This window comes from Meriones unguiculatus, chromosome 3 (assembly GCF_030254825.1).
Source record: "Meriones unguiculatus strain TT.TT164.6M chromosome 3, Bangor_MerUng_6.1, whole genome shotgun sequence".
In the NCBI taxonomy this organism is placed as follows: domain Eukaryota; kingdom Metazoa; phylum Chordata; class Mammalia; order Rodentia; family Muridae; genus Meriones; species Meriones unguiculatus.
This window is the reverse complement of record NC_083351.1, coordinates 90,993,417-91,110,317: the sequence shown is the minus strand read 5'-3', so window position 1 is coordinate 91,110,317 and position 116,901 is coordinate 90,993,417. Positions and strand designations below refer to the sequence as shown.

Here is a 116,901-nt window from a genome sequence, read left to right as displayed (position 1 = left end):
TTTAGCATCTCTCAGATATGAAACAGATCAGATTGCTTCTTGTGGCTGACTGGACAGTGGGTGGTTGAGACAGCACACACCATGGCTAAGGTGCTACAGAGATCAAACTGTGTGAGAAGGAATGGTGGAAAAGGGCACCGAGCCTGGTGGCCAAGAAGGGTCTCTGTGGGTGGAGACAAGGAGAGTGCAAGGCAGAGGTGTGTGGTGGAGCTTGTTAAACATGAGGTCTGGAGGTCCTGCAACACATTTTAAAATCACATTTAAAATTGCATATCAAAGCAGATTCCCCAGAGATTGGCTGTTTACAAGAGGAATCTCAACGGTTATAGTCATCTCAGGGTGGATATAATGAGTAAACTAGCAAAAGCACACACACTGGGTGACTCAAAGTCTGTTTCATGCCTTAGAAGCAGAAATGAAGGTCAGGGGTCGGGAAAAAAGTCCTCCCTGGCCTCTTGTTGGTTTTAAGGCTGCCAGCTCTCTCCTCAAGTACTCACAATGTTTCCATGTGACTTCATCAGATGTTGATATACATCACACTTGCAATTATTCCACCTTCAACCCAACTCTGAGTCAAGATTCTAAGGTTAAGACCTCAACCTTTTCAGGGTTAACAATTCATTCCAATGCAGTAAGAAAGGAAGTGACCTGTAGGCATACTTTTATTTTGGTTTCTTCGGCCTCTACCTCCCTTCCACCCCGCCCCCCAATACAAGATAGGGGAGAAAGAGCGTTAGTGGGGAGAAGGGGCAAGGTCTCTAGTTATGTCCAGCTTGTTAGGGTTGTCAGGAAATCCAGCAGTCACAATAGCAGCTTTCTTCCTTTTTTTGGGCATCCCCGAAGCATCCTTTTCCTCTCTTTGAGCTCTGGTCTTTATACCCTCTCAAGAGTCCTCAAAATTAAACTGCAGCTAGCAAAGACCATGCTCGTCTCTGAGCCACAGCCACACGAGGCAGTTACCAGCTGTGGATAAACTAAAAGCAACATCCCACACTTGGGATTAAAAAGAAAACATGTTTACATAACATAACTGAGTTTTTAAAGAAGCCAAAACGTCCATTACAGTGACCCAATGTGGCTCTATTTGTTCAGCTTTCTCTCACTCTGGATTAAAGGACTTTGTTGAGGTAGCCTGGTTCCGGCAATCTGCACCCAAGTGCCCAGAATGTCCATCCTTTTCTTCTTTAGAGGAACCTCAACCAGCAACCTGATTTGTGTATCAAAGATAGGAGGAAAGGAGGATGAAACAGCACCTCCAGGCTGCTTCTCCATCTCACTGGTGACCCAGCAGAACTTGGAACATCTACTCATGCTGGACCCACTAAAGTCAATGTGGTGGGCTGAAAAAGAATGGCCTCCATAGGCTCAGATCTTTGAATGCTTAGTGACCTGGGAGTGGAACTATTTGAAAGGATTGGGAGGTATGACCTTGTTGAAGAAGTATGTCATAGGGAAGGTTAAAGCCCAGCCCAGCCCAGAGTCAGTCAAGTCTCCAACTCTCCCTCATGTGTGTGTGTGTGTGTGTGTGTGTGCCTGCCTATAGAACAGCTCTCAGCTACTGCTCCAGCACCGGCTTGCATGCTGCTTTGCTCCCCTCCATGATGATAATGGTCTAAACCTCTGAAACTTCAAGCAAGCTCCCAATTAAATGCTTTTTAAAACAACAGTTGCCTTGGTCATGGTGTCTCGTGACTAAGATAGTCAACAATCAAGGGCCTTTGCTAATGTGGAAGATACCCTTTCATGGAGTTAAGAGCTTATTTCATGGAACCAATACCTTAAAACACTTTCCTGTTTGGCATACGACAACTATACATCAGGAAGCAGACACTATAAACTGTGCTCTATGTAGCCACAACCCACTCACTGGAATAGCCTATCCAATCCTGTATATAGGTGTCCTCTAAAAAGGTTCTTGGTCACAGCGTTCCCCTGCTATCACATTGGACGCTGTCTACTCACTAGCACACAGTCTGGTGCTACCCCTTGACTTCTAGCAATCCCTATCTTGTCTCCACGATCCCACTACCCACTGTTTAGGAATATGATTTTTCCCTGTCCCCTGCTGACCTCTTAAGACACCAGCAGCGGCCTGCAGTGAGAAATCTCAGTGGAGGCACAAGCATCTTTTGTCACTACAAGGGTCACTGCTACTGGTCAATACTTCTCAGTGCACATTTAAAGAGCATGCCCAGCTGTCATTCACATTGAGCAGATTGTTGAGCAGGGCCTGGATCAACCCAATACCATCCAGGCCCTCTAGGAAATCCATGTTTCTTCTGAGTCCCAGAGAAACTTTTACTTAGTTCCACTTAGAAAAAGGGTTATTTGTGAACTTTTTTATACCTTGTTAAGAACGAAATAAAAGCAGAATGTTAATATTTCATTAGTCTACACATGCATGGACAGCATGTGGTACACGGCCTAGGAAATAGGACAGACCTACTAGGCCTTCCACTGTTTGATGTAGGCAGTCCCTGGAGGTCTGGAAGAAGGAAGAGATGACAACCATCCATTATATGGAGAGTTGTGGACAACCAGAAAGGTAGAAAGTCCAGGGCATGGAGAGGACAGGAACTCCACAAGGAGAGCAACGGATTCAAAAAGAGTCTTTTCTGAGACGGATACTCCAACCAAGGACCACGCATGGATATAACCTAGAACCCCTGTACAGATGTAGCCCATGGTAGTTCAGTGTCCAAGTGGGTTTCATAGTAATGGGAACAGGGACTGTCTCTGACATGAACTGATTGGCCTGCTCTTTGATCACCTCCCCTTCAGGGGGGTGCAGCCTTACCAGGCCAGTCCTGATGAGACCTGATAGACTAGGATCAGAAGGAAGGGGAGGAAGACCTCCCCCATCAGTGGACTTGGGGAAGGGCATGGGTGGAGAACAGGGAGGGAGGATGGGAATGGAAGGGGAGGAGAGAGGGAGCTACAGGTGGGATACAAAGTAAATAAACTAATTAATAAAAATTTTTAAAAAAGACTGAAAAAAAAAAAAAACAAAAAAACAACAACAACAAAGAAAGAAAGAAAGACCAGGGCAGATGATCCCCAGAGACTGCTCAGGACTACTCAGTGGTCAGCTGAAACCTGATGACTGGTAGCTTCTGAATATGTCTGACCACAACCAGTCAGAACCTACAACTAGGAATGAAAAGCATCCACGCTTTCCTTTAATTAAGTGGCAAAGGTTTAAAGTGTGCTAACTAAGCAGAGCAGGACCTCAGCAGGGAAGAACAGGTGATGCCCACTACACATCTTTTCTTTCATAATGACAAGCGACCAAGAGGGTTTCATAGCAGGGCACAGTGTGATGCCACAGAAGACAGGAAAGGGTAACTGACACCACATGGGGCACCTAGACAAGGACTTCTGTTTTAATACACTTCTTAGGGTGGCAACAGGAAAGCCATACAGTAAAGACACCTTTGGAAAGCAGGGCTACTTAAGGAGCTTTGCCACGTTCAGACTGGGCACAACAATCTCCTTAAAGATGGGCACATAGTTGGGGCTTGCTTGCATGGGGCCTTGCTCCAGAGTCTCCATGATGGTCTGTTTCATGTCCCGGCTGGCATCTCCTCGCACAGCCAGCAGTGCACCAATGTGGTCATCCCTGTGGGAGAGAAGTCAGCATGAGCCTCCATCTTCTGTCAGCTCCCTCAGTCTCCACAGATGCCACTAACAGGGTAGGATATTGACAGCCACAAAGGACATCTTTTCTTTTACAGAAGAGATATACCCAAAATTTCACCTTACTTTCTTTCTGAAAAACATAAAGAACTGTTAAAATTCTTTTCTTTTAACTACTGGTGTCACGAATGCCTAACCAGGGAAGAGCGACTCTGGAGGGCTTAGGACTCTTGCTCTTCTGACAGTGTCAATGAGACAAGTTAGCCTTACTTACCCTTAAAGGAAGTGGCAGGGTATGGAGTGGAGGTCACAAAGGCAGGGTCTGGGGCCTGGAGCCAGCACAGCAGGTAGAGGGACATGGAGAAGATACCCCTGTCCCTCAGCCTGATACTGAGTGCACATATATATGAGGAAGTCCAGGCCACATACAAGTCAGCTTTCATTCTTAGATCATGGGGTTTAAAATCACCTTTCAGACCGCTCCAGGGATCACAACCTTCCCTACTTTACTTATCAAAGATCTAACACTCAGTCCTTCCCAACACCACCTACCTAGTACAGTTAGCTTTGCCTTCTGACTACTACTCTCTTAGGCAAAGGAGTCTGGCTACAAGGCAGGTGTGCAAACCTCAGCCAGACTCTGCTGAGGTAGAGCTGGTGGAAGGCTGCTCTGATGACTCCTTGTTACACCCTCACTGCCACAGGCCCGACAATCTTTCTCTTCACATTTATTTGACATGCATGTTCTTTCTGACTCCTGATGCTCACTGCTTATCTTAAGGGCAGTAGGAATGGCCTGTTGTGTTACGTGCTGACAGAAAGATGCTCAGCCTTTACCTGATATCTGGATATTTGCTGACCAGTGTTGAGACTTCTAGGTAGAGGAGAGAAGGGTCCGTGAGCTTAATAACCTCTGCCACTGCAACAATTGTATCACAGTGTCCATCTGCATCCTCACCAAATCCCTGGAAAACAGCAGCAGGGTGAGGGACAGCCCTAAAAACTACATCCTGCAGTAGTCCCAATTTGATCTTGACATCTCCAAACATGTTTTCAGGCCGGGAACTTTGTTCTTCCATGTAAATACCCCGAGATTCATTCTGACCAAGGATCAGGGGACAATCTCATGAGGTGATTTGATTAGTCATTATTTAGTCTCTAGACAGGAAAAAAGGCCTGGTGTGAGGAATATCTAGTCATGGCCACTTGAGCCAAAGAGTTAGGTTATTGGGTAGCAACAAGAATCCTAGAGAACAAAAAGATGAGGGCAAAGGGACATGAAGAGATATATTATTCTATGATGCTACACATGGGTTGCTGCCAGAAAAGTCTTGAGAGTTGCCTTGAAAAGTATCAGCCTCTGTGGAAATCCATTTATCAATTGTGAAGCTAGCCAGGCTCTGGCCCCAGAACCTCCTCTTGACAAACAGAACTAACCAGTCACTGGCTCCTGATGTTGCTTGATCCCATTATCTTGCCTCAACAGTCCAGGCATAGACACCAAAAGCAAGCTACTAGGTAACACAACACTGTAACCTGAGATCCACCATCCCTGAGCCTATGGCTTCAACACTCACAGATGCCAGCCTCCGGAAGAGGAAGCGGAGCTGTTCAGCCTCTCTGACCATCTTCTCAGCACCCTCCTTGCGTTCTTCAGCACTCCGAAAAGAGATACGCTTCTGCATGACAGCCCGCAGGTACTCCACCACCACGCGCCTGTGTGCCTCAGCTGTCATTCTCTGCGGAAAAACACCTTGTCAGTTGCAGATTCCACAGTGCTAGAACACACATTTGTTCTCATTGAACCTAAGATGACCTGCAAACAAGCTGGTGCATGTCCTTCTGATTTCCAACAACTTAGTTGGACTTTTTTTTTTCCTGTTAAGACATGGTTTAGCTATATAGCCTCAAACTCACAATCCTTCTGCACCTGGCCATATATTTGGTGGGATTTTAAAGTAAGTATGTTAAATCAAACATACCTGAATTTCACCAGCAACTTTTCGAATCTCCTAACTGTACATAGTGACAGAAGTTATGATAGGCCAGCTGGCAGCACAGCATGTACACAGAGGCAAGAAGGCTGCACATAACCTGGGCAGCCTTAATGCTTACACTCTGTCTAAAAATCAGAGAGCCTTAAGTCTTTGGGAGAACTTGCTTCCAGTACCATTTTTCTAGGGACACTAAATTATCTACAAGCAAGCTTTGGTGACTCCAGTTAACAAACATCAGGCCAGCACTTGCTTGATGTGTGCCCTAGCTCTGGTGCCAGCTCCATTAGAGGTTCCAACTCTGCCTGATCCTGAGGCTCTCAACCAACACAAAGTAGAGCTTCAGTAGAACTGCCTGAGCCAGACAAACTTTGACCTCACGGACTGATAGGCTGTCTTAGCATGAAGAGGTTAGCAGAGATGGAGCTCAAACAGCAGTATGTCATTCACAGGCAGCCTCGGATTGGTAGAAAAAAACAAAACAACAACAACCTGCACCCTCAGATAAAACAAAACAAAGCCACAGGCCAAATATCTTGAGAATCTTCAGGAAAGACTCAAATGAGAAAAGAAACCTTTGGGGCATTACAAAGCCAAGAAAAAGTTGAGAACCAACATGGTAGAAGTAGCAGAAAAGCTGGCTTGTTGAAGAGATCAGATTCCCTTATGGAAGTGATAGAGCCTTACAGATAGATACTTAACTCAGTAAGAACCCTTAATTGTACTGATGTAATGGCTGGTGGCTGTAGCCTCTCTATTGGAATCTGCTCACCGTCAGTGGAGTGGGCTAGTGACCCTGGTCCAAAATGGAGACTCACACATAACCACTATCACACTGGACTTCTACACGACTCCCAGAAAGACAAAGGAACATACGACATTAATTAAATCAAGCTGTAAGCAGGCTGAGACTGGAGCTAAGACATGGCCAAAAGTGTATATAATTTCCTCAAATAGCCTCCATCCTTGAGACCCATCTTCTACACATGAAATAAAAACCAGAGACCACAAACATACTAGGAGACAGTTCTCCAGATGCTACAACAAGCGAGGGACTGGGCCAGTTAACACAGTCCTTGGACATCTACATGGTCCCAGACAGCTGCCCAGGCCAGGAATGTCCCCATTGTCTCTAAAAGTAATATGACCAATGGACATATTGGTCACCTACCCCTGCATGACCACCAACCCAGACACAGCCCTCAGTGGCAGCATGGGTTGGGACTTCACCATGGCCTTAGGTGGCAGGGCTGGCTGCTCACAACAGTTCATCTCTCTGCCTTCTCTTTATCTCCCACCTGCCACCAAACAGTGGCTCCTGCTGCCAGTGGGCCACACGACTGGCAGGCCTATGGACGTCTTCCCCCTCGATGCCTAGTGGCATGACAGCAATTGGGCCTCTGCGTCTGGGTGGGTATTTGGATGTCTTCCTCCTCCAGGGCTTTGTTACATGGTGGCAGGCAAGCCTCTGCATGTCCATCACCTGCCCTTGCTGTGCTGAGGCAAGGCAGGTCTCTGGATTGGCCCCGCCCCCTGCCCTGCCTCACCACATGGCACTGTGGTGGGAAAGTCACTTTTATAGCTAATTTTCAAAATAATTTTCATGATCTTGGGGTAAGAAAAGATTCTTTAGGATCCCTCTCCAAAAAAAAAATAAAAATAAAAAAATTAACCATTAAAAAAGGAGTAAAGTTTGACTACATTAAAATTAAGAGCAATGTTCCTCAAAAGAACATTCCAATCCAAGCCCACTATTTCACCTTCTTTAGATCACATCAATATTGGCTCGTGATCATAAACAGAGCACTATTATGACACTGAATTATAAACCAGATGGGAGGTAGGCTCCAGTGTATTAAAACCCATTTGCTTACCTTTTTATATGGCTTTTTAATTTTGGCAAAGTCATTGAAATAGTCTTCTACAGTAACACAGATGATGTCCATAGCATTTGACCCTAACAGCCACTTCTTTGTCATCAGCTCATTCAGATGTTGCTGAAAAGCACAAAGTGATCATGTAAATCTTCACCCAGCACAATGTCTGAGATGACCTGTACCTCAGAGTAGGCACTCTTTGGTGTGACAGAAATTTTCTGACTGTGGCAGTGAAATACTCGTTAAAACAAAACCAAAAATCTGCTTTTACGTAATCTGCAAATTTGTACTTTACATTTAGGAGATTTATTTTATATATACAAGCCTTGTAAAAAGCATCACAAACAACAGGTTAGATATTGGTTTTTACATGTAATAGCTATCTATTATATGGGTATGTCATAATGTATCCACTCAATTCTTACACATATATATACATATACATGTGTATGTATACATATATATGTATACAAATATATACGCTTTTCACATTTTGTGATTACAAATAATGTAGTGAATTTGTATTTTGCAGATGAAATTCCTTTAGGTGGAATTCCTCAGTCAAAAAATATGCAAATTAAAACTCTGATAAATACATTCAAGCTGCATTTGAAAAGCTACCCAGAATGGAGACAAGCACTGTGCTCCTCCACTGAGCAGTATGTGTTGGCATCAGGCTAAGCAAGCGCTCACACTACGTATCGAGCTGTGATTCTTTGGTAACAGCAGACGGATGTCTGGCGATTCTTTTCTGTGCAGAGGTCATTTTATATAAGGTCTGTTGTTGTTGTTTTTAAATAATCCCAAAGATAAATGTCTCTTCTTTTCTCAACTGGTATATATGTGGCCCACAAAGAGGCCAAGGGGGATACTGTGTCCTGTTCTATCACTCTCCACCTTCCTTCCTTGAGACATGGTCTTAAACTAAACCTGTAGCTCACCACTTTGGCTACACTGGCTGGCCAGCAAGCCCCAGTAGTCCTGTCTCTATTCCCCTGAGCTCTGGGGTTACAGGTGTTCATGACCATGCTGGGAATATGAACAAAAAGATTCTTTTGCAGCAAGACCCACAGATGGTCATAGTTCTACTTTTTAATGTCTGCTAACTCCTGATAAAGCATTTAACTATGCTGGTATCTATGTTCTAAGTGACTGTATTTTTTATGGTACGTTATGCTTTTGATATGAATGAAAATTATTTTGTTAATGATTTTGGGTGTGTTGTATGTTGGAATTTTATTCTAAAGTGAGGCTGATTTATATGATCTGTGTGCTCTCCGCTGGGGTTTGTTATAGGTTTCTACACACTGGACTTGTCATGTAACTTGGTACTCTGTTTGATGCCTGCTATCTGTTGGAGCCTTTATCCAAATTTGCCTGGGAAGGGTCCTGCATCATAAACGGCAGTCAGTGGCCCTCTGACTGTAGCTTAGTACGTAAGGAAAGAAACATCTGAGCTCACATACAGCAGCTCCATGAGGCAGGTGACAGTGCTTCCCAAAGATGATCATGAGACCCCGCCCCATGCTCTAGCCCCAGGGGTGGAGGAGCCACACCTACCTCTAGATCCAGAAAGACCTCCTCTAGCAGACTGCTGCAGCCTTCCTTAGCAATGGCATCTAGAATCACATCCATGCTCGGCTGACTCACCCATAGACCCTCCTCTGCTTCAGTTTTTAGGTACTTCTTTTTCAGACTAATGATGGATTCTCTGCAGGGAAACATCAAGGGCTCTGAGAAGTAGATACATGCGTGCATGCCCTCTGTCCCTCTCTGCCCTACACAGCACATACTTGAAAGTCTGGCAGTTATTGATGATGGCGATCATGTACTGCACATAACAGTGTGGGTGCTGCCGGTTTCTCAGATGCTCTTCTTTGTAAAGCTGAGCTTCATCTTTATATCTGAAATTACATTGGGGAACCCCAAAGTTGTCTTTAGTGCCAGGCAGACACCATACCTGTCAGGGAACTCATATCACCACTTTTGGACCAGAGAAGTCTTTAAACACAAACACACTTCTGGACGGTCTATATTAATGGAAGAGGAGAGAATCAATCATGTTAAATGAATTTTTAAGATATTTTTATAGCAGGCTTTGAAATGTGAGTTGATATTCTGACATGAAAATATTCTGAAGCATGTAACTAGGAAAGTGTCACCTTATTTCATCTCATGAACAGTTCACCCCACAACTCATATAACAGGGCCAGAGAGAGGACTCGGTAGATAAAAGTACTTGCCACAAAAGCCTGTCCATTAGAAGTAGATCCCTGGAACTCACATAAAGGTAGCAGGAGAGAACCAAGTCCACAAAGTTGTCCTCTGACTTTCACATACACACTGGGGCACAGTGCCCCACTCTACAAAACCCTCAACGGTGTAAGAAACATTATCATACATTTGATAAGATGCTCCTTTTCAAAACTCTATAAAGAAATGAAACAAAAAATAACTAGTTTTTTAGATATCTGGAAACAAATGCCTAGAATGCCACTCTTTCATTTCTTTTTAAGGAGATTCTTGAATATACAGTGAAATAAAGGAGTAGCTCAGTAAGTGTACTATATAAATTTTTGGTTTATTAACTTAAAACTACACATTTATTCTGATTTTGTTCATCTGTGCTTCCATATTGATCAAGGAAAAATCTTCATAAAAGATCCTACCTCAAAAATGAAGTGACTGACTTGGGAGTGACCCTGAGAAGTGACAGCCTTGAGATACTTGGGCAATGACACCATAAATAGGCTCAGGAGCTCAGCTATAATTCTATGGGTGGAATGTGGAGATCAGTTATGACCCTGTGGGTAGACTGACAGGGATCAAATCATAACCCCATAGGTAGGTAGCAGATGCGATTCTATAGAAACGGAATGGTTGGCAACTGAGCTGTCAGAGGTGGACAGACATATGACCACTAAGTTGCCATGTTGAAAACGTGTTGGTAAATAAAAAGAGATCCATGTCAGCCTCTGGAGTAGCTACTGGTAAAGAGGGAGAAGGTCAGCAATCATGCATCAGAGGCTTAGAGACCTAGACCACAGTGACACAGACCTGTCAACCTAGACTGAATTCTAATATAAGTTGTCAGCTACCCACTGCATGATTGATGTTGTTGTGGTGATAGCAGAGAATCTGGGATATGGACAGCAACATTTGGGCATCAGAGTGATAGAAAGAAGGCACAAAAGGGAGACAGTCATAAGAGAATAGGCCATGTAAGGGTGGCTTAGAAGAACTTGGGTAGTATGATGGGAAAACATATTTCATCATATTATTCTGTCCAGGCTTCGACATCTTTATGTGAACAATTCACAGGGAAAGACTACTGGGATATAGTATGTCACATGTCCCATCTGTTTAAAATGTTTTCATTTTTGCACATCTTTTCTTTTTCTTTCTTAAACATTTTTGCATTTCTGAACAACAAAGGATGGCTAATCTTTTAATAACAGCATACTAGAATCAACAAATTTTGCTATTAGTTTTAAAACACATAATGTATAAGTGAGATCACCGGCAAAAATACATACCTACTTAGGAAAGAATTCATTTGCTGGAGACACAAAACCAGTACCTTTGTTTTCAAATCTTCACTTATTTGAGCAGCAACTTGAAGATTCTGTTCAAACATCTAAAAATTGAAAAACTTAAGAATTCTGAAACTATCTCACAAGAGTTTAGAATAATGTTCCAATTAATAAAATTCTACCTGAGACATCCATCTCCAAGGTCTACGCTAGCGAGTCTGCCTGACTCTCTGCTTGACAACCCACCTCTAACCTGCTAGATCTAGCCTGGAGTCCTCATCCAGCAGCCTGGTCTGGTCTGGCCACCCCTGTCTCACCTCAACCAACCTCTAGGCTTCTCCCATGACCCACCCTGCCTGCTTTTGACCCATAGGCTCCCACCACACCACAGTCAATCTCTCCACTGAGCCAGATATACTCTTACATCTCGCATACCAGCCCAGTTTCTCTTATCTACCTTTCATTCCTCCCAAGCAATTTCCAACCCCTAAGCCCAACCCACCTGTGTATCCTCTCTTTTACACCAATCTGCTCTGTCACACCAGACACAGAGCTAACAAAAGAAGTGTACATGCCCAGAACTCATTACAAAAAAATACAAACAATATGAAAGATCAAACATTTCTCTCTTCCAAAACCTACCAAACCTTATAAAATTTTTGCCAATAAAGAATTTCCTAGGTGAACCTCAGGAAACAGAATGCAAAGAACTTCATCAAATAATTCAAGGAATTTAAAGACACAAAGAAGCAGCCCGGTGAAATTAAGAAAAGAACTTACACAAGAATGCCCAAGAAAATACAAATATAAGGCTGATGGAAATACTAAAGACAGTCCAGGACTTGAAAAACAGAATTCAATAAAAGTAAAGAAAAAGAAAGAGAAGATCCAAATTAACAGAAACAGAAACGAACAGGGAAATAATACAATACACACTAAAGAAATTCAAAATATTATAAGGGAATACTTTCAAAATCTATACTCCATTAAGTTAGAAAACCTAAAAGAAATAAATTTCTAGATTCAGGAAAACCACCAAAATTAAACCAAGATGTCAACAACCCAACCAGACTCATAACAAACAAAAAATTTGAAATAATAATAAAAAATCTAGGATCAGATGGATTCACAAAATTATATAAGACTTTTAATGAAGGACTACCGCCAATCATTCTCAAACAGTTTTAGAGGAAGTGAGAGGAAGATGGAGGGAGAGGGAAAGAGAGAGGGAAGGGGAGGGAAGGGAAAAGGGGAGAAGGAAAAGGGGAGGGTGAGGGAGAAAGGGAGGAAAAGGGGAGGGTGAGGAGAAGGAGGAAAAGGGGAGGGTGAGGAGAAGGAGGAAAAGGGGAGGGTGAGGAGAAGGAGGAAAAGGGGAGGGTGAGGGAGAAAGGGAGGAAAAGGGGAGGGTGAGGAGAAGGAGGAAAAGGAGAGGGTGAGGAGAAGGAGGAAAAGGGGAGGGTGAGGAGAAGGAGGAAAAGGGGAGGGTGAGGAGAAAGGGAGGAAAAGGGGAGGGTGAGGAGAAGGAGGAGAAGGGGAGGGTGAGGAGAAGGAGGAAAAGGGGAGGGTGAGGAGAAGGAGGAAAAGGGGAGGGTGAGGAGAAGGAGGAAAAGGGGAGGGTGAGGAGAAAGGGAGGAAAAGGGGAGGGTGAGGAGAAGGAGGAGAAGGGGAGGGTGAGGAGAAGGAGGAGAAGGGGAGGGTGAGGAGAAGGAGGAAAAGGGGAGGGTGAGGAGAAAGAGGAAAAGGGGAGGGTGAGGAGAAGGAGGAGAAGGGGAGGGTGAGGAGAAGGAGGAGAAGGGGAGGGTGAGGAGAAGGAGGAGAAGGGGAGGGTGAGGAGAAGGAGGAGAAGGGGAGGGTGAGGAGAAGGAGGAGAAGGGGAGGGTGAGGAGAAGGAGGAGAAGGGGAGGGTGAGGAGAAGGAGGAGAAGGGGAGGGTGAGGAGAAGGAGGAGAAGGGGAGGGTGAGGAGAAGGAGGAGAAGGGGAGGGTGAGGAGAAGGAGGAGAAGGGGAGGGTGAGGAGAAGGAGGAGAAGGGGAGGGTGAGGAGAAGGAGGAGAAGGGGAGGGTGAGGAGAAGGAGGAGAAGGGGAGGGTGAGGAGAAGGAGGAGAAGGGGAGGGTGAGGAGAAGGAGGAGAAGGGGAGGGTGAGGAGAAGGAGGAGAAGGGGAGGGTGAGGAGAAGGAGGAGAAGGGGAGGGTGAGGAGAAGGAGGAGAAGGGGAGGGTGAGGAGAAGGAGGAGAAGGGGAGGGTGAGGAGAAGGAGGAGGGGAGAGAGGGAGAGAACATCTATCAAGCCAGTATCACTCTAAGACCAAAACCAGGTAATGACAATAAAAAAAACAACTGAAGGCCAATGTCTGATGAACACAAAATGCTGAATAAAATACTTACAGAGACTACAGATACATCAGAAAGATAAAAAAAAAAAAAAAAAAAAAAAAAAACAATACAAACATAATTTAAAAAAAGGACCTAGTTGGACTTATCCCTGAAAGGCAGGAATCATACAAAAGTTAATAAATTTAAGAAATCATATAAGTGGAGTTAAAAGACAAAAAAAAATCATATGATCATTTCAACAGATAAAAAAGTCTTTGACAGGTAAGGATGCAGTAGCGGTATCCATACTTTAGTGATAGCTAACACCTATACTTTGTCTCTCTGTCTGCCTGTGAACCAGGATGTAAAGCTCTTAGCTACTGCTCCAGCACCTTATATGCTGCCAAGTACCCCACCAGAATAGACTAAACATCTGAAACTATAAGCAAGACCCTAAATACTTTCTTTCTAACAGTTGCCTAGATCACAGTGTCTTTTCCCAGCAAAACAGAACAGTGACTAAGACACAGAGATAAATGTAGTCCTCACCCTTCATCAAGAAAACTTTTCTTTGCAAGAGATGGGGACCATTACAGAAAACCACAACCAACCAAAACACAGAGTTGTGGAGCCCAGTCCCAACTGAGACTTCTGCAACACAATTCCTGCACCTTAGTCTTAGGGATCACTGTGGAAGAGAGGTAGGAAAGCTTGTAAGAGCCAAAGGTGTGAGACTGTGTCTCCAGAAATGTCAGGTACACCCATGAAGTCTTACCAATATGGCTATGTAAACATGACCCAGACAGAGACAGAACCAACAGACACGCTAATTTGGATGACAGAAAGCACATGAGGCCTCAACCCTAGACAAAGAACTAGAGGCAACTATGGACTGGGAATGCTAAGAGTAGGAGAAATAGTCTTCCCTAGAGAAAAGCACACCAACTGGTTATCCAATATGGCAAGCTCTAAAAACACACGTACAAGTAACATTATACAGACTGATCAGGTTGTATTTATAAAGTTAAACAAGTATAGGTATAGTCATACACATAAATATATGTGATAACAATTAATTAAAAAGAGAGGCCATGAATTTGAAAGAAATTAAGGAGGAGTATATGGGAGAGTCTGGAGGGAAGAACTGGAAGGAGGAGGATGTAACTGTATAATAATATCAAAAAAGAAAGTATATAATTAATTAAAAAAAAAAACCTTAGCTGACAATTGGGATAGTCCAAATTCAAAGAAAACAATAAAACTATCTGAAAAGCAATGACATTAAACTCCAGTGGGTAAGAAAAACCCAGCACATGATTTTCTAGTCACCGTCAACCTGAGTTCTACCACAGGGAACTATCTACCCTTTCATTATATCTATGAGGTGATAAAGTATGACAAGAGGGTTGACAAAGAGGTGGGACCCATGAGGATGGTTATGCCTAGTGATGCATCCATGGCCCTAACATCCACGGCCCTAACTTCCAGTACTATCTAGTGATAAGAAAGTATCTTTTAAATGCCATGCAGCCTTCCTGGATTTCACCAGATTAAACTCAATTATGTGGCAATTTGAAGACAAGGCTTGACTACTTACCAACATGGAACGTAAAAAAAGCACAGAGTGGGAGCACCATGCACAGCAAACATATAATTAACTTCTAGCTCAGACCCAAAAAGATCTTCTGGAAAATCTCAAGTGATCCTGGGTCACTTGGTCAATACAATCCTGAGCCTCAGTTTCTTTAGCTCCAGAAAATAGGCACAGAGATGTTAGGAAAAGGGTACTCTTGACATCTTCACTACATTGTAAAATCTAAGGATTTTCTGTCTATGAAACCAAAAGATCCTATTAACCACATTGGAAATGGGACCTTTAAATCTAGGACTTGTACCTGGAATACAATGGCAGGAAGTGTAGTCTGATAGTAGCCATCCTGGTCTGCTTCTGGCTCTGTCTCTTTGCTCCAGTCTTTCTTGTCTGTTTCCAGGGCTTTCCGAAGCCAGGCAATGATGTTGGACTAGGAGTTTGGTAGAGTGGAAAAGGAAAAAACAGGCTCTCGGTTATATCCAACACTCTCTCCAGGACTCATCGCTACATAGATGAGATGCAGCTTTTCAAAGGAATCCTTGCTCCCAAGCATACAGCCTGCTAGAGCAGGCACTTCAACATGTAATTCATTAGTGTGAAGTGCTCATACTGGTCTCTGCATATGTGGACCACTAAAACTCTAACTGTAGATAAAGAGGAAAAAGGACCAGGAGGGCTGTGGATGATCATTACGCTGAAGGAAGAAAACAGATGTCCAGCATCTGACGGTTAGCCCAGGACACTAGAGAACAGACTTGACAGCCAGTCATCTCAGGCAACAGCAGAACAACGCTCTCCAGACCCCAGGACTCTCATCTTGTCTAATGGTTATAAAGCTGATGTCAGCCTTGCCCTGGGGGTCCCCAAATTGTCACCCCACATGTAGACATAAGGGCTTGCCAGCCAAATGGGTGACACAGGTTGGTTCCTCCAGAAGAGACTCACGTGTCTGTGAAATGCATTTAAATGAGCTCCAGAACCAAGCCAGAGTCAGGTATCCCTTCTTTACAGAAAGTGTACATGCCAAGACCCAGAGAAACAGATGTCTTAGCACATTACAGACAGATAACCACCACAGCACTTTCTGGGACTGTAACCCCGTTCTACTCACTGTGAGTGTTGACATGTACGTGTCAAGCAGCTCAGAGACCACATTTGAAGAGAGTAGAGGCTCCAGGGCACTAACTTCCACTTCTGGGGCTAGCTCCACATTGCCCATCATCTCTGCACTGCAGAGAAAACCAGGTGTAAATGACAAACCACAACAGAACACTCTTGAGTAAGTCTACGTGTTTGGCCAGACCTGTAAATGCACTATCCTAGAGATCTCAATGCTGACACTTCTACAAATCCACAAAATCAGGAAGAGCAGAGGGCCTCATGGAGAGTACAGAGTGAAAGGTCAGGGGTTTGGGGGTCATTCCATGAAGTCACCATGTAGGCTATACAGACACTCATGTAATCTCAACATGGCCTCTCCATTCTGTTTCAGATGTACAGGGAGCTTGCACTCAAATGCAGTAGAGAATCCACAAAAGTCTGTCTTAACTATGGTGTATGAAACCAGGACCAGGCAAGCAGAAATTGTCAAATCACCACACTTCATTAAATAAGAAAATAATGGGTAAGCACTGTCATAAAAGTTTCTAATCCCTACAGGACTGTGAGACTACAGCAAGGAATAAATGGTACTGAAGGACACGTCTGTAAGGGGGGAAAAAAAGATAACATTAATTTTACTTTGCAGAAGGCTAAGTTTCAGAGAAAATACATTTGTGCATGCAACTGGGTTCACAAAATTCTAGGGCTCATCACTTAGAACACTCATATGCCTTCTCAAATATTTAGAATAACACTGAATAATATTATCAGCTGTAAGAAATTCAAGAGCTTTCTGAATGAAAAAGAACTCCACTAAAATCTGCCCTTATTAAAAGACTACTTGTTTAATCTTGGTTATCTGGCACCAAAACCTCAATGTCCTGTGTTTCCAGAGGGAAAATGGCTAAGTTTCTCCAGGGTTCAGTGTAATAAAACATGCATGATAAATGTGAAGAGAATTCCTAAGTACAAAGATACTCTCAGCATGGCTCAGTGTACAGATTTGGGAAAGGCCCTGGCTCCAGCTTTGCATCTTGCTCCCCTGTCACTAGCTATAAGAAATGGAACATATTACTCCCTCTGTGCCTCAGTTTCCTCCTCTACCAAGTAGAGATGATCACAGTACCACTGTCTCATGCACAAGCAAATGGGTTCACAAAAGTCTAGGACACGTGACACTCTATGGTCTAGGCTTAGTAGTGTGAAAGACTATAAAATGGAATAATGGAGACTATTTGGACCTTCCGAGAGGTCCAAAGACAAAAAGTCCAGGGCTGTACATGTGAAAGCTACAAAACAATCAGGCTGGAGAGATGACTCAGTGGTTAAGAGCACTTGTGCTCTTTCAGAGGACCTGAGTTCAGTTCTCAACACCCACATCAGGCAGCTCACAACCATCTGTACCTCTAGTTTCAACACATGGGCATCTAAGGACCTGCACTCAGATAGACATAATCATATGCAGACACATATATACTTCTATATAATTAAAAGTAATAAAATAAAAAATTTTTAAGTTATCAAATAATGAGCATCATCCACGTTAACAAGTTCATTCTGTTCAGATCTTGCTGTATTGTGGTATAGAAACACTCTAGTAGAAAGAGTTAAAACAATAGATACACAAAATAAACATCACTGTTAAAATTATGTTTTCTTTCTCCACAGTGACAAGATGGGCAAAAATAAAGAAATTTCAGCATATTACTTAACATTGTTTCTATCCATAAAACCAATCAAAGTTAAGATTAATAACCATTTAAATGACCTAATCTTAAAGCATCTCACAATAGCCTCCAAGAGACGTTTTTCAAAGTCCACCTTCAACTACTTCATGCATAAAGTGGCTCCGTTCCTTCACATAACGCAATAGTCTCAAGCTGTATTGCAAAAGGAACAGTTGAGTTTTCCATGTAGTCTACATATTTTTCTATATATTCTTGTTGGATTTTGGGATAGGTCTTGCTATTCTGCTCAGGCTGTACTCAAATCATCTTTTCACTCAGTCTCTTGAGTTCAGGACTACAGGTGTGGGTTACTAGGTTGGTGATTAACTGTTACAGTGCACTGGTGTGGAAAACAAAACCTGTCACCAACCTGGTGACTCTGAATAAGTTTCTGAGTTTCCTAGGGCTACATGCTCCAAAACTATAACACGTTCCAATACTATACCTGTCTCAGGGAGTCACTGTGAAGAAGCAAGAATGCACACGGTAAGCACAGAAAATAATATCATGGTACAAAACAGAGTGCTCAAGGCAGATAGCAGAGACCATGTAGAAACAACTGTACCCACACAGGGCTGGTTCAGCTTCAAAAATAAGTCCCCAAAGGGCAGAACAGAAAGCCCTTCACAAGCCAAAAAAAAAAAAAAAGAAAAAAAGAAAAGGTATGGGTTCAAATTGCGCGAGAGTGTAAACCATTGGTCAGTGTGCTTTTAGAAGGTTTTAGATAAAAGGACACATAAGGCACGAAAGCAGGTCTACCTGGTGTAGGTATTCAGGACCCATGTCAAGAGGCTCACAATCTCGTTGGCCTCAAGATCCTCTGCTGCAAGATCCTGCATCCGCGTGCTCAAGGCCTGGTGGTACATGCTCAGGAGGTTCTTAAAGATCTCATAGTGGGGAGGGAAGCACTGGACCATGAGGTTCTTGGCGATGATGAGATCATCCAGGACATACTTCCTGATGATCTCCAGGTGGCGCACAAGCCACATCTTATCAGATTCTCTCGTGTCTGCCTGTGTACCTTCAATTCTGGTTGTCACAGTTCTATCCAAGACAGCAAACATTTTTTCCTTCCAGTTTTTAGGCCTTCCAGGAGGAACAAATCCAGTTTGCTTTTTTCTATCAAGTATCCGCCTGTCAATTTTTTCTTCTCTTTCAATGATCCTGACCACGGAGACTAGCAAGGTGGGGTCCCGGCGAACAGTGACCAGTGATCTTTGCAGCACCATCCACAGCTGCTTGGCCAGCTCATCAGAGAGGCCCTGTGTTTTACCGAAGTAGCTATTAATGAGGGTCATGTCCCGCTTATTCCCACTATCCATGCGGTACTGTTCACACATCAGCCCATCTCGAGAGCACTCCAGGTCCATCAGCTTCCGGTGGGCCTGCAGGAGGGCCCCTTGCTCAATGAGATCTTCAGTCTCCCTCACAATCTCAGGCACTAGAGAAAGGCACAAACTGACTCAGTGAAAAAACATAAAGGCTGTGTGTATATCACACACAGAGATGACAGCAGGTAAAGCAGGAGGCACCTGGCATCCATCTTCCTACTTGGGACAGCTGCCCTGACACATTCTAATGGTTTTGAACTCTGGAGTCTATGAAAGGCTGGCAACTCCCAGGGGAAGGCCTAAATGGAAATTCAGTAATTATGGTCAGGTTCAGCTACATGGGCTTTTTCAGCTACATGTCATCTTTCCAGAGCTAAGGTGGGCTTCAGAAAAAAAATCCCATGCTTTAAGTATGGTGATCTGTGTTCTAATTATTGATGGCTGCTTCTAACTGATAGCTACTATTGCTGATGTGAATTCCAGGAAACGAAAAGGATGAATGCCTTCCTTTCTCCAATATCCTTTCTAGCTCTTTGGAAGTCTAACAAATAAGGGTATTCAAAAGCATCCGTGTGTGTGTGTGTGTGTGTGTGTGTGTGTGTGACATGTCAGAAAAATCACTATGCATGTTCACACTGAAGAAAAGGTTCAAGAAAGACATAAAAGGATCCTAGGTAAAACACTCTAAAACCAGAACGTTGGCAGATTCCAACATCCAGGTTTATCATGTTAGAATCAAACGTCTAAAACAGAAAAACAAAGAACATGAACAAGCATGCCTCACTCAAAGGTTAAAAAAATAAAATCAGTAGACAATAAATCAACAGACCTGCTTCAGAAAAGACCTGATGGCAGGTCTACTAGACATAAACATTAAAACATTAACTAAAGTAGGTGCAAGGTCAATTTGAGCAGATAGGAGATGGAACCAGGGAATGTCAAGAGAGGATAATGGCAATTATCAGAAACAGAAAGAAAAAAGCTAAAGAAAGTAGACAGAGCCCGGATAAATTCACGGCCCTGTAAAGCAGACCAGCATATACACTGTAGTAACCTCAAAAGAAGACTATAGAGGAGGTGGACCCTTTAGAGAAATAATGGCTGGAAACTTTCAAGAGTTTGGTAGAAGACGGAAATGTAAATATCTTAGAAGCAAGCAAGGCAAACCAAGAGCCCCATACTATGTCACAGTAAAATTAATCAAACAATGAGGGGTCTCTGAAAGCATTAAGAGAAGTCACATAAAAGGACTCCTAAATAATAAATCACTAGCAGATTTCTCATCAGAAATTTTGGACACTAGATATATTTAGTATTTAGTAAGAAAATGTATTTTCAGATATACTGAAAGCACTTAAAATAAAAAACAAAAACAAAACAAAAGACATACTGCCAACTAACAGAGGCTTCTATTATCTATCTATCTATCTCTCTCTCTCTCTATCTATCTATCTATCTCCAAAGATAAGGTCTCAGTCTGTAGCCCATACTGACTTCAAACTTGCAACCATCTTCCTAGCTCAGCCATCAATGCTAGAACTACAATTGTGAGCCAACAAGCCCAGCTTTTACCAAGAATCTTTTATCCAGCAAAACTATTATTCGAAAGTGAGAGGGAAATTAGGATTCCCAAATAAGATAAAGTTGAGAAAACTTTATGATTAGAGCCATCTGCAGGACATGCTAGAGGGAATCCTGGAGAAAAAAAGAAAAGACATTAGACAATAACTTGTAAAAAGACAGTAACTGGAAGTCATGAAGAAATTTCAGTCAGAAATGGTGACACACATCTGTAATTCAAACACTTGTGGAATAGAGGCAGGAGGATTAACAACTTAATTCATACTTAGCTACATGGCAAGTTCAAGACCAGCCTGGGTTACATGAGACCATCTCGAAAACCCAACACAAATAAATAAAATAAAATAAAATAAAATAAAACTCAAAAACAAAGTGGTGAAAATTACTCTCAACAAAAGTAAATACAAGAGCAAGTATTTAACCCAATTTTTGTTTTCTACATGATCTGAACTAATATAATATCAGTTTGGTTTTTAGATATATACAAAGAAGAAACTGAAGAGGGGTGGATGTAGCTAAAGTTTTCACATGTTAGTGAATTTACGTATAAATTCAATATGGAGTGATAACAATTTCAGGACATTAAATGTAAGTCTTACCACAAAGAAAATATCTGAAGGTACAAAACAAAAAGAAAAAAGTGAATTTAAGTGTTTCATTAAAAAAAAATTAAAACACAGAAAACTATAGTATGAGAAATAAGGAACAAAAAAAAAAAAAAAATCAGCATATGAAAACCAAACAGTAAAATCCTTCCTCACTAGTAATTAGTTTAAATACAAGCCATTTAAACTCTCCAATCAAAATAGATGGCAGAACAGATTATTTAAAAAGTGATCTACTCATGGGATAGAAAAATGACTCAATGTTTAAGAGCACTTGCTTCTCTTCCAGAGGACCTGGATTCAGTTCCCAGCACATATCTGTAGCATTTCCAAGGGGTCTGACTCCTTCTTCTGACCTCTTTGGGCATGCATATGGCGCACATGCATACATCTAGGCAAAGCACTAGTACACATAAAATAAACACACATTTTAAAAAAGTGATTCAACCATACCTGTCCACAAGAGTAGCCTTAGCCTGAAAATATTGGAAAAAGATTGCCCGTGTAAATCAAGAGCCATATTACACGAGACAATAAGCTTTAAGTAAATTGAAGGAGGATACATATTGACAGGAAGAGCTACTGGCAAGATGGTACAGTTACACAATTCTGACAATTATTGACATCTCTGCATCTCAAAAAGACCACAAGAATATATGAAGCAAAAACTGACAGAACTGAAAGGAGAGGCACAGCTCTGTACTGAACACTGAAGATGCCAGCATCTCCTCTCAATGATGACAAAACAAGCAGAAGGTGCGTGAAGAAACAGAGGATCTACACATCAAAAACCAGGATCTGAGATGGAACACATGCACACTCTTAACTGCATAGGGACAGTCTCCAGATAGATTGAATTCAGGTAACAAACTGAGTCTCAGTAAATTTTTAAAAATAAAGCTGTGCAAAGTATCTTGTTCAAATAGAACAGATGAAGTTAGAAATCAGTAACAAAAGAAAAACTGAAAGATAAACAATTTTGTCAAATTAAAAAAATGTTTTTAATCAACAGAGCAAAGAAACCATAAGGGAAATGGAAAGGTATGTAGAAAAGAATGAAAATGAAAATACAATATAACAAAACTTAGAGGATGCAGAACATCAGTGGATACAATGGAAAACATGTTTCTAAAGCAGCTTCCATTAAAAAGAAAGTTCTCAAACCAACAACCTAATTTCACAGCTCAAGGAGCTGAAAAGGAGGATGGGTTAGAGATGGTTCAAGGGTTAAGAGCCCTTGCTGTTCTTGCAGAGATCCTGACTCAGTTCCCAGCACCCACACTGTCTGACTTCTGCAGGCCCCAAGCATGCATGTGGCACACACACATACACACAGGCACACACTTATGCACATAAAATAAAATAGAAATCTTTTTTAAAAACCCAATACCTAAACCCAAAGCTAAAAGAATAGAGGTCAGACTATAGACAAACAAAATAGAAACTATAAAAATCAATATAATCTGGTCCTTTGAAAAGATCAAGGAAATTGACAAACTCTTAGCTCAAATGGTCTAAGAAAAAAGATTCTACTTAAGATATGAAAGTGAGAATATCATTACTAATTTTTCAGAAATTATAAAGGAGAACAATGAAAAATTGAATACCAAGTAACTGGACAACCTAGATCAAACAAATCCCTGGAAAAAAATCTACCAGACTGAATAACAACATAGTAGAAAATCTGAACAGATCCCTCTACAAAGAAAAGCCCTAAGCTAGTCATATCACTACTGAATCGGCCAAACATTTGAGATTTTTCTAGATACTGCAAAGAATTCATGACAGGAGACAGCCGATACTGTTCATGAATGAGCTGTGGAACATGGGCACTCCTTAACACAGTACAAAGAGACAACTCCAGCCAGTCAGGCGGGCCTTTGTCCATTTTCAGGATCCTCCTAGCTCTGGCTGTCACACTGAGACTCCTGCCCTGTCCTGTCCTGCCCACCTGGCTCCCAGCTCACCTGCTCTCCGGCCTGTGCCCTTACTTGTCCTAGCTTAAGAACTACTGTTCTCCGGATCCTCCATCTCAGGGCCTGTCTCTCATCCCACGCAGGCAGCTACTCTTCTAAAGAACAGGTACTATTCCCTCGACCCTGAAGAGCAGCCTCCTAGTCCCTCACCACCGCCAGAAGCACTGGCTCCGTAGTGTACACTGTGCACCAGCAGGACACACAACAGTATGCTCTCCGCTGGTGCTTACTTACATTTGTTCAACTAACCCTTTCCATTCATAGTCAGAGAAGTTATCTGAGCCGGCAGAATCAAGCTTACTGTGCACTGAAGGACAGGCCTAAAAAGTATATTGTAAAGAAATGCTGGCCTGCCTCTACTCATCTCATAAAGCTCCCAGTGTTTGGAGGAAAAGTAGGTATGTATGTGAGAAGGTACCATCATGAGTGTTCTAGAGCCACTCAAATCTTCCCCCAGTTCCCCTCTTCTATCTGCCACTCACCAGAGAATATGTTCTTGAGGTTCTCCACAGCTGCAGCCAGCTGGCTGTGCTGCACCACTGCATCCTTTACGTCTTTGAGACTCTCAATGGTGTTGATGCTCTGCCTCCAGTCCTTGCTGACATCAGCCAGTGACTGCTGGATATCCTTGACATCAGTCAGTGCATTGTGGAGCTGGCTTAGGCCTGTGCGTACCCCATCTAGCTGTGACTGGATTGCAGCCTAGAGGAGACACCATGCACGTAAGCAGAGTCAATGACTGCTATACATGATTCCCGGAGGAATAACTTTTTCCAGGGAGGATCACGTTTAGAAAGAACCATTTAAGGGTAACAAAAATGACCCAATTACAGGAAAAAAAAAATAGGTGGATCTCTGTGAGTTCAAGGCCAGCCGGGTCTACAAAGTGAGTCCAGGACAGTCAGAGCTCTGTTACACAGGGAAGCTCTGTCTTGAAAAACTAAAAAGATTGGAAAAACAAGCAAGAGTATCTATTATTTCCAAGAATCACACTTCACTGGAAGGATATTCACAGACTGAGAGTGAAAGGGTAGAAATTGACTTACTAAACAAATGAAAGCTGAAAAGAAGGTGCCATAGCTTTCCTGAAATAGGGTAACATAAACTCATTAAGCTAGGGAACTTTCTCCAACATAGATCACATTGTAGTCCATACAGTAAGTTTGTTTTAACAAATGCAAAAAAAAAATCAAATAATTTGTTATATCTTATCAGATAACACTGGAATAAAACAAGCAATCAATAGCAAGACAGACCACAGAGACTATAAAAATAATGGGGATACTGAACAAAATACTTTTGAATGATCAGTAGGTCTTTGAAAAAATAAGATTAGAATTTAAAAATTCTTAGTAAGTGAAAATAAAACCACAATTTATCAGAACCTTTAGGATATAGCTAAGGCTATCTTGAGAAAAGTTCACAGCTTTGAATACTTACGTGAAAAATAATCATAGATCTCAAACCAATTAGCTAAGGAGATACCTCAAAATCTTAGAAAAACAAGAACAAGATAAAGAACAAAAAACAATAATAAAAAAATCAGGTTAAGGACAGAAAGTAATAAAATGGAAATTAAAGGGGCAATACATAGAATAAACCATTCAAAGAGTTATTTCTTTGGGGAAAAAAAAAAAAAGAATGACAATATAACCAAGATGGGGGAAAAGGCCCAAATTATTACAACTTAGAGACGACAAGGGGAACGACAGATACCAACGAAATTCAGAGGCTCATTATGGAATCATCTAAACCCTTATGTTCCCCATACTGGAAAACCTTCAGAAAATGAATACATTCCTTAATACATATGACTTACCAAAGTTCCTTCAAGGAGCCTAACCAAGCTAAACATATCTGAAATAAATCCCCAGACAGAAGGAGTAGAGAATCTCCAAACAAGGAAAAGCCTGGGCTAGACAGATTCATCCCTGAACTTCACAAGACTTAAGCTAACACCAATGCTTCTCAAACTGTTCCAGAAAGCAGAAAAGGAAGAAACACTTTCAAAATCATTCTTTGAATTTGGTACAACTCTAGTCCAACGATACAACAATAACAAAGAAACCCACAGTAGACCAATTTCCTAGTAAACATAGAAGAAATAAAATTATTAATAATATACTCATAAGCTGAAGATACCAATTAGTTCAGATATCATAATAAAATTGGTTTCACTCCAGGGATACAAGGATAATTCAAAATATAAACATAAAATAACATATAAATAAGACTGAAATCCATATCAATAGGTAAAAAAATTCAACAACCCTCTATGATAAAAACCTGAAAATTTATGAATAAAAGGAAAATAAAAAATATTTATGACAAACCTATAGGCAACAGTATGCTAATAGGTAAAAAAAAAAAAAACATTTCCTCTAAAATTAAGAATGAGACAGTGTCTACTCTCTTTACTCTTAATGTAGTGCTTTAAGTCTTAGGTAGAGCAATATGGCAAGGAAGAGGAATAAAAATAGAAAAGGAATAAGTAAAATTACCCCTATTTACAGATGGCATGATCCTATATTTAAAAGACCCTAAAGACTTCACCAGGAAACTCACAGACCTAGTAAACACTTTCAGTAAAGTAACAGAATATCGACATACAAAATCAGTAGCTTTTCTATACAGTTAATAGTTAATCTGCCAAGAAAGAAACTGTTTTATTAAAAAATCTCACAATAGCTTCAAAACAAACAATATATACCTAGGAATAAACATAAGCAAGGAGGATAAAGAGCTCAACAATATAAACTTTAAAACACTGAAGAAAGAAATTGAAGAAGACCCTAGAACAAACCTCTCATGCTCATTTAATTTTGTGAGAATGGCAAACACAAATTCGTGCAAACCTCATTAAAATCTCAAGGATGTTCTTCAAGAACTGGAAAAACAAACCTAAAACTTAAAAGCACAAGACCCCAAATAGCCAAAGAAATTCTATGCAGGAAGAAGTTTATTTCATTTGAAATACCCGTAGAAGCCAGGCAATTACTAAGGGGCCATGAGGAGATGTTCAAGGAAGGAAAGATAGAACGCACTAGTATAAAGGGTTGAAAGGAAATAACAGAACAGGGAGAGTTAAACTGAGGTGAGGAAGCAGAGTACAGCAGGAGTATGGGAAGGGATAAATAATACTAAAGACCTTCTGAAAACAACATAAGGATAGCTACTATTATAGAAGTGTCATAAACAGACATAATATATAGTCAAAATGTAGTGTCTTGACTAGTCTTATGTCAAGTTGTTAAGTTGACATAAAACTAGCTAGTTTAATTATAAAACTAGCTAGTCATCCAAAAGGAGGGAATCTCAATTGAGAAAATGCCTCCATAAGAAGCAGCTGTAAGGCATTGTCTTGGTGATTGATGTGGTAGGGCTCAGCCCATGGTGGGTGTTACCATCCCTGGGCTGGTGGTCCTGGACTCTATAAGAAAGCAGACTGAGAAAAGCCATGAAAGCAAGCCAGTAAGCAGCACTCCTCCATGGCCTCTGCATTAGCTCCTGCCTCCAGGATCCTGCCCTGTTTGAGCTCCTGTCCCGATTTCCTTCAATAATGAACAGTGCTGTGGAAGTGTAAGCCAGATAAACTCTCTGCTCCCCAGGTTTGTTTGGTGAGAATGTTTCATCAATGCAAAAGCAACTCTAACTAAGAAATGGTGTAACCTTGTCACAGGGAAACAATGCTCCTACCAGACACCAGAAGCTAACAAATAAAAAGTCAAGTGCCAGGAATGGCTTACTTCTTTTGGTTGTTGCCAGTGAGGTCCTGCAGACCTCAAGCATTACAGGCCAATCCCATTGTTATTAGTTATGATCCCAGACCTTGATGGTAAAAGACCTTATTGCTGAAGACACCACAAATCTGAGTCATGGAACTTGGGGAAATCAAACTTCTAGGGCCTAGAAGCTTCATCCCTACTGGCTAGCTTTACAGTTCTGAAGGGTACTATCCAAGCTACCAGAAGAAAAAAGTAATCATCAGTCACACAAGCAAAGAAATTGAACAAAGAACTCCCCAAAGAAGAAATACAAATACCCAAAGTACAAAAAACGAAATCCATGAAAAAATGTTCAACAACATTAGCCTTTAGAAAAACGCAATTAGAATTATGCTGAGCGTGGATGTGGAGACACAGAACTGTAAAGTCAGCACTCAATGCCCAAAGCAAAAGAACTACTGTGAATTTGAGGCCAGTCTGGGCTGCACAAGGAATACAAAGCCAGCTAGAGGTGCACAGTAAGATCTTCCCTAAAAACATCACACACAGAACAAACAATCAAACAAAAAGAGCCAAATAAACAAAGGCGCATTAACATTCTCTCTCACTATAATCATAACAGCTATCATTTAAAAAAAAGCTGGGAGCTGGAGAGACGGCTCAGTAATGACGAGCACTTATTGCCCTTGCAGTCCTGGCTTCAGTCTCCACACCTACAAGCATCCATAACTCCAGTTTCTGGGGATCCAATACCTTCTTCTGACCTCTGCAAACACCAGGCAGGTGAATGGTACACGGAAAGAACGCTCCTATACATAAAATGAAATGAATGAATCTAAAAAGAGAGTTCTTGTTATTTGTTTTTTAACTAAAACAAATGACAGCAATGACGGGGGAAGGAAGGAACCTTCTTTATGCCTGTTGGTGGGACTGTAAACTGAAACCAGTATGAAGGCATCTTCAAAACATAATACTGCCATAGAAAACAGCTATATCACTCCTAAATATATATTGAAGAGTCTAAGTCATATACCAAAGAGATACCACCAGCATATCTGTGTTTATTGCTGCACTGTTCATAAGAGCCAAGATACAGAACTGGCCTAGATGTACATCAACAGATGAATGGATAAAGTACACAAAAGATTTTTATTCAATTGTAAAGATTGAAACTATGTCATTTACAGAAAAATAAAGGAGAAACTAGAGTTCATTTTACATTAATTAAATCAGACTCAGAAAAACAAATATTGCATTTTTTTCTTTTATAAATACAAAACTAGACTTAAGTACACACACATATAAACAAACACACCATGAAAGTTAAAAGGGATTATGAGTTACGAAGAGTCTAAAGCGGTGGTTCTCAACCTTTTTAAGGCTGCAACCCTTTAATGGAGTTCCTCATGTTGAGGAACCATAAAATTATTTTCACTGCTTTTTCATTTCGTTTGTTTGTTTGTTTGGTTGATTTTTGAGACAAAGTCTCTCTGTAAAGGCTTGGTGTTCTGGAACTCACTCTGTAGACCAGGCTGGCCTTGAATTCATGGAGATTCATCTGTCTCTTCCTCCTAAGTCTAGGATTAAAGGTGAATGCTACCACCACCCAGCTGCTTGCTACTTCATGACTGTAATTTTGCTATTGTTATGAATCATAACATAAATATATGTGTTTTCTGGGCTGTGAAAGGGTTGCTTGACCCTCAAAGGGGTTGTGACCCACAGATTGAGAACTGCCGGTCTAAATAAAAGGAACTAGAGAAAACAGTAAGAGAGAAAGACAAAACTGTTTTCTTTCATATACATAATCTAGATTTATATACATATATCACATTGTGTTGACTAATTTTTTACATCAACTTGACACAAAACGGAATCATCTCAGAGAAGGAAACCTCAATTGAGAAAAATGTTTCCATAAAATAGGGCTGTAGGCAGGCAGGGTAGCAGGGAGCAGAAACTCAAGACAAATGGCTCTGTCCCGTTATTCTACGGTCCCCTACCTTTAGTCTGGCCTCCACAGAGGCCTTCTTCCGAGCCTCTCTTCTGCGATACTGCTCCACTTTGTCCAGCTGGTCTGGGCGCTGAAGCATCCCAGCAACCCTTTGGACTGCTGTTGCAACAGCCTCCAGGTCTGTCTCCTTCATGGTCAAAAAGCAGGCAGAATCTTTGCACATGTCATACCATAGGTACACTATGTACACAAAGGAGAAGGTATGTTAAAGGCTGAGCGACGGCACCAGACTTACCATGCAAATGTCACGTGGTCACAGTGCAGCTAAAGGAGAATTTCTATGATATTTAAATCAGTAGAGCAGAAATGATAGCTGAACTTGGATCATAAACTCCTCCACAAAACCCACAAATCTTTGGAATTCGATTGCTGGGAAGATTTTTGCAATTTTTTATTTGTTATTTATTGCAATTTATTCACTTTGTATCCCGCTGTGGCCCCCTCCCTCGTCTCCTCCCTCCTTCTTCTCCTCCTATGCCCTTCCCCTGGTCCACTGATAGGGAATATCCTCCTCTCCTTCTGTCTGACCCTAGCCTATCAGGTCTCATCAGGATGATTTTAACTTAACAGAGAGAAGCGGGATGGCTCACAGGCATGGAGGCACACACAAAGGGTATTTATACAGAAACTTTAGACTATGTCAAAGGCATCTCTAACACAATTCCTAGCCCTATAAAAGACCAACTTTTCACTCCTGAAGCTTTCACCCCATTGCTGGCCATGTCCCTGAAAAACAACAACTATTACTACACCTCAGCAGTTCAATGGGCAAACTTGAGTCCTATGACTCCCCTTACTACTACTCTGGGTACCCAAGATTCCATTTCTTACTTTTTAAGGCCTCTAAAAACAAGGATAAGATGGCAAAAGGCACATATTCTCCTTACTCAAGCAGTTTGTTTCCCCTAAGCACAGATGTTCAGATACTAGGTCAATCCTGCGATCCAATACTACCCTAGTCATAGACCTACACAGGCTACTTTCTGAGTATCTGGCAAATGAGGGAATCAATAACATTGTTCCCTTTGATTTCAGCTACTCAACATCCACAGACGTAATAAAGACCTGCCTTCTGGAATTTTTCACTCTCCATTTCATGGTTTTAGAAAACCACTAAAATCCATTGTGAATTTTCAGTCATGTAATTTTTCCCCATGTATTTCTTTTTGTATTTCTCATTTAAGTGGACCAGCATTGCAAACACTATCTTTTTTCATCTTCTGATTATAAAATTACATATACCCAAATAGAAAATCTGAGCAGGCCATAGAAATGGTATTCTAGCGACAACCACTACTAACAGCACTGACTGATTTTTTCTTCTTTATTTCTTTATAAGTTGAGATTCAACTGTATACATAACTGCAATTGCAGGCTTTTATTTTTTTATTTTTTTGCTTTGGTTTGACATGCTATCCTCAGCATTCTCAACAACATTAAAACCTGTATACTTCTATTTACAGGGCTAGGTATTCAACTCAACATCCAACCACTCCAGCTGACAGGTGAAAGGCAGTCAGTCCAGTGGCAGTGATTCAAGCCAGATGCCAAAGGAAAGCTGACAAAACCTTTGCGGGAAAGAACCCACTCATAAGCCTGAATGAGGACAATCAAAAGGTAAAAAATAATACGGGATCTCCAGCAAACCTGGTTCCAATCGCAGTTCGAGGACTGTCAGATTTCCGGCCTCAGGGGCAAAAGGGAACTCTGAGGGTGGAAACAAGCCTGTCCAAGCGGGGGTGGGGAGGGAGACGCACGCCAAGGACAAAACCAAACCCGCTCAGGGACCCGCACCAGGTGTCGCACCCCGACAGAAACGTCGGTCGATGGTGTTCCTCGCCAAAGGACAAACCCGCTGAGGGGTACATTGTGCCAGGACCCAGCGTCCCGCCCACCGCACAAGGACCTGAGGCTGTCAGAACTGAGGTTCCTCACCGTCCGTTCTGTTGCTTCCACCTCCCCTGGTCGGACCGGAAGTGTACAGCGTGGTCACTTCCGTTTCCGGCGTCAGGGCGGAAGTGCCGAGCCAGGTTAACCTGGAAGGCGCTGTGCCGGCAGTACTTCGGTAGTCTGTTTATAAGTTTGTCCTGCATCTTGTGACACAGACTCAGAATAATCAGGATTGCGGATCTTGGCCTGGCTCAGCCCTCTGACGTTCGGCCCTTTCCCGCCCCTCTCTTCTGTTGTAGCACCTGCCGTACCCAACCTTTTTCTCGGGATTCACCTCTTAATGTTTGTCCATGCTTAGTTCCTCCCGTTAGCCACCTGGGTATCTCCACACCTCTCCATCTCTTTATCTTGTGGTCAAGGTTCACTACTTGTACTTCGTATATTGTTTTTTCTTGCTGGCTTTGCCCTCACCAGTCCACCAGAGGTTTCTGATAGATTCAAGCTTTCAGGACGACGGAGCCACAGTGAGTGGGCTGCCGCTCATAGCTGTTCGTATAACCCATAGATTTAAAAAAAAAAAAAAAAAAAAATAGAAGCAAAAAAACAGCTGGTGGAATTCCTCCAGCTAAAGGAAGCAGGGAAGCGTCACGTTGCCTTGGCAACTAGGAACAGCCAGAAACAGACTTTCCCACACTGGTATGAACTTTTAGTAAATATTGGCGGGTTTCGGTTCTTTCACTAACCCATCAGGCCTGACAACACTGACTTGACAGCTTTGTTTGTTTGTTTTTTCTGCACATACTCTTGTTGGTGCACCACCTAAAACAACACTTAAAAGTCTGGATCTCCCAAATCATTGGATGATGGGACAGATCTTCAGTAAACAGTGGAACAATGTAGGTAACCTGTCATAACCATAACGCAAAAGAAGTCAGTCTTTTGATTATGCAGACCCTCCCCTAGTGTATGAGTTGCAATTGGAAAAGCGCCCAGGCCTCTTAGTTTATGATATACAAGGAAAAACGTCAGCTTCGTGAATGTTTAGCTGAATGAGTCAGGAGGCACAGCTACCAAGACAAAAGCTGCAGGGTTTTGTTTTGGTTTGGTTTGGTTTTAGCTTATATTTAACCCTAATCTAGCGCTGCCCGCTATGTAGTGGAATGTTTAGCTATGATATTCCCTAACTGGTTCAGTTAGCCTAGTAAGAAGTGAACTGCTTCAGTAAAGGACTCAACTTCTGTTTCCTTACAAATAAATTAATTAATAAGAATCCTTCTTGATTTCTGTTTATGGCAACTACATAGTGACAAAGCTAAGGAAACACTTGGGATCAATGGATGAATATACTAAGCATACTTTTGAATGTATATGAGGATTAATAGACAGGCACAGGAGTAACCAGGGCCAATGTAGGGAAAGAAACAATGTAGTAATTATGGTTCTACTTCCCTGAAGCAGGAAGATGAGTGGCCCCATCCCAGGATTATACCCACAGAGAGCAAGGGAGGAGGCACAGGTTCCAAGTATGTGGAGAGCAGACGGAGACTCTTTCTGGAAACCCAGATGATCACAGCCTCCTTTGTGCAAGGGTGGATCCAGAAACACAAATGAAACTGGGATGTTTAGAAGGCTGCATGGCTCTGCTGGGCCCTAGAGTAGAGAAGGCTGCCAAAGACACTTCACTTCTCAGCCTAAAGAGTAGTTCTGAGGCCTAGCCTTTGGCAAAGGAAATCCAGAGGGGCTTTTTTACCCCCCTCAATATCAATAGAAATGAATTCTGATGTGGCCAAGACCTGTTCTTATTCTCAGAGGACAGAGTTTTTGCTTAGCTCCAGATTATATGTTATTAAATATGCAGCCAGGATATTGAATTGCAGCTTCCAAACAAGTAGAAAAAGAGAAGGATGAGAGCATAGAGGATTCCAAACAGCAGAGAAAGTGGGAAAGGGGGAATAATACATAATTGAAAACAGAATGGGAAGTAGAAATGAGTGCAAGTAAGTGGATTAAACATGGTGAAATTGTTATAGGAGAAAAATTTAGATGTAAGGAAACAAAATGGTTAGTAAAGGAGGAAGTTTCTCATAGTGGCCAATTAAGCCTCAGAAAATTAGTATCAAATTGCCCAAGTTTTCTCAAAGCCACAGAGACTGTTGTAAAGATACAAAATGCATAAGCCATAAAGAAAAGGGATTACAATGTGGTAACTACTGCAGGAGAAAAATATCTTCAGATCAAAGATGACCTCTGCTATGGCTTCCTCACTTTTCGCAGATAGTGTGAGTCTGGGGTACCTGAGGGTTCCAAAGAGATTAGGGGAGGACTCAAACCCAACCCTCAACTCCAGCCCTTCTAGTTTTACATTTATTATCCCCTTCTGCTGTCCTAGAATGTGAACCCAAAGTATTCTGAAGGAAAAGGCACACAATCTTATACTAAATACATGGAAATATGAGATTTATTTTACACAAGTTTTGCAAATTTAGTACAAACCACAAAGGAATGCATTTGGATTCTCTTGTAAAACAAGAACACTGAGAAAACAGCACAGAAAGCTGCATTGTAGTGTATCTGTTTAAACTTCACTGGGTCTACATTTTGAGGACTTTTTTTCAGTAGAAATTGCAAATATAAAGGACACTTTATTTATTCCTTCCTAGCCCATGTCTCATAAAATTTGACTTTTGATATTTTCTATCCATATAGGTAAAAGCTAGGTATCACAAAAAAAAAAAAAAATGCCTGTAGTTAGTGTAAATGGAGAAATTTTTAAGTAGGAGCATCCTTTGCGGACTTCCTGTGCATGGTGACTGGAGATTTGTATTGAATGAGCAACAAAAGTGCATGTTTGAGATATCTGAGCTCCTTTGGAAAGTGTTGGCACCAGGTATCCAAACTTACCGTGTAATGCTGCCAAAAAATCTGCAGAACCGACCTCCAAGGGCAAGAACTCAGTGTCCATAATTACTGCCTTGCAGGGAAGCCCAGGTCCCAGCTGAGCTGCCCACACTCCACATTTGGTATGTCATCCCAGCAGGGTGCAGATGAGGTACATTTGAAAGGTTCAGACTACCTGAGTGGAGGGTGTCTGGACTTCATCGGGGACACAGCTCTTTGGTTACATATCAAGGGGATGGGAATCTGGCTAAAATCGGTAAGTAAGTAATAATACGTTTTGTCTTGTTTTGTTTTGTCTTGTTTTGTTTTGCTTGAGACAAGGTCTCATGGAGGCTTGAACTACTCATCCTCTCTTCTGTCTCTCGGGTGCACCACGCCTGATTATGCTCTGAATTCCATTTTCATGGACTCTTTTCCTAGGTTTCTTCTACTGGCTCCAGGATTCTTGGTAAATGTTGTATATATTGGAGCAGAACAGTTGGCTATGTTCTCTGCTCCTTGTGTAAGAAGTGTATGGGATGCTGAGTGTGGCTGAGGACAGGAACACAGCTAAACTCTTTCAGAGGGAAATGCTAGAATGGCAGGTATGTGAGTGGTCTGAGCATATCCTGCCCTCAGGAGCTGGGCATGTGGTTAGAACAGAAGGTGTTGAGGAACACTCAAATTCTACCTCTGGCTACTCATTAATATCCACAGGATAAGCTATGCTTGGCAGAAATATGTAACGTGGGACTGGGACAGTTTGACGGAATGAGGGAGACAGGTGCACAGGGGCAGACTGGGAAACCATCCTGACTTCAGGCTTTAGGGAACAGGAACCTGGAGTGGAGGTATGAGCAGGCCTCACATCTACAGCACATCTACAACAGCACATCTCCTGTAGTACCCTTTGAAAATCAACTGAGGGACAGAGAACACAAGTCTCTGGTTCTTACGGTTAGCATCTCAGTTCTAGAAAATCTTCAGTCATATCCCCGACCCATGGTGAGTCCTCCTGGAAACCAGACAGCTCAAAAGCTACGCAGAAGACCTAGTCCTGCTCACTCAACCTGATTCTGGTAAGGGTACAGGCATCTACCAGGCAGGTTCTTCACTAAACCAGTGGCTGAGCAGCGATAGCCTGGAGCTATAGGTAAAGGAGAGAAGTCTGTATTGAAGAGACTGCCCACAAGAGTTAGACATGAGCCTTTCCATCGAGCTCCTGCCATTCCTCAGAAGTGGCATCAGAGATGGAGGGAGGGAGACTGTGCCAAACAGGCAAGCAGAGCACAGCAGGCTTTTCCTGTTCGGTGGATCCTGTGCTAATGGATAAAGGTTTCTGATCTAAGCCCGTCCTTGGAACACTCTCAATTGTACTACCAGCTATACGTCATTTTGCTGGTGGTTAGTGGTGACTTTTCCTTTCTGATTTATACATGATATCCACATTTCCTATGATCAGAGTGCATTGCCTTTACAAATCAAAACAAATACTGGATGTCTTTCTGTCCCTAAGTCTCCCTGGACTAGGAACCGTTGCCTTACCTGGAAGTCCTATAGACAACTGCCAGGGATAATGCCTCTTCACCACCCTTTGTGTTCTCTGGTTTCTGGCCTGGAAACTGTAGCCTCCACTATGTGATGTGCCCAGGGACACAGGTACATAAAATGTGCTCAGCGACCCACAGAAAACACCCTGGGACAGAATGTTTCCCTGACCACCACTATGCCAAGTATGGCATCAGATCCTGACTCAGAGCCTTAGTTCCTGCTGCATACAGGTTTAGCAAGCTTGGGCATCAGGGACGTGCCACTTTGACAATCATTTGAGCACTGCCCAGCATAGAATACTATTGGCTACTTCCTTAAACATTTTAATTTCTGAAAGAGAAACTGTCCATTTGAACAGACTGAGATTTATGCATGAGAGTCCCTTGGTGCTGTACTGCTCAACTACATGTCTAAGTAAGGGCACACATGAGGCAGGGGATCTCAGCCTCGCCCATTGAGTTCCGTAAAGAGTTTCACTAGAAGAATCCTTGATCACATTCCATCATCCAAGGACTAAGACTTCCAGCTGAGCAGCAGCTCTAGGGTAGGAAAATTCCATTGGAGCCTTTGGGAGGGATCACAGTTATAGAGGCACTCTTAGGGAACACCCTGGGCACAGCCACCTGACCAGGTACGGCCCATGCTGGTGATTCCAGGGGCTCACGCTTAACAATAGGAGCTCTGCAGCCTTGGCCCAAAGGAGAGTGCTGGCTCTCACTGTGGCCCTGCATGAAGAGTTGAGGAGGAAGCTCTGGATCCAGGCAGGTGCAATGTGTAGGATAAAGAGGAGCCTGCTCCCTGCAGGATCCGACAGTATCCTTGCTGTGGGGATTAGCTCCCAGCATACCATGCCCAAGGTGTGGGGTACAGACCTGTTGCCTATAGTCAGGTTCTGTTTTCAGGTGCAACCTGGCAGGGAAACTGACCAGATGTCTCCTAGCCATGTCACTGGTTCCCAGCCACACCCGGCTAGTTGTGCTGGCATCAGCTATATCCTGGGATCCAGACTCACTTTCCCTCTTGATTGGCACTTCCAGTGACAATACTGGATTACATGGGGTGCCGATGGTCACTGGCAGGCTGGGCAATTTTGTATCCTCTGTCGAAAGGCCCCTGGCTGTGAAGTGCTGCGTTCCAGGCAGAGGGATTCTCGATCCCAGGCTGCCCTGGGGGACATGACAAGGGGAAGGCTCCATCTGGCGCTGGTGGATCTCCTGCAAGGGTCTGTTCATTTGGCTGCAGTAGGCACCAGTGGGATGGTCTGGTGAATCTCTGAAAGAAGTCACATTGCTGGCCCCAAACATGCCCTGGCTCCCAGAGTAGGGCACACAGGAACCATGGGGCTCCAGACATGTGGAGGACTCATTCTTACTGGGCTGTCGAGTCAGCTTGGTAGTGTCCTCCTGACTTCGCTGTTCTATGCTCCAGTTCAGGTGCCTCAAGCGTACTGGTGTCTCCGAGCCATAACTGTACTTGTGCATCTCCCTCTGGCCCCGGGCACCAGGGGATCTCCTTAGTACATGCTTCTGGTCCTCTTCTTTGTCCCTTCAGAGAAAAGATAGCCATTGGACATAACAGAAGTGACAGTCCCACTACCTTAGGGCCTCAGCCTCTCTATGAGAGGATGGAAACTTAGCACCACACTAATTAAATCCCAAGGGCAGCTTCAATTCCTCCCAAAACACACTGGCCTTTTTATCAGTCAGGGACCAGTGAAGAGCCTTCCTTGCTCTATCTTCCCATCCTTGGCCCCCAGTTTCCCAGGCAGCCCTTGCTCCAAGAAGGCATTTCTTGGCATGGGAGAGTGTCCTCCGTCAGCCATATGATCATGACTAATATGATATTTTAGGGACTATCAAACTAAAAAGAACAATCCTGTGGTTGACCACAGGATACTTTGTGGCTTCAGGACTAGCACCTGTGTGATAAGAGATGAGGAGGGTGCTACTTAGTAGCCATCTTGGTGAAGATACCCATGGTCAGGATGGGCGAGAGGGTGGGCAGGTGGGAGAAGGACAGTGTCCTGAAAGGATTTCTGGAACAAACATACTCCTCCCTGAATGCTTGCTACTCAGGCTGAGAGGATGTCTACAGGCACGCAGGTGTCAGGGCTACAGCAACTATTTCTTCTCTGTGCCTACTCCATCCTGTTCACTCTGATAGTCACAGTGACTTAATAGAGATTGGGACTGTGCAGTCTGTTACCACTTACCCTGAAGTTCCCTTGGGATCCAGGAGATCAGAACCACCCCTGAGGCATAGACACGAAGGCCTGGCTAGAGCCTGGGCCCAGTGGCTCCTATCTGTTTGTCCCCTAAAGAGAGAAATGCCATTTTCTCCATTGCTCCTTCCTGTTAGAGTTTAGAGAGGAAAAGGATGTCACAATGAGGGCTAATGATGAGGTTTGTTCCCAGCAATGAGTGACAGAGTGACAGCAGCAGGCAGTTATCTTGGGCAGTGGTACTTCCCACTGGCCATGGCATCTACGGGGACTATAGAGTTCTGTAGGCATGGGGAGCTCTTCAGGGACAAAAGCATTTTGCCATAGAGATGAGATGAGAAAGTGAAGTTTTAGAAGTACCTGCTAAGTAATTGGGTTTAGGATGTAATTCTGATTCACACAGACTTGTAACAGCTTTTGCCCTGTGAAGACCAGATAACAGCATCAATGTATGTAAACAATATGACAATGAAAGAAATTAGCAAGACAAATATTACTGCTTGCTCAAGAGAAGATAGAAATTAACTTATACCTTTTAATAGTTATATTGCAGAGGTTTTTGGTTGTTTTTTTTTTTCTTTCTTAGCCTGTTTTCTTATAGAACTTTTGGGGTCCAATACAAAGCTAATGAATTACTTCAAGGGGTGTATGGCATTTAGAGATTGCACCTTCCTCCCCTCCAGAAGGTCAGAATAAAAGTAAGCTTGACTATTGTGATTCAAGGAAGTTGTGTTTCATACAATCATCATAACAATTAATTACTGATCATGAAGCCACTACCCTCAGGGTAAAGATGGGGGCGTGAGTGTGGGGGGTGTGATGAGAGTTAGTATCAAGCACTTGGAAGCTGCTTTTATTAAGAACCAGACTCCTCACTGGGTCCACAAAAACTCTAAAAGCAGGATGAAAGTCTGGCATCTCTACCTTCACATTGCATCTGTGTTCTTTACTTCAGATCACCTGCTTACCTATGTACATAAGTACATTAATTGTTCCTGGAGCATCTAGCTAGGAACTAGGGCTACCTGCCCTATTTGTCTTGTTTAGGGCTATTATTGCTGTGATGAAATACATGACCAAAAGCAACTTGAGGAAGAAAGAGTTTATTTCACAGTTCCATGTAATAGTCATCATTAAAAGCAGTGAGGGCAGGACCTCAAGCAGGGCAGATAATTGGAGACAGGAGCTCAGGCAGAGGCCATGGAGGAGTTCTGCTTACTGGTTTGCTCAATCATGGCTCGCTCAGCCTGTTTTCTTATAGAACTGGAGGGCCATCAGCTCCAGGGATAGCACCACCCATCAATCACTAACTAAGGCCCTACAGTTGGATCGTATGGAGGCATTTTTCTCAGTTGAGGTTCCCTCCTTTTCCTATAACTTTTGTTTGTGGTTGACATAAAACTAGCCAGCACACTATTTCATTCATTGTCTTTAAGGCTTAAGGCACAAAAAATAATGGGAGAATCTTAATGTCAGCTCTTTAGTACATTCTATATCATATTCTTTTTTTCTTTTTTTTTTTTTTTTTAGACAGGGTTTCTCCGTATAGCCTTGGCTGTGCTGAATTTGCTCTATAGACCAGTCTAGCTTTTAACTCATAGAGATCCACCTGCTTCTGCCTTCCAAGTTCTGGGATGTGTGTGCTGCTGCCACCACTGGCTCTGTTTCATGTTCTTAAAAGGGGACAAGATGCCTCTACTCCTTTCACAAACCTGCAGACACCTTAGATTCCAGCAACAGGGGAGCCTCATAAAACAGACTGTCCATGAGGGTGGGGCTGAAGCTTGAAGAAGCAGTAAATATCTCCTGAAACCCAGTTTATCTCCTCAAGGAATAAGGATTTCTTCAGACCACTTTGCAGAACCAGAATGGAGACAATGGTTAACCAAATTACCATGCCTTCCTTGACTAGAACTGCTTAACTAAGTATACCTCTTATCCCTACTCCTATTTTGCCTCTATTTAAGCCAAAATCTTATGTGAGTGCTCCAAATATGGGAAAGGACCCTTTCAAATCTTCCTGTCTCCAATGCACCACCGCCAATGTCTCCCTTCTCCATTTTTATTGTGAGTGGTCTCTTTAATAGATATATTTGGATGAGCGGCTGAGCCTGGTGTGCTAGCACTACTGGTGTTGTGGATTTTGCCCTTAAGTTCCATTTAGAATAATTTTGAGTCATCCTGATAGATCCATTTTGCTTTTTGAAGGAGAAATTTAGGTGACTTGCCTGACAATGCCCCATTTACTGGGTATCAGTGCTGGGCTTCAAACTCTGTCTGCAGGACTAACTCCAAAGTGTTCTGTGCAGTGTGGCTTATTTCTTTGTACATGGGGTCTGTGAGTTGCTGAGACTGAGAGAGGGGGAAGCCTGGTCTCCTGGATCACTTCTTGGAATGTGTACTCTCTGAGAGTCATATCTTCTTACTGTGTATCTATGGACAATGGTTGATTTGAGGATTTTAAATAAATTTTAGCAGATAGGTGAAAGGACATAGCAGGCTGAAGAAATAAAGAGGAACAGCCTACACAATGTCCTCATTACAAAAGCTGTGAGAGACAGCAGCTGCTCCCAGAGCCAGCTCTCAGGGCCTGGCACCGCCATCTCTGCCCCTGCAGAGAATGAACTGTGGTGTGTTTGCTGATAGCCGTTCTGAATTCAACTCAAAGCAGAGGGGGCAGAGTCTGAACACAAGGTTCTCCATAAGAGTTTCAATATTTTGCACAGTATGAAACCTACTTATAGGGATGCCATCTTCAGAAATCCTACAAATCCATCCAGGTGTCTCCTTGAAAGGGGGTGTCCCGTGTACCCGATCTTGTGCCCATCATGCTTCCGAGACTGAGTGAAATGGGTACCAGAAATTGCCTTCTCCTGCTTGGAATTCAAGGTTGCACTAGAGGTCGCTCTACAGGCCCAGCTCTGAGCACAGCATTAGTGTTCCCAGAGCTTTGTGGTTAGAAAGCTGTAACCCTCTGGGATAACCATTTCCTCATCAGTCTTGTCCCCTCCTACAGTACAGTCTCCATGAGGGCGGTTAAATACCTTGTCAGGCCATTTCAGGAGAGGCAGTGCCCATTCTAATGGCATCCCCATTTTGACCTGAGGATATCATGCCCCAAGTGTCCCAGGTCAGTGACTCTAATTTGCCTTCCTGATGCATGGATTATTCTGTGCTCTCCCTTGGGTCACTGGCTGAAAAGGAAGGGATCCTGTTTGCTCTGCTATACCACAACCCCCTTCATCCTTTGTGGTGTCTCTACTGCAGCCAAGACTGAGTGACCAATCTATTGCTTAGTCCTAGCCCATGGCCTCCCCAGTACTCTTCCAGCAACTAAGGCCAGAAGAAAGCTCACAATGACTCCATGAGAGGAGCACCATGGTTCGGATTAGGAATAGAGTCAGGGTTACAGCTGAAACTCCTAGTTCATTTTAAATAGATGGAGGGCCCATTTCAGCTTCCACTGTTTATTCCAGGCCTTGCTGTTCTGACTAATGTAGCCACAGCCTGGGATCTTCCCCTGGAGGGGGAAGATGGGCAGTTTGGTCTGTTCACTGAATAACAATCGACTGGGAATTTGGGGTTTGTTTGTTTGTTTGTTTGTTTGTTTGACTACTACTATATAGTGAACACCAGAAAGTGTTGCCCACAATCTATGTGGAAAATCATTATGCAGCAGTTTCCTCCAAGATTAAAACCTTCCATCTCAGAGAGAAGCTCTTCAGGATGTAAAAGGAATATTTAATGACAGGATTTTTACAGGGAAGTAAAACAATAAGATGTTCTAAGAAAAGATAAACATTCTATCCTTCAGGGAAGATCATTAAGACAGGAAGTAAATAACTCAGAACATCTTCAGGAAGTCCCTGAAACTGAATGGATTTACTAGGCATCTCTCACGAATATACACACAGTTAAAAACTGCTAAGAGTCTCATAAGCCAAGCTGCCCAGAAGACCCTCATACAAGGTGAGCTGCTTAGAAAAGGCTCAGAGCAACTGAGCCATCAGGAAAGGTGACCTACGGGCTCAGGTGACCTATTGAGCTGCCTGAAGGCTGTGCAATATCCCCAGATTTCCAGCTTTTGTGAGGGGTCACTCATGCTGAGGTGGGTGTCAGCGCAGCTCTCTTTGAGTCACTTCTGCTCCTGTAAGTATCCTCTCACGCATATCCCTGTAAGTAACCCTAATAAAACCAAGCTGGACTGTGTGCTATCCATACTTTGATCTGTCATCAGTTCACCATATCAAGCAAGGAGATATTTGTTCATGTCTCTCCAGGAATAGTGTCACACAACAAAAATCAAATTCAGAACTGAGGCATCTCTGTGTCTCAATCTGTCTTCCCTCTGATTTCATACCCCATGTCTCTATACCAGGTAGAAAATAACTTTATATGCATAGCATTTGAAATAACTCCTGTAAATGGCCCAGAAAACTGGGTGTGTTTTCTGCTTCTGAAAAACAAAGAAAATGCCACAGGATTAGCCAAATGAGGGCCTAGAAAGCAGGCACAGTCCACACTAACTTCAGATGTGCCCACTAGACAGATCTTCCTGTGCTGTCCCCAACACCAACTAACTGCGGAGAAGGCAGGGCCCACAGAGGTGACAGGCCATTTTGGCCTCTCTGAGGGCTGAGCCTGGAGGTTAAGTGCAGCTCCAGAGCATTAGAGTGTGTGGTGCTGTAGTTCCACCAATTTTGAAAAGCTGCTTTCCCCTAAGAGTTGTCGGGTACATTGTGTAATGCTTTTAAAAATACCAAACTTCATATTTATTTTTTGCTGGGAAAAATATTACAACATATAGGGCATTTTGCTCTCATCATCCAATGTCACAATGTTACAATCCATGCTCACCTTGAATCCATTGTAACCACAATGTCTGCCCTATGCTTCGCCCTCAAGAAAGCACTTTTCATTTTCATTTCAGCCACAGAAGGCAGGACTGGCACCACAATGCAGAACAATGAGAGCCGGGGAGGCAGTGCGGTTCCTGATGGTGCCTTCTTCTTCTGTCCAAATAGGAATTTTAGTTTTCCTTGGAACTGCATAGTCTGGTGTTTTAAAGACAGAAAAACATGCTGTTCACACAGCGGACTCAAGTATGTGAGGGTAATTTTGTAGCAATACCATCAAGCAAGTCTCATCCTAAAACGTTAGGAAACACCTGTATTGTAGAAGCTTTGGTTTATGATTTGTAAACATGTTTTTGTTTTAATCCCAGGTGTGGGATGTTGGACTGATTCAAGTTGTCCACAGCAGCAAACTATTTGTTATGTGGGCTGAGAGGGGCTCTTTGCCAGCTGCAGATAGTTTAAATCTGAGGACGCTGAGAGGAAATAAATGCCAGAGCCCAGAGAGTGTTGAACCCGCTCAAAGAAAGAAAAAGGCTGCTGGTGCTTCCCTCTGCTGCTCCTGCTTGCTGTAGATGCAGTGTGACAAGAAGTAAGAGATCTCCTGAAAGGAAGATTGGACTTCTGCCAAGAAACCTGACAACCCTCACCAGCAGAAAGGAGCCAAAGAGAGCTACGCTCCCTCTCCCCACTAACCTTCTTTTTCTCTCCTAACTGGTGTTGGAATGTTGGAAAGGACTGGGCTGGAGTAGGGAGAAAGAGGCATTAAGAAATGGAAATAAAATAGAGTTTAAAAGTAGCAGTAACACACATGCCTCCATTATGTTGGTGGAGCACATCCTCTGGGGTACCAAGGAATATACCTTCTTCTCAGCACCACATGGAAACTTCTCAAAACTGACCACATACTCAGTCACAAAGCAAGCCTCAATAGATACAAGAAGATTGAAATAGCCCCATATATTTTATCGGACCACCATGGATTAAAGCTGGAGCTTAACAATAACAAACACAACAGAAAGCCTACAAAGTAATAGAAACTGAACAACTCTCCACTCTATGACCGCTGGGTCAGGGAATAAATAAAGAAATTAAACACTTTCTAGAATTCAGTGAAAATGAATGCACAACATAGCCAACTTTATGGGACACAATGAAAGCAGTGCTAAGTGAAAAGTTCATAGCACTAAATGCCTTCATAAAGAAATTGGAGAGATCTCATACTAGCAATTTAAAAGCACACTTGAAAGCTCCAGGACAAAAAGAAGCAAATACACCCAAGAGGAGTATACAGCAGAAAATAATCCACCTCGGGGCTTAAATCAATAAATTACAAAGATAATTTAAAGAGTCAATGCAACCAAGAGCTGGTTCTTTGAGAAAATCAACAAGATAGACAAATCCTTAGCCAAACTAACTAAAAGGCAGAGAGACAATATTCAAATTAACAAATCAGAAATGGAAAGGGGGACATTAAAAACAGACACTGAAACCCAAAGAATCATTAGGGCCCTGTACTCCACAAAACTGGAAAATCTAAATGAAATGGATGTTTGTTTTTTTATAGATACCGCTTACCAAAGTTAAATCAAGATCAGGTAAACAATTTAAATAGTCCTATAGTCACTAAGGAAATAGAAGCGGTCTTTTAAAGTCTCCCCTGCCCCCATAAAAGTCCTGGTCCAGATGGTTTCTGTGCAGAATTCTAGATTTTCAAAAAAGAGCTTACACCTTAAACTATTCCGCAAAACAGAAACAAAGGAACACTGCCAATCTCATTCTATGAGGCCAGAGTCACCCTGATATCCAAACCACACAAAGAATTTCAGACCAATTTTCCCTATGAACATTGACACAAAAATACTCAATAAAATACCCGCAAACTGAATCCAGGAACACATCAAAAATATCATCGATCATGATCAAGTAGGCTTCATCCCAGAGATGCAGGAATAATTAAACATATGAAAATCTATCAATGTAATCTACTATATAAACAAATTGAAAGACAAAAAACATGATTATCTCATTAGACACTGAAAAAGCTTTTGACAAAATCCAACACCCATCCATGTTTAAAGTCTTGGAGAGATGAGGGATACAAGGCACATACCTCAACACAATAAAGGCAATATACGGCAAGCCAATGGTCAACATCAAGTTAAACAGAGAGAAACTTAAAGCAATCCCACTGAAATCAGGAACAAGACAAGGCTTCTATTCCTGTTGGAAATTTAACTGGCTTAATTCCCTGCAGGTCTTATGAAAGTAAATTAAGCTACTGGAGACACTTATTTCTGTAGATATTATTGCAACTTTAAAATCAAACTAATTCCTCTATCAGGTATTTGTTTCAGTTTTATTCTAAGTCTGTATCTGCTCTGTTATACAATAAAACCCTCTCTTATGAATAGAATTCATTATTGTAACACCTTTAACACAAACTTTAGAATGAAACATTATTAGAACAAGAGCCTTTATTACCTACTGAAAAAATTTAGCAATAAAGAAAAGCTTACACTCAGGAAGAGCCATCATTTCCCTTACCTCCCCCACAACCTACCTCCCTACTAGTTTCCTACTAGCACAGACCTGTAACATATTAGAATCCCACGCTAATTTCCAAGCTCCTTCAGTCCTGTCCTGGTTAGTTTAATCATCAGAAAGGAGGGAGCTTCTGTTGAGAAAATGCCTGCATAAGATGGGCTGTAGATGAGCCTGTGGGTCATTTTCTTCATTAATCATTGATGTGGAAGGGCTTAGACCACTGTGAGTGAGGGCACCCATGGGCTGGTGGTTCTGGAGTCTATAAGAAAGCAGGCTGAGCAAGCCAATAAGCAGCTCTGACCTCTGCATCGGCTTCTGCCTCTAGGTTCTGCCCTGTCTGAGTTCCTGTCCTGACTTCTTTCAGTGATGGACTATGATGTGGAAGTGTAAGCTAAATAAACCCCTTCCTCTCTAATGTGCTTCTGGTCATGGTGCTTCATTATAGCAACAATAACTCCAACTAAGACAAGTCCCTATTAACACATACCTCTGATGCCAATTTAATACACATCCAGCCCTAGAAAATGCTTTTGAAAGAAGTTCTAAATAAATGAACACCTAAACTTAAATTGAAAATTGTTGTCAATTTTAAATATTTCATCTGCTTTTCTTATAATCATCCAGGCCTTCTCTCAGGCCTCCCACTCACCCCCCACCTACATACAAGTGCATACTATCAAGGTCCAGCTCTGCCATCTTACTTGTTTGGAGCCTCTTCACAGTGCTCACACTGTCCTCACCTTTTCTTCACCACAGTCAACAGTATCCCACATATCCCTGGAATCTGCCCACTCACCAGAAAGCCGGAGGTGCTGTCCAGCAGACAGCGAACCCGACAAATGAAGCAGCGTGTCAAGAAGGCCGAGTACTCGGAGGGCAATCCCTTGCCCCCTTCCTGGGCCCCAAGCAGCTTCCCCAGGACGGCACTGTCTGCCAAGATAATGAAAAGTAATGTATGCCAATTAAAATAATGCAAATTAAAATGTGACGATCAGTCTGGGAAACAACAGACCACAGATATATGAGAGAACATGTAACTGGTTGTAACAACCATGCCACTCTGCTAGAATGCACACCTCACCATGGGTCTCCAAGCCTTCGCCATTCCCATGTCTCCAAGAGGCAACACCTTGGTGGATTTTACTTTCATTAGCCCTGCCCTTCATGACTTTGATGACATTGACTGCTGCATGTGTGACTAAGGGTCAGTTGCTTAGTATTGTTTGAGCTGTAGAAATAATATGATACGTAGGCACCTTGGATCTAAGACGGATTATGCTGTTGGATATTGAAGCTTTGGGGAAGTCTTTCTTAGACTTAAAGTTGGAAACCATCATCTGGATGAGCTCTTGCATAAAGTCCAGGACGTGCCTGCATCTGTCTCATCCAAACCCACTGTCACCTACTGCGTACGGAAACATTCTATGCACAGCCACCAATTGGGTAACAATAGGCACAATGTATTAATTGGGGAGTAATAGTGAACAATGGATAACTATTTCCATGGAATGCTTTATTTTTGTTTTTGTTTTTGTTTTTCAGTTAAATGTAAATTGGTCCAAAGAGGCTGCCTGGTAGATAAGAGGCTTCAGGGGGTTATTGAAACAAGTTAAAATTTCTTGGGATCTCTGGCAGTGTTGAAAATACCAAAATGGCAAAGCCTGAATCTGGATTGAGTATACTACAAAGCCCCCTGGCCCCCAGCCTATGGTGGTGGAACTATAAGAGGCAATGGGAGGTGTTAATGCTCTAGGCACATGTCCCTGAGAGTTATTACGGGGCCCTGTTACAATTTAAAGTGATATGTTCAGCTGTTAACATGACAATGGGTGGAGTTGTGATTATTAATCTTGATTGTCAACTTGATGGCTCTACAGTAGTCCAGGAAACAAACCTCTGGACAGGTCCATGAGGGAGTTTCTAGACTGTGTTAATTGGGGTGGGAAGGGCACCAGAGGTGTGGACGCCAGTGAAGTGAGCCCACCTGTGTCAGCATGTGGGGACTGCCCGAACACCACCTGTGGAGGGTCCATGGCCCAGTGGAGCTGTCTGCAGAAGTCCTGTCGGTCATCCACATGGATGTAGTCATAAATGTTTTGGTGCATTACATCCGTCTGAAACACAGAAGCAGTGGCTTTAGCTTCATGCTGAATTTACATGTTCTGGTGATCATGAACCACAGGATCCCCACATCAACCGTTCAAAAGCGAGTAACAGGTGTAAAGAAAAAGCTTTAAGAAAAAGACACACCTTTCCTCTTGAGGCATCAACAGCATTCATCCTTCAAATTTGGTGTTTTTATTGTTCTTTTTACCACATGGAAGATAATGTTTTTTTTTCCTGTGTGGTTTTAACAGGAGGAACTGATGATTCAGGCACAGTGGGCACCCATGGTTCTTAGAATGAGGATGCAAACAGGTGCTGCAGCTTACATATTCTTTTCACCTGTTTTGTTTGGTTTGTTTTGTTTTTTTGACTCTGAGCTTTGTAGAACCAGCCAAGAGTGTGGCTTCCAGTGTCCACTGGCCTCTCAAGAGTCTCACTTATCATTAGTCAGTGAAGGGGTGTACCCAGGTTAATGTGAGCTATGGGCCTGCAGTTAACAAAGGACAGACAAGACAGTGGAAGATATGGCAAAGCCAAAAGGAAGGGCAAAGCAAGTCTATATATTTCTGTAACAATTAGAAGAAAGCATGAAATACTTTTAGATTGAAGAAACAAATTTATGTTTTAATAGCTAGTACCATGATATGATGGCCCCTAAAGCATAGCCACAAACACAAACCAAGAGAAGTTACTGGGTGGGTGAGGGCATCTCTGTAATGAGCTGGAGAGCTAAATCAGAGTAGGCCTCTGGGAGGATATGAAGGGGACTCTAGCTGAGACTCCTAGTAGCAGAGGCCATGGAGACCGAGGAGGACACCCTCTACTAGACAAGACTCTTAGTGAAGGGAGGAGAACACCAACCCACCCACAAAAACAACTCAATCTAAAACTTACCCTGCCTGCAAGACCTGCAGGGACAAAGATAGAACAGAGATTGAGGGACTGTCCAATCAATGCCTGGCCCAACCCAAGACCCACCCCATGGAAGAGAGCCAGGCCCTGATACTATTACTCTGCTATGCTTTAAGACAGGAGACTATCAGAGTTGTCCCTTTAGAGGCTCCACCCAGCAACAGTTGGAAGCAGATGCTGAGACTCACAGTCAAATATTGGGCGAAGCAGGGGAGTCTAGTGGAAAAGTGGAGAGAAGGATAAAAGGACTTAGAGGTTACAGGAGCTCTACAAGAAGACCAACAGAACCAACTAACCAGGGCCCAGTGGGGCCTTTGGAGTCTAAAGCACCAAACAATGACAATGCATGGACTGGACCTAGATCCTCTATATCTATGTACGATGGGCAGTTCAGGCTTCATATGGGTTCACTAGTAAGGGGAGCAGTGGCCAACTCTGACATGCCTGCTTTTTGATCACTTCCCTCTGAAGGGACTGCTTGACCAGGCCATAGGGGAAGAGGATGAACTCAGTCCTCATGTGACTTAATGAGCTGGGGTGGGTAGGTAGGGGGGGTCTCCTTTTCTGGAATAGGGGAGGAGGGAGGTAGGAAAAGAGAAGGAAGGGGGCTATGACTGGGATGTAAAGTGAATTAATTAATTAATTAATTCAAGAGAGATATATTGGGAAGAAATATAAGAAGAGGTGAAGATGACATAAAAACTGGAAACTGCTGCCACCAAGAGAAGCTGTCTTTACTTCAGTTTCAATACACTATCCTTACAGTAGGACACAATCTATATCTGACAACTGTTATTTTTGCTTTCTTGGGTAAAACACATATGCATCTATTACCTGGCCAAGGACAGTTGTCCTTGCTCAGAACATTGTTCACTTGGAGGCAGCTGTCACAGATTACTGTTAGGGAATGATACTATTGACCATCTCTCATGAGCAAGGACAGGTAAGTGTCATATCAAGATAAGTCTAGATAGACAAGTAGTTCTGAGGGACTATGACTTTCAGCTCAGGTGACAAGAAGCTGTGAGGTGGGTATAAGAAATTGCCACATTATTTCACTTCTGAGAAACTATTAAAATTATTTTTTTTCTTGAAACTTAGATAAAGTGATAATTCTATCAGATGAACTTTAATTCTGACAACATGTCAGGAACCTGCTCTCAGATCGTGACTTCTACTGTCTTTGGCTGTGTTCATCGCTGGTTTTTAATTATTCTGTGATTTGGCTTGCTGTTCCACATTGCCATTCGTTCACAACCCCAGCTCCTGGAGCACCTACTCTGCTTGAGGAAGCTGAAGATACTCCTGTGTCCTCCTGCAGGTGCCGTGAGCCTGAAGTGCCTCAGCGCCAGGTCAGTGCCCCAGAGAACACCTTTTCTTGCTGGCCAGCCTGGTCTGACCCCTTTGTGAAGCTCCTCACCTCCCATGCTTCATTGCATCAGGACATCCTAATTCCCGGCCTTAGAATTCCCAAGATGGGACCCTTGAGTGCTTGCTGCCTCTCTGCTGCAGTCAGTGCCCTTTCAGAGCTCTCCTCCTGTTGCTGTTAACTTCCAGGCACTGTTTCCTTTTGAATTTCAATATTTTCTTATGCTAGATGATATTAAACATTGAGATGACAGCACAGCTTTTGTCTGCAGGAGGCAAAGTGGTTCAGCAAAGTCTCAGGATGCTACAGGACAAGGGACCAGTACTGACTAATATGCTATCTTCTTCACTTTAAAAGTTCTGCTTGGATACAAAGACTCATAACCAAACCTTTGGCAGAGTACAGGGAATCATATGAAAGAAGGGGAGTTAGTATGATGGAGAAAGGATAGGAGCTCCACAAGGACCAAATATATCTGGGCACAGGGTCTTTTCTGAAACTGACATTCAACCAAGGACCATGTATGGATATAACCTAGAACCTCTGCTCGGATGTAGCCCGTGGTAGCTCAGTAACCAATTGGTTTCCCATAGTAAGGGGAACAAGGACTATTTCTAACAGGAACTCAATGGCTGGCTCTTTGACCTCCCCACCCCTGCCAAGGGAGGAGCAGTCCTGTTAGGCCACAGAGGAGGACTTTGCAGCCAGTCCTGAAGATACCTGATAAAACAGGATCAGATGAATGGGGAGGAGGTTATCCCCTTTCAGTGGACTTGGAAAGGGGCAGAGTGAAGAGGAGGGAGGGAGGGTGGGAGTGGGAGGGAATGAGGGAGCGGGATACAGCTGGGATACAGAGTTAATAAAATGTAACTGATAAGAAAAAATAAAAATTAAAAAAAAGTTATGCTTGCTCTTTATTTATTATTTTCCAATTACAGGCTATGACCTCTTTATATTGCCCTTTAACGCTTCCACTATTTCAATCTTATCACCTGTATAAATTAATTGTGTGGGGGGACAGGAAGGGTTCACATGGAGGTCAGAGATAACTGGTAGATGCAGTTCTCTCCTTCTGCTGTGTACACCCCAAGAATAGAACTCATATTGGCAGGCTTAACAGAAAGGGTCTTTACCTGCTGAGTAGTCTCTTCAGCTTCTTCCTCCCCCCCCCCCCCACTTTTTTTGAGACTATGTTGTGCTGGGTGGCCTGCAGCTCCTTATGTAGACCAGGCTGACTTCAAACTCACAGAAATCTGCCTGCCTCTGCCTCCTGAATGATGAAATTAAAAGCTTGCACCAGTTCACACAGTCCCCTGCTATTTTAAATGTGCTTCCTAGCTTCTTTCAGGGGGTCTTTTTTTTTTTTTTTCTTATATTCCTCTGGGAGGAACTACATTCATTTATTGTCTGCTGGTTCATGCTTGCCTTCATGCCTTGGCTTCCCATGTGCTTAGGATTTTGTTGTGAACTCATCTTCAGAGGGCATGTTTCTGTGAAGTGGCCTGTTGAATTAAGCTGAAGTCCGTCCTCCACTACCACCCTGCCACCACCAATTTTGCTTCATTGGTGATACCATGTGTTCACTTGTCTGCTTTGTGTTAGTTTCCAGATTGTGTAGTAGTTGTTATGAATGTGCTATATAGGAAAAGTAAACAAACATCTTTGTGTCTTTTCACATGTCAGAAGTGATTGAATAATGCATTTATGAGCTACATCAATCTTGTTGGCTGCTATTTTTCAAGTTGTTCCAATTTCTCCTGATATTGGCAAATGGAAAACATGGGCTCTTTTATTTTGATCATATTAATTACTAACACTAACTCTCAGGTAAACATTATGCATTACTCAGTACATGTATCTATCATTTGTCTGTCTGTCTATTTGTCTACCTGTCACCGATTACTAACTCTTAGATAAACATCATACATCACACAGTAAATCTATTTATCACCTATTTGTTATCTGTCTATCATTTAGATAGACAGCCACCGCTATCTGTCTGATAGATGAAAGATAATAACCTTCATCTATTTATCATCTCTCTATCTAATCTATCTATCAGCTACCTAATCTATCTGTATGTAGGCTACATAATGGATACAAAAGTGTTAAAGAAGCCACAAAAAAAAGTTCAAAGATTTTTTTTAAGGCCCCTGAAAGCAGAGGCTGAAAGATAATCCAGATAGAAAGAAACTTTCTGCAGTGTACAGATAAAATATTTATAACCCAATTGGAGAACTGTTGAAGGTGTTTATAGCCAGGCAAGGTGACAGGGTTGAACTGGGCCTTAAAAGTTGAGTTGAATTGCATAGGCAAGGCATAGAACCCTGGAAGACCTAGAGCTGAAGTGCATGACCAGGTCCTGTGGACAGATGAATGGATGGACAAATGAAAAGATTGATGGCCCATGCCCATAGTTGATTTGAATCAGCAGCGAGGGCCAAGCTGAGATGAAGCCCTGAGGATAGATGCAGGTTTTTTGTTAGTCTCTAGATATACACTCTAGGTAGTTAGATGACAGATGAATGGGGGCCATCGCCTTTACATTGGATATCCTTTTTATAGAGACCAGATGGACCAGTTACTTTTCTGTTGCCATGATAAAAACACCATGACCAAAAGTGACTTAGAAAGAAATTATTTATTTTGGCTTACAGTTTCAGAGGGATAAGAGCAATCCTAACCCTAACTCTAAGAGTTTCTCATGACAAGGGGGCATGGCAGCAAGCAGTATGCATAGCAACAGGAACAAGAAGCTGATGGATAACAGCCTCAACAAAAAGCATGGAGCTTTTTTTCCAGTCAAACTGGAAGTGAGACAAGGCTTAAACTCTAAAAGCTTCCCCCAGTCACAAGGCTACGCCTCCCATAATCTTCCCTAACAGTGCTCGAAGTAGGTACCAGATGTCCAAATATATGATTCTGTAGGTTATATTGTTCATTTAAACCACTACATCAGGTGAAGCTGTTGTGCCCTTTTTTAGTCTGGTGAGTTTAATGAGTTCTTGGGTTTAGGTATTCTGATAACGGCTTTTATATACCCGTGTGCTCATATGCTCCTAGTGTATTGTGATGTTTATAGACAGTACATTTTTGAGAGCAAATATTCTTTTTTATTATTATTTTTATATTAATCACAGGTTATTTACTTTGTATCCCAGCCATAGCCCCTTCCCTCATTCCCTCCCATTCCCACCCTCCTTCTCTCATCTTCTCCCTGCCCCTTTCCAAGTCCACTGATAAGGGAAGACTTCCTCCCTTTCCATCTGACCCTAGCTTATCAGGTCTCTTCAGGACTGGCTGCAATGTCCTCTTCTTTGGCCTAGCCTCAGGGGAGGGGGTCGAAGAGCTCACCATTGAGTTCATTAGACAGCACATTTTAAAGTTTACTGGTAAGTCATTATCAGTTCATGTCTTATGCAGGGCTGGCTAAGTGGTGATGTCTACATGCACAGACATCTCGCCTTTGCATTTGCACCTAAAATAGAGTCAAATGCTGCTTGTAAAATGGAGTCACTCGTGGAAAGGCATAGCCTGAAAGGTGCTATTTTCATACAACATAAAGTCATTTAGAGCAGGGCACAGCGTGGTCTCCACAGTGGTGCAGATCTGAATTCTCACTTGATCTGGATTCCTATTGAGGCTTCGTCCTTCCTGAGGTCAAAAAGGAAAATCTCCTTCATTGCTTTCTATGCTTTGAGTAGAGGGTCTGCTTGTACCTGTTTGTTGATGAGTTAGCTTCCAGAGTCTTATACTTAAGGTATCTGGGTCCCAGTCTTTTGCCCTATGAGCCAGAATCATAAAACTAGTGTTGACCAAGCAATTGTTCCAATGAAAAATTTGCAAAATTGAAAAGGGTATTTCTGGGAGAAAGTATGTCTGGGACATGCTGAATATATGGAGTTTAAGACATGGAGTTATCAAATGAGATTACGCTCTGAACATGAGAAGCCGAGAGCAGAGTTTCATCCCCTTCAGGGTCACCTAGCACCACAATGCTGCACTGAAGCTGGCATGATGCCCTAGGCAAAGTTGGGACATATGGTATAAGAAAGCTTTATCTTAGACAGTCTTAAGCTTTGAAGACAATACACATTTACAAAGGTAACACCACATTTAATACACCAAAAGGCTATTTTTGCTTCATTTACCTGATGGAAGCCCAGATAGTCCACAATTGTTGCTGATGCATAAAAGATCATCCCTTCTGCACTCACCACCAGGGCAAAGCCATTGAGAGACTACGAGAGAAAACAACACATCAAATCAAGTTGACTCCCCCAAAATGAAAAGAACAATAGGTGGTTAGTTCTGTGTACATTTACCGACATTTTTTCTGTTTTGTGTGACCTCTAGAAATGCCTACATCAACTTTCTTTCACCTTTTTTTTCTAACAGGTCCCTGTTAATAGGAGACAGGGGAAGTTGGTCATGGTTTGTGGGGCTGAAGACTTGGTTCTCTCCCTAGTGGATACAGTATGCCCATTTAATGAAATATAAGCAGCATCAGACTGACATAATGAGACATCATCACAAGAGGAAGCAAAATGAGGACCTTTCACTTCATTTTCAGCCTTCTGTATACTATTCTGGATTTTTTTCAGCTTCTTAAAGAATTTGTGTATGTATTGTGTCCTAATTTTGGTATCTAGTGAAAAAAAATCAAATCTGGTCTCTTCCTCATCATCTTCACCTACCTATTTAGGACAAGACTAATGCATTTCTTGAAATTCTGGTTTACCTTAGAAATCATCCAACTTGGACACATTTCAGAATATAACAGGCACAAATGTGTATCAATTCAATGGTTTTTATTGTACTCAAGTTTAAAATTTTTTTCTTATAAGTTTATGGATGCATAATTCTATTTTACCTTGTTTATAATCATTGAATCTGAGTTATATCTAGAATTATGGGTTCTTTGAAGTATTGGACTATGTTGTGTTTGAGTTAGGCTCTTTTGTTTAAAAAGCGAATCTTCTATGCTCTGCCATAGCAGTTCTTAGAACCATCACCAACAAAGGTACCCAGCATACCCAGAGTCACTTACTCTCACAGTGAGAATTCTGTGTGTCTGTCATCTAGCATCTATCCACACACCCATCAAATCATCTATCTACCTGCTTATTATCTATTCAATACATCATCTTTTATCTGTTATCTATCTGTCTATTATATATCTGTCAATCATTATTAGTATCTATCTGTTTATCTCTGTCAAAAGGTAACTCTCTGAAAAAGTAGTAGGAAGGAGGTTCTGAGCTTCAAGCCTGATGAGTAGAATAACGTACTCAGTCTCACCTCACCCTGTGAGACCAAAAGAGTCCACTCTCACCTGAGCAGCGAAGAGTCTGGAGACCGGGTTCAGTCACCTAGACAGTGTTAGTCAGAAATGTTTTACTGTGTATCTTTGAAATACAGGTAATCGGAGATCATCTCATTGTAACACTTATTTCCTTTAATTCTTAATATTATAGGTAATCCCCATTTTTTCAAGTCAATTTGTTAGGTGATAAATTATTTTGCCTTTATATTTTTCATTTCTTTGATTATTAAGAAGATTAAAAACATTCCATGTGTTTATTGATAACTAAGATTTCCTCCTTGGCAAATGACCAATGCGTGTCATGTACCAGTTTCTCTATGAGTGTCTATACATGTTAATAGATGTGGTGAAGCTGGGCACAGTGGTGCACACCTGTAATCCCAGCACTTGGGGAGGCAGAGGCAGGTGGATCTCTGTGAGTTTGAGGCCAGACTGGTTGAGTGAGGGACAGCCAAGGCTACACAGAGGAACCCTGTCTCAAAAAAAAAAAAAAACAACCAAAAAATGTAGTGAGCCTCACAGCATATAATTGCCGAATGATCAGCAACAAATCCCAGGAACCTGAAGTGTTTGTTACAAAAGAAGGAAGGGATGATCACACTTTAAGAAACTGAAGAGAAGCTGTATTTCATAAAAGCAGAAGGAAGAACAAGTAAAAAGGAGTGAAATCAATGAAAATGGCTTATGTCAAATAACAAAGGCCACCCACAACATCAAAATTTCCGGCTGTTTGTTTGTTTGTTTTCACAATTTGTATGTAGAGTGAAAATCCCCAACAGGGGTCTTCAAGAAAAATGCACATTTCTAACATCAGGAATTTACAGACCTTACAATTTTAAAGATGTTTAGGGAGATATTAAGTGTAACACTTAGAAAATTAAAAATTTAAATAAAACAGGTGATTTTTGAGATATAACTTGTCAAAAGTAATAAAAAGAACTAAAAAAAAAAATCTAACTACCACAGTATCCATTTTTTTGTTTGTCTGATTTTGGATGCTAGGGATGGAACCCATGACCTTACACATGCCAGGCAAGTTTTCACTACTTCATTTCATTTCCACATTTGTTAATACCGATTAAGCAAATTAACTTGCTAATAAAAGCTTTCCCACAAAAATATTTATAGCACACTGATAAAGAACTCTCCCAGAATATATAAATAAATACCTTTTCCAAACCAACAATAAAAAGATGAAAAACTAAATTAAAAAATATGAGCCCAAACCCAGTTGTTTTAAATGAAAAATCATTTAAGCTGATGTTTCACAAAAGAAAAATAGTAAGGTCCACAGTACACAGTACAGTATGTTCAGGGTTACTAATTGCTGGAGAAATACAAACCAGAATCACATGGATATGTCTTTTTACAGTGTGAGGACAGTCTCAAAGAGACTAAGAACAAAAACACAGGGGCTTGTAGGAGATGATTTGGTATGAATGGAACCACCCAGGCATTGCAGAAAATAACGTCAGTTCCCGTGGAACTGACTCTTGGTACTTTTTGCACTTAATCACTCTCTGTTTCATTACAGTGACCATTTAAAATGGCATAACAAACACGTACTGCGTGGACTATAATATAACCATAATCTCGCTGTTTTAAAACATCTGTTTACATCCTTTAGGAAAGGGAAGTTTTCTTGTAATGGCAGAATAGGTCCAGACATGATTGTAGGCTTTTGATCATACCCCAAAAGTACAGGCCAAAAGAAAATTTTAAAAAGGTGGAATTCTATCAAACCAAGAAAATTCTGCACAGTGAAATAATTAACAGAAGCAGAAGACACAATGGGAAAGTCTTTGCAGACTACATTTGACAAAAGATTAATATCTATAGTATACATCGAACTCATAAAACTCAATAGTGGAAAGAAAAATAATCTGATTTAAACATGTACAAAGGACCTAAGAGACATTTGCTGAAAGAAGATACACAAATGGCCAACAGGTATACAAAAATTACTCAGCATCACTGATCATTCGGGAAACACAAATCAAACCACACTGTAGTGTCATTTTATCTTAGCTAGAATCATAATGATTAAAAAGAATAAATGTTCCAGGCATGGTAGCCTATGCCTTTAATCATATCACAAAGGAGGCAGAGATAGGTAGAGCTCAAGGTAAGTCTGACCTGTAGAATGAGTTCCAGACCACATAGTGAAACTGTCTCAAAAAGACTAAGGATAACAAGTACTGGCAAGGTGCCCCACCAAGCCTGATAACCTGGGAATATTTGCTTTAGGAATATAATGTTGGCTCAATATTGGTAAGTACATTAATATACAACTTTATAGTTCTAAGCAGAAATAGCTGAGAATTATAGATCTAAGGAGAAGATCTGAGTATTCCTAGAGGTAGTAAGAAATTCAACACTGATTCCTAATTTTAAAAGTAATTTCTTAGGTGGAGGCAGTTAGGGCAGTGATAATTTGTATATTACTCATAAGGCAGCAACTCACTTAAAGGGAAAAAAATTCAAGGCATCTCTAGTAAGATCAAGAAACAAAGCAAAGATGACTGCTACCACCCCTACCAGAGTAGAGAGACTATGTTTCAAGTGTGGTCTGCCACTTGGTTTCACACATAAAGTTTCAATGACACCATGAAACTTACTCTGTCTACAGCCTTCTTTGCACTGTAACAGTGGAGAGCTTGGTAATCAACCCACAAGTTGGGGGCAAAGAGAGAGACAGAGACAGAGAGAGAAAGAGAGGGAGAGGGAGAGAGGGAGAGAAGACGTGTGAAGGCAGAGAAGCCTGTTGGGTGTGAGACTGAAACTGAAGCTCACCATTTTGCCTAGGCTGATCAGACAGCAAGCTCCCAGGATCCGACTATCTCCACAGCCTCAACATGGGGGTTAGAGGCACACATGGCCGTGAATGGCTTTTACATGGGTAATAAAGATTTGAACCCAGGCTCTCTTGCTCTCATAGTAAGCATTCTTGCCCACTGAAGCCTCTCTTAAAACCCTCATTTAACCACTTTTTGTGTAACCTAAGTCGGCAGCAATTCTAAAAATCAAACACTATAATCCATATAATACAATCCATAATACATAATTTGGTAGAACAGGAAAATATGAAAAGATTTTGTTTTCTGTAAATAAGCATCACATTTCCGTTAGAGCAGAAACTCTATGCGTGTAATAAAAACACTGTGACTCATAACATATAATAGTCTTAAAGAGGGCTGAAGTGTTTGAGGCAGCGTTTGCGTGCAGCCCAGCACATTCACTGAGAAGTGTAAATGTGTGCTCAGAATCAAGGCTGCAATGGAGCTGTGAGGTGCAGAAGAGGGTGCTGTCAGAAATGTCTCAAATTCTTTACCTGTTTGGGTTTTGGTCATTGAGAAATTCTTTTATTCAGAAACTTACTGTAAAATTTTCAGGCTCCCACATTCAGTCCCATGATTCCAGTGTGAGGTGGCAACCCGCAGTAAGATTCTGGATGTTTTCACTTGTGTGTACTTATTTTGTATGCACGTCATGATGCTTATGAGAATTCTGAGGACAAGTTTCAGGAGTCCTTCCCCCTCGGTGCTGGGTATTGTACTGAGGCCATGAGGCTTGGTGGCAAGTGCCTTTACCCACTGGGCTATCTCATTGGCCTCAGAAACCAGATATTTTTTATAAGGACAGTTTTCTGCGTGATCGTTTGTTTGTTTTGTGAAGGTGTTTTTTGTGTTTGGTTGGTTGGTTGGTTGGTTTTGGTATTTGATTCTGGTAAATGACCCAGAGCTTTTTATGTGCTAGGTAAGCTGCCCACCACTGAGCTGCAATGCCAGGCCCATCCTTCTAACTTTCCAAAAATCTTTTAACGTTACAACAAAATATACAAAACTCACTATCCTAACTATTTTTTAAGAGCACAGCACAGCACAGTGACACTCAGCACAATTCACAATGTTGCGTAATCACCATCATTCATCTTAAGTGCTCTGTCCCTCAAACCTTGACTTCTGTCGCAACAGAATGTCAACCTCTTCTGCCTCCAGCCTTAGCATCCCCATCTAACTTCTGTCTGTACCGACTTGGGCCTTCTAGGGTCACGTAAGTGAATCCACACAGCCTTTACCCTTCTGTGACTGAGTTATTTCACAGGGCACAGCAATCTCAGAGTTCATCTCCCCTGCGGCTTCTGTTATATATGCTTTTCTTGCCCGCTGGCAACCCTCATTCTACTTGCCCCTTCTGGAATTCCATCTTTTCAGACTGCATAGAAAAATGGGGTCATGCAGGGATTTTCTTTGCCTATCTGGCTTATTTTACTGAGTGGTCTTTCAGTCTCACTCACGTTACCGCAAATGGCAAGACTGCCTTCCTTTTACAGCTAAATTGATATTTTATTGTACATGTGTGCCACATTTTAATGTCTAATCACCTGTTGATGGACACCTGGCTTGTTTTTATTAATTAGCTGTTGTGAATACTGCTACAGAAAACACAGGAGTGCAAATATTTCTTCAAAATAATGATTTCATTTCCTTTAGGAGGGTTGCTGGGTCATATGGTAGCTCCCTTTTTCGTTTTCAGAGGAACATCCATATTCTTTTTTGCAATAGCTGAACTCACATTTTCATCACTTAGGTAGGTGAGTTTTATCTGTACCTCCCTGATGATTAGTAACTAAGCACTCATACCTATTAACTTTTGTATAGCTTATGTCTATCTAGCTCCTTTGCATATTTTAATTTTTTTGAGACAGGGTTTCTCTGTGTAGCACCGGCATGTAGACCAAGCTGCTCACAAAGATCTGCCTGCAGAGCACAAGGCGTGCGTCACACCACCCGGCTTCCTTTGTATATTTTAATCATGGTTTTGTTGCTGTTTGTTTGTTTACTTGTTTTTGGCTTTTTTGATAGAGTCTCATATTTTAAACATTAACCCCTCACTGTATGGATGTGTTTTCAGATACTTTCTTTCATTCTGCAGTCTGTTGTCTTCACTTTATGGACTGTTTCCTGGAGTTTAGCTTGATACAATCCTGTTTCTCTGTTTTTCTGTTTATTTGTTGATAGACACTCACAGGGAGGTGGTGGTTCGTTTGACACTTGGCTCTTCCTGCAATCCAGCGGGATAAAAGAAAGTTGAGTGAGAAACTTGTGGGGGGGGAGGCCTTGAGTGTCGCTCTGCTGCCTTCACAGCTGGCAGGCTTTTCAAAAAGGGGCATCTGAGCATCTGATACGTGTGCTGCCTCAAGTGCTTTGCCTGGGAAATCCCAGAGTCTTTTCCTGCCTACATTTGAGCTCTTGTGGGAAATGTGTCCAAGTTTGGCACCCTTGCATCCCTCTATCTAACTGCCCAGAAGGATTTGGACACAGCTGGGGTGAATGAGACCAGAGCTGAAGCTGTGCAAGGGGGAAAGCTGAACCCAGCATGGTTGGGGTGACTTAGTAAGCTCAGCCTAGGCTAATACCCAGTTCCTGGAGCTATCATCTCCATCCGGCCCATCAGTTTTGTCCAGACTGGAGAGACCAAAATCACTATGATTTGCCTGTTGGCTATTGTCAATCACCCAACCCACGGGCTGCTGCAGCCTCCTATCCAGATAGAGATGGGGTAATGGTGAGGTGCACTGAGAGGCAGTTGGTGAGTAAGGCATCATCCCTGCATGAGAATCATTAGTGAGAAGAAAACCAGCAGTAAGTAGGTGGAATGCGGAAGGGAGTGTCCTCAACTCTGGCACAAGGGCTACCCCAGGTGGAGATCATGGTGGGCTTTCGTCCTTCCTCAGGTGAGTGGCACACGTGCAGTAGGCTAAGCCAGAGCATATGTCCACTGGGTAAAGGCATAGCTCAGTTGTGCTTTCCAGATCCTTGCAACAGCTTTTCCCAGTTCAGTGCTTGCCACACACTCATGATGTCCTACTAATAATAGTTCAAAGACCAAAGACATTCTCAAGACTTGAGTATATAAAATGTCTTCTTAAAAAAGATTTTATGAGATTAGTCAAAAGCAAAAACAATCTTAATTTTAACTCACAAGGCAGAATTTTTTTTAAGACTATAAAATGCCGTTTGTGGGATCATATGGATTCAATATCAGATTGACTTTCTGGTCCAGAATTGTCATGCCAAATTCTTTTACACATGTGGAACCATCTTTCAAATATGCATCATGAATGTTTTTTCTTTTCTTTCTCTTTTTATTCCTACAAGTTTTTTTTTTAAGCAAAGCAAAACAAAAAAAAAATGGTACATGGAAAATGAGATCACTTTTCCAAGTGGAAAAAAGGATTTAGCCCTAAGGTTAAAGACTGCATTTTCTAAGAAAAAAAAAAAGTCATCTATGTCTAATTACCAAAAGTCACAACATGAAACACCTGCCACTAAGGACAGGCAAGGGTCGGTGACCTGATGGCTCCTCATCTCTGCCCTGGCATTCCTCCCACCCTCTGCACACAGGGAGGCCAGAAGTTTGAAAAGTTGTACTTCCTTTGGCGAACCCTGACTATCTTGATTTCTTCCAGTCCCAAAGCAGGAAAATAGCCAGCAAGTACTTCAAAGATTATTTTTGTCAAGGTCATAGCAGAGGGAAAAAGAAAAAAAAAGAGAGAGGGAAGAGAGAACAATTCTCAACAGCTCCTCTCATTTCTCCCCCTTGGCATTAGGGGAAGTTGGAGCAAGTCATTCCCCCTGGGAGTTGCTGCCATGGTTACTGCACAGCAACAGGCCCTAGTCACGCGAGCAGCACCGGGCAGGCATTGGGGCAGCTGGCTGGGCTTCCTGGAGCCAGATCACTCGCAGGGGCTGTGGCATGGAACTTGCGTGCGTGCGAGCACTGTTCTAGCCGGGGGAGTGGAATAAACGGCTGTTTATAGATCCCACAAATAGTAAACTCAGCCTTGAATTTCTTCCATGAAGCAGCTAGAGCACTTGAAAGCAGTTCCTGAGAGACCATGCTAGCTGTGGCTGCAGAGGCCACCAGTGCGGACAGCCCTAGGAATTCCACCGCTCATCCTACCAGCTCTATCAGCAATCCCTCGCTGTGCTCTGCTCTGCTGGCGGAGAGGTTTCCAGTTAACCCCCAGGGGGTTAGAAACTCAGTGAGCAGTGTGACCACCTCATGCTGTGCATGGTTAGAAGTACATGCTGGACGGTGAGGGTGGATGATACACGATCCTCGGCATCAAAAAGCAACAGAAAGGTGAAGCCTAGCCCTGGATGTCTGAACCATCCCCTGGGTTGGGGATGAAAGCCTTGTGTCCTAATTACCAGGGTTGTTGCTGGATGACAGAATGGACTGCTCACTGGCATGTGGGACAGGATAAGACATGGCCTTAGCTGCAGGGAACTGCTCTGAGGAGGCATCCCTGGGGTCATCTAAGTTTCCCTGGGGCTGTCCCAGCCATATCCATTCACGGGCCAGCCACAGGGGCAATTTGCTCCTCCTTGGTGAAAAATGCTACATTCACATACATAATGTTATGTATATGTTGAATTCCTGAAAGGGGAAAGGCATTTGGGAACAGTAGACCTAGCAATTACACCTTGGTAATAAAACGTGTCAGAAAAGCCCAAGAGGCAGGAAGCTCTAGACTAGAACATGAAGTTAACATATCCTGCAACCTGTTTGTTAAGGGTTTCAAGAATCAAGGAGGGATGTCAGGGAGTCCAGGACACCTCAAAATACAGACCCCCAGTCACATTCAAACGTCTGCTCTAGATCCCTGTTCTGTGCATTTCATTCTCCACCATTTTAAAAGCCAAAGACAGAAGAGAATAGATCCTCTCCATCCAGTGTTTCCCAAGCCACCACCTTCATCCGCCCAGCCATTTGAAGACAGACTCTAATCTTGACTCTTGGCCTCAAACATGGCTCTCCGAGGCCCTTCCTGGTCCATTTCTCACTGTGTACCCTTGTTCTGTACCCTGGAGTTTCTGAGTGTTGGTTGTGAGTCTCTGGAATTTCATACCTCCTCTTTCTAGCTATGGCCTCTTAACTGTATACCAAGAAGCTAAGTGGGTAGAAGAAAGGGGATTCTTGTCCTTCTGGCTCTATCTCATATCCCTAACCCTCAGTCTTCTTCGTAGTGGAAAGTACACGGTCACTCACATGGAACATGAATCACAAGTCAGTTCAGCTCACGGGGCCTCAGGAAGACATCCTAACTGGGAAGATGAGTTTTTAAAGTCTTTCTTTGGAAGAATAACTCCCAAAGAGTTTGTCTCCAACATATTGAACTTGGAGTACTGGAGGTACTTGGAGTCTACGAACCTCTTTTCAGGAATCCAGGGGGTCTGCAGTAGCTTTTCTAACAGTTACAAAACACAGTAGTCCTGCTTCTGTCTGGACTCTGCAGGGCTTAACAGAGGGAACCAGCCCAACTGAGGACATCTGGGGTAGGCCATGAGATATGTGCTTGCCTACAGTAGTGCACCAATATGAGAAAGTTGGGCGCTTTATAAAGAATAACTGAATTATAGAGAGCTAAACACAGCAGTGCCTCCTGTCCATGCTGGGGCACCCAATACTGCTCTTTGGTTGAGACAGGGTCTCATGGAACTTATGACCTCATCTGAGACTGGCCTTGAGCTCTGTATCCTCCTGGCTCAGTTTCCTAAATTCTGGGATTAAAATCATGAATCCAGCTTGCATTCTTCTTTTTTAATTAAAAAAAAAAACTTACGAACTTATAAGAAAAATCTATGCACTTATAAAAAAGTGCAAATAAAAAACCCACACCAAAATTAAGTCTCTACATTTCAATGAACTTATATGCAGTTAGAATAACCATTTTATGGAAATTTAATCTTAAATGATAAAATCTTTTTATGTTGTATTAAGGCTTTCTTTCTCCCCCTCTCTTGCTTTCTCTTTCTCTCTGCCTTGTTTTCTCTTTCTTTCTTCCTCTCTTTCTCTCTTTCTTTTCTGAGATGTGGGATCCCAACATCATTTGGCATTTACTTGTAATGGATGATGGTGGACCTCCAAAGATCCTCTCCAACCGAGGCTCCATTTGCCCAGCAACCATGAACCTCCACGTCTCTCACACACAGTATTCTAATTTCTCTGCTCATCCAGATTCTACACATCCTTCACCAAGGAATACCCAGAAAGTCTTTCTGTTTCTCCCCTTCCTAAATCTATCTGACCACAGTGCAACAAAACTTAAAATAAGCAGCAAACAAACCTCCAGGAAATATACAAACTGTTGGAGATCAAATAACTCACTACTGAATAATGAATGGGTCAAAGAAGAAATTAAAAATGTTCTAGAACTAAATGAAAATGTAACACCACAAAACCTCTGGGAAACATTGAAATCAGTTCTTCAGGGGAAACTTATAGCTCTAATGCCTCCAGTAAAAAAAATAAATAAAATAAAAAATCAGAAAAGATACAAATGTTATAATGATGCAACCAAATATTTGTAAAAAAAACAAACCAATTCCAAACTCACTAGATGGCAAGAAATAATAAAAATCAGGGCTGGAATTAATGGAAGCAGAAACAAAGAAAACAATACAAAAAATCAACAATTATAAGAGCTGTTTTTTTTTTTTTTTTGAGAAAATAAACAGGATTAACAGACCCTTGCTCCAATTAACCAAAGAAAGAAAGAGAGGATCCAAATTAACAGAATCAACAATAAATAGGGAAACATTACAAAACACCCCAAAGAAATTCATAATATTAGAAGATAATATTTTTGAAACCTATGCTCTATTAAGTTGGAAAATCTAAAAGAAATGGATAAACTTCTAGATGCAGCCAAATCACCAAAATTAAACCAAGAAGAAATCTGCACTTAAACAGAACTATAATAAATGAGGCATTTGAATAAAAAGTCTTCCAACTAAAAGGGGTCCAAAGCTAGATGGATTCACACAATTCTTTGGATTTTAAAGAAGACCTACAACCAACACTTCTTAAATAAATCAAGACAGCAATATAAAGAGCACTCCCAAATTTCAAGAATGCAGTATTACTCTAATATCAAAATCAGGTAAAGATACAACAAAAAATGAAAAACTACAGACCAATATCTTTGATGAAAATAGATTTAATTTTATTCAATAAAAGACTTGCAAACTGAACATACATCAGAAATATAGTCCAAAATGACCAACTGGATTTATCCTGGCCATACAGGGATGGTTCAACATATGCAAATCAAGAAATATAATAAATCAGAATAAATGTACTTAAAGACAAAAATCACATGATCATATCAATAGAGGCAAAAAAAACTTTGACAAAAGCCTATATGCATTCATGATAAAAGAATAAAACTAGACCCATATTATTTACCTTGCATCAAAACCTAACTCCAAATGAATCAAATGTCTCAATGTGAAACCTGAAATACTGAAACGCTGAAGAAAACAGACAGTGCCCTAAGGATACTGGCATAGGAAAGAACTTTCTGAATGGTGACGCAATTGAGACCAACGAGTGACAAGCAGGACTTTATAAAGCTAAAAAGCTTCTGTACAGCTGAAGAAACATTCACTTGAGTGAGCAGGAAACCCACAGAATAAAAAGGAACCTTTGCTAGCTATACATTTGATGAAGAATTATTACCCCGAATATATAAAGAACTAAAAGCAAAGAGAGCTTTTTAAAGACCCATTCGAAAAAATGAGCTTGGAATTTGAACAGGGAATTCTCAAAAGGGAAAGAAAGAAACAGCTAAGAAATAGCTTTTAAAATGCTCGTTATCAGAATGGCAAAGATCAACAAAACAGCGATAGGTTCTGGAGAGGATGTGGGAAAAAGGAAATTGTAATTCACCGTTGGTGGGATTGCAAACTGGTACAACTACTTTGTAAGTCAGCATGGAGAACCCTCAGAAAACTAAAAATATATTTAGCATGTGAGCCAACTGTATCACTCTTTGGCATATGCCCAAAGAACTAGACATCCTACTGCACGGATACTTGTTCAGCCATCTTCACAGCAGTGGCCATGGCTAGGAAATGCAAACAATGTGAGTGGCATTCGACTGCTGAATGGATAGTGAAAATGTGACCCATATACATTACAGAATACCGCTCAGCTTTAAAGAAAAATGAACTCATGAAATTTGCAAGTAAACAGATATAACTAAAAATTATCATACTGAGTGAGGTCATCCTAACTCGGAGTGACAAACATTAAATTTCTCTCTCATCTGTGGCTCTTAGCTTCCAATCTTCAGATATGACTACATAACCTAGAGGAACTGAACACCAATAAATTAAATAAGGATCATAGCTGTGTGGAAAACAGAGAGGGGGATAGCAGGGTACACATGATTTGAAAGGAGAAAGAAAAACAGGGGAAGGAGACTTTTATGTAGGGAAGCAAGAAGGAGGTAATACTGAAGAAGGATGAAGGAGCTAAAATTACAGCAAGGATATCTGAAAAGTCATAAAGAATCATATTATTATCTACCTAAAATTGTGTAGTATATATATGCACATCTATATAAGTCTGTATATGCATACAAACATAGTTTAATATTTCCCATCTAGGCTGACAATGCTTTCTCCAAAAGCCACAGACTAACAAAAACCCTAACACCAGGTGTCCTAGTTAGGGCTATTATTGCTGTTATGAAACACCATGACAAATGCAACCTGTAGAGGAAAATGTCTACTTCACTCCAGTTCCATTTAACAGTCGTTATCAAAGGCAGTGTGGGCAGGGGCTCAGCAAGTCGGGAACATGCAGGCAGGAGCCGATGGAGAAGCCAGGGAGGGATGCTGCTTACTGCTTATCAGGCTTTGCTCAGCCTGCTTTCACATATAATCCAGAACCACCAGCTCAGGGATGGCACTAGCCACAGTAGGTTCGGCCTTTCTCCATCAATCACAAATTAAGAAAATGCCTTCAGGCCTGACTACAACCAATTTTGTGGAGGCATTTCTTAATTGAGGTCCCCTCCTCTCAGATGACTTTAGCTTGTGCCAAGTTGACATAAAATAATCCAGCACACCAGGAATGTGAAATCCTCTTTTGAGTTGTCAGTCAGAGTTGTTCAAGAGACTCCCTAAACATTATATGTTGTTAAAATTGTCCTTAGTTACCTCCCATAGGTTAAAGTTAAGTCGCTATTGCTAAAGACACCATGGACTTTGGACACAGGGCCTGGAGGCTCAGATCTGGTTCTGACCTTGAAAGCTTCCTTAGTGTGGACTAGCTTTCATAGTTCCAGAAGGTGTCATACAAGTTTCCAGAGGAAGAAAGCAATCAAGAGTCCTACCTAGCTGTGTTGCCTATGAACTAAATCAATGACCGGCATGGCACAACATCCCTAAGAGTGTACTAGTGGCAAGGATACATTTGTGGTAACCAACAGTTCCCTAAAGACTTGTTCAACAAGAGGGAAATCTTGCCTGGTGCTGGTACTGGGATTAGTGGAGTCCTGGGTCTTAGAGGAGGACATACCACTGCCACTTTACTAACCCAGCATAATTCTTAACTACATTCTAAATGCTTGCCACAGGTAAGGGCAGCTCTCATCCCTCAGGAAGCCTCTCCTTGCAAAATATGGAGACGATTACAGAAAGCCACAACCAAGCAAAAGGAAGAGAAAAGTGATCATTTGCTGCCTAGCCCCAACTTACGCATCTACAACACAACTCCTGCACCCAAAGTTCAGTGAATATTGTGGAAGAGGGGGCAGAAGGACTGTAAGAGCCAGGGAACAGGAAGTTTGTTGGGAGGTTGCATCTCCTAGAATGTCAGAGAAGCTGCACCCATGAAGTCTCATGGTTTAGCATGGCTGCCTAAACAAGACCTGAACAATGATAAGACCAATAGACATGCTAACGTGGAAGGGAGAAAGAAAGGACCTCGACCCTAGGCGGAGGGCTATAGGCAACTAATGAATGCTCAGTGTGGAAGTCCTCTCCAGGCAAGGTCATTGATATTGTGTGGACTCCCTTGAAATCATATTCAAACAAGTAAAATATGTACTGAGCATGTTGTTATATATATTTAGGAATATCTATCTACTATCTATCTATCTATCTATCTATCTATCTATCTATCTATCACCTATTTATGTATCTTTCTGGGGAATAACAAAGAAACAGAGGCCATAAATTTGAGAGTTAGGAGACAGATACATAGGAAAGGTTGGGGGAAGGGTAAATGATGTAATTATATTTTAATTCCAAAAATATTTTAAAGGTCTAATGTTAACCCTTTGTAAAGTAGACCCAGCAATACATAAGTGTGATTTATGCTGGTAATGCAAAGTTGTTTCAACAATTGAAAACCAATATACGTCAAAGTAGCAGCAGACAAGAAAAACATTATCATCTTAACAGGTACAGAAAAACCACTTTAATTTTAACTTTTATTCATAAGAACTTACAGGGGAAAAAAAGCATGGGAGAGAAATTTTTAATCTAACATCAAGCATCTACAAAACTCAATGTGTCAAACAGAAAACTGGTATCATGATTGATTTGAGGATGACTAAAATTTCCCCTAATACAAGGAACAAGGTAAATATGTCCCTTTCACCAGTCTCATTCCACACAGTGCTGGGAGTCCAGAAATGTACCATGTCAGGAAGAAAGTAGGAAACTTGAAAAAGTAAACCTAGTTTGGGGGCTGGCAATGTTAAGAATGCTTACTACTCTTGAGGTTCCTAGTGGCCATGCAGGCAGCTCACAGCTCGAGGGGATCCAACACTCTTGTCTGGCCTCCACGGGCACCTGTAATCATGTGCACACACCCTCGCCCACACACACACACAAAATTAAAACTATAAAATAAGCCTTTTAATGGGTATTACCTCTGTCCTCATACAATATAATCAACAAAAAATGGAATCCCATGAAATCTATGAATAAGCTCCCAGAACTACTTAGCTAATGTTTTAGTCATATGATACAAAGTAAACCTAGAAACCAGACTGTATTTTACCAACAACAACAAAAATTAAAGTTTAAAAAGGCCAGATAGAAAGAACAAAAAACACTGACTACCTAAGTGTAAGTTTAACATAGACAGGATCTGTGAGATGAACATGATAAAACTCTGTTGGAAGTGATTAAAGACCTAAATAAACAGACATGCATCCTCTTCAAGATGCCATCACACCCATCAGAATGGCTAAGATCAAAACCTCAAGTGACAACACATGCTGAAGAGGATTTGGAGAAAGGGGAACCCTTCTCCATTGCTAGTGGGAATGTAAACTTGTACAACCACTTTGGAAATCAATCTGGCACTTTCTCAGAAAATTAGGAATGGTGCTACTTCAAGATCCAGCTATACCCCTCCTAGGCATATATCCAAAAGAGGCTCAAGTATACAACAAGGACATTTGCCCAAGCATGTTCTTAGCAACTTTATTCATAATAACCAGAATCTGGAAACAACCCATGCCCTCAACTGAAGAATGGATATAGAAATTGTGGTACATTTATACAATGGAATACTACTCAGCAATTAAAAACAAGGAAATCATGAAATTTGCAGGCAAATGGATGGAACTAGAAAAGATCATCCTGGGTGAGGTATCCCAGAAACAGAAATACACAGATGATATATATTCACTTATAAGTGGATTTTAGACATATAATACAGGACAAACATAGTAAAATCTGTACACCTAAAGAAGTTAAGCAAGAAGATGGACCCTGGGTAAGATGCTCAATCCTAATTTAGACAGGCAAATGGGATGGACATTGGAAGAAGGAGAAAACAGGGTACAGGACAGGAGCCTACCACAGAGGGCCTCTGAATTAGTCTACCCAGCAGGGTATTAAAGCAGATGCCGAGACTCATAGCCAAACTTTGGGCAGAGTACAGGGAATCTTATGAAATAGGGGGAAGATAGAAAGACCTGGAGGGGACAGGAGTTCCACAAAGAGAGCAACAGAATCAAAAAATCCGGGCACTGATACTTCAACCAAGGACTGTGCGTGGAGATAACCTAGAAGCCCTGCACAGATGTAGCCTATGGCAGCTCAGTCTCCAAATGGGCTCCCTAGTAAGGGGAACAGGACTGTCTCTAACATGAACTCAGTGGCTGGCTCTCTGATCATTTCCCCCTGAGGGAGGAGCAGCCTTACCAGGCCACAGAGGAAGACAATGCAGACAGTCCTGATGAGACCTGATAGGCTAGGGTCAGATGGAAGGAGAAGAGGACCTCCCCTAGCAGTGGACTGGGGAGGGACATAGGAGAAGAGGAGGGAGGAAGGGTAGGATTGGGAGGGGAAGAGGGAGGGGGCCACAGCTGGGATACAAAGTAAATAAACTGTAATTAATAAAATTAAAATTAACAAAATTCTATTAGTTTATTTACTTTAAATTTTGAAGGTGCCCCTCCCTCTCTAACTCCAAGTTGCCCCTTCACCCTTACCACCAGAAAAAGGGAGCCTCCTACCATATATTAACCTTCCCCAGCCAGGGAAGGAGAAGAGGGAGAGAGGGCAGGATTTGGAGGTGGTGAGGGAGGGGACTACAGCTGGGATACAAAGTGTATAAATTGTAACAAATAAAAAAAAGGAAAGAAAAATAATTGCCATCAAAAGCCTAATGGAAAAATTTTTAAAGGTTTTTTATTTTTATTTTATGTGTACAAGTACTTGCCTGCGTATGTGTGTGTTGAGTGCAAGAAGTACCCACGCAGGCCCAGAACATGGAATCTATCCCTGTAACCTCAATGGAGGCCCAGAACATGGAATCTATCCCCTGTAACTTCAATGGTTTTAAGATGCCGTGTGCACGCTGAGAGCCGAAAACACAGCCTCTGCAATGAAGCAAGTGCTCTCAATCACTGAGCTGTCTTTCCAGCCCATAGTGGGAATTTTTAAATTTTTTTTATTTATCACAGTTTATTCACTTTGTATCCCAGCTGTAGCACCCTCCCAACCCTGCTCTCCTTCCTCTTCTCCTCCCATGTCCCTTCCCCAGTCTACTGATAAGGGAGGTCCTCCTCCCCTTCCCTCTGACCCTAGCCTATCAAGTCTCATCAGGACTGTCTGCATTGTCTTCCTCTGTGGGCTAGTAGGGCTGCTCCCTTCAGGGGGAGGTGATCAAAGAGCCAGCCACTGAGTTCATATAGAGACAGCCCCTGTTCCCATTACTAGGTTATCCACTTGGAGACTGAGCTGCCATAGGCTACATCTGTGCAAGGGTTCTAGGTTATCGCCATGTGTGGTCCTTGGTTGGAGTATCAGTCTTAGAAAAGACCTCTGGGCCCAGATTTTTTTATTCTATTGCTCTCCTTGTGGGAATTTTTATGGACATTAATAAGATCATTCTAAAATATATGTGGAAAGAAACTGAAATAGGCAAGATAATTTTGTAAAAGATTTATTTATGCATTTTATGTATATGGGAGTTTTGTCTGCATGTATGTCTGCACATCAGAAGAGTGCATTGGATCCCACAAAACTATAGATTATAGATGATTGTTAGCTGCCAAATGAGTGCCGGGAATTGAACTCAGGATCTTGGAAGAACACTCAGTGCTCTTAACCACTGAGCCAGTTTTCCAACCCTGGCAATACAGTTTTGAAAGAAAATGCAATTGGAAGATTCCTATCATCTGGTATGCAGAACAGTTTTACTTCTGCTGGAGTTAGGAAGTGTGGTAGTGTGGATATGCCAGTCAAAATTTGGAGAATTCAAGATGAAAAACGTACAAAACCTTGAAGAATGGATCAGTAAGATGGCTTAGTAGGTAAAGGTGCTTGCTACCAAGCTTGGCAACCTGAGTTTGATACCTAGGATTCACATGGTAGAAGAAAAAATGGACTCCCTCAAGTTGTCATCTCACTTCCCCAAGCATGCCCTGGCACATACACACACACACACACACACACACATACACACAAACAAACACACACACAAACATACACACACAGACACACCATGCATAAATAAATGTAAAAATAATTTAAAACCTTGGAGGAACTATAAAAGGCAAATCTTTGTGACCTTGGGATAAAGAGTTTCTACATGTAACACCAAAATCTCTTTTATGTGGCTTTTAAGATTTACTTATTTATTATACAGTATTCCGCTTGCATGTGCAGGCTGCAAGAGGACATCAGATCTCATTATAGATGGTTGTGAGCCATCAGGTGGTTGCTGAGAATTGAACTCAGGACCTTGGGAAGAACAACCAGTGTTCTTAATCTCTGAGCCATCTCTCCAACCCTGACACCAAAATCTTGACCAAAAAATAAATAAAAATTGATAAACAACTTCATTAAAAATCAAGCACTTCCACTCTGTACATCACCCTGTCAAGAGAATGAAAAAATAAAATAAAAAAAAAAAAAAACAAGCCACAGACTAGGAGAGAGAACTTTCATAAATTTCACATGTGACAAAGGACAGGTGTCCAGAATGTGTAACGAGTCTAGACTAAATAGTAAGAAGGCAAAAACTGGCTGTGTATGTGCGAAGAACTCAAAAAGTTTGTAAATATGCTACACGGGCACAGAAAAGAGATGCTTAATACCCTTCATCGAGAGCTCAAACCAGAGACTCCAGCACACACTCACCAAACGACTTCAAGTGAGAAAGATAAAACCAGGGCAAACCCCAGGACATGAAGCAGTGGGAGCCCTCTGAAACCAACTTAGCCTTGTAGTTTAAATTTTCTGCCCTGGAAAGGAAAGAAACACACACACACATATCATATCTAGTTCCAGACAAAGCATGGTCTGAAGACATAGAGGGGATTTGGAGGTGCTGGGGGAGGAGTAGAGGGAGGTGGTGAGGTGTCAGGGTTTGGAGTGGGATTTGGGTAAAGGTGTGGAGCCTCAAAGGGAGGTTTGCAGAGGGAAGTACAGATGGAAGGTAAGACTGGAGGTGCAGAGGAACGGGTACTCTGGTTAGGACTTGGGTCAGACAACCTAAGTGTCCTGGATGCTATGCGTACAGTCTGTGTATTACAATTAAGTACAAAAGTTTAAGGGGGATGTTTGAGTCTTGATTTTTTTAATAAATCTTAATTTTGATATTTAAGGGGGGATGCCAGTCATCTTTTTCTAAGAATAAAATTCAAACCAGGATGCACTTTAATGCTCCACTTTTACTAGCAGCAACAGAAAGCAATATTAAAAAAAAAGTAATAGTACTTAAGAATGTGGTTTCTAGCACTTAATGGTAAGTGAACAAGTTGTACGTATTTCTTTAACTGAAGGATAGTGTTCCCCAAAGAGAGATTTCAGTTCTATTGGGGCCCACCCACCCTGAGCCACAAATTGCTGAAACCAGATCTCAGGCTATTCTGAGCAAGCATAACTGCTTCTATGTGTGGGCTCCTTAGAGTATGCAACTCCTGTGTATTTTTTCTAATTTTTTATGATTAATTTTTATGTGCATTGGTGTTTCGCTTATACATATGTCAGTGTGAGGATGTCACACCCCCTGGAACTAGAGGTACAGACAGTTGTGAGCTGCCATGTGGGTTCTCAGAATTGAAGCAGGGTCCTCTAGAAGAACAGCCGGTGCTCTAACCTCTGAGCCATTGCTTCAGCCCATCCTGGGTACTTTTTTAAGGGTAGAATTTATAAATTCATCAAATCCAAACTCTTTATCAGAGTTAACAGAACTCAGAGATGCCGTCTCACTCAGGCCCCAGGCCCCCTCCCCCTTAGGCACCCCTGGTGCTCCCAGAACTACTGGATGCTGTGGGAAATGCAGAGTATACCATGTCTCAAAGTTGCTCGTGGCTAAGGTAGACCCAGAGGACTGTTCTTCAACTATAGTTCACATGGACTGGCTAAGAAGGGTGGAGTTAGGAGAGCATAAAAGGCAAGGAGAGCCAACACAAAGGCCATCTCAGCCATTAGGCAGGATGCAGACACCCACTGGGAAGGCAGGTAAGTCCAAGCCAACCTTCTGAGGATGGAACCTGGCTATCCATTATTCTCTTCTTCCTGTACATGTGCATGAGGTTTAAATTTTAAGAGGTAAGAGGGTGTGGCTTCACCCTGAAAGGTTCTGTGTCCTCAATATTTCCAGTCTCTCTTTTACAGAAGGCGCAGACAGAGATGGTGTCTCAGACCTGTCTGATGAGGAACGGAGAGCTGACCCTTTCCTACAGCCATTCAGTAGTGAAAAGTGGGGAAATACCAGGGCCTGCCATCTGTACAGCCAAAAGATGCTCACCCAGGGCCTGGCCCGGTGATGATGGGGACAAAGGAATGCAACCCTGCCCTACGCCACATTCCTACTAATTCCTGCTCTTCTTGTGCCAGGCCTCAGCCCTCACAGACTGTTCAGTTGTGATCATCTTCTGGGATGTCAGAGACCAAGCCTGAACATCTCAGAGAAATCCTGGCACCAAAAAATCTTGGGGTTCACCTCAGATGTGAAAATATCATGAGACATTTTGGTGTCTTTCAGCCTCTTCTCAGGAAACATACACACCAAACAAACAAACAAACAGCACTACTGTGTGGGGTTGCAGTGACATGTGCGCTTACCTCCAGCAGCAGCCGTCCTTCCTGCACAGGGCACTCTCTGTGTGGATGGTCTTCTGGTGACAGGGATGGAGCTGGCCAGACACATGTCTCTCTCAAGGCTGTGAGGGAAGAGCGAACAGATAAGCAGAGTCCAGGCCTGGCAGTGGCTCTCAAGTCACATGTTTCTTGTGTTTCCCTGACTTTTACCCCCTTGTTCCTGCTATATGTTCTACTTGAGCTGTGTTCTCTGTGGAATATTCAGGGTTGTCATGATGTCCTAGAAAATTGTATGAATGGCAGGAGGAGCCAGTTGAAGTCCAAGGCCAGCATAGAGGAGTGACCTATGGTAGAAATGTGACCAAACTCATGTACTACCCTGCCTCATCTTGAAAACTGCTCTTGATTCTCCCATATACCCAGTCTTGAGGCAAAACATGGCTTCTTGCCAGGTTTCCTCCAGGAACAAGGATCCAATACCAGTGGATCCCAACAGTGCTCATAGGTGGTTATCCTTTGAAAGGAAGCCCGTCATCTGCTTCCAGCCAAGCCAAAGCCCCTGAGTCCACCCATCTCCCATATTCTCATCTTCCCTGAAAGGAGCGGGCCAAATGCCCTCATCTGGAGGTAAACAAAATCCCCTGAGGATGCTCACTATTAAAAACAAAACAAAAAACCTCCTAAGCCTATGAAGATGCCCACCTCACTGGTACTCCTATTGAAGTCTGTTTTGATGGCTTTGGGATGCAACGCTCAAGGTTCTCTTACTAAGCTGAATTCTAGTCTGTGGCAAGCTGACCCCACCTTTACTATCCAGGAGACCCAAGCCCAGCCCAGACAAAAAGTCCCATTGTTGAGGATCACGGCACTTTTGTTTTTTTGTTTTATGGTTGTTTGAGGCAGGGTTTCTCTGTGTAGCCATGGCTGTCCTGGAACTTGCTCTGTAGACCAGGCTGACCTCGAACTCTCAGAGATCTGCCTCCCAATTGCTGGGATTAAAGGGTGGCATGTGTCACCATCACCTGATGATCACAGCATTCTTAAAAGTACTCTCATTGCCTGTTGACAGTTCACCTCATGCTGAAAAGAAATGGGTTTGCTGAGCTGAGCTTATTCTTCAGAAATTAAAGTAATATTTGAATCAAAGTTCCATTATTTTTGTGTCATGTCGCTTGCCCTTGGCAATCCCTGATGCCCAGGAGTGTTTGGCAAATCCTTGTCTAGAATCGGAACCTCATTGTGACTCCACGCCTCCCTTTCTGAGTGGTTCCTGCCAGTCTACCGTCAGCTGGTCCCATGAAACTGAACTCCCCCTTTTCTGGAGCTCCTGGCATCTCCAGAGCTTTGAGGCATCCTTGGAACGTGATAGTTTTCAGGCTCCCAGGCAACTCTACAACTCTGGGGTCCAGATAATGTTTGACACCCTGCCCCACCCTCGGACAGATCCACACTTGGCCCTCAGAGTTAGCGTTTCTAGGTTCACCCAAAGCTGTTGTTTCTGCTGGCTGGCAGCTCCATTGCCCAGGAAGTACATGGAACCTTCAGACAGTCCTGCCCACACGCAGGCGTTTTTGCAGGGACAAAGGGCCCTGTGCAGGGGAGCCCAGGGGGCTGTGACCCCAAGGGCAGTGACATGACATTTGGTACCTGGTCTCTTTCTCTTCCTTTCTCAAAAGCCACCATTTCTCACCCTTGTCTCCCCCAACTAGTGAGACTGGGTTTTGCTTTCACGGGCGCTAAGTGAAGAGGTACCATTTTGCTAGTCAGAGCTCAGACCCTTCCTGGGAAATTTGAGCACCTAACCCTAACCCTAACCCTCTAGGGCAGCGGTGCTCAGCTGTCCTAACGCTGCAACCCTTCAGTACAGTTCCTCATGTCGTGGTGGTCCCCCAACCATAAAAATAATCTTTGTTACTACCTCATAACTGTAAGTTTGCTGCTATTATGAATCATAATGTAAATTTTGGGGGGTATAGAGGTTTGCCAGATAAGGTCACTAACCACAGGTTGAGAAACGCAACCAAGGGGCGGAGCCAGACTCCTTGACGCCTCCCCACCAGGCCTCCTTCACCACTTATCTCCCCAGTCTGGGCCTCCTTCACAGAAAGCATTGAGCGGCCTCAGAGGGGTCCAGTTTATTCGTTCCCTCTTAGGGATCTGCTCTGCTTCCCCTGTGAAGACAGGGAACTGAGAGACTAGCAGCCACGCGGAGGCGCTAGAGCCTTTGCAGGGCATCCCATACATCTCTACAAAGTGCCTTGGAAACTGCAAGCGTGAAATGAGCTGCTGTCCTCCTGCTTGGGGATGAGGGATGGGTGAGGAGGGGAACAGGACAGCAAAAGATTCCGCCTGTGTGGGCCCCCTAGAAACCAAGGCACTAGCCGGGCGGATTCCCAGCGGACGGCTTCCGGATGGCGGAGGAGCAATGTTTCCAGCATCGCAGAGATCGCACAGGGTTTCCAGAGGACTTAAGCTAGGATAGCTGAGGGGTCAGTACGCCTCAGCCACTGAGGTGGAGGTTTGAGGGGAACTAAACCACTTGAGCACAACCCAGATTTGGGGCAAATTCACAGCATCTCCCCGCTCCAAGCCCTTAAACACAGCTCCGCCTCCGAGCGCGGCTAGGTCCAGCCTAGGCTGAGCTCCTGGGACTCCGCCACCCCCATCGCGTGCCTGGCGCCTCCGGCTTCCTCCTGCGGCCACAGGCGTCACGCGATGGCTGCGATCGCGTGCGAGCGAACGGGGCCCCACCCGGTAGGCGCGGGGGTAGATTGGTTGGGGGCCTAGACCCGATGGAAAGGGATAGAGGTGTGGCCGGGGCCTGGGGTGGGACCGGGGTGGGAGGGGGTTGGATTGTTGCACCCCTAGGTGGTGTCCAGTAACTCCAGCCTGCAATGTCAGTTAAGAGTTGTGTAGGTCACTGGGGGCCACAGAGCGGAGCTAGAGGGCAAATGTGTAAGAGCCAACAAAGGGGTGCGGTGAACCCACCCGACTCTCTTTATGCCCCCACCCACCCTCACCCCGATCCTGGGCCTTCCCCTCCCCAGCCGGCTTCTAGAGCAGTGAACAGGAAACTTAACTCTCCAAGGCATCAACCTCTACAAGTTTCTATCAGCTCTGCAGAGGCCACTGACAAGAAGAGGGGCCTGCTGGGGCCGCTCACTCAGAAGTTAGCTGGATTCCTGTGCCCACCTCGACCTAAATCCACGGCTTCCTGTCAGCCCACTCCTTCCCTCACAACTTTAGGTGCAGGCAGAGCGGTAGGATTCTTCGCCAGGAAACTCAGTCACTTTTAAGAGTCACTTTTCGAGGAGTCCCCAGTTGGTCACAATAAACTGGAACCAACGAATCTTTCACTTCTCTTATTTCCTGCAACCCTGAAGTAGTTTATTTGGAACAGCAAGAATTTGAAGAGTTACCATGGAGACAGCTGAAATTGCTATACACAGCAATGCAAGGAGTGCAGGCTACCCTGAACACCCAACTTCCTAGAAGTAGGACCCCATCTGTGGGTGCTAGGCACACAAATTCTGAACTAACTGCTGGGGGCCAGTTCAGGCAGATGTTCTCTGCTGTGGAGGAGCAAGAAGCCTGAACCATCGCTGCTCCCGGGTGCCTGAAAATGCCTTTCCCTCAGCCCCGTGATGCCAGTTCCCACTCAGGGTAGTGTGTCTAACCAGTGGGCTGGCCTTTCTTATAGTTACTTTCTCCCTGGACCTGCTGTGGTCAGAAACGAAGCCTGAGCAAGCCAGGGCTAACCAAGCCAACTGGAGCAGAGATGTTCCAGAATTTTGGCTAAAGTTTCCTGAGTGTTTACAAGGCTAAGTAAAGTTTATTTTAGATTGTCAATAGATAGAGATGTCGGTCCCAGGCAGAGCAGGACAGAAGGGTACGAAAAAGAATAGGAAAGAAAAGCAAAAAGGGAGAGAAAGAAGAGGAAGGGTTAGGGGAGACCCCACCACTCAGGACTCACCCAGGCTCTCCTGGCACTGAGCTAGACTATGCTCCTGGACAGTTGTAATCTCTTATGCATCCCCTGGGCAAGAAAGAGGCTTGACTGGAATCTGAGTAAGCAAACTGGCCTTAGAGCCCCAGAACAACAGCTGCGAAGAGCAGGCCTCCATCAAGACTCAGTCTACAGCACCACAGTCCACTGTGAACAGAGGCCCAAGTAGACAGCAGGGCGAAAATCAAGTGGACAGACTCAGGGTGACACACTGTCCAAGTCCTGTGCCAAGGTCATGCTGTGCTCTGACCACTTATCACTTAAAAATATCATTTCACTGCTCAGCCCCTCAGACAAGAAACAACATAGGAATATGAATCATCACTCACCCAAACATGGCGTTAAAAAGCCAGACCACAGTCCAAGTTGTATATTACAGCAATTTGCTGCCTTTGATATTTAAGATCCAGGTTTTTCAAAATACATTGAAGATTTCACACTTCCAAACAGCTCATACAGAAGCATGAAAATTTGCACTTCCTCTGAGCCAGTGAGGACTGGTCAAAAGGCAGCCATGTCCCCATCTCTTCCTAACTACTTGCTGAGGGTGCTCACCTCTTCCCACAGCTCTATGGTAACTACAGCCACACACATCTTTTAAAGAAGAAACACCAGCCTTGCCTTCAAACACCTGTCATTACGGAAGATGAAACCCAAACTCGCTCTTTTGGGAGGGAATACCATGATTTGGGCACAATGCCCAATTTCCTGAGTTAAAGCTGCCAGTGTAGCAAAACTGGATATTCTTAGGAAGTTTATCAAGGAATGTTTAAGCAAACAAGAGCAAGAGATGGTTCTCCAGTGTTGGTGAGGGCTCAAGAAGCATTTTGTAAAACAAAACAAAAAACTTTTAAAATAAAATATTTTAAAGTCAAAGATGTACTAAATAAATCCATGATACTCAGGTGTGAATATCAGCTTGAGTAAGGCACCCTCTGAGACTCACTAAATTCCCACAGCCCACAGCTAAGTACTGTCCTGACAGCTCAGACTGGGTGCCCCACTCAGAGGTCAGAAAGAGTGTAAACAATGAGCTAATAGTGGAGGATGAAAGCTTAGAAGTATAGCACGTGGATATCCATAAGTTCAATTCTCAGCAACACACACACCACAAACATTCATACATCTTATAGTAACTTGTCAGCAAACCCATACATAACAGCAGCATGGAACTGGCCTACCTGCCTGGCAATCATCTGAATCCTCAGCTTCTTCACATAAATAAATTATACATCATTATAGGTAACTAGCTCCTATCAGGGTTTTGCTATGATTGAGATCAATAGAAACAGATTGACTTTAGTGAAACGCCCTGGTATCTTAATGTCAAATACATAGGTCCTTGCAAAGATAAACCCGTTGCTCCCTGTTGCTGCCTCCCACTTCAGCATCTGTCATTACCTATCCCTGACTTTATACAGCAGAGACTGAGATAGCGTATGCAAGCCAATCATAAGGAGAAACACTGAGCAGGGAGCCAGAGAAATTCTACTGGGGCTTGATGATGAGGGGTGATGTCAAAATGTGGTCAGGTAAACCATCTGAGGGAATGGAATTTGAGTTAAGATCTGGAGGAAGCAATCCCAAGATGGCTATAAAGAGGGGCCTAAGTGTACACCTTAATCATAAGGAACAACCAGAACCTCACATCGACATCTGCATTTCCAGGAGAATGGCTGGGAGGTGTGAGCCTTTCAGAGACAGAAAACTTGTAGGTGGCAATAAGAATGGAAAGAAGCACATGGTCATGGCCCCATTCCCTGGGGAGAGAGTGAACAGAGTCCCTGTTGACTGAAATACCCTGGATACCAGTAACACTGGCTATACAGAACGCACAATTGCCATATATTCCAGATCAGACATAGGCCATAATCTGGCTTCATGGACTGCCCCTGTCTTCCCAACCTTGGAACCTAGGCTGCTTTAGTGACATGCCATCTTAAGAACAGACTCTTTCAGAGACAGACCCCTGCATTTAACTATCTCAAGGGCCCACAGATAATCCACCATCCTAGCATAGAAAGCTGTAGCTTCATCAGCCCAACTAGGCCAACTGTGCAATGCACTGTGGGAAGGGGGCAACATCTTGGCCCAAGCAGTGTCCTATTTGGGTATAAACATGTTGTTTTGGTCCCAGGTGTGGGACGTGGGGCTGATCCAGACAGTCCAACAGCAGCAGACTATTTGCCTCATGTGGGTTCTGAGAGGAGCTCTTTGCCAGCTGAAGATAGTTTGAATCTGAGGACTGTGGAGAAAGAATAAATGCCAGAGCCCAGTGGAGATCCGAGAAAAAACCATGCTGCTCCTGCTTCACCCTTGCTGCTCCTGCTTCACCCTTGCTGCTTCTAATTGCTGTTGTGAGACAAGAAGATGAAGATCGCCTGAAACAAGGATTGGACTTGCTCCAAGGAATAAAACGACCCTAACCAGCAAGAAGCAGCTAAGAGAACTGTGACCTCTCTCCCACTCACCCTTTCTCTCTCCTACCTGGTGTTGGGGTGTTGGAAAGAGTTGAGGTGGAGTAGGGAGAAAAAGATAAAAGAAATGTAAATAAAAGAGTTTAAAAAAAAAAAAAACAAAACCTAGCACCTACAGTGTTCTGCGTAAGGGACAGGTTCTCAAGCACACCCAGAGAATTCCCTCAAGATAGAGGAGTTACGGTACTTGCCTTAGGCCAGGGCGTCTCTGAGAATGCCCCTCCTGTGGGTTATAGGGATATAGCTTCCACAGCCTACCCCTGCCCCTGAGCACCACCTCTTCCAGAAACAGAAGTTGACATGATCAGCAACTGGCACTTGCCTCTTGGGTCCTGAGTTTATATCCCTTAGCATTGTATGTCTACTGCCAAAACAATTCCTTCTGTAATGGCCTAAACCAAGAAACAGACTGCTGACTCATGCCACTCAAGGACTCACAGGGTTGTATCTGAATCCTCCAGGAATTACCCTTATTCCTAAAATTGACTTGATTCCTATTCTTCATCATCTACAAACATCAGCTCAGATCTGGCCTAAAACCAGATGTCAAGTCCCCAAATCATGAAACTAGAAAAAAGAAAACAGGGGAAATACTTCAAGATTTTAGCATAGGAAAAAAATGGGAAATGTCAAGATTTCTCAATAGGTCACAGTTCTTGCTGCCAAACCTAACAATCTGAATTTTCTCCAGAACCTAAATGGTACACACAGTACATATGTTAGAAGAATGCCCTGCCACACGCAGACACACATACTCACATACTACGGGGGGGGGGGTGAGAATATGTAATATAAAATATAAATTTAAAATGTAATTTAAAAACTAAATAAGAAATATTATATAATCTTACAACTCACTCCTGAGTGAATAGCCAAAGAAAATGTACTCATCAAAAAGACACCTGTATTAACTCTAACACCATTCATAATAATCAAGATACGGAATCAGCCTAGATGCTCACTTATGAATGAATGGGTATGGAAATGTGATGAATAAATATTATGGAATGCTATTCACCCGTTTAAAAAAACATGAAATGCTGTTGTTTACAGGAAAAAGTATAACTGGGTGCCATTATGGTAAATGAAAGAAGCCAGGCATTGAATTTACCACATGTCCTCCTTTATTTGTGGAGGCTAAAAATGTTGGTCACCCAGAAGTAGGCAAAACAGAGGTCATTCAGAGGACGGAAAGGATAGTGTAAAGAGAAACACAGAGAGTGGATAATGGCTACAAATATAGACTTGGAGGCAGGAAGTGGCTCTTTAGACTGGAGTGAGAGCTCAGTGGCTGCTCTTCCAGAAGACCTGGGTTCAGTTCCCAGCACTCAGGTGATGGTTCATAACCAGCTGTAACTCAAGTTCCAGAGGATCTAAAGATCTCTTCTGGCCTCTGCAGGCACGGCATGCACCTAGTACATAACAGAGGCAAAACAGTCACGTACATAAAACAAATCTCAAAAAGAGAAAACAACCAAATAGGATTCAATTCAGAAATGTAATAATGGTTCAAAATTATTAATACATGTAGTGTATTATTTCCAATGACAGAAATAGCAAATGCTAATTACTCTGGCTTGATCATTATATATCTTTCAGTGGAAGTATGATATGTATTTTTCTCCATCAACAAAGCACAAATATTATACTCCAATTAAAAGTTCAAATTTAAAAGTAAAAATAGCTGAAGGAAATCAAGGTATGCAGGTAATAATTTCCAGGTTTGCAGAGAAGATATTTCCACAAGCCAGGAAATCTCGCCTTATGCCTCATCCCTTCCTGTACTATGATCCAGCCTCGTTGAGAGTTGTCTTAGTTTCCACAGCCACTAGTGTCCACCCCTCTGCCCCGAATATCTGTAACTTCCCAGGTCTCTCTAGTGTGAAGACAGTCATGATGGTGGTGGTGAGGGAAATGCTCCTCAGAGAGACACGTGCATATCCACTCTTAGGTACACAGACTCTTTGCAGGCTGAGCCATCCCTCGTCCCTTTTCTTTCCTCCTGGTCCCTAGATCTTACACTTCCACCACCAGTGAAGGCCTGGGCCCACACTCTGTAGACTCAGTACAGAATAGAATCTTTTTTTTTTTTTCAATTTACAGTTCATAAAAATTGCTTTTAAGCTACCTAGGCTTAGACTCCCTCTGTGGGCATATTTTAGCTACTGATTCAATTTCTTTCTTAAGATTTATTTTACTAGCGTGTGTGTGTGTGTCTGTCTGTCTGTCTGTCTGTCTGTGTCTGTGGGGGGATGTGTATGTATGCACAGGTGCTCAGAGAGGCCAGAGGCATTGGATCTCCTGAAGCTGGAGTTACAGGCTGACATCTGACATAAGTGCTGAAAATCAAACTCGGGTGCTCAGAAAAAACAGCACGTGCTCTTAACTACTGGCTCAGCTCTTTAGCTTCTGATTTAGCTTCTTCAATAGTCATATGACTGTATGAACTTTTTACTTCTTCTGGGTCAAGTTTTAACAAGATTTGTTTCAAGGAATTTATTACCTTGCTTTCAAATATCAAACATATTAGCACTAATTTGTTTGTAATAGCCTTAAGTGATTTTTAAAAATTTCTACAGCATCTATAATTGTCTTCTTTTTATATTCTTACGATAGCTCACACTTTTTGTTGATTACCCACCAGACTTTATAAAGTTGATTATTTAAAAGAACTCTACTTAATGCTTTTCTATTTCATCAATATCTTCTTTTTGTCATTTCTATTTGATTCTCTTTTATTATTCTTTATCAAAACAATTTAATTCATTGCTTAGCTCATTGATAGTCAACCTTTCTTAATATATCTGTAAGCAAGACTAGTTATATTGATTTGGCTACACCTAACATATTCTGATTTGTAAATATTTCTGTATTTCATCATATTTTCTTTATTGGCCTAAAAGTTATTCCAAATAAAAGAAGTTTCAGAATATCTTTTATTAGTGATTTCCAGCTAATTTTCAATTGGGGGGCTCACTATAAGTTTTTTATGACTTTTGTCTTTTGTTTAGATTTGATTTATTGACCACGTGATTTCAACATTTTACAATCTACATGCAGGCTTGAGAACACTGGAGCTCTCTAAGAGTTTGGTGCTTTGTGTTTGCTCATTAGATTGACCTTATTTCGTCTTGTTTACCTCTTTTATAACTTTTACCCTTCTATTTGTTTACTTTACAAAATATTTAAATATTTTTCTGATGATAAATTTATGTATTTTCTTATAATTCTGCCAGTGTTTCCTTTATAGATTTCAAAGTTATTAGAAACGCAGAAATTTTAAATTATTTTATTCATTTGATGAAAAGAATCATTGAATAATTATGCAGTGACTCATTCTCTTCCTTTCCCCAGGGCTTTTTAACGTCAAAGAAAAAGTTGGACGTTTATTCAGAGACATAAGTCTCTGTTAGGGTTTCTTCAGTATATCTTTCCATCTTTTTGTTCCTTCTTCCTAAACTATTAGACTATAAATGTGTACTTTGTAAACAGCATATCAAAAGTCACATATCTATTTATTGTATCCATTTGAGTTTTTCCTATCTTCTTGTCTCTTTCTTTGATTATATTTTCTTATTCTGCTTTTTCTTTTGAAAATTAACTCACATTTCTGTTTTAAAACAAGATAACTATTAAAAATAAATAAATAAATAATAATAATAAATTTAAAAAAACAAGATTACTAGCCCAGTGGAGGTGGTACATGCCTTTAATCCCAGAACGCAGGAGGCAGAGGCAGGTGAAGCTCAAGGCCAGCATCGTCTACAGAATTAATTTCAAGACAACTAAAGCTGGACAGAAAAACCTTATCCTAAAAAACAAAAAAGATAACCTTCAAAGATAATACTGGAACCCTAGAACTAACTCAAAGCATCCTTTTTAATTCTATGCCATTATATTTGATTTCATTTCTCTTTTTCATTTTTACTGTATATCATTTTAGTCAATGATTGATTTACTCTATAGTCACAACTTTCTTGCTTCTTGTTCCTGTTACATCTCAAAATACTCCATCTGGAATTTTCTCTCTTCTATATGAAGTATATCTGTTCAAATTTTCATTTAATACTGTTATTTATGGGTTCTTAGCTTTCCTTAATTTTTGATCACTGAGGTTACTTAATTTCCTGCTAGCTCATCAATCATTTTTGTAATACTAAATCTTGCTGGGTGTGGTAGTGCACACCTTTAATCTGAGCACTTGAGAGGCAGAGGCAGGTGGGTCCCTGTAAATTCAAGGCCAGTTTGGTCTATGTGGTAAATTCTAGCCAGACAAATTTACATAATAAAACCCTTTCTCAAAAATAAATAGTAAAATACTTTATCTTGTATTTGTGGCTGTCATCAGCAAAAGACCTCTTACCTAGTAAAAATTAGAGATTGTTTAAAAGTAAATTTCCCACAGTATACTCTTAAGTGTTAAAAAGGAATGCACATGGCACCTTTTCCTACTGACATTATAAAGAATGCCAAAGTGAACTCATTCCGTGTGCATTTCAGCTGAGACATCAAGACAACTGATGACAACTATTCCTACACTCCACAATGAGAGTCAGAGTGATGGTACAGGGTGTAACTGCGCAAAGGTTCGGGAATGGGGCATGCTCTATGTCCATGCCACAAGAGAGTAGGTTTTCTTCTCCCTATGTGTCCAGCCAGAAGTGCTTCAGAAGGACTCTGTGTGACTACTGTGCCTTCTAGGGTCAGTGTGGCACTAAAGGCTGCTGTTCTTTCTCTACCTAAAAATATAAGAGGAAAAGGCTTTGGGGGCTCCTGTCAGGCAACAAGCCTCAGGTAGAAAGAACTGCTTAGCCAGTCGGTCAAAGCTGTCTAATCCCTATGGACCAATAGACCATGTTTCTGTTTACTAGCCTGTGAAGGTGAGGTATAAGTCCTGCCTAAAAGGGGACATGAAAGCAGACAATATCAAGAGGAGGAAAGAAAAGACACATGGTACCAGTTCTAGGGGAAGGACCACCTGTGTTCACCTCCAGAGTATGGCTGTCTCATAAGAAACCAGTGATATCCCAGAAGTCACCTGGGTTTTTATGCCTGCTTTCTGTTCCAGCTCACAGCCATGCCAGCCACATGGGACAGTTCTTGTCCTTCTTTCTTCTCCCCTTGATACTCCTACTAAGGGGATAAGGAACCCCAGCCTCAGTGTAGAGGAGTGGGATTGGGGTCCACTTTCCTTCCTGAGGCTCACTCACTAGAGAGGCAGGTTATGTTTTAACTGTGTTCTTAGGCTTGTACAAATGGCCAAGCCAACCTGCCTTAACAACAAGATAGAAATACTAACACATCCTGCCTAGAAGGGACCGGCAAGGACTTAGGCTGTCCCAGACCCTCCCAGAGGCAGAAGGAGGACCATAAACAGAGGAGGTCTGCTGGGGAAGCAAGAAGGGAAACCAAACCTCAGTTCCTTATGTCCTGGGAAGAATCCAGAGACAGAAGAGAAGGGAGGGGAGAGAGGAACTAATTGAGGCTGTCTCTAATTGGTTAGGTTGATATTTTGAAATCAATAAAAAGAGGTAGAAAAATCAAATCAGTTCCTGAGACAATCAAGGTGGTCTTTTTATACACTAACAATAGGATTTGGAAAGCTATTTGATCTGAACTGTCAATGTCTATCCTAAAGTCTAAAACGAAAGTCTCACCTCAGCATCATCTACTCATGTGGAGAGACAATTAGATATGATAGGCCTCTCAGGAGATTCCCCAGCTCTGAACCCGTGGCTCAAACTAAGTGTGTACATCCTGAGACACAGTGTCGGAGAGCCTAAAAGAGGGATTCTAGCATCAAAAGGGAGACATCAAAAAAGGAAGATGTTGATGCCGTGACAAGCTAAAACCTAGTAAGGCAAATCCAATTAGACCTTGGAGCTGAGGCTCTGGGTGGGCCTCCTCAGCCCACATCAACCTTGGACTATCTCTCTTGACACTCTCCAGGGTCATGCTGTCCCTTTATTGATGGTGAATGCATGTTGTTAGTGGAGTCACTCTTTCATTGTCCTGTCTCCTTTTGCTAACTAAGATAGAAGTATCTACTGGTGTGCTCCTTCTCTCTTCCTCCTTCTCTGGTGGCTGATTAAATTTGTGGTTCATACCACACAGTTTCTTTAACAAGTGGTTGTTCAGCAGCACCCTCTCTCATTTGTCACAGTATGAGTAGGCTAAGGACTTTTTTAACTCTTTAAGTTCTGGTTCATTTTCCCTTAATTTCTTCAAGTTATCCCTCCACATATTTTATTATAAGCAACAAGGGAAAGCATCAAGGAGCATCTTTGAGTAGTCTGCTGAGGAATCTCTTCCCTTCAATGTCTGGCCTCGTCTTTTTGCAGGTTCTATCCTTGACAAAACACTAAGGCACAGTCAGGCTGCATTTTTGCCATCTTATGAGTAAGGATCCTATTTCCTCTGGTTTCCAATACCAGCTCTTTGTTCCTGCCGAGTCCTTAATAAAATAACGTATTAACACTCACATTTCTACTAAACCTTGTTCAATATAACACATGTTTTCTGAGACATCAAGCGCCTGCTCTACAACACTCTTCTTTCCTAACATTCTAGAATCGCCTTTGAACAATCTTATTACATAGCTGGCCTCTGAGAGGCTCAACCCAGCAGTGGATCGAAACAAATGCTGAGACCCTCAGCCAAGGTAGAACCACGCACAAGGATCCTGGTGGAAGAGTTGGGGGAGAGATAGAAGGACTCCATAAAAAGACCAACAGCATCAATTAACATGGGTCTATGGGGTCTTACAGAGAACGCAGCAACAACCAAGAACCATGCATGGACTGGACCTCGGCCCCCTATGCATGTTTAGCCAATGGGCAGCTTAGGCTTCATGTGGGTCGGGTCCTCTAGCAAGTAGAGCAGGGGCTGTCTCTGACATGGACTCTGCTGCCTACTTTTGAATCACTTCCCCCTGGCGGGCCTGCTTTGCCTGGCCTCAGTGGAAAAAGATGCGCTCAGTCCTGATGCGACTAGATGTGCTGGGGTGGGTTGGTAGGGGGATGGGGCTCCCCTACTCTGAGGAGAAAAAGAAGGGGGACAGGGGAAAGAGGGTGGGACCAAGAGGAGAGGAGGAGGGGGCTACAATCAAGATGTAAAGTGAACAAATAAAGAAGCTTATAAAAAATAATTGTTACAGCAAATAGATCCCATAGCCACTTAGCTTTTCTGAGCACACACCTTAGAACTTCTGAATCCTCCATCATTCAATTCCAAAGCTTCCCTCACATATCTCAGTGTTTGTTTCAATAGTATCTCACTTCTCAGTATTCAGTCAGTGCCTTTTAGCAAAATACCATCGGCTGCCCAGGCTGGACCACATGACTTAGCATCTCACAGTTCTAGAGGCTGGAGGTCACTGTCAAGATGATAGCCAATTTGGGTTCCTTGAGGGGCCTTTCTGGTTTATAAGCACATACCTTGCTGTGTCCTCAAATGAATGGCTATTCTGCGTATATGTTCAGAGAGGATTCTGGTGTTGCTCTCATAAGGGCAATAATCCTCAACGATCACAGCCACACCCTGGGATCTTCTTTAACTCGGATTACTTGGAGGCTCCATCTTCAAAAGCCATCACACAGCAGATTTGGGCTTCAGAATTTTGGGAGGATACAAATATTTAACCCATAACAAAGACCATCAGGAAAAAAACTGTAATCCTTTGGTAAGAATGGAAAAATGGTACAATATAGTTTAATAATTGTACACATCAGTCCTGAGTATCCAAAATCATTAGTGATCTCAAGAAACTCCTGATCTTTACATGCTACTGAAGTTGTGTTCCCAAGTTCTGGGTCCCAGGTCACACCTGGTAGTGGCTTGGTGAGTCTACATCCATCCATCTGGGGTTAGAATGAAGCAGAGGAGCCTGCTCAGCTCACGTGAACGTGGGGACCAGGAATGACCTTGGGACGGAACTTTAGGACAGCCAGAAGAAGGAGGAGGAGGAGGAGAAGCATGAAAAATCTCTAGGTATTTTTGAAAGATGAAGCTAGGGCTCTCCGCCTCTTTTTTTTTTTTCTTATTTGTTTCCACTTTTAGGACCATCTCCTCTCCCTGGAGTGGCACTCCACAAAAGCACACATTTGCTTGCCTGATGGATGCTCCCATCCTAATGAGTCATTAGGTAGATGCTATCCATGGGCCATGCCTGAGCATGATCTTTAATATCAATGCCTGAGATTCTCTACTCCTAGGAAGTCTTCCTCAGCCTTGTCCCGGTGACAGCAAGGAGTCCCTGGGGAAGTATAAAAAAGCCAACCTATGATGTTTCTGAACTGTAATAATGGAGACAAGTTTTCCTAGACTTTCCTCGTCAATGCTTAGCGTTACATATCTAAGGATTCAACCTAGTGCAAGCCTTGGAGGACCCAACTTTGCTCCTTGCCCTATAACAGAACATGACTGTCTTGTCCAAACACTCCCCAACTTTTTTCTTCACCCAAATTTCCCCTTTTGTGGATAGCAAAGTATATAAAAGTGGAAAATCCCAGCCCTGAGTGTTACCCAAAGAAGATAGTGGAAGTAGTGAACTGTAAAAAAGTGAAGCCTTGCTGCACACAGAGACCAGATAAATAAAATTAAAATAATCCGCTGCCTTTCAACAACCCACTAAAGGCAACCCTAAATATTCCAAGCAGATGCTCAGGCCGCTGTTACCCTCCGAGGTTGGAGTTTACAGTTCATGCCCTTCTCAGAGGTGATGTTTTATGGCAGTTTTAATGAAATTATCTCATCTATGTGGGTCAGCAAGCATAGACTAAAATCTAATTTTTATAGCTTCACTCCTTTTTTTCTAATTACATAGTTAGAAATGAGTTCAGGAAAATTTTTAGAATCCATTCTCTAATGTACAGCTTAAAGGGAATCGCAAAATTCAGAACTTTGGTGGAAATGTGAAGCAGAGAACTTAAAGGCTGTTACCTTGTCCCCAGAAGCCACAACACCCTTGAGAAGCCTGTGGAAACAGGACTCACTTCACTGCAATACAGTGGGGTCCTCAGACCACAGCGATGTGGGCAGACCAGCTGCGAGTCTGCATTAAAAAACTTTGAAAATGGTGGTGAGATGGGCAAACCACTTAACTTAAGTTAACAACTGGGTGTTTATGCAGACTCCTGGACAGTCTTTGGAAATGGCCAGAAACTTCAGGAGCAGAACCCCTCCGGGCCAACAATGTTTAGGCCTGGCTGAGTACATCTAAGCCTGTCCAGGGAAGAAGGGACCTGGTCTTGCCCTTGTACTAGTTAGCCTTACCTGTCACCTTGACTAAGCCTAGAGTTGTCGAAGAGGAAAGCCTGAGCTCTCAGATTGGCCAGAGGGCATTATTTGTGAGAAATGTTCATAATTGTTAGTTATATAAGAAAGTACCAATCCACTGTGGATGACGATCCTGGAAGTGTATCAGAAAGCTAGCTGAGGCTAGCCAGCCAACAAAGACCATCCCATGACCTCCGCCGTGCTTTTTAGCTGTAGAATGAGTTCCTTGGTTGAAGGTTGTGTGAATGTTAAGAAGCAGGCCTGCCCTCGAATTTCTGCCTTGAGCTGCTGCCTGAGCTTCCCTCACTCATGGAGTACTGTGACCTGAAATTGTAAAATGGATAACCCTGTCCTGTCCTGAGTTGTTTTTGTCGGAGTATTTTCTCACAGCAACAGAAGGTAACTATACCACTCCTCATCTCCACCCCAAGGTCAATGGGTGGCCATGTCAGTGCAAGGACAGAACACATGGTCATTTTTAGTTCTGGATAGAGTTTCTCTACCCAAGGCAGGCCCAGTCTGACTTGAGTGATCTAGACGTGGATGATGGCACAGCACGTTTTGAAAGATTATCTCAATTTCTCCCCACTCTGATGCCCCAGAAAAGCCCTCAAATTTCAGAGGCAAAAAAAAAAAAAAAAAAAAAAAAAAATCTCTGAATGCAGCAGGGTAGATAAGAGTTCTATGGGAAGGATTCCTAGAGTAGAGGAAAATTCCTAAAAAGCAATTCATTTGTGTGTAAAACTAGAAAACCTAAAGGGTGAAATGAAAATGTGATACGGTATTCGATGCTCCCTTCAAGGAGGTTGGGAACTAGCCAGGAACTTGGGGTGCCTGTGGAAACCTCAAGCAGGGGTGTCTAGACAGATGTCAGGCACCATGCTGAACTCACATTTGGCATCCTCCTGATACCAGAACAAAAACCTTCATCAGGGCTGAGAACACCCCATGTGCCAAGAAAGGCCATGCCTGCTAACAGGACACTGAGAGGAGCTATCCAACCCAGCAGCACTGTCTACTCCATCAAAACGTGTAACCATGCTGTACTCAGAAACTAACCTAAGCAGCCAGAGACTGGAAACCATACCCTTTGGATTTCAAACGTCTTTAAGCCTGTCACCTTTGGCTGTCACACAATGTAAAGGCTGCCTGGTCCTATCTATGTCTTCAAGCCCTTCAGATATCCAAAGTCCCAACCAAAACCTGGACATCTAAGGAAACAAGATGATGTGTCAGGTCATGGGATAATTCTCCGCACAGGCAGTGGGAGAAGCCAAGGTGAACACAAAGGAGAGTGCATCGCTGACCACCTACCCCAATCTTTCACAGGCACCTTTCCCAATCCTTCTCCCACAGGATGAAAGCCACAGTGTGCAAAAAAGGTGAGAACCCTGCTACCCTTGAGGATTCAGGACAGCTAGTAGAATATCCCTAAACCAGGGTGGATTGGAGTTTCAGGATGCAGGGAGTCCCTGGAGTTGTAGAAGACAGGGCTTGGCAAGTTATAGAGGGCAGAAAGACTTTGCTAGAGCATGGTGTGGGCCTCAGCCCACAAAGCTATTCTGGAGGCACCCTGTGGTACCCAAGGTAGCAATAAACAAAAAACAATGTTGGCTGTGGATGCTAGGCCTCCTGCCTGTGGTAACCCTATTCTCTGTATCTCTCTCTCTCTCTCTCTCTCAGAATAGATCACACTATTTCCTGAAGCCCTACCAACCCCACCAGCCATCCCAGCTCTGGGCATGAGCCAATTATTCCCCGGAGTTGCCCACCCCCAGGGCTGTCTTGGCTCTAGGCACTTAGAGAACCCAGGACAATCCTAGCAAAATGGATAGAAGCCCTGAAGCAAGAGTGTCACTGCTGCTGGAGAGATGGCTCAGAGGTTAAGAGCACTGACTGCTCTTCTGAAGGTCCTGAGTTCAATTCCCAGCAATCACATGGTGGCTCACAGCCACCTATAATGAGTTCTGGTGCATAATAAGATCTGGTGTATATATAATAAATAAATAAAATCATTAAAAAAAAAAGAGTGTCACTGCTAATCAGGAACCAGAGGAATCCCACAGATGGTTCAGCCAACAACCAAGGATCTTTCTGTCTAGGCAAGGTTAGCATGGACAGGAAGGGTTGCATGGTGGTATTATCATTATCCACATATCTGATCACAGTTGGCCCAAGTTAGACACATCTGAATTCCGGTGGACACAGGTAAGACCCAACAGAGCACAGGAGAAACCCAGCTAGACCAGGAGGACCCAGATCAACTCAAGTGGACAAGTAAGACCTAGGCCTAGATAGACATATTGTGCACAAGCAAGAGTCCTACCTTGGAAGAAGCTCTTCACCCTGAGGTAACTAACGCTGAGACGCAGGACGGAAAGCTTGTCCAACTTGGCGATGATGTCAGGTGAAAATGGCAGCAGGCTGGCCAGGTGGTCCAGCTCTGTATTGAGGCGGTCCCGGTGCCGTTTGGAAGGATTTGATTTCTCAGCCCCCATGGTAAGCCTCCTGTGGGAAGAAGGCCTTAGTCATATAGGTTCCCCCCAGGGGCCATTGGCCCCACAAGGAAGAAACCATTCTCTGTGGTGACTCCACTAAGAACATGGAAGCTGCTGCCAAGACAGAAAATGCTTATGAGAATTAGAGCTCACTCCTCCTTGAAGATGCATATGAAGTAACTGAAAAGACATACTAGCAAGCTACAACCTGATATTTTGAGGAATGTGAGAAAAGTCTCAGGCAAAGATGAAGGGCATGACTACTGACTAGTGACTCTGGAGCATTTCTCAATTCCCCTACGCCAGGTTTCTAGAGAAGGGAGGATACCTAGCTAGGGCAAGAATGTGCATTGGAAAAATATATATGCTTTTATCTAACTTCCTTCAAAGTCTCACAGTACTGAAGCCAAACTTAATATGCAATAGGAAAAATACAACTTTCTTGCTAGAATGGTGACAGTTTCCCAACCCCACAAGCAATCCAAACAGTTCTTGGTCATTTTGGTTCCTAGGACAATAAATTTCAGTTTGAACTAGTCCTGAAAGTCCAAATATTAAAAGAGGAATCCAGGACCTGCCAAACAACACAGGTAAGGTCCCAAAGTCAAAGCCTCCAGAGCTCCAAGATTTGGAGGACCAAGAAGGCCTCTTTCCCACCACTCCACATAGCTCAGGAAACCTACCCAACCAAAGACAGTTTCAACAGGCATCAACTACCTGCCAGGAGAGGGAGCCTTCAACCTCCCTTCATCTAACCTCTCCAGGTCTCCCTCTTCTGACCCGCTTAATTGTGGCACAGAATGAACATTTTTGATTCTTCAATCACACACACATACACACACACACACACACACACACACACACACACACACATATACACACACTAAGCCTCTAGAAGAGACTGTAGCAGCCAGAGTAGAGCCAATGTTGGAAAGAACAGAAGAGCAAAAAGACCTGTGATTGGTAAAACTGCAAAAAGCAGGCCTGATTCAGCAGGCCAATACCTCCTGGGGTCTCAAGGAATCTTAGAGGCCCCTCCCTCATGTGCATTTTCTCCTAAAGTCCTTCCTTTAAGTGCTGGAAACTGTTGGCCTGTTTTCTACCAGTGTGGACTCACTTGTAGTGAGTATTTCATGGGAATGTACAGAAACACAGATGACGGTGCACCCAACTGTACAAAACAGGATGTTTCCATGGTTCATCCACATTGTAATGTGTATGGTTGCTTCTTCATTCTTTTTCATGGCTGGTTAATCAAGTATATAAGTGGACCACATCTTATTGATCTTTCACCAATAAATAAATCTGTGGTTTTCCATTTATGATCATTGTGAATACAGATGCTGTGAGCATTTACTCGGAAGAACTTGCTTGAATGTGTTTTGAATGTAGGCACCAAGGACCAGAATTGCTGGATCTATGTAATTCTGTGCTCAATATTTTGAGGAATCTGAAAACAGGGCTGCACTGTGCACACCTGCACCACTCCAAGGACTCTCCAGAAGCACTTGGGGCCACAGTTTCTCTGCATGCTTAACTAGACTTGTTTAGTTCTGTTTTTATTACAGTCGGTGGCTATGAGGTAGTATTTCCTTGGGGCTCTGATTTTCACTTCCCTGATGATTTATCATGCTCTGAAGTTTATCCTGTGCTTCCTAATTTATATATCTTTTTTTGAAAGATGGCAACCCAGTCCTTTGATGTCTTTTGATTGGGCTGCCTTTTGGTTTTGGGTTGTAAAAATTCTTTGTATGTATATCAGGCCTTTATCTGATATATGATTTGTAAATATTTTCTTCTCTCTATTGGTTGCCCTAATCTGTCTACTTTCGGTGTTATTTTAAATTGCCAGCCAAAACTGAAATAGCCTGGCACAGAATACCTAGGACAACCTGGCAAGGGGCCCACTCTATGAATTACACATACCCGAAGACTTCATACAAAACAAAGAGGACATCTGATGGACAGATATGGATAGGGTAAGAGAGTGGAGGAGAATGATGGCAGTGTTGAATAGAGAGAGGGAGACAGCAAAATCAGGGTGGGCTGGGACATAAGCACTTGAAAGAGATACTTAGTGTCCAAAGCAGTGTGATGGCTCCATATGAGGGTGTGTGCTCAGAAATCAGGTCTGTCCTCTTTGCCACAACCCTGGGCCATCCCAGGACCTACTCAGCCTCGGGCATGGATCTTCCCATTTATGCTCTCCAACTTCAGTTACTTCAGTGTCCTGAGACGTCCAGCTGAGCAGGGGCTCCCTAAGTCATAAGCCTGGACTACTTTTAACCTCTATCTAGATCTAAAGTAGAGGTGTCTTGGCCTGTCCATGCGGCAAGGCACTTACACCAGCTCCAGCTCTGACCAGCAGGTCTTTCTATACAGAGCACATGAAGGGTGCTGCCTGCAATAGGCTGGGCCCTGCACTCCAAGTCTCTCTATTAGGCTCAAGGTAGGGCACTGCCCAGTGCAGTAATTGTGGCAGGATCATAGCATACTTTGCTTTCCTCCTCTGACCCTCAAGACTCATAGACACCTGTCACTGCTACCTATTCTCTGCACTCTGCTTCCCAGTATCAGTTCCATGAAGCAGGTGGTATCCTATACAGGTGGGTGAGAAAGGATAGATAATCAGGGGTAGCGGGGAGCAGTCCATCTAGAAAGCACACTCTCCTGGGTTTGTGGTAGGTTCAAATCCAGGGCAAATGTGGAGGCAAGGGTGGAATTCCTACTTACTCCTGAGAGAGAAACAGCAAGAAGTGAGCAGTGGCTCACTCAAGATGACCAGCAGCACAGAAGAAAGAGGAGCAAGAGGTAAGAAGCAATTAGTCAGCCCCACTAGACAGAGTCACAAAAGACCCCCTTAACACCAACAATACAGGACAGAGTGGACCAACTTAACAAGAGATATCCAGGACACTTCGGAAAACATTGATGATTAAAATATAAATGGAAAGGTATTTCATGTTTTTAGGTTGAAAATACAATATTGTTAAGATGCAACTCTTCCTGAAAATGATCTACAGATTCAATACCATTTCCACTAAAATTCCAACAGGGATTTTAACATGATTATAACATTAATGCTCAAGTTTACACAGAAGGCAAATCACCTAGAATAGCCAATTGAAAAGAATACACCACAAGGACTTACCTCCTGATTTTAATGAATCACAGAGCCAAATGTAAAACGGAATATGAAACTTTACAAGAAAATGTGTATGAAAATCTTTCAGACTTTTGGGTAGTCACAGGCCTTTTAGTACACACATGCACACACACACACACACACACACAGACTTTTGGGAAAAAAGAAAGTAAAAAGCAGATAAAGAGAATCGGGTTTGTTGCTGTTTAATTTCTTGAGTTCTTTATATATTCTGGACATTAGCCCTTTGTCAGATGTAGGATTGTTGAAGATCCTTTATTGTTGTCACCATACAACAAGAACATTTGCTCAACCATGTTCATAGCAGTTTTATTTGGAATAGCCAGAAACTGGAAACAACCTAGATGTCCCTCATCAGAAGAATGGATAAAGAAACTGTGGTACATTTGCACAATGGAATACTACTCAGCCATTAAAAACAAAGAAATCATTAAAATTTTAGGCAAATAGATGGAACTAGAAAAGATCATCATGAGTGAGGTAACCCAGACTCAGAAAGACGCACATGGTATAGACTCACTTATAAGCAGATTTTAGTCATAAAGTACAGGGCAGACATACTACAGTGCACAGACCCCAAGAAGATAAGTCCAATGGGCATTGTAGGCTTAATGTGGGCTCACTAGTTAGGGGACTCGGGGATATCTCTCACATGAACTATGGTGCCTGCTTTTCGATCACTTCCCCCTGATGGGACTTCCCTACTAGGCCACAGGAGAGGAAGATGAACTCAGTCCTCATGTGAATAGATGAGCTGGGGTGCCTGGGTAGGGGGGCTCCCCTATTCTGAGGAATAGGAGGAGGGTGGGTGGGGCTGGGAAGAGAGGAGGGAGGGGCCTATGACCAAGATGTAAATTGAATTAATTAATAAAGAAAAAAAAAACACAAAACAGTAAAAAAAAAAAAATTAGGGATTTTAGTATCACAACTTCCACATTGTCATGACATTAAGACAGTGTCCCTCAGTGGTCCTAGCGATTATGATGTGGAACACCAAACATGCTGTTGGTGACACCAGGCATTCACTCCTGGGAGGAAGTTATGAATTAAGACATACCCTTAACTACCAAGTGACAGCTAGGGTTCTGAAGAAGAGGAATTTGATAACTGAATGAGCACTTAGAAATCACTTGGCACTTACAGCATGGTCAACGGCATCAGCTTCAGGCTGCCTGTGTCGTTTACCCACACCCTTACCTCCCCCGGAGACAGGTGGAAGGGCCTGGGCATGTGTGCTGCAGATTTATATTGCAGCTGGAAAACACAGAGCCTAGTGGACATCAAAAGACCGAGTTAACACCCGTGGGAGAACACACTTCACATACTCAGACTGTGCAGCAGGGAAAGTGCAAGCTGTGGCACAGACTCCGAGCTGTGCAAGTATGTATGCAACATGATCGCGTATAGAAAGCAAAGGAACACACGCTGCGCGCACATCCCAGGGAGCCTTCACAGGCAGTGCGAAAGCCAGGTGCTTTTTGCAAAGGCACAAAGTGTGGAGACATTCCCCGGAGTTGTGAGCCAAGCAAGCATTCTATCATTTCTGACATCCATAAATCAAATGTTAGCCGGGCTTTGTGGTGTTTGCCTTTAACCTTAGCGGTTGAGATACAGAAGCAGGCAGATCTCTGTGAGCTCCAAGCCACTCAGGGCTACATAGTAAGACCATGTCTCAAACACAAATGAAATAAAATAAAATGTAAGTATTCAGTACCTCAAACATTGCCTCACTTTTGCATTGGAGTAAAAATATTATGAAGGCAAAAAACGAATCTACACTTCCTTCCATACTTCCCACCATATACCACTGTTTCAGCTGAGTGATAAAGTTACTTTCTGTCCTTATTTATCTGATAAATGTTATATAAATAAACCTAAATATCTGCCATAGAGGAGCACATTTCACGCTTACTCTCATGGGCTTTATGTGTTTTCTTCAATGCACTCAGATCCCCCCCAGCACTCCCCCTTATCAAAGACCTACATTCCAGGCTACTGCAAACACTGCTGTTCAGTGCCTCCAATATCCAAGTAACCATTTCAAAGTCCAGCCTCACCCTCAGGGCAACCTCGGCTTCTTGCAAGTCTTTGGATTCCCAAGGTCTTAAATCTATACAGGATCTTGTAGCCCTGGAGGCCAACAAGAGTAGCTCTGTCACATACAAAGACAGCACAGCTAGAAAGAGCTGCCGATGGGTGCCCCACTTACGTTCTGCTCCACCCCAGCCTCACATATAGCTTATCATACACCAAAGCTGTATCATATATCCAGAACACCCATCCCAAACCACCAAGCCCCCCCTCTCAAACACACACACACAACAATAACAACAACAACAAAACACAAAAAGACACAGTCCCCAGCTGCTGAAGCTCACAGATTCTATACAAGGGGCCAGAGGCAGTCTGTGGGCCTCCTGTGGACGCTATAACTCAGCCGATTCCCTGGAAAGTGTTCTAAACCCTGCTATTGCTGGAATCACCACAAATCACCACACACCCCTCACTTTGACCACTCTGAGGGCTGCAGGTTAAGCCCAGACAGAAAGACCACAAGCAATTGTGTCTCTGAAGGATATGGGTCTAAGCCCTGGGTTCCTCCATCTCGCTACCTTCAGAGACCTGGAGTAGGGCGAATGAGCCCCAAAGACCCTCTTTCCTTTGGAGAGTGAGGACTAAACCCTGGGGCACTTCCCACAGACAGAATGACTCCTTGCTGAAGGGAGCAACAGTTCCAAACATATTGGTGACACATCCCTCACCCAAATGAGACCTCCACCAGTTCCAGCCAGAGCTTTGTGCCTGGGTCGGAAAAGATGCCTAAAGAAAACTTGCCTGCTAAAGACAGCCAGTGACAAGTCACGCTTTCATGTGACCCAAAGACCACCGTGACCATGTCTACCAGGAATGCTCTCCAAAGCTTCCTCAGACTATGTTTGCCTGTAAAATTACCCCTCCTCAGGAAGGCATAACGTGTCCCTCGTTTCCCCAGGGAGATCAGGACGGAAAGCATGATACTCTACCGCTTCTGAATGGGTTTCCTTCTCTTCCTTCCAGCGTACGTACACTCTCCCGATGGAATCATCATCTTTGATCCTGAAAAAGCAAGGGGCATTGATTCAGTCACACGAAGAAACCAATGTGGCATCTCCACATGTGCCTCCTATAGTCACCCCAAAGCAGGAAGGTCAGTCAAGGCCCACTGGTTCTCATGCAGGGCAACACTGCAAGCTGGAGTGCGCACTAGTACAGATCATATAGACAGAACTATGGAGAGTTCTACAGTGGAGGACAAAGTGGCTGCCTGGGAGAACCTCTCAGTTTTACTCTGGACAGAACTGTTACATAAGTGGTGGGGCAGGGTGAATGCTACTGAACCTCAAGAAGCTGATGCTTTCAGATACATACCTCCTGCCTGTCTGGACAGCCCCCCCCCCCCACAACCCTGCAGGGTTAACAGGCCCTGCAGTCTTTTGTGTATTATTTCTTTTCAGCTCTATGTGCTGGAATTCCACTACGGTCACTCAAGCTTAGCCACCTACAGCCCAGCTAACGGCATCCTGTGGTGCTAGACACACGCACATGCTCACCACAGAAGTCACTGAAGCAGCCCAGGACCTGAATGTACTTGAGAGTTGACAACTTCACTGCCCTTCATCAAACATAAGGTCCCTCTTTCTTGCCATAGAGTCTTGACATTCCTAGTAGTAAGGACATACGAGCCTTCACAGATTCCCTCAGACCCCTGTTGCATTCCCCAGCAGTCTGAGAATGTAAATGAGTAGTTCTGACTTGACCTTAAGTGGTATCTGGAAAAGGTACCACTTCTACCCCTGGAAGTGGCTGTGAAAGTCTCAGAACTATGTGATTGATCTCCTTTAAGGATAAAGAGAGGCAGGCAGAGAAAAAGAAAACTCATAGAATACATAGTCCATCCAAACACTAATCACATGCCCTAGATTAGTGTGCAAGACTTGAGACTATATACATATATATATATATATATATATATATATATATATATATCACCAGGGATAAAGAAAAACTAACAAAGTTGCCAATCTTCTAAGAAAACTTGGTGATCCTAAAGGTACATGCACCCAACAACTAACACAGTTAAGACAAGAGTTCAGCATGGGTACTGATAACCCACTGTCAACGATCAATAGGACATCAGTACGTGGCATGCACAAATTATAGCTTTCTGTAACTCAGGAGAGCTACAAAACACACCCTTTAGCATGACCAGAGTATACGTTACTTCTGTGCACGTGGAATATCCACCATGATAGACTTTACTGTAGGACTTACGTAATCCCTAATAAATCCCTAATAAATCTAAAACAACAGAAATCATACAAATCATATACTGGAATTAAACTAGAAAGACATCCGGAAATTTCACAAATATTTGAAAAGCAAGGAACTCATAATTAAAATACTTATAAATGAATGAAAATACAAATATACCAACTTTGTGAAATGGAACAGTAAGTACTTGTTAGAAATAAATCAAATGAATAATCTAAACTTCTAACTGAAGCATCTAGAATGCAAACTCAACCTAAGTCAAGCAGAAGAAAAGCAAAGAAGAGAAGGTATGAAACTTGAAACAAAAATGAAGAACAATCAATGAAACTAACAGTTGACTCTTAAAAGAGCAACAAAATGTGAAAGCCTTTATCCAGAATGATCAGAAGAATAAAAGACACAGACTACCGGAATCAGAAATGAGGGAGGTCATTTCCACAAATCCCACAGGCTTTGGGGAGGCTAAAGAGATTACTGATATGGACTGAACTGTGTCCCCACAAATCCATGTTGAAGCTGCAACCTTCACCTAAACATGGGGCATGAACTCAGGCACTAAGGAAGTGAGGTTGGTGGGTGGGTCCTCAGCTCTACAGAGCTGTGCTCCTGGGAAAGGAGGAAGGCAATGAGGCTCTTTCTCTCACCACTTCAAGAAGACAAAGGGGACACGAGGCTATCCACCAGCGGAAAGACACCCTCATCAGAACCTGAGTCCCATAGCATCTCGGTCTTTAATGTCCATCTTCCGGAACAGTGAAGAATGGAGATCTGCACTTCAATCTGCCTAGTCTGTGATAGTTTCCCATGGTTACCCAAGATACAAGGACAATTAGCTTCCCCATAAATCCAACAACTCAAATGAAATGGAGCAATTACTTCAGGGGCACAAACTATTAAAACTCACTCAAGAAAAATAAATAACATAAATAGTTCTATATCCCAACAGAGAAAACTGAACCCCAAATGCTTCCCTGTTATAGTCCACTAAATTTAAAGTATTAATAAGAACAATTCCATAGCTTATGGGAGAAAAACTAAATAATACTCATGTGTGAGTTCTGCCCTATTCTGCTATCAAAGCAAAGATATTACAGAATAAGGAAATTTTAAGTTAGTTCCCTTTGTGAATCTAGACATGGAAATATTAGCACAGAGAATTCAGCAATACAAAAATACACCAGACCTCAATGGAATTTGTCCAAATAATTCAGATTTTTAAAATTCTCTACATCAATCACTGCAGTTCATTATATTACTACTAATAAGCCAAAGGAAAAATATGATCATCTTAATACCTACAAAAATCATCTGACAAAGCCTAAGTCCACTTATGATCATTAAAAACCTCACCTAAAACTATGGAGAGAAAGGAATGTAATGAACTTGATGAAGGGCATCTACAAAAAAACTTAAGCTAACATCCTACTTAATGGTGAAAGATTGAGTCTCCCTCCACAATCAGGAGCAATATATATGTTGTATTTCTCTACTCCTATCATACATCACATTGTGGATTAGCCAGAGAAAATAAGGTAAGAAAACTAAATAAACGTCATAAAACTTAGAAAGGAAGAATTCAAACTTCATCTCTTCATAGGTAATGTGATGATACATATAGAAAATTCCCTGAAAAAAAAAAACACTTTGAAAAATTTCCTATAATTTGGGCATGATGACACAAGCATAGTGCTTCCCGTTAGCACTGGGGAAGCAGAGGCAGGCAGATTTCTATGGGTTCAAGGCCAGCCTGGTCTGCAAAGCAAGGTCTAGGCACGCCAAAGTTATAGAGTGAGACCCTGTCTCAAAACAATTAAAACAAAGGAACAAATGAAAAAAAAAAACTTCATATAATTAGCCATTAAGTTAAGCAATGTCAAAGAGTAAAAGGACAATATACGAAAGTTAATCATACAACTATATCCTGGCAATGAACCAATGTAATGTAGGGTTTTAAAGCTATAGCGTTTAAAATAACACCCAAGTAAAAATAAAGTAGATGCCTCTAACGTCCTGACATGTGTAAGTGGACCTTTAAAGAACAGGAAAGGTTGAAGGGATACTAGAAAAAAGTTAATACAATGAAAATCATAAACTACAGATACAAGAGGCTCAGTGAACCCCAAGCAGAGAGAGAGAGAGAGAGAGAGAGAGGAAGATTACACTGAAGTACTTCATATCCAAATTGCTCATAGTCAGAGACAAATAGAATAATTTAAAAAAACCAAATACTATAGTATTTGGTACAGCAAAATATAACAATAAAGGACAGCAACAGACTCTTCCTCAGAAAGGATACAAACAAAAAGATAGGGAAGCAGCAAAATTAAAGCACATTTAAAAGCATAATAAAACCTAAAAGTGCCTTTCAAAAATCAGTTTTTAAAATTTCTGAAATGCAGGTCTGGACAGATGGCTTAGTGGTTAAGAAAGCTCACTGTTCTTTCAGAAGACTAGAGTTCAGTTTCCAGTACCCATGTCAGGAAGCTCACAGCACCTCTAATTCCAGTTCTAGGGGATCCAATGCTCTCTTCTGGTTTCTGTTGGCACACACACACACACACACACACACACACACACACACACTTATAAAACAGTAGTTGGCAATTTAGACAACAATCATGATAGTATATTGTGAAATTTATGAGATGTGTATATCAAAAGCCAACGGGAAAGACACCATTCATGGGATGGTATAAAAGTACTAGGGAACAGTACTGGTTATCCACCTACTGTTTTAAGGTTCCAAGTCACCTTTGCTTGCCTGTTCTGCATGAAGATACTGGGCCCTTGGAATATTTCTTTTTAGAGGGATCACGATGTTACACCTGCCAGGAGAGGGCACCAGAGGCACCCTGGAAGAGAAAGGGTCCTTTTCTGATTCTGCAACTGATTTTCCTCTTAGCTCTTAGCACTGCAAAAGCTAAAAAATTTAGCAACCTCCTCTGCCACCTGGAGGGTTGAATCATACCTTCCGAATGGCTTGATTCCCATCTCTGCAAAGGGGACCTCCTTAGGTGTTCTCCCTCTACCCAGGGTCCTCTTCTGAGTTCCCTTGTCACCGTTATAGTTAGTCCAGTGTTACAGTTATACTGCTTAAAGTAATAAGTTAATACTGTATTAAATATGAAAGTTAATAAAAATTCAAGAAAATTAAGTCAAACTAAGAAATGATCACACACACATACGGCATGCAAAGGATTTGCTTCTATGTAACTGTCAGGGAGGGCAATGGAGTCTAGATGGCTTGGTTGGAAGAATAAGGTTCAAATTAAGCCATGTCTGCCGATATTGATAATTAGCCATCTATGCTGGTTCATGAGAAAAGTGCGTTCATTGTACAGTTCTTCCCACCTTCATAAAAGGCTTGGAATTTTCCCTAACAAAAGGCACCAAAGGGGCTACAGGAACAATACAGTAGTTAGGAGTACATACTACTCTTACAGAGGACCCAAAGTTGATCCCCAGGAACCACTTCAGGTGAGTTACAAGCACCTGTAACTCCCACTTCAGGAACTCTTACTTTTTAAAAAAGTATAGGGGCTGGCCTGATCATGCACATCTGTAACCCAGGACTTAAGATGCTAGGGTAGAACAATCCTGAGGTCAAGGCCAATCTCAGCTATTATAACAAGACCCCATGTATAAAATAAATGAATTAATAAGTGGGATTTTTAAGAGGAGAGAACACGTGGCATAGAGCGGTCACACTGTAGTTACACAACTGGTGATGAGTCAAGTGGGTATTTACATGCAAAAGAATGAGACTGGGCCCCTGTCACTCAACATTCAGTAAAGGCCTAAATGTAAGAGCTAAAGCTTCAGCACTCTCAGAAACAAAAGGATTACAACAGACAAAAGTAATAAGAGCCTGCATGTCCTTAAATGTGACTGTACTTTTAGTTTTGGTATCAAAAGCACGAGTAACAAAACAAAGGCTAAGTTGGATTTCATCAAAATAAAGCTTTTGTCTCAAAGCACACTATGGGGAAAGTAGAAGAGGTACTAGAGAGCTGTTTCAGTGGTCAAGAGCATTTGTTCTTCTTACAGAGGACCTGGGTTTGGTTTCCAGTACCCACATCATAGCTCACAACCACCAATGTGCGCAGACATGCATGTGGCGCACATAAATAACTGCAGACAAAACACTCATCCACACAAAATATAAAAGGAAACATTTTTAAATTTAAAAAGAAAGTAAGAAGACGATGCGGAGAGTGGCAGAAAATACTGGCAAGTCACATCACACGTGGGCCTAGAAACTACCACAACTCAACAACACAAAGTGCAGGGGAGGGCAGGGAGCTGCAGGAGTGATGAGGTCGAAGGAAAATCTTCAGACTGAAGGGGAGAGTGTCTAAAGAAGTGGGGAGGGGGAGAAGGAGGGAAGAGGTACAGATAGGTGGGTGCTGGGCAGTAGAGATAAGCTGGAGCAGGACAGGTTCCTGTGAGAAGGGATAGAGGTGGGCAATGACATTCAGAAGGCCCACCTTCCCGAGAAGGCCTGTGAGATGCTGGCCTCAGCCTATATCAAGCCTATATCCACATGTCCAGTCAGTGGAATTCTCTGAAAAACCAGATTGGGTATGCAGTGGCTGGAGGCCAGTATGTGAAGCCATCCCACTGGGTCTGCAAAGGACTTCCAACTCAGACAGGAAACTTCCAGGCCACACCCAGGCCTGGCCCCAAAGAACAGGCCATGGATGCTTCCTGACATCCTCAGAGGACCGAACACATACTACACCCATCGAACCAACCTCCAGCTCAGTAAAGTGAAGGAAGGGGATCCTAGAAGAGCCCAAGTCCCAGCACCAGCAGCTTGACCAACATCATGGCCAAATAAGTCTGGGGGCAGGAAGAGGAGGCAACTAAGGATGTATAGGAGCACAGAGGCCACAGCAGAGGGCTAGTGTGAACCATCTTTACTCTCTTACCTCATACAGCAGAACTACAGCAAGGGCTATGATCTGGGTATGGCGTGAGCCTGTCTAGCCTTGTAAACAGCCACTTGCTGTTGATTACTGTTGTCTAAAATATCTTCCTAGATGTCTCCAGTGGACTGCAAGGAACAGACCTAAAACGCAGGTTCTTGCAAAAAGTACCAATGCTGCTCTGTGCCCCCACAGCAGGGGAGCAATAAGCAACTTGATGGCACCCACAGCCAGCTTTGAGTTTTGTCCCCACCTTGGTCTCTGCATAGGTCCCCAGCACAGTGTCCCTTGTGTGGCTTCTTTCAGAAAGGGACAGGAGCCCTGGTGTTGCTGGAAACTTGAGTGGCACAAACGCTGGAGGCCTCTGCCCTATGTTGCTGCCCCAATCCCAGTTGGGGAGCCCTCTCTTCATTAGAGGTGACTCTAGTCCCCTTTCTAGGGTTCTCCTGGAGGAGGTCCACAGTTCTGGAAAGAGGGTCCCTCCAGAAAAGCCGTATTTTGTAGCTGGTTCCACTGTTTGGATTCATGGGCTCTTTCCAGCTGTGGCTTCACACCAATGTCCCTTGTGGCCAACTACGTCTCCTTTCCACATCTTAGAAGCAGACAGTGGACATCTCTTCAATGAAGACTGGTGGACTCTTGGTAGCCAGAGCTGAGCCATGGGGCCATGGGCAACAGGCATGTGAGAAAGCCCTATGCTGACAGCAGGGCCTGCCCTCTGTGGCTTGTGGACCTTCTATTCACTAAGACATGAGCTGATCAAATTTCTCAGGTCAAAGTTAACCGCTATTAGTTTAATATAACAGATAAATAGAAAACAGGTTTTTTTAAGTCCCCTGTGTATGTCGTAACAATATTTCAGTCTCCTTTCTAGTCTTGCACTCCTGATAACTTTGAGACCATGCTGAGATACTGAGAAGGCAAGGTGGAAAGAACATATTTGTTCTAAACACAAACACTGCCAGTCCTGCCCAGGCACGGTCAAATTGTCTATTCCAGTCGCTTTTTCTGTAAGATGGTTGGCAGCAGACAGCTCGTGGGGCTGCCGCTTTAGCTGAACACGGCCCCCAGTCTGGGATAATCGGCCATACACCTGCCCGTGACAAAGACAGCCTCTGCATACCACAGCAGGCTCTCCTAACCAAGCAGGCCACCTCCCCGTGATGGGCCAAAGTGAACCAGTTCTGAGGCTGAGGAAGAAGTAGACACCATCAGTACCCTAAGCTCTGGGAATAAGGCCCAAAGTGCCACACAAGTTTCTCCTAGAGCAGAACCCGTAAGTTTAGCAGGACGCCGTCCTGAGGAGCCAAGCTACACCCACCACGCTGGCCGGGGTAGCCACAGCTAGAAAGATCCCACGAACCCAAACCGTGGAACCAGCTCTAAAATACGGCTTTTCTGGAGGGACCCTCATGCCGGAACTGCGCAAAGCCTGGACCTCCTCCAGGAGAACCCTAGCCTAATGAGGAGAGGGCTCCCCAGCTGGGATTGGGGCTAGGGCCTAGGCCTCTCGGTTTGCGCCACACAGATTTCCAGCAACACCAGGGTTCCTGTCCCTTTCTCAAAGAAGCCACACTTCGGAATTTTCTACCACTCAAAATCGGAGAGAGCAAATATTTCTGCTGCCACTACTGGCGAATTCCTGGAATGGTGGAATTCCCTCCAAAGCGTCAATCGCAGGTTACTGCCCTCTGATCTTCACGAAGGGGCTGCGCCACTTCCCCTGGCTGTGCCTGTGGTGCCTCAGTTCTAGAAACAACTGAGGCAGACTGTGGGGAGCCGCCTGCCAACATCTGCAGAAAACCTTCTAAAAGACGTTAGGTCCAGGGCAAAGGACTCCCTCGTGCGGGACAGGTATATGCTCATTTGCATTGCGAGAGTGAAGAGGGTCAGGATACCCGAGAGACAGGGGGAAACTGACCTGACTGGCTTCCCTCAAAGGTCTGAGTGTCAAGAGAGGAGCCCCTGGAGTGCCCATCACTTTCAGCAATTCTGGGCCCTCCAGACGCAAAAATAAGTGGGAGAAGGGGCCCCAGACCAAGCAGGACAGTCTCAGAGTGGCCACTGCAGAGGCGGAGACCGGAGAGCCCGCGAAGCCCGGGAGCACTTACCCTGGGCAGGCGGGGCGCAGAAGACCGGGCGCGCCCGCTGAGGGAGCCGCGGAGGACAGGAGCTGTCAGCTCTCTCATCTCGGGACCTGGCCTCAGGACCAGAGAAGGAAAGCCCCACCCCAGCGTGCGAGCCGCCCTGCCCCGCCCGGAGCGGCAAACGCAAGAGAAAAGCGGCAGGGGGCGCACACACATTCTCCTCCCTGCCTGCCGCGCGCTTTGAGTGGCTGAGGTTCCTGGGGTGAGGGCCTGGACAGGATGACCCTCGTGCCCTTCAAGTCCCCGCAGTCCCCCAGGTCTTTGTGCCTAAATGTGGTCTTACCCCTGGGCCTCTCGAGGTCACAGAGCAAATTTCCAGTTTGTGCACCAAATCCCACCTGGGCCTGAGGAAGTCCAGGTATTCCCCGTTTTGGAGAGCTGTGGGTTGGAGCCTCTTGGCCCCTAGGGCCAGAGGGTGAGAATAGGTGACCTAAATTTAGCGTGTCCCTCCTCTCCTGCAGTTTGGAGAATAAAAAAGATTAAAGATACAATATGTTTATACTTCGCAAAGTATAAAATATTAGTTTGCTACTTACAGAACTTACGTCACTCTCAGGAGTGAGACATAGTAGGCACATTGGGATCTTTTAGGGGACGTTCTCATCTGAAACTTTTCAGGACACCGCATGGTGGCTAGCCTCAGCCCTAAACATATCTACCAGTTCTATGGTCCCACCTCGCCTAGGCGTCAGGACTCCTGCAAACAAGTACAATCTCTCTCTCTCTCTCTCTCTCTCTCTCTCTCTCTCTCTGTGTGTGTGTGTGTGTGTGTGTGTGTGTGTGTGTGTGTGTGTGTGTGTGAAGTTCCCCGTGTGGGCAGTCTGTCCTCCATGTTCCACTCCTCACCCTGTCCTTCCAGCCTTCCACCTAGGCAGCCAGTCCTGAGTTTTATTCTGCCCATGTTTCCAGCTTCTGGGATGCACCCCAATGTCACTGTCCATTGGCAAGGGTTCCCCAAAAATACCCTTCCTTAGCTTTGCACTGGCTGTTTGATCAGAAGGCATTCCCTTCCCTAGAATTTCACAAGGGACTAGTCCTGGGATCTCAGAAGTAAAGGAACCTTGGCTCTTCCATGCATAGCTCTGAAGCTGAACAACTGACATGGAGTTTGTGAGTTCCACCAGCAAGTCTGGAAACATGAACCAGGCTCTACTCTGTTCTCTGTCCTTTCTTCTCTGCCTGACAGACAACATAGGCTCAGAAACAGCGGCTGGGTAAACGTATTTATATTGGTTTTGGCATCAAACAATGTACAGCTACACTCCCATGGTTTTTGTTGTTGTTTGTTGGAATTTTTGCTGTTTGTTTGTTTGTTTTGAGACAGGGTTTCTCTGTGTCGTTCTGGCTGCCCTGGAACTCACTCTGTAGACCAGGTTGGGATCTAACCCAGAGGTCCACCTGCCCCTGTCTCCTGAGTGCTGGGGTAAAAGGCAGGTGCCACCACCACCTGGCTCACTACCATGTTTTAAAACTATCATTAATTATATCTTAATCTGTTTTTCTTGTAATATAAACTATGCATAGAAAAACTTAGTTTGCTAAAACTGAGGTTATTGTAAACTTAAAATTTTTCACAGCTTGTGATTCTTGTGTAGTTGCTTTTGGTAACTGCAGGTGTAGTGTAGGTGGCGTCTGAGAGGCAGATGGGAGAGGCCCTGCTGTGCACAGGCTGCTGATAGGGGAACTGGCAGCAACAGGTACCCTAAGCATTTGGGCTTTGCTGTCCCTTTCAGGACCTGTAGTACTTTCTAAACTGAGCCTGCTCTCCCTCACAGGAAGAAAGCCTCTACATGTCACAAATACAAGTCCCACCACATTTTCCTTGTCCCCTCAGAACCAATAGGGAGAGGACAGTTTCACTATTGATGTCTGGACTGCCGGGGCAGGAGAGGCTGGCTCTGCCCCAGGACAACAGGAAACTTGGTCCTTGACACCTTCATAGGTATAGTTCATAAATCTGAGTTGCTCCTCATATTGTTCTCAGAGTCTCAAGTCTCTGCAAAGATGACCCTTCCAGAGGAAGTATCACCTTCAAAGCCCACGGACCTAGAAGACAGAGCAACTGTGTGAGGGGCTCCTCCTCCTAGGGTATTCCATACGAAGATAGTTTTAGCCTCCTCAGCAGCGTTTTTTGGACACAGGAACTAGTCTACACTTGCAACTTCTATTCCTATGGCTTCCCAGGGTTCCTGCACCCTTACAGATATGACCACCTGCCCCTTATGACAATGGTCAAAATTCAAATGAAACCGCCATGGCCACAGCATCATTTTTCTGTGTTGCAGAAAAGACACCACTGGGAGCCTTCTGCCCCAGCACTATTCCCTGCTCTCTCTCTCTAATCAGGACCACCAACTGGAATCAGAGATACCAGGCCACTGAGCTATCCCCAGGCAAAATTCTACCTATTGTGTTCTGGTCCCTTTCATGGACTACTTGCTCTCCCCTGACTCTGCATGTGTGTGGGCAGTGAGTACTGCTGGGGGCTTGGGAAACATAAAGAACCCGGGTACCACAGCCAGCCCTAGCAACTCCGCTCTGGATGTGGTAGTTCCTCAGAGTTGCTGCCACACCACCCACATGATGACCACTGGAAGGCCCCCAAGGCCAGCTCCAGCTCCTAGATCTGACAGAGGCATCTGGAAGTGCAGAAGGACAAACAGCTTTCCTTTATAGCTGAGCTTCATTGGCAGTGATTTCAACTGTTCCTGGCCTATCTGACCTGGGCAGACAGGAGTGTGCTATACTCTCTGTGAATGTTTGAATAGTGTTTGAATGGTCCCCATAGACTCATATATTTGAATGCTTGGTCCACATTTGGTAGAACTGTTTGGGAAGGATTAGGAGGTATGGCCTTGTTGGAGAAAGTGTGTCACTTGAGGTGGGCTTTGAGGTTTCAAAAACCCACCCCATTGCCAATTATCTTTCTCCCTCTGCAAGGTGTAAGCTCTCAGCTCCTGCTCCAGGGCTACACCTTGCCTGTCTGCTGCCATGCTTTCTGCCATGATGAGCAGGGACTCAGCAGTGCCCCCAATTAAATGTGTTTATGTATAAGTCATCTTGGTCATGGTGTCTCTTCACAGCAATAGAAAAGTAATATGTTGGAGATAGGTCTTATGCTTGTATTTTGATGCTAATTTCTGGCCCTCAAGATCTGGTTACTTCCCAGATACACCTATCCTTGTGTAAACCTGCCTAAGACTTTATACCTGATCGGTTATTTAAAAGGCCTAAACCTGGGCAGGGCAGAATGGTGTGGGCGTGGCTAAGGTTCCCGGCCTTTGGGAAGAGGAGAATCATGGGAAGAAGACAGATGAACAGGAAGAGAGGAAGAAGGAAGATGACATGATGGGTTAGCATGGAGAAGGAACCACATGAGTCAGGAGGAACACTCCAATAATGGTGTGGAAAGGCCCAGATGAAAAATGAAAGTAAGTATTTATAAGATTATGAATGGAAGATAGCCCAGATGAGGATGGTTAGGGTGGATGGCATCAGATGGGGGCTGGGAGATGGATGGTGAGACAGTGTAGGTGAAATATTTGCCCAGCCCAAGGTAAATAAAGCAATTATAAAATTAAACAGGTGTTTGTGTCTTATTAATTGTGATAGTGAGCTAAATAATACCACTGTAATAATCATGGGGCAAATAATAAATGATATATAGCCCAACACCCATTTTATTGCAAAAAAACAAAGATACCTCTGAAATCAGTTCAACACCCTGCATAGGTGTGAGCTGCTCTCTTCACACAGGCACCTAGTGTCAAAGTTCTCCATTATGACTGTCTTCTCCATTTTTTGTTTTTTTCTGAAGGACAGTAAAGGATCTGAGTATTGCATAAAAGCATCTGAGAAGCTCCTACTACCCAGTAAAGTCTGTTCCTTCCAACCAACCCACCTGCATCACAAACTGCCTTTAGCTAGATGTGCACGGTGGAGGACTATGTGGCTTCCTACTCCCTGGACATCTTGCCCTCACAGGTCTCTGGGATTCTGGGGCTGCAACCAGGGAGGTATAGATTAGAGGCTTCCCAGAAATGGTTGCAGGAAGCATCTGAGAGACAGAGCAGTACAAGAGGCTCCACTGGCCAGGACACCTTGAAAATCACGGGAAACAGTTTTTTTCAATTTCCTATACCTGAGTCCAACAGAAACTCCTAGAAACCTTGAGGTTTAAGATGCCCATAGGGAATCATCAGAGCCCCTTAATCCATCTTCTGAAGGTGGTCAGGTGAGTCCTGAACACATTCTGTCCCAACAAACCCTGCTCTGAGAGCAACTCCCCAACCTCTGCAGGTCTCAACTAGACCTGGAGGACTCTAGCTACCCATAGTCTTAGCATTGTCCTAATCTAAAGATCCAGTCCTGTGAGCTGAAACCAAGCTATGGACTGCAGCCCTGTCCCTATATACTAGTGTTATAAGCCAGGTGAGGAAGGAGACATCACACCTGACAGACACACGTGGCTCATTCATGTAACAGGTACCAAACGGGAGACAGACCCTGCTCAGGAGTAGTTTCCTGGTATGGCAAAGATGTCAAGCTTCATTCTACTTCAGCATGGCTTGACACCCCAGTCCATCAGGACTTCTGATATCCTATACTAGCATGCTTTGGACATGGCTCCCACTCTGACGACTGGCATTAGCTGGCTCTGGGAGCCTCTACCTTCCTCTTGTGTTCTTAGAATGATGTTTCCATGACCTAATGCTCCCCCTTCACAATTTTTTTTTTTTGTATTTACTGCTTTTGGTGTAAAGGCTCACCTAGCAGAAGCCTTATTGGAATTATGCTTTACCCTGGGACAGAATCTTGTGCACTTCAGCCCAAAGCTGAAGACAGCACAGAGAGGGGGAAGCCAGAAGTTGAAGGAGCATTTTGAAAGTGCAGAGAAGAGTATTGTGGATGTGAACATGTTTTTTTGTTTTGATCCCAGGTGTAGGATACAGGACTGATTCAGATGGTCCACAGCAGCAGACTATTTTCCTCAGGCGGCCTCTGAGAGGGGCTCTTTGCCAGCTGCAGATAGTTTAATGCTGAGGACTGTGGAGAGGGAATAAAAGGCAGAGCCCAGAGAGTGTTGAGGGAGCTCTGAGAAAGGAGAAGGCTGCTGGTGCACCCTCTGCTTCTCCTGGTCGCTGTTGATGCATTTGGATGAGAAGTTGGAGATCTCCTGAAACGAAGATTGGACTTGCCCCAAGGTCTCCAATGACCCTGACCAGCAGGAAGTAAATAAAGAGAAGTCTGGTGCCTGTCCCGCCAATGTTCCTTCTCTCCTACACAGTGTGGGGTGTTGGAAGGGATTTGGGTGGGGTAGGGAGAAAGAGATATAAGAAACCAAACTAAAATAGTATAGAAATAACAGATGAGTACCGATTGTCTGTGCTTTGTTTCCTTTCACAGAGACTGCACACTGAGCAGTGACTCGTTTGCTTATTTTTCTGAGTCAGTCTTTATCCTCCCACATCTCAGAGCTCTGCCAGTGCTTGTCAGTGAACCTCCATGCTCCAGCTTCAGATTCCGTCTCAGCCCACCCAAGAGCGTTGGAGGGATTCTCGCTAGCTGAGCTCTCCATTCTGTTATCTGAATCACAGGGTTTTCTTTTTCTGGTTTCCTCACAATTATTTTTTCTGGAGCATATCCTCCAGAAGTTACCTAGGTAAAGAAGTAGCAGAAAAGTTTTCAGGAAAGTCTATGGTTCGTCCGACAACATGCTAGTAAAGACAAGGTCCAGGGTAGAAAACAGTTTCCTTGCATGTACCTTAGAGTAGTTCTGGTGTCGATGCTGGAAAGATACAGCTGTTCCGAGTCTTGGTCTCCTGTGACCCCTGCTGCTCTTGGAAGCTTTGGGAGTTTCTTCTACCCTGGAGAAGCAAGGTGCCCTAGTGTGACCATTATCTATAAGCTGTGCCGGACACTCTGTGGGCCCTCTAAACCAGTCTCTCATAGGGTTCTGGAAAAAAAAAAAAAAAAAAAAAAAAAAAAGAAACCTCTTTTCTCAAGATGTTTTACATATAATTCCTGAGCGACTTCTTATTCTGTGTCTCTAGATGCTGAGTCTGTTTCAAGGATAACGATCTTTGTCCATCTTTCTGAGATAACAAGTATAGATTAAATGAGCTCTAAGGTAGCATCTTGGTTCCCATCTTTGTTAAACTTTGCCAACTTGGGGCAGGGTGGGTGTCAACAAGGCTTGCACCACAGTTAAAGGTACTGAGGCTAAACAATATGGAATAGTGTCTAATTCACCACAAGGAGGTCCTTAGAATACTGGAAACGGAAGAAATGTGGTACATTCTCTAATGAAAGCTGTGGGTGACTATGGGCCACAGGCAACAGATCTAGAAGTGCAGGGCTATCAAAAGCTGCTAGAGCACAAATAATGCCTCAAAGAGTTCCAGATGCTGAACATGGAACTGCAGGACTTGGCGTTTGCACAGCTGTCTTTTAATAGGAATGTTCTTTCCAGCTGTTAGAGACACGATGGCAGCTCCCTGAAGCTCCTGATGGAGAATCAGACATCCATCACATTCTCTTGCCTTTCCCCAAGCACCTTCACAGGGACAAGTGTTCAAACTGGGAAGAAGCAGCTTAGAGATAGGGCACTGGGCCCTCAACCAGCACACCATCAGGCTGTGAGAGGGTGAGAAGATTGTAACAGGAAGCCCCCTTCCCAGCTCCTGCTAGGGTGTCAGGGAAGCCTAGGTTGCTTGCGCTGTCTGAAGATTTGGAGCCACAAAAAAGAGCCGTGGCAGAGGCATCCTGAGCACCGAGCCCACAGCAGGGAGAGCAATCCCACACTCGTTAGCCTGTAGGCTCCGTCCTCCTTGGGGCAACACCCCCATATTCCCCTATTCTGAACCCACTTGTTTTCCACTGCACTGCTCACATGTGTAAGGGCAGATGAGTCCCTACCTGGCTGAAAGACTCTAGGGGAGTCGTTTGTGTGGTGTGTATGGGATGTGTAACATGAGGGGGGGGGGGTGGGGTGCGTGCCTATATGTGTGCATGTGGAGTCCAGAAGTTGACATAAAGTTTCTCCCTCTATCTCACTCCACTTTGTATTTTCTCTTATTGAACCTGCAGCTTATTGGTTGGCTTGTAGGATGGTTGGTGAGCCTCAGGGATCGTCCTGTTTTGTTTGTTTGTTTCTCTGCCATTAGGAGTCCTGCACCTCCACATACAGCCTTTTATGTGAATGTTGGGGATCCAAATTCAGGGTCGTAATGCTTGCATGACAAGCACGTTACTCACTGAGCCATCTCCCCAACTTCAAGGTAAAGCTTCATCAGAATCTTCTCAACAAAATGCAGACACCATCAATAGAGGGAGAACAAGCTGTCCCTGACAGAAGGGACAAAGTAACCTTCCAAAGGTCATGGGTACAGCATTTTAAAAGAAATGTCTTCTTGTAAGACATGGACCAGGGGCCAGTTTGCACTTGGAGACATAATGGTATATCTATATGCTCCTTACAATAGAGGAAAGGAAAAGACATTAGCAAAAGTAATAGGTGAAGGCCCACGATCTACTTTTTATCATCACAGTGGCCACTGTCATCTGGGATAGACGACCTTATGCATTTTTTCATGTAGGATCCTCTGAAGTTTGAATGTGGTTGACAACTTCAGAGTCACTGCCAGTTTCTTATCACACAAAGTGGCGAAGTGTTCAATCAAGTGTTTACATGACAGGTTAGCATGGGTAGAAGGTGGATAACCTGGTCTCTCTTCTACGCTGACTCCTTAGCAGGGCTCTGTCCACACCATGGCCAGCTCCTCATACTTTCCTAATCAGCTATCTAGTCACTACATCCTAACAATGAATGAAGAACACGAAGGAAACAGCAAAGGACACAAACCTGCAGGAAACTTCCCCAGACATCCACCCTTCCCTTTAGCCAAGCCCTAGGCCTTCTGTTGCTTCTGCAAATGCCCGCTGGAAGGAAGGGAAGTCCCGTCTGTGATGTGACTGCACTGCCCCCATGTGACCAGGCTGAGCATGGAAGATAAACATTCTTCAGCTCAGTGATTTTCCACAGCAGGCTTCCTCTGCTAACGGGCAGGCAGGGGTCTGTGCTGGGCAGTTCGGCGTACTGGAGGCACAGAGCACCGCTTCTCTTAAAATAGGCGCCTCCCTCAGTTGGAATCCTTACTCCAGGCCATTTTGAATTTCTGAAAGCAACCCAGCCAAATCACACCCATCTCAGATCAAGAATCTAACTCTGCCTTCCTAATGTCATCACTGGGCCCTGGGCAGGCACCCCACTCAGGGCTGTAACATAGTCACACCCAGACAGGTGGCACAGGCATTCATTCTTGGTGTGGCACACTCCCAGCTGTGTGGTACGAGCTCACACGCATGCAACCAAGGCACTCCATTCTGTGAAGTGCAGATTCTCAGGCATGTGGAGCAGGTACCCAGGTGGGTAGTTCAGGTTCTCAGGCACGTAGAGAAGACATTCAGATATGTGATGTAGAAACTCAGGAGCGCAGTGCAGTTTGGGAGCAGGTTTTCAGGTGCACAGTACAAGGGGCATACTCAAGTATGCTGTGTGAAATCTCAGGTGAAATCTGCAAGTACTCAGACGTGTGCAGCAGATCCCAGGAGCGCATGGGTGGGTCCTCAGACATACAGTGCCAGTGCAGGTACTCAGTGATAGGGATCAGATACTCAGCTGTGTAGAGCACTTTCTCAGGGGTGTGGTGTGGCACTCAGGACTACGGAGCATCTTCTAAGGTGTACTGTTGGTGCAGGTACTCTGAAGTGTGATATAGGTACTCAGGATTCAGTGCAGGCACTGAGTGTGCCGTTAAATGCTCAGGTGTGCAATGCAGGTACTCAGCTACGTGGTACTCCTATTTGGTGCATGTGTACATGAACAGCTGGGCACAGGAAGGACAAAATGCAGACTGAGGCTGGAGGAGTATGGTTGTAGACAGGGCTGAGGGGCAGAAGTGACTGGTGGCTGTAAAGGGAGGATGAGTCCAGGTAGGAGCCTTTACATAAATGGAGGCATCAGACACCACTGAACTTATGAACTCCATGGTGTCTGGTTGGCCTCACTGGAATAGGGTCATCTACTAGTGTGGGTCAATGTCTGGTAGATGACTGGCATGGACGGATCCTCAAGAGACATACAGAATGGGATCACAAGGTCAATGCCCAAGAGGCAACAAAACACCACTGAAGGCAGCCCCTTCTTCTGTGAGCCCATAAACCAGATACCACAGGAAACAAGCCTTCAGTGGCATCCTTGGCCAGAAGAGGACCTTAATATATCTGTTCCTCATCCCTGTCACCTACCCAGTTGTGTTCATAGCTCTGCCCTTCCAAAAGCATTGCCTACTTCCTTCAAGCAGCTGACAGGCAGGGAGCAGGAAAGGCTTCCTATCCCCAGTGTTGTAACATGGTTCTTATCTCTGGCAAGCTGCACCTCATCTTCCTAGCCCTGCTGTCCTGCTTGTCTGATGGACAAAATTCTAGGTAGGAAAGCACATGTGAGACCCTGACCGCAGGGACATGGGGTCAGAGCACAGTCCAAGATGGAGTCATGTGAGACACTGACTGTAGGGACATGGGGTCAGAGCACAGTCCAAGAATGGGGTCATGTGAGACACTGACCGCAGGAACATGGGGTCAGAGCACAGTCCAAGATGGAGTCATGTCAGACACTGACTGTAGGGACATGGTGTCAGAGCACAGTCCAAGATGGAGTCATGTGAGAATCCTGAGTGCTTGTTAAAAGGTAAGAGGAGTCTCATGACCTCAGTTTCTTCAAAACACAGAATTGTTCTTGGAATGTGTTTTTGTGCTCCTCCCAGGTGTGGCAGATAGGAGTGACTTTACTTCAGCTGTTGTCATTCATATACCTCTGTGGAAAAGCAGCATCTTTGTTCATAAAAAAATACTCATATCTGAGGTGGTAGACCATGAACTGTTGAGATTTGCTTGACGTGCTGGGCTTTTGCTTTCTGTTGACACATGGAATTCCTGTTTTTATTCCTCCTCCTCTTCTTCTTTTTCATAATTACTAAGACACTTTTTTTTTTTTGCCA

General features: G+C 43.2%; 2 protein-coding genes and 1 long non-coding RNA gene across 6 annotated transcripts; 1 reads left to right on the top strand and 2 right to left on the bottom strand.

Annotated features, from left to right (window-relative positions):
• Positions 1 to 3,367: 3,367 nt before the first annotated feature.
• Positions 3,368 to 31,047, bottom strand: Exoc3 (exocyst complex component 3). Of its 4 annotated transcripts, none has more exons than XM_021631422.2 (13): positions 30,939 to 31,047; positions 28,993 to 29,183; positions 23,747 to 23,966; positions 18,531 to 19,212; positions 16,055 to 16,172; positions 15,248 to 15,373; positions 11,044 to 11,144; positions 9,301 to 9,411; positions 9,068 to 9,218; positions 7,505 to 7,627; positions 5,214 to 5,375; positions 4,474 to 4,601; positions 3,368 to 3,619 (listed from the first exon to the last, which is right to left on the bottom strand). In XM_021631422.2, the coding sequence occupies exons 2-13, from the start codon at positions 29,164 to 29,166 to the stop codon at positions 3,448 to 3,450; spliced, it is 2,268 nt and encodes a 755-aa protein (XP_021487097.1). In that variant the 5' UTR covers positions 29,167 to 29,183; positions 30,939 to 31,047; the 3' UTR covers positions 3,368 to 3,447. The 4 variants fall into 4 exon arrangements, with proteins under 4 accessions (XP_021487097.1, XP_021487099.1, XP_060236333.1 ...); XM_021631424.2 differs by having other exon boundaries at positions 30,810 to 30,949; XM_060380350.1 differs by lacking the exon at positions 30,939 to 31,047 and adding an exon at positions 30,798 to 30,932.
• Positions 31,048 to 33,413: 2,366 nt separating this feature from the next.
• On the bottom strand, positions 33,414 to 106,867 carry Ahrr (aryl hydrocarbon receptor repressor). The gene is made up of 11 exons (XM_021631437.2): positions 106,805 to 106,867; positions 98,478 to 98,550; positions 92,117 to 92,298; positions 74,056 to 74,153; positions 53,481 to 53,570; positions 46,927 to 47,056; positions 45,739 to 45,872; positions 42,400 to 42,596; positions 37,903 to 37,964; positions 37,534 to 37,672; positions 33,414 to 36,866 (listed from the first exon to the last, which is right to left on the bottom strand). The coding sequence occupies exons 2-11, from the start codon at positions 98,540 to 98,542 to the stop codon at positions 35,861 to 35,863; spliced, it is 2,103 nt and encodes a 700-aa protein (XP_021487112.1). The 5' UTR covers positions 98,543 to 98,550; positions 106,805 to 106,867; the 3' UTR covers positions 33,414 to 35,860.
• Positions 76,581 to 80,618, top strand: LOC132653106 (uncharacterized). The gene is made up of 2 exons (XR_009590813.1): positions 76,581 to 76,785; positions 80,175 to 80,618. It is a non-coding gene; the product is annotated as an uncharacterized LOC132653106 (long non-coding RNA).
• Positions 106,868 to 116,901: the final 10,034 nt, after the last annotated feature.

Excerpts from the sequence above, each read along its gene's own strand:
- Exoc3 (XM_021631422.2), bottom strand. The coding sequence starts at position 29,166 with ATGTGCAAAGATTCTGCCTGCTTTTTGACCATGAAGGAGACAGACCTG. Across the intron at positions 23,967-28,992 it reads CTGTGGAGGCCAGACTAAAG|GCTGCAATCCAGTCACAGCT; the intron begins GTAGGGGACCGT and ends TGTCTCCTCTAG. Across the intron at positions 7,628-9,067 it reads AGGTCTTTCTGGATCTAGAG|CAACATCTGAATGAGCTGAT; the intron begins GTAGGTGTGGCT and ends TGTGCTTTTCAG.
- Ahrr (XM_021631437.2), bottom strand. The coding sequence starts at position 98,542 with ATGATGATTCCATCGGGAGAGTGTACGTACGCTGGAAGGAAGAGAAGG. Across the intron at positions 47,057-53,480 it reads ACTATCTGGGCTTCCATCAG|ACGGATGTAATGCACCAAAA; the intron begins GTAAATGAAGCA and ends TCTGTGTTTCAG. Across the intron at positions 45,873-46,926 it reads GTCCCCACATGCTGACACAG|ACAGTGCCGTCCTGGGGAAG; the intron begins GTGGGCTCACTT and ends TTATCTTGGCAG.